The sequence below is a fragment of the Suillus subalutaceus genome (assembly GCF_016647625.1).
Source record: "Suillus subalutaceus strain FC151 chromosome Unknown DFJ58scaffold_80, whole genome shotgun sequence".
Classification (NCBI taxonomy): domain Eukaryota; kingdom Fungi; phylum Basidiomycota; class Agaricomycetes; order Boletales; family Suillaceae; genus Suillus; species Suillus subalutaceus.
The window spans coordinates 1-133,599 of NW_024540329.1; the positions used below are offsets into that span (position 1 = coordinate 1).

The following is a 133,599-nucleotide window of genomic DNA, read 5'->3' on the forward strand; positions in this document are numbered from 1 at the left end:
ATGAGGACGATCAGATCGAGAGGGAGAGGGCAAAGACGTGGGTCGAAGAACAAACATGCCCAGAGTGGAGGGGCGGTTTTCTCTGTGTCGACGGCACACCGTTTAACTTATTTCAAAAGCCCGGATGGCACGGAGAGGGCTTTTACGATCGCAAATCGAACTACTCACTATCAGCTCAGGTATGCCATGAACTATAATGAAAAAAAAACAAACTCACATGTTCAAAAGGTTGTAATCATGCCACACAACCTGCGCATTGTCGACTATGTCATTGGAGTTCCTGGGAGCGTGCACCACTCTAACGCATTTCGAAGGCCCGGGTTGCGCGCAATCCTCAAAAATTTTTGAGCGGGAACAAGTGGATTTGGGCAGACATGGTGTATGGCTCTCGTCCATGGTGTGTTGTGCCCTTTAAGCGGCCGGCAGCTGGCGGGTTGACCCGTAATCAAAAAACATTCAACTATCATTTGTCAAATGTAAGACAAACCGTTGTCACACACCAATCAACTCACAACGTTTCCAGGTCCATGTTCGCTCTGAACACGGTTACGGTTCACTGAAGGGACGCTTCCAGTCCCTTCGTGAACTGCAGATCCAAATACAGATGCAGCGAGATCTTGACGAGGCAAATATGTGGACGCGGTGCTGTTTGATCCTTCATAACATGATCATTGAAATCGAAGAAAAACTTACTGCTGATGATTCATTTGGGCACTTTGCCCGTGAAGCAAGACAATGGGGTAGACGCGAAGATAGCAGGGAGGAAGAAGGTGGTGAAGATGGCGAAGACAACGAAGACGGTGCCGGAGATGAGAGCTTCATCGGTTCGGAAGGGCAGATTTTGGGACACACTGATGGGTCAGCTATTGCGCAGATCTGAATGAGCGATGCAAGGAAAGCGAGGGGGGCTCAATTCAAACACTTGGATACATGATTAGCTACAATGAAAAAATGGGCCTAGAAATGCAGTATGAATTTGTGAGAACGAACGAAAAACACCAAATGATTTGACGTGGGATGCATGACTGTTAGTTACCCTGACGAGACATCTCCTTCTCCAAAGCCAAGCGCTCTAACTTCACTTGCTCTAGCTTTATCTCCAATTCAAGTTGCTTCGTCCGTTCATCTGCCATAGCACGCTCGTGATTCTGAGTTGCGGTAGTACTGCAGAATATGTGTTCACGCTCCTCTTGGTGTTGACGGCCCTTGAGCTTCATACCAGCCATCTTGGACTCTAACTTGAAGCGCTTGTGTTCAGCCTTGGCGATAGATGACTCCTGGATGTGATTAGCAAGGGACCCTGATGCCTCGTTTAGCTTTGCACTAATTTCGGATACCGCATCACGCGGCCCGCTTGCGAGAGACAGATCTGCTAGATGTAGTCGAGGGAAAGATCAGAATCCTGATCAGATGATGTGTGGCCAAGATGACGAGCACCACCGGTTTTGCGTGAATGCATGGTCAGGGATTTCATCATCCGGCTTGCGCTTGCATCAGAGTCATCAGACAAGGGATCTATCTGCATGTCTTGAGAGACGGCGACCTTGGTCTTGCCTGAGGAAATGGTGGAATGGTAAGGGAAATTTTCGCCGGCCGTCATCAAGGTTCTGGAGAATTGAGAGAAATAGTAGGGCCTCGCTGCACTGTACAATTCGTGTTGATGGAGGATATGAATGGGCGTTGGTAGGTAGACACTGGTGGTTGAAGACCTGGGGGAGGCTGCATAACGAAGTGAGGAGTTGGACGATGATGCCTGAGGCTCGGGCTGAGTGAGCTGTGGTGACGATGGATCAGTTGGATCATCCCAGTCGGGCCAGTCCCGATCTTTGCTGTTGTGAGATGTGGAGGGGACGTCATTATCGTCCATACGAACATCGTCATCCTCGCCCTGATTCATCCCTTCTCGACATTGGCACGGTCTTCATCGACACCCACACGGTCTTCATCAACATCCGCACGGTCTTCATCAACATCTGCACAGTCTTCATCCATATCGGCACGGTCTTCATCCACATCCACATGGTCTTCATCATCCATCGGCAGAGCGATCTCTTTGCCCTTGCCTGTCCCCAAAGAGACTTGTGGCCTCGGCCGCAAAATCCTGGCCTGGATCAGCCGTCAAAAATGAGGTGTTGTACGCGGGATTGGTTCTCCACCACCCATGGAGATCAACCCACCATGGGAATGGCACCAAGAGCCGGTCTAGAACACCTTTAGAGTGTATGCTGGCATCAGAAAGGAAAGTACGAACCAAGTATGCTCTTCATCTTCTCATCTCCATTGATAGCCTCGAAAGACAGACCAGCACCAGTCTGGCCGAGTTGCATGTTGATTTCGTTATACTTTTTGCGTAGCCTAGTAAAGTAGCTAGTTAGTGGCCAGATCGGTACTGATATTTGTTGTGGTCATAACCAGGACTCACGATGTAAACCGACTTTGAATGGGCTTCGTAAAGGCAAGGGGATGCGCTCTAAAGTATTCCCTAACCTTCGGATCTTCATCATGTTGGAAAATGGTTGTCGCAAGTTGCTGCAGGTATGCATTCTTCTGTGTCGTCATTTGTTGGCGTGTGCGCCCTTCCTCTTTTGCATCCTTCGTAGAATCTGAGAAGATTTTGAGTTGAGCCTCCTGGTTGACTTTGCACCATTCAATAAGGCGAGCGGTGCGTGGACTATTTTTCTTGTCCCAGTGTATGGTAGGTGGTTTGGATCGCTCTCCTGCTCCTGCGCTGATTGGCGGTGTCTTAATAACCGAGGGTCTTATATAAATACGTGTAAGAATGTAATGACACCACAATTACACTGGATAAGACTTCTTGCCAGTCCTCGATTAACACGGTCTACGACTTTTCTTCTTTCGTGGTAGATAACGTGTGAGTTCTTGGGAGGCTCGCTAAACCAATCAGTCAGATTAACTTAGCCGGAGCTTTATTATCTCTGATTGAAACTATGGGATTGTCTAGGATATACCGTCTAGACACTTGAACTGGTTTCCTGAATATACGGTTAACTGTTGAGAAGCTGGTCTCAAATGTGACTACGTGGACCAAAGCTCGTGTTGGTCAATATACAAATACCTGGTGAGAACGCTGGTCTCACAAATAACAACAAATGACAAATAGAAAACAATGACAAATAACAACAATGACCAAAGCTCGTGTTGGTCAGTATACAAATACCTGGTGAGAACGCTGGTCTCACAAATAACAACGGTGACCAAAGCTCGTGTTGGTCAGTAAACACTACGTGGTGAGAACACTGGTCTCACAAAACTGGGTTTCTATCGCGAGAAACTTACGTAATCTCAAGGGAAACACTTTCCCTGCACTTGCCTGGACAGTTCTTACAAAGGAAATGGGCTTTGTAAGCAGCAATTTGTTCAGACTGAAGCTTCTTAGGTGAGAGTTCAATTTGCTCAAGTGGGAGTTCTTGAATGCAACAGTGGGAGATCTATTTTTTTGGGGGAGAATGGGCTCTCCTTATATACATTTTGTGTGGGAATATTATGTAAGTAAAAAGGTGATGTAATGACTTCAGAATGTGGGAAGAATATTCCAAAAACTGGAGCAGAATGTTCTAGCAGGTGCAAAAGAACATTCCAGAATATTCATGGTGGGATAATGACATCATTCTGAGTCACTATGAGTCACTATGAGTCATTATGAGTCATTGGAATGTTCTAGCAAATTCCATGGAACATGACATCATTATGACATCACTATGATATCATATCTTTTCAACCAAAATACCTGCAGGAGTGTAGGTGAAGTCCTATGACATCATTATGACATCATACCCTGTAGGTACAATTTTATGAAGCATCTGATTAGTCAGAGCATCCTAATAGAAAAGTAAAGTAAAGAAACACTAGAGAAAACAACTCAGAAATAATAGAACAAATAATAGTACACAATACGCGGGCTTTTTTTAGATAGGTTTTTGTTAGGCTTTGAACTTTTCTCTATGGGTTTCTCTAGCCAAAGTGAATAAGCCAAAGGAAAGGCAATACCTTAACCTTCATTTTGCTTCTCATATCAACTAGGTCATTATGTGATTCCCATCTCACATATGACTTTTCTTCAAAACATGGTGGATTCATGAATCACTGAGGGAAAACTGAAACTATTGGACCAAGGTTTGATACCAAGGTATGGGTTGACTAGTCTGAGGACTAAGCTAACAGACTTTGTCTTTTAGGGGGATACCTAGTAGTCATGTCCATGCATGATTCCCAAATCATGCAGGACATCGGGCTAGCACTTGGAGGAGTAGAAGATTCGGTGACCAACCCATGACTACCACGCTTCGCCGGACGACCTCGAGATCCACGTCCGCGACCCACTAACAACCCCAGCCATGATGATTACAACGACGACGACGGCAACGATGGCGACGACGGCAACGATGGCGATGACGGCAACGATGGCGACGACGGCAACGGCAATGATTATGTTCCCGAGTATGCACTGGCACTGGCTCTGTCGGAGTCTGAAGGTGCCGAAATTTTCAAGTGATGCCGAAGTTTTTTATTTGTTTGTGAGTTTTGTATTTCACTTTGAGACCCATTTATGTTTTCGAGGGTGTGAAATTGACACTGTCATTCACGGTAAATTTGCAGGGTAAATTAGCTGGGCAAATTTGCCTGGTGCAAATTCCCAGGACCCTAAGGCGAACGAAGGACAAGACTGCTAATATTGTATTTCCCTGAGTTGCTACTGTAAATACCGCATATCGTCGAAGAGCCGACAGAAGGGGTGTTCTTGTATAACATAAACAAACTGCCGCCCGCAAGTAAAGCAAAGTAGAAAGTGGGAAGTGAAAACTACTGGCGATATCTAGCGTGATTGATGCTTGTGGCATACTTCCACATATTTTCCATCAATATTGTACCAATGTTGACGACGTATGTGACCAGCCAGAGCGCAGTGACGATGCGACAGATCATGTTTTGAGAGGAAAAGCCTATCAACATCGCTGGGGGTGAAATGCATGAGGGACCAGAGAGCCTCAAATGACAGTGGGACAACTCGCCAAATAAGGAATGGACTTCGTTTCCCACATCGTGATCGCAACACGGTGAACTCTTAAGTTCACCCTGATTACTGTCTAGTACATGCATTCCCTGCGCTTTTTCAATCAATATCAGAAATCCGCTCGCCTGCAGACGGATAATTATCAAGTTCGTATTCATAGCGAAGAGTAAACGACTGATCTGGTGTATATTTTGCGTCATTCATCAACGTCTACTTGTCGTGGCGATTCCGGGAGAGAGAGGCTGTGTACACTGGCAGTTGACCATGGGCAAATGCGCAAGTACAGCGTGTTGGACGTCCATTTTCCAGAACCGCTTCCTATCAAGAGCATGTATTCAGAATTCCAACAATGCCGTGGCAAGAGCAAGCGGTACGAAAAAATCGCAGTCACAGCGCCGAGATTGTTCGAGAGCGCATCAGCCAAAGTGATCAAAGCACTAAAGGGACTCGAAGCGCGCATATGGCGATATCATGATAATGTCGACGCGAATTGCTTCCGCGTGATCAAACGCTACTGTCTCCAACGGTACTAGTGCTAGTCAGACCTTAGGCTTGATGAAGGGAAAACTGCTGTTCCTTCTTTATCGTATAGCCTGCTCCCTATGACCGAGGCCAAGGGACGACCAGAATTGACCAATTACCACCATTTCAGATGGGCCAGGAGTTGAGATGCTAACAACGTCGAAGCCTCCCAGCCCTCAACCAGCCTACTAGGCGCCCGAACGTAAGTTCTAGTAAGTTCTCGCGGGTACCTTCCAAATACCTTGGCAAGGTGGCTTATTCACATGAGTGGTAAGCAAGTCTGTTAATGAGGTTTATAATATTGATCTACATAACGTGAACCAGGCAGATCTCAGTCAGCAACTGACTAAGTCGTTCGCCAGGCCACTGATTGACAAGAATTCTGTGAAGCGATACTATAACCGAGGTCACTTGTCTCATACATAAATATGAGCATTCTTTTCGCCTTGGAATTCCTCACCCAAAGTCCTATTCAATCATCAGCATCATGTCCGAACAGCTGACTCTATACCTTCACAAGGTGAGGAACGATGGAGATTGAAGAGGAAGACTTGTCTGACCTATGATTCTACAGCTCTCAGCCCTTTAGCCAAAAGGTGAAATGACTGCTGACAACCGTTTCACCAGTCTCTGACGCGAATCGACAGGTCGAACTGGCTCTTATCGAAGCTAATGCACCCTACAGAGGGTACCATGTCGATCTAGTCAACAAACCAGAGTGGTTTACTAGCAAAGTGAACCCGGTTGGCAAGGTATGCGCGACGATGACCTATGTTAGACTATTGCGGATGATTGCGATATTAAATAGGTGCCCACTGTAACATACGGGGGACCCAGTGTCGACCCCGAGGAACCTTCGTCCTTGTCCGCTAAAATCACGGAATCAAATGTCATCCTTGAGTTCTTGGCGGACCTTTATCCAGATTCTGGGCTCCTGCCGAATGATCCTGTTTTACGTGCCAAAGTCCGTTTCTTCATTGATGCGAGCACTAAACAGGTCGAGGGCCCGCTTTACGATTTCCTCCGAGGGCACGGGTCATATGAAAATGTCCTGAAAGGCATTGAATTTGTTCAGGGTCTTCTCGAGGAGAGTGGAGATTTCGCAGTTGGAGATCGTTATCACCATTGCAGATGCCTGCATCTCTCCGCACCTCGCAAGGCTCAAGATCATCACCTGAGACTGACATAGGTAAAGTACCCGCACTGGCACCTTTTCCGAAGAAGTTGACCCTGATTAATTGAACTAGGCCAATTCCCTGTCGGTTTGGGGTTTAAGCTGGGTGAGGAGCTAAAGGGACCTAAATTCACGTAAATTCACGAAATACGTCGACCAAATACTGGAGCGTCCGAGCTTGAAGCCAAACCTACGATAAAGTGCGTATTTTCCCGCTACCGTGGTAGTAGGTCAAAATGACTGATTGCTACACTGCGTTTAGGAGGGTGTGATCGGATACTTCAAGGCATTTTTCGTGCGCGAGCAGTAAACATATACGTGATAAAAGATAGTTAGATTCGTACGACAGAGCTTACTCGCTGTTAGAAATTTGCATCCAGACGAATAATAGACAAATTATACAATTAACAATCGGCAAAGAAAAGCTGTGCGACAATGACGATAAAGATACATCGAAATCTTACATGAGCATACCAACTACTCCTCCATCTCATCTCCGCTCTCATCATCGCTGTCGCTGTCCTCGCCCTCTGCAACATCAATAGGATCCAAACTCAGATCATGATCTGCGCCAATGTACGCATCGCAGATGACATAGAGTTTCAAGGCGTGACTGCCTTTCGGTAGCGTGAACTCCAATTTCACCGAGAGATTCTTGGTGACGGTGACGCGCTTGATTGATAGCAGCTGTTTTGTGCTCGGCTCCCCAATCACCAGCCACCAGTTTGCTATCTTTTTGGTCGGGTAGAAAGGTGCGACAACAGTCTGATCATCAGGATCCTCTTCATCTCCATCGCGTGCAAGATTAACCTGCATGGTGATGGGTGCACCAGCAGTATATTCTCCCTTCTCAAGCTTGAAGGACACGTCAAGGGTCGGGTATGAGTTGACGAATGTCGCTACATCGCGCCTAGAAATGTTGTTAGAAACAGTTGAAATGAATACGTACAATAGAACTTACATTTGACGACCATCCATTTGCAAAAGCTCGCTGCGTTTGTCATCTTCCATCTCCATGACATCGTAGACAGACTCAATGCCGGCATCCTTGCAACGTTTGACGATCTGTTTTGAAATTTAATTAGTACTGAAGAGTGCCAAGAAGAATAGACATACCTCTGGTTCAAAGTGGGGGATTTGCTTAAGGGGTGAATCGGTCTCCCACATCGCCTGTACACACATCTGCGACAAATCCATTGCTCCCAGTGCATTCAGCCATGCGTTCGAGGACATGACATCCACACATGCTGATAGCAGGTTCAAAACCTTCTCCAGAACTAAAACTTGGTCCGCTGCCAAGTCTGGTGGCAGCTGGATACGAGAGAAATGAGCCTGAAGCAGAAGGAAGGTCTTGAAGTGAGGAGCTTCGAAGTCTGCACGATCGAGCTTGACGGGAACACGGTCGTAGATGCGGCGGAGAATGGTGTCTTCGTGACGCCTGATAGGAATCGACTCGAACTCTGCAGAAGAGGCAACGACTTCCAGAAGACCTTTGAGTTTCGTCCGCTCCTTCAGCGACAGGGTGTACACCTCCACAGTGACGTATGAGATATTATAGTACGCCGCTATCATCCCGAGGTTCAGTGCCGAAACGTCCATTTCATCCTCTATCGAAATGCACTTTGAGTTAACCAGCTCTTGCAAGGTGTTCTCCACGAGTTCCGACAGGTGATCTGACAAATGCTGATGGCTGACATTGTGAAGATTGTAGTAGTTGGGGTTTTGAGTCATTCGGCGGTAGAAATATGTCCACGTCAGGATATCCATCGCATCTTGCTTGTTTTCGATCGTCTTGACAGCGATCTCGGCGAGGAAATAGTCGTGCAGCAGATGGGTAGGCAGGTGAGACTCAATGGGCAGACCCTCTGCAAGGAACTTCTTGTAGAAGTCCTTGCGCGTCTGCTGGCACATGAGGACACACCGGCTGCGTTCGTCTTCCACTGGCCTACAAGCACGACCTATCATTTGTAGGACATCCATGACTGGGTAGTCGACATATCGATGCTCTTTGCCCTCGTAGTATTGCACGCCCATTATGATCACCATATAGCATGCGACGGGTAGACTCCATGCAGTGTCCTGCAGACGCTCAGTTGCTGATCAATAGAAAGGTCATGGATTACACACCTTAGATGCCACCAAAACCTGGATTGCTCCAGACTGGAATAAGCGTTCCACAATGCGCTTGTCTTGCTTATCAAGCGCCTCGTGATAATACCCAATGCCATGTTTCAGGCATTCCACAAGACCTTTGTCGCTGATGTGGTCGAGGTGGGGCTGCAAGTCAGCTTCTTCGATATTCAAGAAACGATCGGGATTGCTATCTGCTCCGCAGTGAATCAACAAGTCGTCAACTGTTAACCGGCACTGGCGTCTTGATGGAACGAATACGATGACAGGTTTGGTGGGTGAGTGTTCAACGATAGCAAGATAGGCAGGCTTAGACATGGCGATCATCAGCGAAGGGAAATGAGGGATAGTAAAGCTTTGGAGATGTATATCCATGTCCAGTGGCCTCGAGCTACAAAATATCATTTAGTAGACTGAATGTTAATTACGAACTGCAAAATATACCTAGGTGAGAAGTTGAAAATTGCATGCGATGGTGCGCCCATCCATTCGCCGAGATCTCTAGCATTAGCGAGCGAGACACCACAGGCGACGATGCGAGTCTTGATCTCCGTTTGTGCAGAAACATACCGGGTCCTAGATATCACCACTTCGTACGTCGGACCCACTTCTCCACCTACAAGTTGGATTTCATCAGCAATCAATAGACCGATGTTCTGCACATTCTTGCGCTGTCGCCATCTTCGAGACAGGATATCCCACTAGAAATGTCGGTTTAGTGAGACATTTATAATATGATTGAAGGAACTAACCTGGGATGGGGTGCAAACAACAACATCCCCCTTCTCAAGAAGTCGAAGGTCAGCGCTGGTGTCTCCTGTGAGGCTTACTATCTCTTTGCCGCCCTGCAGGCCGCTGAACTTCCGACGCCACTCTGCAACACGTTGGTCGACCATCTCCTGGTAGGGCTCAATACAGACCGCCCTGGGCTGCTCGCGTTTGCTCCAAAGGCGAAGCAGAGCAAATTCAGCACAGATAGTCTTGCCGCTTCCAGTGGGCGCGCCAATAAAGACATTCTCATCAGATGTGTAGAGAGCCTGGAAGACCTGCGTCTGGATCTTGTTGAATGTTTGGATGGTGGATGAGTAGATACTCTCGAATTCCTTGTTGTGTAGGGCAGACAGCGGGAGTGGCTGGAGTTCGAGAAGGGGAGTGGGAGGTGGGAACTTTTCTGGGAGAATCAAGTGTTTGAATGATATGGGTAGTCGGGTCTCGGCGTGCAACCATCGGTCGGAGACAACAGATATGTAGTAGTTCGGGGGGACGGGCTCAAACATCGGAACCGTGATGGTCACGTTATGTTCATCCTCTGCATAACGCTGGCGCAAGACAAATGAGTCGTGGAAAAGAATAATCTCTCCATCGACGTCTTCAACCATGATGAGGAATGTCTCAGCTGTTCCGTGGGTCTTCTCGTCCCATCGGAAGTCAGGGACAATAGACAAGTCGATACGAAGAAGGGAGCGGGTGATGGGCTGCACTTGCGCTTGCAGCTGCAGCTTAGGGAAGCTGTGCACCAAACGATGGACGAGCCTTCCGGCGTTTGGAATGCCAATAAGCTCACCAATTTCAGGAGGGTCGAGATCAAAGTAGCGATACCATGGCTGATGAAGACTTAGCACGTGCCTTACTTGAATTGATGTAAACTTACGAATTGTTTGCCCTCCGCTTTTCGGATGACCTCCTGTGGAACACCCTTAAATTGGCGAAGTGGTGTCATCGAGCCCCACCTGAAGACCAAACAATCAGTTGATAATTAACGACTTTATCAAAAGCCACCAACATTCGTCGCTCAACCATCTTACATAGGTCGAGACATGCACGCGCTGGTACTGCCCACCCTCGCTTCAGGCAAATCTCAAACATAGCACGAAGAATACTGTAAGATGTGTGAGCTTAAGTAAACTAACTTAAAACAGCACATACCGGCCGGCAGATTGCTGAACAAAGACCATATCAGCCACGAGAGCAAAACCTAATTATCCGGTCAGCACAATATGGTAGACGGCTGAGTCGTCACCTACCGTCAAGTTTAAGCTGCGATATATATGCTTGTAGAAGGACGTTGATCTTCGCTGCGGGTTCATCGACGCCTTCCTTCACTGGAATAGGCACACGTTCTAATAATTTACCAAGCTCAAGCTTCTCCTCTTGACGTACCTACAAAAATGAATATGAATGTCGAGACTCGCATTACAGACAAAAAATGTGTGACATACCGGCAGAAGTTTGAACTCATTTGAGAGCGCAAACACCCGGAACAGTTCCAATGTCGACATGGTTGGTCTCAGATGCTGGTTGTATGTAGCCATCGAGTTGTACGTAACTATAGTAGTGAGACGCAATGCGACCAAGCTCGGTGCTCTGGAAACGACCAGATGCACGTTCGTACTTGATGAGATGGCATTTCTCCAGCAGAACGGCGGCAGAATGGGCAATGTCAGCGCGTTTCTGGATAAGACCATTGTCGTCCTCCTGGTAATCGACGCCAACACCATAGAGTCCTGGGGACTTCAGCATGCGAACATAGCTGTGGGAAACGTCAGTACTTTTACTACTGTGAGAACAGGTTAGCTTACAGATAAGTGTACCCCAACCACTGGACGGCCTCGTCACGGTTACGAACAGTTCCAAGAACAATCTCTGCGTTCAAATTGTCTGCAAGCTTCGACACGAACTGAGACTCGATCGGCAGCTGCTGGTTCAGCAAGCTGAGGTAGTACTGCAGCTCGGAGTGGTTCGTGATGATGACACCCTCGCCATACGTATCATATTGCGGGCGACCAGCGCGACCGAGCATCTGCAACACATCCTGGGAGGAGAGTTCAACCCAGCGGCCTTTCTCAGGGTTATAGATCTGCGTGCCCTTGATGATGACGGTGTGTGCCGGGAGGTTGACACCCCATGCGAGCGTTGCCGTGCAGACAAGCACCTGGACTGCACCATCTGCGAAAAGCTCCTCAACAAGATTCCTGTCCTCTCTAGTCATACCGGCGTGGTGAATAGCGAACCCAAACGGCAAGAGATCGCGCAGATTGCCATCTTTGACATTGCCTGCTTCCTCCGTGAGGATCTCACGCGTCGCTGAGTCGGGACGAACGAACTGCGTTATCGTCTCCTTCTCCATGGCCATGTCGCGGATGAACTTGGCGGTCTTGGCGGTCTCCTTGCGAGAGTGCACGAAGACAAGGGTCTGATTCTTGCCCGCTTGGTCAAGTACCTTCTCGTAGCAAACCTCATTCATGACCTGGAAACGCTTGATAGCCTTCTTCTCTGTAACACCAATGAACTGCTGCTGAAGCGCACATGGACGGTACGAGGCATCGAAATAAAATAGGCCTCTCAATTCGTCCACGCGGAGGAATGTCGCAACGTCTTGGTAGTTTGGAAGCGTAGCTGAGAGGCCAACCAGGCGAACGTACTCTCCTGTTTGCTCCATCCTCCGTATCGTGCGTGCCACAACACTCTCGAGCACGGGTCCACGCTCGTCGTGCAGCAGGTGAATTTCATCAATAATCATGAGCCGAACGAGGTTTGTATAACTCGTGTCGGTACTCTTGCGCGTGATGACATCCCACTTCTCAGGTGTGGTGACAATGATCTGGGTCTCCGAGATCTGCTGTTTCGTCATTTGAGAGTCTCCCGTGAGCTCGCCAACCTTGATCCCGAAAACGTTCAGCCGTGCGTTAAAGTTTCCAACCATTTCTTGGACAAGAGCCTTCATGGGCGCGATATAGACAATTTTGAAATCGTCAAGGGCAAATTCGCCTGTAGCCTCGTCGCGATATTTGGACAACTCATTAAGGATGGTAAGCATGGCGACGTTGGTCTGTAAAGTCAACTTAGTGTCTGAAAAATGAAAAATATAACGCAACACCGCTTACCTTACCAGCGCCGGTAGGCGCACAGAGTAACAGGGGCTCATCCGTCCCGAAGGCAATTGGGTAAAGCTTGCTCTGAACTCGATTGAGCTTGGGCACGGTGAATGCCTTTCTTGCCCACTCCGGCAGTGCAGTGACAGGTACAAGCTCTTCCTCCCCGCCTTGCTTTTTCTGGGGTGCAGGGACGTGAATCTCCTCATATCCCTTGCGTGCCCGCTTGAATGAGCCCTCAGGAAGCTTGCACTTCTTGTTGGACATCAGATGCCCCCCCTGGCTGAATGCCATGCTCTCTAGATCGACCGTGCGCTTTGGTTGCACTGTAGAGCCTGGTGCAAGGGTTGCTGTCTTTGGTACCGCTAACTTCTTCTCGTCTACATCCATGCCATCATCCTGCACCTTCTTGGCCTGGCGGTCTCCAGCAAGTTCTCGCAAAATCCAACCAACACCCTTCTCTCGCATAGCAACTTCGACATTGATCCGCTCGTCTGCGTCGCTCCGCATGAGCTTCGTGCACCATACCACCACATCCCGGTTTTTAAGGAACTTGGTGATCACGTGGAAGCTCTGGAACTCGAACAGCTCCATCAACTGATTCTCGCAATCGCGCAGGCCTGATTCCGAGCCAAGGATAGAGAGGACAGACGCTGCCTTGTCCGCTGCAGTAACTGGATCCGGGTAAACTTCCGATATCTGACGTTGCACCCAGAAACCATCGATCACGTGCGGCGAGACGATGTCTTTATCTGCTTTGGCCTTTCCAGTTCCACGGGTTGACGAACCACCGATAACAAGTTCCTCATCACCTGCTTCCTCAGCCCCTGGTGTGGTTTCATCTACTTCGTCCTCCTCTTCGTCACCTTCCTCGTCTGAACCGTCTCGAATTTCATAGCCTTCTTCGTCTTCTTCCTCCTGTTCCTCGTCGTCGAATACGACTGCAACTCCGAGTTCGTCGTCAATTTCGGCGTCCTTGCGCTCCATATCTGGGTCTGCCATCGTCTCATCCTCGGCGCCATAGTCGGTAATTTTTTGCGCTCGGGCCACGAGCTGAGAAAACACGTCGCTGGAAACGGGACCCAGCACCTCCTGAATCTCTTTTTTCTTGTCAAAGTCCTTCATAGACTCATTCTTGAGTGTTTCAAGGACGGCGTCGGTTGCGCTGCGAACAATGTCCTGTGCTTGGTCGCCCAGCACGTGGTGCACCGTGGATAGCATGACTTCATAAACCTCACGGGTTTCGGCAGTACGGGGGCGGTATGAAAGTCCTTCAACGTCTTGTGTTGCGTCGATGATATCCGTGTACCCGAAACCAGCTTCTGCACGTCGCTTCACGACCTTTTCTGGGGCTTCCTGCTTGCCCGCGTCTCCTGCTTTTTTCTTCTTCTTCTCAACATCTTTTGGGGCTTGACGCTGAACGCGTGAGCCCATCTCACGAGGGTCAATCCGCCCTGCGAGAGAAGTAGGTGCGCCATCGGGCTCTCTGTCTCTCCTGGGAAGAGCAGACCTGTCAGCGGTCAAGACAAGGGATGAAATAGCACCATAGTTGTAGCCAGAAAGATCTGGTTTGCCTCCTGGTCTCCCAGACATTAGATGGATTTAGTCGGGATGGAAAAGGTTGAGAAAATCACGAACAACAATCGACTGTCGTCGCCGTTGACGCTGAAGACGAGTAGACCTAAATTTCCAGTTTGTATTGAGTAAGCAGTTGATTACGTGACCAAGTGGCTGTGTCGACAGGCTGTCTCACACAACTTCAAGACCGTCTCGAGTCTCGACTCTCTAGGCGCTCTTTTTCAGAAAAACTAGTCCTGCTTACACGAGCTATGCTGCCAGATGAGCCTAACAAAGAATCATTAAGCACTCAGTGTTTGGATCGGGTCCTGCAGGATTTATCCAATCATGATGCCCATCCCTGCAAGTACCCCCACTACTACTTATTCTAGCTTTACCGTGATTGCATGCGACAGTGTATGACATTGACCAGTAAAACGAGTTCGCTGCTTAGTTCAAGCCTACACTGGGTGCTTACACAGTCGGTTGGGCTCAATGATGTACGATGGTGCATCTCGGAGGCGCGACAACTCTACGAGGATTCTTACAGTAAAAGAACACTGAGCGAGTTTGTTTATCGTGACTAAAGGACCCTCGGTAGAAAATCAATCTTAAAGAGTTCAATGATGGTTAATGATACACAATCGTGATGTTACATATGACAATATCCTCTTCTGTGTTTATTTAGCCAAGCCGAACCTTCTCGTGAAAACCTCTTGCACGACGTCCTATTGACCAGTTGTTATGATAGCAGCAATCGTCAGCAGAGTAGCGGACGCACCTCGTGGAATGTGGATTTGAAGCTCTGCCTTGCTAGCAATCTTTGCACATAACCGTTAAATTTCGCATACTTGGGGTCCTCCAGAGCCTTCAAGAAGCTCTTCCTCTCCTCATCTTTGTAGGCACCAACTCCCTTCTGTACCAACAAGTTCAACCTTGCCCAGAACGGCGCGAATGCAATGTCTGCAATGGTGTACTGGTCGCCAACAGCGTATTTTGCCCCGTCAGGTAAAATGTCCTGAATGGCATCCACGCCAGTTAGGAGAGTGGCATGTGAGGCTTCTGGGTTGCCGGATGCAAACTTCATGAAATTGGGACTGAATTTAGTGGACACGATCTCAATGAAGAAACGGGCCTTGGCACGTAGCACAGGGTCCGCAGGTAGGATGTTGGAGGAAGGGTACAAATCGCCGATGAACTCGACGAGGATCAGCGACTCCGCCAATTTGGTAGACTCGGGAGAAGGATTTTCTGGGGCAACATCGGGACCACCATAAGCGATAGTCGGCACCTACCACGAATCCTCTTCAAGATGTGATCATTTCACAAGGAAGAGTGCGGCACATACCTTGCTGGCAGGGTTCACCTTTGGGGCGTACCACTCTGGCTTATTCCCAAGATCGATCTCGTATCTTTTGAATGGAGCGCCAACCTCGGCGAGGGCAATTTCAGTCTGGATGGGTTGAGTTATCCAACGAACACAATTGTCAAGGTTGATCAGGACATACCCTTTGAGCGTACGGGCATACCTATGTGCATGGGTAAATGTCAGTAGACGGCCTCATAGCATGTTGCAAGTATACAGTACCTTCGCAGTGTAAAGGGTGATCTGTTCTTGAGCCATGTGATGGATGTTATACGCTAGTCGTGCAGGTGGGAGATTGGATAAGTTGGATGTTGGCAATCTGAGATACTTATACTTATACTTGGGTCGCGCCAGCGCATGACTAAATGATCTCGGACTGACCGGGATATCTATAGCATCTAAACATGCGAAATATGTAAAAATCTGACGCAATCGTGGTTGCTTTATCAGCGCTGACTGATCTGTGAGAGCCTAGTTACCCAGTGTCTGCGCCTGATAAAGCTTCAGATGACATTCACTTGTCGAGCTCGTGTTGTTTCAAGGATGAGGCTCGAAACCTAGATTAAAGATCCCTGACATCGCCCTGCGGCAATGTTGAGTGGTGGCCCAGGTTCGGTGAGCACTGAGAATCAAGATTCCTTCAAGTTTGAATAGAGCTGCTCGAGGAGATACTGGAAATAATTGTGTTCTCAGATCAGACTCATGTATAGTCACGAGTCACGGGTGTGTCTGCTAGTCAAGACTCGAGAGACAGATTTGCCAGTGTGGGTTTCTCCGCAGCCACGGTACCCAAGCAAGACCCACCCTTACTATTTCCGGGAAAGGACAACTTGAAAATGCACCCTGAACATGTCACGTTCATGTCCACTTCACGTCCACCTGCTCTGATTCAACTCTTATCCATCGATATCTGCTCTCCATGCCTGCCTGGACAATAATTTCGCCGAACAACCCGGAAACCAATTCCCGGGGCCAGAATGATCATCGTCATCCAATGCGCATGAACATATACTGGGTTATGAAAGCTGTCTATCATATGTTGGACCCATCAAACGAACCGAGTTCCACAACTGATGAAGTAAAACACATCGCAACCCTCGAATACACAGTCTCGCAAGAAAATGCGGGTTCTCCTGACGTATCAAGCCTCGTCATACATCTGCGCCTTTCCACAGAGACTGATACACACTTTGATGTTATGTTGCGTGACATGCAGATCGAAGACAAGGTAGAGAACGTGTGCGTTTCGCTCCCTGGAGAGCTTACGCCGGTTCTGATGGATATCTCTGAGTTCGTTCGTGAGTTCGTCCTCAGAAGGTCCGCTATCAAGCGGGAACCCGGAGCTTCGGACTGCAGTTTTGGCGGTTGGATATGGCAAAAGATGCAAGCGGAGGTAAGTGTTGATTGTTCGTCCACTATCATGATGCAAATTGGGTGCTTTAGAAATACCGTCAACGCGTCTCTCAGCAGGAGGTTGTTGGTGTTAAAAAGACCGGTAGATGCCCTTTATGCCGCCACGGTCTTATCGACTGCAAAAGCTGTCATGTTGCATCCTGCCGGTCGCTCGGTTGCCATGGATCTTCCAAACCCCCACTTGCACGGTGCGCTGAGCATCCAAAAAATACACTATGTTCTCCGTGCCTTGAAGAGCAGGGGTCCAAGAGGGAACTAGAGAAATGTCCTGGGTGCAAATCTTGGTGCTGTGCCACGGATATAAACTCGTGTATTGGTCATCCCGTTGCCATCCCTTTGGTTCCTTGCTCCTCCACCGAACACCTTCTGCATGTGATGACTACCTACTCCCAATCAGCTAGGGTCCACCCTCCCAAGGGCGGTTCCTGCAACCAATGCGAGCAGCCTGGATGGCGGAGATGCCGAGGCAACGGATGTTGGTCAGGAGACGATGTGATCTGCCCAGAATGCGCCAGTGGTGGTACCACGTGTATGTGTCAGAAAGTATGGGCGTGCGATATCTGCGCGGAGCACGACAGTAGCATCTTTATCCGCTGCCCGCGCTGCGACAGGCCATTTTGCACCTCTTGCACCTATATCGACCAATGCAAGCAGTGCTTCCGTGTTACCCTCTGCTATGACTGCGTTGAAGAAGCGTCGGATGCAGATGACACAGATGACGGGGTAGTAGAAACGTTTGCTAAACTCACTGGGACATGCGAAAGCTGCGGGGTCAGGGTATGCAATCGCTGCGCGCCAATTGAACCCTCGTGGTTGTCATGCTCGGAATGCTTGGCGATGAAGATCCGTCGTCGTGCGCGATTGCATGCCTGATGCTGCTATTGCCAGCAAACTGGAATCATGATTAGAGATAAATGAAAGTACGAATGGATTGGAATTTCTTTTACTCCGATCACACACTGCGCGCAGCACTAGGGCTCTTATCTAGGCTAGCCGCCAATGGTCAGATCTTAGGAATCACACTAAGAACTTCGAACTGAAACTGTCATAGTATCAGTCCTAGGGTATAGCTGTGATCTTGGCAGGCAATCTAGATCAGTTCGAAGCACGACTTCAGGTAGTTCATCCCAGATCGCACATGATAACGTGAACACTGAATATAGTGTCAGATTTGAGTCAATGCAAGTGGTGGGTAGAGCCTCGATGTTACAGTACAAGATATACCAACTCAGATGGATCACTCTCACCATTTACAATGCTCCTCGACGTTTTTCGTCAGAATGAGGTCTATCCGACATAGGGTCACCGACCAAAGGATTGATCTGGTGCAAAAAGTGAGAGGATAGAGGATCGTTGGCATTATAGGATCTCCCTCCGAATGAAATTGTATGTGCCAAAGTGCCACCGAGTCTCATGGTTGGAGGGCTTGGACAGCATCCGCCAGCTCATGCAACGCGACGAAACTGTAAAGTTTCCAGATGAGAAATAAATGTTAGTTGCTTCCATTGACGGCGTGAATGTCACTGACGTTTGTTTCAAGTACCTCGGAACCAGCGTGGTGGTCCATCTTTCTGCAGGGTCTCCTTCAAAGCCTTATATTTTTCTTCCGGCGGTGCGGTTGTTGGTAAGCGTTCCCAAGGATCGGTCGCGGCGAAAGCAATGCACCGATAGCTCTTCCCTGGAGCGTTTTCACTCGACAGAGTTTGGTGTAGGCGTAAACGGCCATCTCTGTCCTGAAATCCCTCGAAGCCAGGAAAATGATCTGCATTGCGTCATCGTACGTCTTGGCCCTTGGGGCACGGATGACCCAAATCAACGCCTCGTTGGAACAACCATTCCTCTCCAACTTGAGTAGGTATCCATAGAATTTTTCCCACAACTACGATGTTTGAAGAATCATTATAATACAGAGATGGTTCGGATGGCAAGTGCGCTCACCTCAAATTCGCGATGTTTAGCACTGGTATTGAAAACGTTGAAGTTTGAACGAGCCTGCACAGTGCAAGACGGTCGCGTCAAGGCTGTATACGTAGGACGTCATGTGACAAGGCACGTGCTTCTGGCAGGTGCAACGCGGTCGCGGACTCGCGGTCACTGCAACACGCAACTGGTGAACAATATTTTGATACAACAAGTATACTACGACTATCGCCGCGTAGCGTCCACCCAAGGCCTGTTGCTATCTTCTTTCCTCCATCGAGTCAAAGACTGATCCAGCTGTTCTTTTGTTTCCTCTCTTCGGATCAAACACCCCGTCATGATCAATCTGTTGTTCTACAAGCGAGCAACGCAAAGGATAAAAATTTACTATTGTTATCCATCGCTGGAAATTCTGCAGCTCAACCGGTCACGCGCGTCGCGCACGGTGGATCGTCTTCAATGAAAACAACCTCGAGACCAACTTGAAAACGCTACTGCGAAGTTTAAACATCCCTACTAATTAAATAATATGTACAATGTGACGATCCAGTACAGTACTCATTTGCAATGCTCCTCGATTGACATGATAACGACATATATCCAACATAGGGTCACTGACCAAATGATTACTCTAGTGCAACAGGAGGGAGAGGGGGAGCTACTAGTAATGGAGGATCCTGAGTCTCCCTTCCTCAATCCAATACATGAATAGCGGCAAGGAAGTACGCTACAACAACTTGGGATTGGAGCGCATGGACAGGGTCTGTGTAGCAATTCATGCAACGAGACAACTGTGTAGGTTGGACAGGCAAAATAAGCACCAACGCTTCCACCAACGATGTGCATAGGTCACTGACGTTTTGATTCAAGGAGCTCGGAACCAGCGAGGCGGGCCCTCCCTCTGCAGTGCTTCCTTCAAAGGTTTGTATCTTTCCTCGGGGGGCGCGCTGGTTGGCAAGCCTTCCCAAGGATCGGTCGCAGCGAAGGCGATGCACCAGAAGAGTTTCCCCTTGAGAGTTTTCACTTGACGGAATTTGGTGTAGGTGTAAACGCCCGTCTCTGTCCTAACATCTCTCGAGGCCAGGATGATGGTATCTATTGAGTCATTGTACGTCGTGGGGTGCGGATGACCCAACTCAACGGCTCGCTGGTAAAACCACTCATTTGCCACCGCATATCCATAGTATTTGACCATGATTACGATGCTTTGAAGTTTGAAGAATAGCATTAGAACGCAGACGGTTCTGACGCACTGCATGCACTTACTTTGATTTTGCGATGATTAGCAGCGAATCGGTGATGCAACATGCTGAACAACTTTAATGATTGAACAACTCTTCCCTATAGGACGTCATGTGACAAGGCACGTGCTTTGAGTGACCCTCGCCCATTACTGCGTTATGTTCACGCCCCTTTTGTTTTCCTAATTTACCCATCGAATCAAAGACTGATATTTTTGTTTCCTCTCAAGGCTTGACCCTGTGATTTATCGTGACTGGCATACGAAAATGTTCAGCAACGTGAGCAAGGATCATAACCATTTGTTTATTGCTAACATCGTGATTCGTCGCAAGTCGGAAAGACACAACCTCATTGTACATTCGAATTCTCCGCAAAAAACGGAAGTCCATACTACATCATATTGCCAGTCGACAATTCAGACGTCTGAGTCATTTCCAACTCGAGCCACTGTTGATGTTCATCATGCCCCTTGGATTCTCCCTCGGCGTACTTATTTGAATCCTATGCGCATACTTTTTGCATCTAATCGAGTTCCATTGCTCCTAGGACTTCATATATTTGAACTCCTCTGCACGTCTCATTACATGCCTCGTTTGTCAGCCGTACAATCATAGTCTGTCCTCTCCCCAAGACATTAATTAATTCCTGGCATGTGGTGCACCATTTGTCAGACACATCCTGGCCCGCCGGCATACTTTTGTCGGTGAACTGAACGTGCAAGTTGAACAGCCTCCTCCGTATCTCTGTAGTACTGGAGCATGTGGGCGTTCAGTCGTTTTATCCGCCGGCCCGCCGGGGCCCTGTTAATGCAAAAATCACGTATGCACAAGAAAAGGAAAGAATTTCCTGCATTGGCATTTTTTCATGCTGGCCGATTTCGTCCTTCTAATCCCCCTCTACATTCTCTGTAGAGTCAGGGATTCTTTGGCCATTCGTTACCATCACTTTTGATTCGCTTATGAGGGCCGAGGTTGATTGAGAAGGTATGGAGAATGATGATCCAAGGTGTGAGCGATGATTGTGTTCGGTGTCGCTTCACTGAAATTCTTGATCGTGCTGCAGGGTAGAGGACTTGCCAGACGACTTAACACCTTTGATTACTCGAACAACTTTGGACCACGTTAGAGGAGGTGCATTTGGCGATGTTTGGAAATGCGATTACAATGCAGATGGCATTTCAGCCGTCGTTAGTTCGTGTTGGAGACATCATGGAAGTGGCTGACGCCCAACTATCGATCAGGTTGCTGTCAAGGCCTTCAGGCTTTTAGAGAGGGATAGTTTAGAGACGATCAACAGGTTGAGCGATAGTACTGTAACACCTGTCCGTGCTCAGGCTACTTGAACTTTTCATCTAGAATATTAGCCGAGAAATTGGCATTTTGAAGATTCTACGCCATAACAACATTGTACCCTTGTGGGGAATAGCGACAGGATTTGGACGGATGCCAGAGTTGCGCTGCTTGGTATCTCCGTGGATGCCAAATGGCACGTTGTCTGCCTACCTAACATCTAACCACAACGATCTAACAGTCTTGGACCGTTCGCGTATGGTGAGCGAAGTTCTCATTCTCCCATCCGTTCGCCCTTGCGAGACTCAATCAAAATTGAAAGCTGGAGGATGTCAGCGCTGGACTTCGTTACTGTGGGTTTCCATCTCTCTTCTTAGGATGTCCGAATACTAGCCTACCTTTGGTGCAGTACACTCCGAGTCGGTCATGCACGGAGATATAACAGGGGTGAATTCAGCTCTGCTGAGGTAGCTTATTTCTGAGAACTAACGAACCTGCAGGCAAATATACTTATCGACAAGAGAGGCCATGCAAGGCTGATTGATTTCGGTCTTTCCACTATTATCCAACCCCTTGTTGGCCAGTCGCACTTAGCTATATCATCTGTGCGCCCGGGTGCAATCCGCTATGCAGCGCCAGAACTCGTTCTACCAGACAATGCCCGTGAGGTGCCTGTGCCGTTGGAAAAAGCTGATATCTACTCTTTTGGTTGTATAATGCTTCAAGTGAGTTGTTGGTTAGATCACAAGATATTCCGAGTCGTCTGAGGCTGACTGACCAGGTTCTCTCGGGTCGGCGACCTTGGTCTGAGATCACAGGGGATCCGTTCATCATCGTTTCAATGTCGCAGGGTCGTGGACCGCAACGCCCCGATGGTCACCCTATTATAATAGACTTGGATTGGGAGTTCATCCAAAAATGTCTGCAATTCGGACCTGAACTTCGACCTTCAGCGGAAGAAGTGCTTGACTTTGTCATGCACAGGTTTTACTCCCCAGGCAAGCCTGCATAGGTCGTGGTACTTCGCTGATCAACCACTTACGGGAGCTTCAAGGTTCTTCGAGACCAGCGGACGATCCTCCCGATGATGCGCAGGATGGCTTCCCTGGATCTTCCCCGGACGAAGGTTCTGAGGGCTCGGGCATGACAAACCAACCGCCCAACAGTCCACCACCCCTCCGACGCAGGATAAGCGATGTAATCACGGACATGCGTGGGCTGAACTTGTTTCCCTCAGGTAATCCTCCGCATCCACGACGCCTTCCTGATCAACAACTTACGCGATTTTGCGATTTTTAAGGTTCTTCTTCCCCGCGTGGTGGTGCCGATATATCTACCAGTCAAAAGGGTATTGATGGTCATCTCGACAATACCCCGTTGCGTACGCCTCGTGATATCAGTGTGTCTACTCGCGATGAAGAAGCGATTCATGCAATTCGAAGTATCATTCGCACCCAACTGGAAAACGCTCCACTTCGTCTAATCAACACCTCTAATGGACGTTTGTGCAATCGAGATGCGCAGATCGACGCATTCACGGAGAGTAAAGAGTACAAAGAGCTTTTGTCTTCATTAGTGACGCATGCGCCCCTCCAAATGGAGCTCATCAAAGAAGCAGTCATCAATTACTTCAGTTGGGTCATGTTGTCCCATAGGTGGGGATCCGATGAGCCGCTACTACATGACATTCAGGACAAGGTCATATACAATTTGGACCCTGTTGGAACCGTAGTGAAGTTGCAGAAGTTTTGCGAAGTTGCACGCGATGCAGGGCATCGTTGGGCGTGGAGCGATACATGCTGCATCGACCGGCACAATAATGTTGAGCTCTCACGATCAGTCAACTGTATGTTCGTGTGGTATTCCCACTCAGCACTCACCATCATCTACCTATCGGATGTTCCGCCTTCGTCCAAGTCGGGCGCACTAGCAAAGAGCACTTGGAACACGCGAGGATGGACTATTCCAGAACTTCTGGCCCCCAAAGTCATTCCCTTCTACCAAGCAGATTGGACCCTATATCTCGACAACCGCTCACGTAACCACAAGCAGTCTGACAGTATCATGGAGGAGTTGGAGCATTCAACTGGCATAAATGCACGGGCGCTCGTCGCCTTCCGCCCGGGGATGACAGACGCCCGAGAGAAACTTCAATGGGCATCGAGCCGTGTCACCACGTTTCAGGAAGACATTGCGTATTCGTTGTTTGGCATTTTCGGTGTTCGCCTACTTGTCGACTACGGAGAAGAAAAACAAAATGCACTCGGACGGCTCTTACAGAAGATCATAGCTCATTCGGGCGACATTTCTGCCCTTGACTGGGTCGGAAAATCATCAGAATTCAATAGCTGTCTGCCAGCCGACATTTCCTCATACAAGGTTCCGTCATGTACACTGCCATCCCTATCCGAAGACGATATGCAGAAGTCGGTCTCCAAGCTGCGAAATACTGTGGTTGTGGAGTTGGCTTTGAAACTGTATACCCTCTTGAGGATCTTAGCATTCCTCGTTTTGCCAACAGCAGACTGCAATTGCCTTGCATTGCATTTCCTCTCACAGAAGTCAGCCGGAGGCCTAGTCAAGACGGATCCAAATGTTTCACTTATGATGTCAAGGCAGACGGGCTACAAGACCTACTGGTCACAACGGAAGACGAGCTAGTTCAATTCTCGCCTGCAAGTCGTACTCTGCAGACATTCCTGCTCATCCGTCCATGGACTCGTTATCTTGAGCCACCTGACTTCACAGAACTTCCCGACATTGACGATGAGAGTAGCGCAGAAGATTATTGGTCTGAGCCTCCTGGAGGAGTTGATTCGGAATCAAACGAGCGGGTATTTCGATTGATCGTTCATCTTGGACAGCCCTTTAGTGCACTCTTGCTAGCGAGCCAGCGTGGCGGGGAGTACAAGAGAATCGCTTCGGATAACAATATCATCGCACAAGTCAGGGACATATCTTCTCCTGATAACATGATGGACGTCAGGACAGTAGATATATTGTAGCTGCGTTCTTGTCGAAGAACGGGATTCCTGATGCATCTTCATTCATACCTTGACAATATCTGCATGTAACAATTCCTTCAGGCATTTGTATCGTTTTGTATTCTGACTGAGTTGCTACAGCATGGTGCGCTTTCACTCGACGAAATTTGGTGTATGTGTAAGTACCCGTCTCCATCCTGACATCCTTCAAAGCCAGGAAAATGATCTTTATTGCGTCATTGTACGTCTTGGAGTGGGCTGTTCCAAATCAACGTCTTACTGGTACAATTACTTGTCTCCCCCAAGATATCCACAATTATGTCTCTGGGTGACCCTTGGTAAACAAGGTAACATTCATTTATGAGGCCAACTTGAGAATCTGACACTACAGGACCCACTATACAACGTAGCTGTAACATTCATACATTGTTACAAATCATCCAAGGAGCACGAACAAATTACTGACAGCAATCAGATGTTACAAGCGCCACTGGTCCAGTCATGCTTAATACCTATGTTCGTATTGTCAACTCTCAATCAGATTTACTCAAGAAAGAGCCAGCTAACCCAACGAGTTTCCCGAAGCTGGTAAGGCTGATTTGAGACAGGCGTTTCCATGTCTTGCAAATCTGAGGGCCGCGCGGCGCCCGAGGGGGCTTGTCTATCAAGAAGACACAATAAGACGATCATTGCAAGTGGAAAGACCAAATAGAAGGTGAACTTACGCCAATCACAGTACCGACTGGCGCTAACGGCCCATCTAGTACAACCTTCAGCTGCACAATGCTCAGCCATGGCGATCTGTATGATGTTGACTCGAATCAGAGAGATAACAAGATCTGTTTGCGTTACAACTTAAATTGCCTTCATGCAAGTGGATTGATCAGATTATTTATACGGCGGCGGAGTGGGGCACGCCACACCTCGACCGTGCCAAAATTCTAGTCGTGCGCCACACATGCCCTGGGACAAGGTATTCCCGTCGCTATAGGTTCTTATCTCGTGACTCGGAGTGAGCCCTGAGTACGGCTGGGAACATTGACCCACACTGACCAACGTATTTGCCATCATGCATTGATGCGCCGTGCATATCAATCACCGAGCCTTGATGCATCGATGGGCCATTTGTGGCCGAACCATTTTGGGAATTGCGCAAGCTCGAGTTACTTTCCTATTGGACACGAATCTCTGGCTGTAGCGATTATATATTGCTTCGACCCGCCCGCCGCCACATCCATTTTGATGCGTGATTGATATGGATATCATGGATGACTTCGACTTCGACCGCCCATATCCACGTATCACCTATTTCTCGATGGGATAGTGCTCGCAATTGCGCGATGCGGCGGCGATTTGAAGACATGTGTTCGTTGAACCTTTGATGTATTCTTTCAGCAAGGAGTCTTCCGAAGCTGGAGTCTTTCCTGGACACGTGTTGAAATGTTGCCTGTGATTTGCGTGGCATACATCGAAATGTTCAAAGTGATAATTGAATCTCTGGACGCTTAAGTCATGTGAAGATGATATCATGTCTCCAGCCGTACTGGAAAAATATTTTTGTAGGCAAAGACGTTGGGCGAAACTTTCCCGATGAGTTGCTGACAGCTCATTCTAATTCCCTCAAGTCCTCACCAATATGCTCCGCAAAAAAGTCTCGATTCGAAACCAGAAGAAATGAGGAGGGACTATGTTACTGCCCGTGTACTTATAAAGTGCCACTTCGCGATGAAGTCCGTTACAACACCGTGACATAGCGGGTAGGATTACAATGGATGACGGGGGATCGGGTGGAAGAACTAGTGCATGGGTTCGTTGTCCAATAAAACCTGAAGAGCATATTCGGATTGATACATCCGCAGAGCATCAGAACGCCATGTCTCCCACTCCCAAAATTCGTTTCCCAACAACTGAAAAAGTCCCTTCATATGTGGCTTGCACGTCTCGGGACGATCACCATTGTCAAGGATGAATGAAATTCGGTGATAGGCACGTCCATCACGAACACACAACGCCATATCTGACCGACCAAGGGAGTCGAATATCTTTGCGAGTTCCTCTTCATCCTGTGACAGCAGGTCGCTGCCTTCATCAAATGCGAGTGGCAATAGCATTATAGGCGCAGCAAATGCGAATGACTTCGCAACAACTTTTGACCACTCCCAATCGATGATGCCAAGGATATCAAGTTGGTCGTTGACGAGTATATGATCACCCTTGTCATCTTGATGGCGCAGACAAAAGATTTCACCGTTCATCGTTTCGGCTGGCAGGATGCGGGGATAGGCATCCAGCAGAGTGCGATATATGAGATAGGATGTTACAGGATCATTGACAGCCCACTGAGAGGATTCGATGAGGCGAAGATGACAATTAATTGTGTGATCTAGATGTTGACGAAGGCTGGTGAACGGGCCCAGCAGGTTAAGTCTCTGTAAATAATTTGGTTCAAATATCACGCGATCTGCGAAAGCACCAATAGACGTATGCGGCTGAATAATAGAACCGGTTTGTCGAAATGAATGATGATCGAGTGTGATGAAGATGTTGGCTAGTTGATGGAGTACCCGACGACGCTGGTCGGGACCCAAATCGTACCACTCAAGCGGGGAAGCTTGAAGCTTATCCATCAGGATGTAGTTGACGTCGATGCCGTTTGAATCGGCTGCTAGGCCATATCTGTGAATGGTAGGAGTTGGCACTCCAATGCGGTTAAGATACTCCAATGTCGCGAATTCACTGAGCAAAATGTGGTTTTGCACAGCTGGGGGAGGTGTGACTGCGGTTGTTCGTTGAATACGAGCGAGCCAGACGACACTATCGTCAAATACGATATCGAGATGAACGTTCATTCCCCCCATCATCTTCGAAAGCTTAGGGCGGTTGGCTGTGGCTGCGACGAGAGCTGGAATGGTGCACAGGATGTCATCGCGAAGAGATGATGCAATGTTCGCTAGTTGAATGGGACTGATGCACTGTTGAAGCGCCATGAGTTCAACAGTTTCTGTCTTTACGAAGGCTTTGCAAAACACATCCCAGTCCTAAGATTCATTGATTGAGCAGGAAAATAAAAGAGTGGCTTGGACTAACATCCTCGCTCTTGGGGCAATCGTGAAAAGGAGGACTTTGGTGTTTGGAGCAAAGGCGACGGTGACAGCAACCCATAGCAATACTGCATCTGACTGGCGCATTATGGCAGTCAAGAATATCGCAAGTGAGCATCTTTGAAACAAACTACTCCCCATAGTAACTTCAAGTTAAACTTTGGAACTTACACTGATCGGAGTTTCGATGAGCTTAAAACATAGAGCCGGGCTGCGGCGGCAGCTCGAAGTAGTAATACTTGAGGTGAAGACGATCATAATGTCACCAGGTAATAGCTTAGTTGCAAGAATGCCAGGCTTTACAGGTCTATCTACTGGGTCTTTTATAGCCTTTACGGTAAGGTAATACGTGAAATAAGTAAGGACGGGCAGCACGGGCGAACACGGGAGTCGAGATAGCAGTGAGTATCAAGGAAATAAAGATAAGTAATCAGATGTTCTAATGGAGGGTTTCCGTGGTGGCCGTGTAGACGCCACACGGTCACTTCAGTACGCAAGCTGGGCAGCCCCTTGGGCGAATGGATGCGCAGACGACTCATGAATTCACTGATGCATAGAGCAGATCTCGGTTATGCACAGAGGCCGAATGCTGATAGGCTCTTGGGTCTCGTAGCTTGACAAAGTCTTCGGCGGTATATTCCTGTCTATCTGACAGAACCAGTGCTCCACGCTACATTGAGTTTGCCCCTGTTGCTACCAGTCGCCCAGTCCAACCTCTGCGATTGGTCCTGCATAGATTCAATCACTCATCAATCGGAGAAGCTTCCTGGAAAACTGCCTACCCACCACTGCGGCTCCCTGCCCACGAACTTGGTAAGTTCATCAACCTGCTTCTGAGTGGGGCACCGACGATAATTGTCAGGTCGGTCGCTGAAGACCCATGCGCAACAAGATACACCGCGCGCAGAAAATTCTACCACGTGTTGGGCCTGCTCAAGAGCGCTATGGCCAGTCAGAGAGATAAAATGACATTTGAATAGGTACTGCATCGATGGAAAGTGCGTATGTATGTACCCCGCCTGCATCAACTGCAAGGGCACAAAATTCCTGCCTATCTGACAGAACCAGTGCTCTACGCTGCATGGGTTTGCTCCCTAATCGCCCAGTCCAATCTCTGCGATTGGTCCTCCACGGATTCAATCACTCATCATTCGAAGTAGCTTTCTGGCAAATGGCCTACCCACCACTGTGGCTCCCTACCCATGAACTTGGTAAGTTCATCAACCTGCTTCTGAGTGGGGCGCCAACGATAATTGTCAGGTTGGTCGTTGAAGATGTACAACACGCTAATGAATCCATCTTCTATGCAATCCGCTGGAACCGTCTGTCCAGGAGGTACAATTGCCGAACGCACACCCAATGAATCAATTCCGAAATATGTTGAGAAGCTGTATAGGGGGTCTACGTTGTTACCGGCCTCATCGGTGGGAAGGTCGGGGTGTGCCTTAGCGAAGAGGAAGATACCCTTCTCATAAAGCCACTTATAGGGTACGCAGTAGCCATACATCTGACAGGTGCGCTTCGGTGGTGGAAGGGTTATATTGATATGCTGCCGTTCGGACCGTTTGGTATGTCCAGAATCGCCCTGTCTATCTTTCTGGACTTCACCCAGCTAAGCAAGAGTCATTGAGATAAATGTCAAGAACTAACACCCAGACATACCTGTATGTTACGCACAGCTTCATCGAGGCTTTGAAATTCTTGAGACATCTGTTCGACTCCGGGCTTGAGTTATGTTGTTGTTGGTTAGTAGACTGGTGACCAGCCCCTCTATGAGGCAAAGCCAGTCTTTAGCTGGAATGCCAATTGTGACGCGACACCCTATTTTGGAACTCCGACCCACTCTAGATTTAGCGACAACCCCTTAGGCTAAGTAATCGCATCACGTGGTCCCTTCCTAGCTTCGCTTTCATCTTTCCTGCTATGCCATTTGGTGAAGTGGTATGTGGTGCGCCAGGAAGTGGTAAATCGACGTACTGCTTTGGCAAGCACCAACTATTTACTGCTTTGAATCGCCCGATTTCCATTGTAAACCTCGACCCAGCTAATGACAACATCCCTTATCCATGTGCAATTGACATTGCTTCTTTAATTACCCTCCAAGATGTCATGGACGAACACGGTCTTGGCCCCAATGGAGGCATGCTTTACTGCATGGAGTACCTAGACGCCAATTTTGATTGGCTTGAGGCACGGCTGAAAGAGCTGGGATCCGATGCATATGTGTTGTTCGACATACCTGGTCAGGTGGAGCTTAGCACAAACCATGAAGCATTAAAACACATAGTGCAACGATTGACAAAGATTGGGTTCAGGGTACGTTCTATGATGTTGTTTCTGCAGTCGGGATTCTCTGAACAACGCTAGTTAGCTGCCGTTCATCTCTGTGATGCGCACTATGTGACCGATGCCGCAAAATATGTTTCCGTACTTCTCCTGTCCCTCCGGACTATGCTACAGTTGGAACTGCCGCACGTCAATGTTTTGTCAAAGGTTGATCTGATAGTTCAATACGGAGACCTGGGTACGTGTTGGTGACTGTGCAACACATTGACATCACTCACCCTTCTCGTAGACTTCAATCTCGATTTTTACACGGAGGTTCAGGATCTTTCCTACCTGGAGAACGCACTGAATGCTTCATCGCCGCGGTACACTGCTCTTAATATGGCATTATGCTCTGTAATCGAAGACTACAGTCTTGTGGGATTCGAAACGCTAGCAGTTGAGGTATAGCGATCGGATTCCTTATGTGGTCCGAATATTCAATTACTCTTTTGCGCAGGATAAAGCCTCGATGCTCCACCTAACACGCGCTATCGATCGAGCTACAGGATACATTTTTGTGCCACCACACGACGCCCCGGCACCAGAAGGGACACTTGAAGCTTCGTCCGTTCCTGCATCGGCGAGGCCCAACACCTTTTCACTGTTCTCATCTGCTGCGGGCCCGATGACAGGTAGCATGGGGGATGTGCAAGAACGTTGGATCGATGCTCGCGAACAATGGGATGCATTTGAACGCAAAGAGTGGAGGCAGGAAGGGGAGATGATCAGGGAAGCGAGGGAAAGGGAGAAAGCAATGCAAGGTGAACGGAGGGGGACGAGTGGGATCAGGGAGCGGAAATAAACGTACACCGATTTTTGCAAGATCCATGAGTTTACCGCTGATCAGTTGATGTCAAGGCTTTGACTACACCTGGGTCAGGATAATACCTATCCAAGTGTCGTGCGCATTTCGCACAATACTTATTGTTATGTGGTCTAAAATGTTACACAATTCGGGATTCACCATGCGATATTGATGAAGACAAATATGTAAGCTTGATCAAAATGTAGCCCTCGCTTCTGACCGCAGACTTGAGACTCGAACAGCCGTCGATTGAGGACAAACTTAAGCTTGTGCATGTAGATCTTATTACATAACCAGACGTTGTTTGGCAAGACCTTTAGAAACAAACAAATGCACTCAAACCGAGAATTTCAGTGGGAAACCGTGCATCTGTCGCTGAGGGAGAAATGCATGCCTTAAGACACGACATACTTCCGCCTAGTGGTGTTGAGTTTGCAACGACACTCAAGCTCACGCCCTCAACTATCACTGGATCTTCCAGCCAAGAAAAGTTACCTCGTGTTCTTACCAACGTCGTTGTCTCAAGATCTAACCTCTTGCGCATTTTCGAAGTGTGGGAGCAACCCCCGCAAATCTCAACTTATATTGAAGATGAGCGAGAGCGGAGGGCTCATGTACGAAAGGGCACTGAGGCTGTGGAGGGCGAAGTAGAGATGGACGAGGGTGGAGAAGGGTGGGTTAATATGGGGTCTGTGAAGGTGAATTCCTAGCTTGGGTTTAGGGAGGGTAGCTTAGTTGCATTACAGGCTGCTGCAAAGAAAGATCCTTCCATGGTGTCACGCTTTCACTTTGTGCGAGAGCACACTCTGCATGGCACTGTCACTGGCATGGAGAGCGTGCGCATTATGTCAACATATGAGGACCAACTAGATCGTCTATTAGTGTCCTTCAAGGATGCCAAGGTATGATGGCATGTATTCTGCGTCTCATGGTGGCTCTTAATCGTGATTACAGATAGCTCTCCTTGAGTGGTCAGACGCTGCACACGATCTTGTCACCGTTTCGATACATACGTATGAGCGAGCGCCTCAGATGGTCAGTACTTGTATTCATCGATGCGCGTAGATGTAACTAGTTTGCAGGTTTCATTAGACAGTCCCCTTTTCAAAACAGAATTGCGTGCAGACCCCTTGTCACGATGTGCAGCACTATCGCTTCCAAAGGATGCATTCGCCATTCTTCCGTTCTTTCAGACCCAGGCGGAACTCGACACAATGGAGCAGGAACAAAACCATACAAGGTATGCATTCTTCTGAATTCCTCCAATTCCACATCGATACAAATTCGAACAACCAACAGAGACGTACCGTACTCTCCAAGTTTCGTGCTAGACCTCGTCAACGATGTCGATGAGCGCATTCGAAACGTCATAGACTTTGTTTTCCTTCCTGGATACAACAACCCGACAGTCGCTGTACTTTGCCAATCTGAGCAGACGTGGGCTGGGTACGTGACGTAGCTTGCTTTAGTTTTCACACAATAAAATGATCCCTATAGTCGTCTCAAGGAGTACCGTGACACGGCTCGCCTCTACATCTTTACCTTGGATCTCATGAGTCGCAATTACCCCATTATCACGGCTGTCGATGGTCTCCCTTACGACAGCGTGTCTCTCATCCCCTGCGCAACTTCACTTGGAGGTGTCATCGTCCTCACAAGTAATTCCATCATATATGTCGATCAAGCAGCGCGCCGCGTGGGCCTTCCTGTGAATGGCTGGGCCGCACGCGTCAGCGATATGCCAATGCCTCCAGCAGACAAAGACCTTGGCCTGTGTCTCGAAGGTAGTCGACTCGTGTTTGTCGATGAAAAGACTTTCTTTGTCATTCGAAAAGATGGCATGATACACCCCATTGAGATTATCCTAGATGGGAGGACTGTATCCAAATTAGTGCTACTACCCGTTATTGCTCAGACGACTATACCAGCTGTCGCCAAACTACTAAATGACGACCTGCTTTTTGTGGGAAGCATGGTTGGACCGTCGGTATTAATGAAGACGGCTAGAGAAGAGGTACCTCTCGAGCTTCCTGCTCAGCAAACTGGTGCTGCCACCACTATCGATTTTGCTGATAGTATGGATCTAGACGATGACGATGGTTGGTTGCATTACCATGCTGCTTGGAAACTTCACTGATGGGTCGCAGATCTATACGGTGATTCACAGACCGCCGCACAGGCGACTGTTGGAGCAACATCGGGAACCAGTGCTGCGACAAAGACTCGTTCCGTCATTCACCTTTCATTGTGCGACTCGTTACCTGCATATGGCCCAATCGCTGATATGACATTTTCTCTTGCTAAGAATGGAGTAAGTATATGACATTCGATAGGTTGAACTCTGCTCAATTCTTCTAGGAACGTTTTGTCCCGGAACTTGTTGCTGCCACAGGAGCAGGTCATCTAGGCGGATTCACCCTTTTCCAGGTGAGTTGATGTGATATTACAGACTGTCAATTCAACTCACAATCGAGCGCAGCGCGACCTTCCGACGCGCACAAAACGGAAACTACATGTACTTGGAGGGGCACGAGGAATCTGGTCTCTTTCCGTTCGCCAGTCCCAACGTGTTAATGGTCTCTCTTATGAGAAGGCTACAGGCCCATTTTCAGCTGAAATTGACACGATAATAATTAGCACAGACGCTAATCCTACGCCAGGTGTTTCGCGGGTAGATAATCTTTTTTTTGGTACGTTTTGTTCGCTAAGCCCTCGCAGATAGCAACCCGAACCACAAAGACCGATGTCTCTATTCCGACTCGCATACCCGGGACAACTATAAGCGCCGCCCCGTTCTTCCAGCGTACCACCATATTGCATGTCATGACGAATGCCATCCGTGTGCTGGAGCCCGGTACGATATTCCCGTAGACTTTTTGTGTTGGTGACTAATGAAATGGAATCAAGACGGTAATGAAAGACAAGTTATCAAAGATATGGACGGTAGTTTGCCTCGGGCAAAAATTAAATCATGCAGTATCTGTGATCCTTTTGTGCTTATCCTGCGAGAAGACGAGTCTATCGGTCTTTTCATTGGTGAAACGGAGCGAGGAAAGATTCGACGCAAAGATATGTCTCCAATGGGTGACAAGGTATTTCTGATTTCGTTTACTCTATTCCAAATTATTTATCGCTTCAATGTAGTCATCTCGTTATATTGCGGGCTGTTTCTTCACGGATACTATCGGCCTTTTCGACATAGAGGCGACCGAAACTACCCCTGCGGCAGCACACGCAGATAAGAATACATCTACACTGCAGGCGGCTGTAGCAGCTGGCAACAGAAGTCAGTGGCTCGTGCTCGTGCGACCGCAGGGCGTCATGGAGGTTAGCCTCACATTGACCGTTTGGGACGACGCTAGCTAATATCGAGTTCTGTAGATCTGGTCACTACCGAAGTTGACTCTTGTGTTCTCAACCACTGCTATCTCTACGTTGGAGAACATATTAGTAGACGTCCGGGCTCCTGCTGCTTTGTCTTTACCACAAGACCCCCCCAGAAAGCCTCAGGATCTTGACATCGATCAAATTCTTGTTGCACCCTTAGGCGAAACGTCTTTGGTTCCCCATCTTTTTGTAAGTAATTTAACAGTCCTGTGGTTTGTCTATTAAGATTCGTAACAGGTCTTCACGCGCTCGGGAAACATGGCCATTTATGAAGCCTTGCCGGCGCCTACTTCCACCGAACAAGCAGATCCTCTTCTACCTAACCCACGGACTGCGTTTTTGAAGGTCAAGTTCCACAAAGTTGTGTCCAAAACCTTTGAAATCCAGAGAGTTGAGGAGACGGAGAGAACTGTGCTTGCAGAGCATAAGAGAATCTCGCGGACATTTGTTCCATTTGTGACTTCCCCAAACATGGAGTGTACCCTTGCTGGCGTTTTCTTCACGGGTGATAGACCATGCTGGATCATAGCCACCGATAAGGGCGGATTAAGGGTGGTACCCTCAGGACATACTGTCGTTCACGCATTCACTGCGTGTTCTCTTTGGGAGTCCAAGGGAGATTTTCTCCTGTATTCTGACGAGGTTTGTGCGCTGTGTGCTGAAAGTCAAGATACTCACTCGTTCATGCGCTTAGGGTCCCACTCTCCTTGAATGGGCTCCAGAAGTCCAACTTGACAGTTGTCTACCGTACCGCAGTGTTCCTCGATCACGTGCATACTCTAACATTGTATTCGAACCATCGGCCTCGTTGATAGTGGCCGCTTCCTCATTACAAGCCCGCTTTGCTTCCTATGACGAAGACGGTAACATTATTTGGGAACCTGATGGTTTGTGTCTCGGTCTCATGCCCGAGGCATCTTTATCTGACAATCATTTAGGGAATGGCGTTTCCTTCCCTTGTGCCGACTGCTCGACGCTCGAGCTGATTTCGCCGGAACATTGGGTTACCATGGATGGGTGTGTTTGTTCTTGATCGCAACCGGCAGCGGTATTGATATATTTGCCAGTTACGAATTTGCGTCCAATGAAACTATCAACGCCCTGACTTGTGTTTCCCTTGAAACAACAAGCACGGAAAGTGGGACCAAGAATTTCATTGCTGTGGGAACAACAGTAAACCGAGGAGAAGATCTGGCTGTAAAGGGAGCGGTATGTTTTGCCGTTGCCATGCTCTTCGGCCAATTTATTCATGAAACCAGACATACATTTTCGAGGCTGTTGAGGTTGTTTCCGATCCTAATTGGACACCGAAAAGATGGTACAAATTGAAGTTGCGAGTAAAGGATGACACGAAAGGCCCCGTAACAGCTGTGTGCGGCATAAATGGTTATCTCGTGTCATCTATGGGCCAGAAGGTAAACGGAATGCTCTGTATGCAACGTTGCGTTGATCATCCTTACAGATTTTTATTCGCGCTCTTGATCTGGATGAACGCCTAGTTGGCGTTGCCTTCCTAGATGTTGGCGTCTACGTGACATCACTGCGCTCAATGAAGAATCTTCTCTTGATCGGAGATGCCGTAAAGAGTGTCTGGCTGGTGGCTTTCCAAGTGCGACGTTTGTGTCTATTCTATGTTTCTCTTATGAACACGCGTTTTGTAGGAAGATCCGTATAAACTCGTCACACTCGCCAAGGACGTGCGAAGGAGGCATGCCACAACTGTGGACTTCTTCTTTGCTGGGGGAGATTTGGCTATTGCTAGTGAAGACGAAGAGGGGGTCCTAAGGTTATTTGCATATGACCCTTCCGGTGAGTTACGGTCATGGCTTCATGAAACTGTGATCTGAGAATTCTGGTTTTTGATTGAAAGATCCCGAGTCTCGAGGAGGTCAGCATTTATTGTGCCACACAGAGTTCCACAGTCATAAAGAGTGCCGCTCAACCATTACGATTGCTCGGCGTACGAAAGACGAACAACTCATCCCTCAAGCAAAACTGATGTCTGGTAAGGCTCGTATCCTGTCTGCATCGATAATGTAGCTTATTCGATCGACAGGATTTACGGATGGATCCCTATCAGCCCTCACACCCGTAGATGAAGCTGTTTTTAAACGACTACAACTTATGCAAGGGCAATTGACACGAAATATGCAGCACACTGCTGGATTGAATCCAAAAGCCCATCGGTGAGTTGTTTATGTTTGCACTGGGCTCCTTATTGACAACTCTGTTAGAATCGTGCGAAATGACGCCGTGTCCAAGCCTTTATCCAAGAGTGTCCTTGATGGCCAACTCCTTAGCGAATTTCAAGTCTTGGGTATCAGTCGTCAGAATGAAATCACGCGACAGATTGGCACAGAGAGAGCTCTTGTTTTGCATGACTGGTCTTCTCTCGTTGTTCCATGGTAGTGAGAATTTCAGTATCTGTTATTCTGACCTGCAATATATCATGTACGAGCGCCAAGATACAAATGAAAAGTAAAGTGATTAAGTAGTTAGTTCCATCGGGGGGGGGGGGGTGACCGCTAGCTGTAACTATCCCATCGTCTGCTGATACTTTCTGAGCCTTCCGCTCAGCAACCTTGGTCTGAAGTGCCCCATGTCGTCTTGCAATTTAGCCTAAGGGGAACTTAGCTGGACCCAGAATTAGTGATGCGGGACGCACAATTTTAGCCTCTAGTTCTGCTTTGTAAAACCCCTTGTATATTCTTTGTAATGACGATGGTTTTTTGCTGTCTGATGAGTGGTGTCCCTGAGAATGATTTGATGGTGATAGTAAGTGGCATTCTTACCAAAAGCTGCATGCCTGAAGACTTCATTAGTTCGTGGCTTCTCCGATATCTCGTAATTGCTAGCATCCGTGTCGATAGTAGTTCAGATTCATCTGTACAAATGATCAATGCGAACAACATTCAACTGAGCAAACGAAGTTGTCGAACCTGCGGATTCGTCATCATCTAGCCGTGGAGGACCAGGCCGTTACTGAACCAATAACACTCCAAAGCTTCCATATTACTGTTCTGATACGCTATCATCGCCTGTGGGTTCATTCCTACTTGGGGCATACCGCCTTGATGCGGATCTGCAGGGTGTGGGAAGGCTTTTTGACCCGCCCTTTCGCGGCGCGCCCATGACATATATAGGAGGGTCCGTGTTCTGTCGTAGTGGGTAGTGCCTGACAGAATTGTTGAAGAGAGGTGGGACGATCTCTAGAGTGCGGGAGATGTATACGTAGATGTAGATGTAAAGGTGGATGTAGATTGGTGAAGTCACAGACATATCGGACAACGCGCGAAGGGTGGTGAGAAGGCAAAAATGATGATACTGTGGTGGTGGGATTTACGGATGGGAGGTAGTAGTGAATTAGGACTAGTTGGGGGTGGCCGCCTTTGTGAAGGCGGTAGCGTCGGCGCATGCGCCATGCTGCTGTGTCTTGGGAGTTGGGTATGAAGCCGAACTTGACTTCTGCAACTCCGAGTTCCTGTAGAAAGGTCTATGAAATAAATAAAAGGGTCGGTGCGCACCCGTGTACCGCATTGGACAGGGATACATAGTGTATCGACTTTCTTGGTCTTGCCATCGGATACCGTCGTTCAGGGGCTGAGAGGGATTTGGCATGAATAAGAGGTATGTTTGGCCTTCTGTATACGTTGTAGAATTAATTAAACGTTAGCTCGCGATTAAGGTCTTTAGCACCATTCACACCTTGTGGCTTGTCGATAAAAGTTCATGGGTAGGGTTGGTTTTGGGAGGTTTGGATGGCGCGGAATAGCATGTTTCCTGCGTCTTCTAGGGAGACATTTGGATGAAGACCGAGTCTTCCAGTGGGTATTCGGGTACAGGAGCCTCTTGTTGCATTTGCTGAAGTCGAGGTTTACTTAGGCCGTTTCTTGCCGAGGCGATCGAGGAAATTGAATTCTTGATCCCTGACGTGATTATACCATCTCCACACAACTAATTATAAGCTTCTTCGTTGGACTAGGGCTAGGACAAAGTGTGGAGACTCGAAGATGTGTGATGATGTGCTACACTATGAACAGCTCTGACTGTGTGCGTGTGTCGCTGACTAAGCTATGGAGATCGCCGAAAGCCTGACTGCCTCTTGTCTATGTGCCTTCCTCTAGTCTATGCCTTGGGACCCCTGGTCCATCGTACATACTTTGTTTCATTGCTCTGTATATGTGCAAAATATGTCCACTCACTCGCGCGGGTGACCCGTATCCGCAATGCTCTGACCAGGGTGGGTATGGTAGGCCTCTGAAAATTTTGGCACCCGCGGGTTGATCGACCCTTGTGCATAATAGCTTCACAGCTCGTCCGTCGGTCGACATCCAACACAAATTTCACTCCCACCACTTCAGTCGCTTCACTCCGCACTTCCTCCAGTCTTGTGAGAATCGACCTGCGCCTTGGACCAATATGTCAACACTCAAGTGAGCCACTGACTGCAATTGCAAAGAGTCTTGCCCTAGTACTAGTAGCCCAACAGAAATTTAGATTGGATGCAGACAGATGCAGAGGCCGAGCAGTTTGAAGTTCCTGCAACTAAATTTGCATCCAAGTCCTCTTCCTGTCATCTAGTCGTTATCCCCACCAACCAATCCTCGGAGATGATGATGATCCCATTGTTGTACCAGGACAATTTGGTATGTCTGCGACTCTGCCGCACTGCGTCCAGTATTCTCCTTACGTTTTTCGTGTTGCTTTCTACTTTGCTTGTCCAAGGAACTCATCCATTTCCTTATTTCTATTTGTTCTTCAATTTTCGTATGTTCTTCCACCGTTCCATACTTCATGCGTCACAAGTCATTGTACGTATTACTCTTACGGTACTAACTGGAAAATACAAATTGAAGTCGAAATTGGGTGTACATGTCGTGGAGGTATACAGTCTCAAAGTCTGGAATATCGAAGTCCTTCAAGTTGGCAACAGGTTCCGCGTCGTGGCCATGCCTGGGTGCTATGTACATGCGAAGAAGTCGTCAGAATGCTTTAATCAACGAGGTGGGAGGACGCACGGAACTGATCATATGCCAATATGCACGAACACTATGCGCTGGTCCAAGGGTATGTCCTCGTCACAAGTTGTGACGAGGACATACCCGCCAACGACTGGACCGCTTGGTGAAGCGCTCGGGCAGCTCGTTTCGAATTCATTGTCCCATCCCCGCAAAAGATTTTGTAGAATGCCTCGACTAAGCGCTGCACGGTACTATTGTCGACTTTCCATAATGTCCCAACAACGCTCTTCACCCCAGCAAATTGTAGGCCAGCGGCTAGGTGTACTACTTCATCAGGAGTACTCAAGTCACCGACTGCGGTTTCACAAGCAGAAAGAAATGCAAATTCATGCCGAGACAGATCCGTTTGTGTGATGTCGAGAAGTGAAAGCAGTTGGTCTCTCATGAGAAATGCTGAATTGAAGGGGTCCTCATATTTCTGTGTCCCGTGGCACGAAAAATGAAGCCAGGTATTATGTTGCAGCGCGTGCAGTGCCCTCGATTTCGTTGCATCAACGCTGGTTATCTTGGTGAAGGAGACAGTTGGGGGAGGGGGTAAAAGACTTCGCACTAATTCCAGTTCAGGTTCCACACAATCCAGAGTGAATGAAGCACCGGCTGGGCAATTCTGACCGATGGCAGCAAAGAACACTGACAGGGACCTGTCATGTCTGCGAGCCTTTATCAGCGCAGCAAGCGATGGCATGTATGAAGAGATATATAACTGCGACAGCAATCGTCCACCTCGCCTGTACGCGCCAGCAGCGTGCAACGGCAAGAAATTGAAGACAGACGTCGGGCACCACCATATTCTGGAACCTGGTCGTGCAAATTTGTCCAGATTTCCGACCACCAGGCCGACGACGTCGTCCCACAACTCCATCAAGGCTTTTCTCAGTGCTTCTCCGCTTTCCCGTTTGAGTTTGACCACCAATGCCTGGAGTTTCTCGAGATTGGTAGGGAGTTGAATGCTAGTTGGAGGTTGCTCGTGCGGGATAATGATGGCATGGCAAGATGACTCGCTTGCGATGAGTATGATGATAGGCCCATCACGAGCTGCATCTTGAAGATCGGAGAATAAGGGGGGAAGGAGGAAGCGAGAGAAGCCCTTGATCTTCCGGATCTCTTCTACAGCTCCATTCCATTCCTTCACTATACGTCTGTACCGGGTTTCTTCTACTTCTACATCGACTCCTGGGGTTGCTTCTCGATCGTTCGCAGGAGGTTTATCAAGGAGGGAGCTGAGGTCTCTGAATTTCTTCATCAGGGCCGCTGCGTGATCGCCGTGTGTCTGGAGACTATCAAGAGGCGTGCGGAGTCGCATCATCTGGGTCCAGATGATCGTCCTGCCTTGTTCCAACAACTCAACAGCATGACGCACGTCACCACTGCGAAGAGCACACGATGCAGCATCCACGGCAAGCGTATTTGGGAAGTCCTTCATGATATTGTGACGAGACGATACTGAAGCTGTCGTGGACATGTAAGCATCCAGAAGTTGCATGGAAGTTGCATGAGCCTCCAGTTCAGTATCATGTGAATGTCGACGAGCATGGCGAACCCAGCTCAGACTTGCTTGCAGGCGAGATAGAGAGCCTCCAGAGACAACATTTGCTGCTGCCTTGAGATGATGGATGAAGGCATTCAGACTGCCATTAGCTTCGCCCGCACCGTCAGGCCCTGGGTGATAGGTTGATAGATAGTAGACCTTAGCTAGCGCCGTATGGGCTACTAATTGATGAGGATCATGTGGCGTCAACAGAGTCAACGCACAGTGCAGGGTCTCTCATGAGTCGTCGAGGTCTTCTTTATCGCCATGGTGCTCAAAGCAAGAGGAGAGTCGATTCCCAAGGTTACATAATAAATTGGACCGATCTGGGCGACCGACCGGGTGCAAAGCCAGCGTTTCCCTCTGAAGTGCGATAGCTTGATCCAAGTCTTTGACATTGCCTCGGTGCTCAAAGCGGGAGGAGAAATGATTCCCAAGGTTATTTAATAACGAGGACCGATCTGTGTGACCGACCGGGCGCAAAGCCAGCGCTTCCCTCTGAAGTGCGATAGCCTGATCCAAGTCTTCATCATCGCCTCGGTGCTCAAAGCGGGTGGAGAGTTCACTCGCAAGGTTATTTAATGAGTCGGACCGATTTGTGTGACCGACCGGGCGCAAAGCCAGCACTTCCCTCTGAAGTGCGATAGCCTGATCCAAGTCTTCGTCATTGCCTCGGTGCTCAAAGTGGGAGGAGAGTCCATACGCAAGGTTATTTAATGACTTGGACCGATCTGTGTGACTGACCGGGTGCAAAGCCAGCACTTCCCTCTGAAGTGCGAGAGCCAGATCCAAGTCTTCGTCATTGCCTCGGTGCTCAAAGCGGGAGGAGAGTTGAGTGGCAAGGTTATTTAATGACTTATACCGATCTGTGTGACCGACCGGTGTAGAGACTCGATCCTGAGTAGCCTCACAATGGCATATATTGCACTGTAGGTCGAGTCTACAATACTATGCATGCAACGCGACACTAGCGCGATAAACGCGACGTTCGCGCGACGCGCGCGACTTAGGCGACACTTCCGCGACATAGGCGACACTTCCGCGACTTGCGCGCGCTTTAGGCGAATTTTCCCGCGCCTAAGCGCTATAGGGCGCCTGACTTCCCACTGTGTTTTCCCATGTCCAACCAAGTTCCCAGGTATGCATTTCTCCATTTATCATTTATTTCAACATCGTACCATGTTTATTTTCACTTGGTACACATTTTTCATTACACATTTTTTACTTAACACAACACACATTACCACGGACCACCATCATCATAGACAGTCACCATCTCCGAGTTTTTATTATGTTTTGAATAAATCATCGCAAGCCCTAGTAGCAGTTAGCTCTAGTGGCCATATCCGCATCAGTTGTCTTATCAGCATCTCAGTACACGTCTTAACATCTCACTATCGCTTGCATACCGCTTTCACCCAGTTCCGCTTTTCGACGCGCGCCTATAGCGCCTTTGTTCCCACGCTTTCGCCTTATCACGCGCTTTGCGCATTCCCCCTAGAGTTGACCAGTGGATATTTGCTTTCTCCGCTTCCCCTAAGGGACGAACATATCGCACTCATATTTTCCTCCCTTCAACAATTATATCAGCTGCACCCTCAGCTGAGTTGAAGATCCTTCACCGGGCACAAAACCAGTGTTTCCCTCTGAAGTGCGATAGCCTGATCCAAGTCTTCGTCATTGCCTCGGTGCTTAAAGCGGAAGAAGAGTCCATCCGCAAGGTTATTTAATGAGTCGGACCAATCTGTGTGACCGACCGGGTGCAAAGCCAGCATTTCCCTCTGAAGTGCAATAGCCTGATCCAAGTCTTCGTCATTGCCTCGGTGCTCAAAGCGGGAGGAGAGTCCATACGCAAGATTATTTAATGACTTGGACCGATCTGTGTGACCGACCGGGTGCAAAACCAGCGCTTCCCTCTGAAGTGCGATAGCCTGATCTAAGTCTTCGTCATTGCCTTGACGTTCAAAGCGAAAGATCAGCATGAAACTCAAATTACCCAGTAATTGCCCTTGGCAATCATGCCCAGTGTTGTACCATCCCAGTGCATCATAATGAAGGGATATCACTTCATCTGATGCGCGGGGTTCGTCTCTCTGCGAATACCACACTGCTAGATAAGCAAGTTGATTCGGCAACAATGGAAGCATGGATGCAGCGGGCCGCTCCTGCCCAAGATCATTTGCATCAATGCTTCCAGCAGAATGCAGAGTGTATGTTTCGATTGCAATCAAAGCTGCTTTGTAAATGTGGCTGTCGGCATGGCAGGCATCGAGGACTTCGCTCAGTAACTCCTGAGCTGCATCGGCATCCGTTTGAAATCCTCATTTCGCGAAGCGAGAGAGGAGAGCAATGGCAAGATGAAACTGGGTGACGGTTCGGTCCGGGTGATCAGTGGGACGCAAATCAAGGGCGTCTTGAAACAGATTGATAGGGATGTTGAGGTCGAGGTGTCTTCTGGTAACTTGAACTTGGCAACTAACAAACTTTGCGGTGGCTAGATTGAACAGTGCTGTAGGGCGGTAAGGATGGTCTATAAGGCAGAGATTCGAGGCGCGTTCAAAGTGGTTTATGGATTTGTCGAGATCCCTACTGTTCTGCGTCCTGCAGTATCGCGTGAGAAGACAATGTCCAGCATTTGTCTCTACTACTAACGCATCCATATCACCGGATGTAGGCTACGCATTACAAGCCCTCAGCATCAGAATATTAGACTGCATTGATCACTCACTGTAGTAAGGGGGCAAAGAAATGCGGTGTCATTGTCATCAGAAAGTCACCGCTCCAGTGTCATGAACAGTGAAGTACACGGGGATACGACTTCCCCTTGCTTGGGCTGAAAGATCATAGCTATGAAACTCGTTAACGTCCGGTCAGATGTTATTTAAAGATGACGCTGCTAATGATGTAAATTTTCGCTGCGATCCAGTAATTCTCGGACGGAGATCTCGAATGTGCAGAGGACTTCTCCACCGAGCATGGGATCTAATTCAAATGAGGCATACACGCTGACCCGAACTTTAGATGATGGCCACGGCCTAGAGTCCTTCTCAATATGTGCATGAAAGATATTAAGTACAACATACAGAAGTATGGGCTCGTTCCATTCGACGACAGCCTGATCTACGTGTACGGGTTTGTTACTTGTCTGGAATTCAGCACCGTCGGTCTTTACTACCACATGGAAACCAGCGAGGATCTGTCGGAAACCAAGAGTGAGATCAGTTGCGCGAATGGCTTGAGGGAAATCGTCAATACAAGCTGAGTGGAGATGAATATCACAGACCAGTAATAACGACTTGTTGCACTCCCATGATGCATGTCTCTCCTGGGCACTGGGGTTGTTCTGGGTGGCTTGGCTCCTCATCCAAGGTTTGGAGGCTATCATCGAGTGGGTCTGGCACAGAGTCTGTCGCAAAACGAGACAGCAGAATAATGACGAAATGAAGTATCGCCAGAATTATGTTGGGAAATCATCAGTACGTGCCGAATGAAGACAGATGACACATACTAATGACAGGGACTCGTGGCATTTCACTGATCATGAGGTTTGTCTGTCCTGGGTCCTGGGGGCGTTCTAGGTGGCTCGGCTCCTCTCCCAAAGGTGAAGAATATTCACCGGAATGACCAGGAATGAAGCCTGACATATAGCTGAGGATGGATTCAAACTAACACTTGAGAGTTAGATGTGGGCTGGAAAACTGCAGTACCTGTGAGGTCCTGATGGACTATAAAGGAAGAAACCACAGCATGCATGTGGCATCCACACCACACAGCGATATAAAGTGCTGATGCCAACAGGACAGAAGCGACTCCCAGCCTGAGGATATCGAGCCACCCATGGCTTCATTTACGGTAGGGCCATTGTGTGGGCGATATTAATTGATTGAAGCAGCCGACATGAGGAGGTGGCACTGTGGCAGGGCCACCTTTACATCATTCAACTTTGCAAATTTGTCAAAGTCTTGTCTGCCGTCAGACCGTACATGTCAGCGTCGCGAGAAGACACAATACTTCCATATAAAATTTTAAGTATGTGATACTTGTCAATAAATATTGCTGGGGGCATTGTGCAAGGATCATGTCAAGTGACGAGTGAGGTTCTTTGAAGTTACTTTACCAATTTCATAAATTTGCTTCCGTAATCAGCCAATGAAAACCGTTTATCGTTCATCCTGTGCTAATCACCAGCGGATGCACTGCCAATAGGCCCACGGAGACCGACCAACTTGCTCGCCTTGAATCTTGCAGTGAAGCTTAGGATAGCCTCGCTCTTAAGCTGTATGTACGTTCACTGCATTGATACTATGCACCCGTTGACAACTAATCAGAGCCCTTGTATTCTCTAAATCTACAACTCCGACCAAGTAGTATCTCTGTGATATGTATGCGCTGATACTTAGTGCAATCCTCCGAGATATCGGGTCAGCAAGCCCTGCAACTTAAATGGTATCCGTAGCCGCCTCAGGCCTCCGAGTCAGTATTGATATATTGTTGATCATCATGGATGCTGTTCAAAGTGGGCATTCCCGCTTCGATCCGATCACTCTGGACCAAGGTAAATGCCCTTTCTGTCGCCGCACGATGTATCCGTTCATCCAAAGAGGTTTAGCCTCCCTACAAAGTAACAAGATCCTTCCAAGGTAGCTTCGCGTTTCAAGTGACAATAATGCATCAAACTTTGAGCTTCAGAAAATTTATTAGGTGCGTTCTGCGTCTATTATACCGGCCAAAGACTTAAGATACAACATATGTGCCTCAGAATAGAGCATGGCTACTATTGCCTCAGGTACAGAGGTGCAACCATATCTTTTATGAAGTCGCTCTCCTGCCGCTGCATCCAGTGAACCATGAAACGCTCCATCACGGCTATCAAGCTAAGCCTGCAACTCGAATGATATCCCAATATTAACACCATGGGTTCCGAACCCTGACGTGTGCATGAAACGGATTTTTTTAAACCTTTGTTTGCATCTATCTTGGCGCTATTATATCTTGCACCTTCTTCACCTTTTGGTATGTATTGGTACTGCACAGCGTGCATCAAGCCACCTAATCGTTACATAACCATACATAGTATACTTATAGACTCGTGACCAGTCTGACGTACAGTGGGAAATCTTGACGTAGCCAGACTGGTCGATCTCGGAGAAATTTGGCAGGCGAAGCACGGAGTTTGAAAATGGCAGGTGCCGTTTGTGCCGACGACATATCATATCATGAGTTTAAACATTGATTCTGTATTGTCCATGTCCATATCTGCTTTGAATGCTCTCGACAACCTTCCAACAGACTTTACAAACACGCTTTCAACCAGTTCCAGCAAGTACTCGAAGCCTTCGCAAACCTTAATTTCGTCTCGAAAGGCGCCAAACATCCGAAGTTTCTTCAACTCAAGGCTCTCGTATCTTCACTGGCAGAAAGAAATGTGATCCTCAGAGCTGCAACGGGCTCTGGAAAGACACTCTGCATGATTTTACCATTACCTCTCTCCTCCAACAAGATGGCTATCAATAATCACAGTTAACTCTCATCGCGTGAAATTTGCACTTCTGGATTACAGGTCAAGGAGTTTGAGGAGTATGGGATTCGTTCGATCACAATTCGTTTTGTCAACCACATTGGTTTTTTCTTCATCGACGAAGCGCACTTCATTTCCACTGCTGGAGAAGCTCAACCAGGCAAGAAGGTTCCGTTCCATGCAGCCATGCTAGGCTTGTCTGAGATGGTGTACAGCAGGAGGTCCATGGCTGTCATCCGCATGCCATTGAGTATTTTCAGCAAAGAGAGACTTTTTCTTCTGTGTCGAGGCCGCGAGGGTCCACTGTACATGCTAAAGATTCAGACGGCGGAGCATACTGCAGTGGTGGTGGATAATATGGAGCAAATGGTATCATTTGCAGGATCCTATTTCAATTTTAGTGCTACAGCACAAAATGAGAAAGTGCGGTACTCTATGCTGTGCGTGAACGAAAGTTTCTGTGTGATTGATAGTCATCTGTAATTAGTCTATGTGGCACTATTACTTCGACCGGTACAACCGGCACTTGTACATTTTCAAACTCTGTGCTTCGCCTGCCAAATCTCTCCGAGATCGATCAGCCTGGCTACGCCACTCGACTTGTCCGTGGTTATATAAGCTAGGCTGGTATCGAGCCTAGTATACTTAACGCTTCGTCCCGTTGTCGTCCATACCTCAGCGTTTTCTCATCACTCGCTCATATTTTTCCGGTGCACAACCTCTAGATGGAGTATTCGTCTGACGATATCGCAGCAGCGACTAGCTTGCAGTTCACTTCGGTGCGTCTCCTTGTCGATATGAGGGCGAATGATACTTGACAACTTCTATCAGTACATATACGGTACGTAGTACTGTCTGAACCCCTTGTCCTTTGCCCTAACACAATTCAGCGTCGATGGCTACATTCTGGGTAAGCTTACTATCCTGATCTATTTACGTCCGCTGTTAAACTCGCTTATCTAGATCTATGATTATGCATGTTCACTCCATGAAGAGGTAGTACACATGTTCTGTGATGCATCTCGGTTTTAACTTTTGATATCCACAATACGCTGTTCAAAGTGGATATTTTTGCTTCGATCGCGTTGGTGCAAGGTAAAAGGCCTGTATATTGTTACACGATACCTCCCCTTTATCCTTCTCACCACCAGTCTATATCGTACGTCCCGCTCCAGCACACACCGCCCCAATGATGAATTAACACTTGTTCTTCAGTGACCTTTACCCCAAATGGGAACCCAGGTGTATGTGATACTGTGGATGGTTAACGAGAACAAACGACTTACTGCATGACTTCGCTAGAAATGCCGAGTGTTTTGCAATATTGACTCAGGTACGTGCATGGTACATTCATGTATGCACGTCCTTGCTGAGGGCTGCTACTTTCCTCTCACAGGTCTTGGTATGGTATCAGTCATTTTCTCCGAATGTATCTCTCGTTCCCTCGTACTATATGTGTGTTTCTGATCTGATTCATCCAGGTTTTTTTATTCTCAGAACATATGCGCTCTGGAACAATAATAGAGTCTTGCTCGCAGCCACGGCGTCCACCTTGTTCGTGAGTTCCCAATCCACTCACCATATCCAAGCTAGTGGCAGATGCATCAGCCAGGCTATTGTCGTAGCATCCTTCAGCATTGTCTTTGCCAGTACCGTCCCCGCAGCATGTACTTGCTCTCACCTTCTCTCTGGCGTTCCACGACCACTGAAAAATTCTGTTCACTTTCACAGATTCGACTAGCGTGATCCCGGGCATCACAGGGTGCTACCAGAGTTCGACCAATTTCACGTTCCTCATACCATTTCTTCTCATTTCCGCGTACCAACTGGGTGGGTAACCAGGAACATATATATACATGTATGTTAGACGCGCTGACTGATGTTCTCCCCAGGACTCATGATGCTCACGCTCATACGCGCCATACAGAACTGGCGGATAACCCGAAGTCGTCTGTACGTCGTCCTGCTGAACCATGACATTTCCTATTATGCATGCGGTCTTCGTGAGTTAACACTCGTACGCACCGTTGCCGTACTTATCCACGATCATTGTCTTTCTTGCAGTGTTCTCGGTAACGAATATCTTCACACGGCCGCTCCTCCAGGTGCGTGAATGTCCTAAATGCCTTTTATGATCGAGTCGTTGATGTTCTGCGCCCCAGTACTCCTACCAATCCATGTTGCATAAGTATGCACCTCTACATCCTGCTGTGTATTCCTACTAACAATAACCAACTTACATCCACGTACAGTTTCCAGTTCATGATCCTCGCAATACTCGCCACGCGCATGCACCTTCATCTCTGGCAGGTGAACCGACATCCACACCGCTCTGGCGCCCTTGTGCGTATTCCAATATCCGATATGTCATCTGTAAATTCCACAGCGTGATATCTTATCCTGTGGTGTCGTTCGTGGAGCGAGGCTTGGACTGTACGAGATGACTGATGGGAGTGGGTTTAGTAGAGAGAGAATTTCTTTATTGGAAAAAGCCGTGAAAAAGAGACAGAACGCAACAACACAGTGCATGACGTGGTGGACTACATGCCGGCAGTTATTCGTGCTTATATATGTTGTAGACTTATATATATTGTAGATAGACAGATAACGGTAATCCTCTCTTGGTCATGCTATGCCGAGCTCTCGTGCCAAGATCTGGAGACCCTGTATCATAGCATTTGTCAAAAGGTATATCGACCAGCGGAGAAAGGTAGCTTACTAGGTGTTTACTGAAAAAACGTGCGGCTCCAAACGGACCCACAGCGAACCAAAGTCCCGGATGTCCAGAGGGTCGGTATATCTGATTAAGTTCTCCCTCCGAGTCAAGGCCCCACACCACAGGCGGAATAAGTCGATCGGTAACCTCATCGCCAAGAAGAGCTCTCGTGGTCTTCATGATGGGTTCGTTTCCTGTACTGCAACATGCGTGAGAAAGATCGATGAGCTACCATTCAGACCATACGCTAGGACGACGACATCTGCTGAAAGTTTAGAGCCGTCTTTAAACGTGATCCCGTCTTTGTTGAAGTGACTGATGTCTTGGCCTTGCTTTACCTAAGCGCATATCGCAACCGTCAGCTACAGCCCTCTGATAATATATACAAGTCATACCTTAACTCTGCCTTCGATAATTAGCTTACCACAGCCAATGTCAAGCACTGTATGATGCTTGAGTATCACCCGTCTCAGGAACAAATCCGAACGCACTAGATCCTGATCCCAAGCGGCCAAACAAAAATCCTTCCAGTCCAACCTCGCCACTACCGGGCGAAAGTTCCCAAGTTAAGTTGAATCCGGCCTTGCGCAAACCGTCATGGAGTTCCTTGTCCAACATCTTCACGTGTTGGATCCCACCTGATTTTGTCAGTTGCAGGGAGAAGGCTAGAGGCATTGAATTGCTGCGGAAATCCAGTTCCTCGATAGGAGTGTTGATGGGGGTAAAGCTGCCTAAAGCGGGTCTTCTCCATGGCAGCACAGGATGTAACGCATGTGGCGCTTCTTTGGACCAACGTTACCTTTTTTTCTTATAAAACTCTGGCTTCAGTGTGTTTCAATCCATACACGCACCTCAGCGGCACCATGTGCTACAAAATCTTGACATATATCCCCACTAGCATTGCCCTGATGGTCTCGTAAGTACGCGTGTAAGTGTGAGGTGCACAGATATGACTTACCGCACCCACGACGACGACACGTTTGCCTCGGAACTGCTCTGCATCTTTATGATAGTCGGAATGATACAAGGCTCCTTGGAATCCATCCATCCCATTCCAGGTAGGAATGTGAGGGCTCCCACTTCCTGTGGCAAGGACCAGATGCTTTGGATTGAGGATTGCTTTCTGATCTCCATGCTGTACTTCTACCGTCCATCTTGCGGATAATGAGTCGTATATTGGAGCTGAGGTTATGGTACTGGAGAGCCAGATACACAATTCCTGATTAACAGCGTATGTCTCCAGGAAATTGGCAAGTTTCCCCTTAGGAATGTACTTCGGGAAGTTTGTCCTAACATTATTGAGATATGCAATACCTTTGAACTGTAGAAGGCACATACGGATAGGGACTGTAGAGGACTGTATTCATTAGTACCAAGCATGTGAAAATATAATAAGACATACTGGAGCTTTGGTACGCAGGAGTATGCAGCGTGAGGGTTGGGTACCTGTTTTTCGCATTATTTAATAATGAAAATATACTATTGTTTGCACATACCGTTGTCGCCAGCAGTCTCCGATACGCGCATTTTTCTCGATTATGAGTGCACGGATCCCCAACCTACGCAGCCGCGCTGCAAACATAAGGCCAGATTGTCCACCACCAACTTTGATGACTCATCAAGACACCACGATTCATAAAAGAAACGGCACACCGATCAGAACAGTGGGGTCCGCCTCGATAGCACGGAATTTTGCGTCGACATCCCCCTCCCAAGTTATTGTTCGATCCTCGTATAGGCCGTGTTGGTCTGCGAAAGACTCCTCGTACCCGACGAGGTCCTCCATGTTTGTGAAAAGAGTTAAAGCCTTCCACTTCCCATTGGTATCTTGTGTCAGACGGAAGAAACCTCGTCCGAGTGCAGCTGGGTTCGTAATGCTAAAGGTGAAAGCGCCTTGTACTCCTTCAATGCCTTGTGAACCTGGTAATTTGAATGGTGAAGGCGCATTGATAGTGTGGTCGTCTATCTTGAAGTCACGAAGACTAGAGTGCTCAAGTCGTGACTTTCCATCAACAACCTCCGAGAGAAATCCGCGTATTTTTCCCAGACCTGATAGTGTTCTATGATCCCAAGAAAAACATAGAAGGTCTGAGAGTATTTGTTAGTGCGCCTCACTTGCTTGGACAAGCACTGACCTCTGAACCACCCGTCGGAAACGAAATGGCTGACAAATGACTTAGCGTCTCCAGTGGACGATGCGATCTCTAAGCTTTTGAGCCAGTCAGCGGAGATTGCGTGAAGGTCCTCTGTAGCCATGCTTGTACACCGGTAGATAACGAACGTTGAGTATAGCCTACGTCCCAGGTGTACCGGATGGAGTCCTTAAAACACTGAATGAAGAAGAGAATTCTCCAGCTTACACCGGTGACTCGCGCACGATACGTGACGCCACGACATGAACCCTCAATCAGCTATTAGTGGTTCCGCTATCCACTTCACTTGTGTTTTCCCACAGCATCAATGACTTGGCCAGCCTCAGCATGACGGTGCCCAAACGGACAGACACTGTTAGGTCACTAGTGCATTTAGCCATTGGCTGATCTTGAAGATGAACTTGCTTAAGAGTAACAAACCACCGTGTGCTGGCAATCAAATTCAAATCCGGCGTATTCCAAATTCTCCAATAGTCAAATCAAAAGCAAACAAAAACAAACTTTCATTTTTTTTGAATGTTCTCTTCCCCAGGCTCCGTTTTCCGGTACCTTGGTAAGAGGGTTCTTTCGACAGGAGTAAGGAGCCCTGACTCCTGTCAAAAGAACCTGGACATGTCTCCTCCTTTTGACTTCACTTGTCTCACCGTTCCTTTGACTCAGGCTCTTGTCGGTGTAGTAAAGACGCCTTCCCTCGAGTGTTGGATGAGGCCTTTGTACTGTTCACAATATATGCGATTACACTGATTATTATGACGCACTTTATTACCCCACTATCATCCCGCAATTTTTGCACTGGTGAGTCTCATCATCGCTTCTGCTTCTCGTGTCTTATCATCGCATGTCTACATTATCGCTCCTGCTTCTTTTGTTCACGAGTTGTGCTTCATTTGATGGGTTTGTCTGAATTAACGATGGTTGAATGCAGCCAGAAGGCCGGTAGGTAAAAAAGTTCCAGCCGGGTCGGGGATTGGCCGCTGCTAACGATTTAGATCTTCGACGTTAGATCACTGACAACGCCCGTGTGATGGGTTTTTCTCGGTGTATCACAGTGCATCATTCGGAATGGCAAAAACGGTCACAAAACTCTTGGGTCTGGCAAGGCACAGTCGATGGATTGCCTTGAGGATAGTATATAATAAATAGCAAGAGGAAGCAAAGATCTTCAAGCACGATGTCAGACACGACATCCTCAGCTCCTGAGCCCAAGTCTGAGAAAGGTTATGGCATTCAAATCGTGTTTGTATTATATTTGCATATCTACCTCCCGCGCTGTATATCGCTGACCTAACAACGAACAGATACCATACATTATCGGGTCGCGTCGATGAGAAACAGACGACCTCCAAATCCCCGCCAGACCCAGCGGACGCAGTTGGAAACATAGATGCCCATCTACTGAGTATCGACGAAGTGTATTCCCGGTATTCCACCCATCCCACAGTCGGTTTGGAGCTTGCCGCTGTCTGTCGCAGGGAGCGTGATGGCAAGAATATCATTAGCCCTCCACCTACCGTCTACTGGAAGAAAACCTTTAATTATATTTTCGGTGGTTTCAATTTTCTCATGTGGATCTCGTTCATCTTGACTATCGTGAGTGCCGTTGTTCACCTGCCATTGCGACTTTTCTAATATACACGTTAGCTCTCCTATGAACCACTCGGCCCTCCTGTACCTTTCACTCTTGGTATTGCTGTGCTGATGGTTCGTGACTTTCAACTCTGATGCTCACTTTTCCCCTTCTCATCAACTACAGATCATCGTTATCGTCATTTCTGCTGCATTCTATGCTTTGGTCGATTGGAACGCGAACAGAATCATGAAGTCGATTAAATCTCTAATTGCACATGAGACTGCGGTCATTAGGGATGGAAACCAGCAAATAATCAAGGCTACTGACATTGTAGTTGGTGATGTTGCCGTGCTCAACGCTGGCGACCGTGTCCCAGCCGACATGCGTGTCGTGCAGGCATCGTCCGACCTTCGCTTTGATCGCTCTCTCCTGACGGGTGAAAGGTCTGTTCCTTGTCTTATGTGCTCGAATCTGGCTGAAGTTTAAATGCAGCGAAATGGTACCGGGAGCTCTTGATGCAACATCCGACAATGCTCTGGAGACTCGTAACCTCGCACTGACTTCCACTTTTGTCGTACAAGGTACTTGCCATGGAGTCGTGTTTGCCACAGGAGATAGGACTGTCATGGGACGCCTTGTCAAGATGTCGGGAGAAACAAAGTTCAAGCTTACCACTATCCAACGAGAAATGTGGTTTTTTCACCAAGATCGTTTCATGGATCGCACTCTTTTTCTTCTGCTTGTCGCTTCTTCTATATGGCGTTTGGTTACGGACATCGTATCCTGGGTATGACACCCCGTCTTCTGCCATCGTGAATTCAATTGGCTGCTTGACTGCTTTCGTTCCCCAAGTAGGTGGCCAGCAGTGAAAGTTCGTATTCCCTTCTTAGTTGACAATTTGCAGGGCCTCCCGATTTGCGTGGCACTCTCGTTAACCGTTATTGCCCGTCGCATGGCTAAACGTCAGGTGCTGGTCAAAAATCTGGCGACCATCGAGACATTAGGATGCATGTCTGTGCTATGTTCTGACAAGACGGGCACGTTGACTGCGGGAAAGATGGTAAGATGAACGATACATCTGCTCTTGTTACCAGCTTGCTGATGGACCTGTAGATGGTAGAGAATATTGCCTTCCTCGATGACGTATTTGGTGTCGAGGAAATTAACGAGAGGGTTACGAAGGCATCAGACCCTGCCGTATTTTTCTGCGTTCAAGGCGCTCCATCAGATCGCGAGGATTTGCAACGGCGCGCAATTCGACGCAACGACTAACCACCTTCCTGTGCAGGATCGTACAATCAAGGGCGATCCGACTGATACTGCTCTTTTACGTTTCTCCGAGGTCCTTTCAATACCGGAGCTTGGTGTGAATGCCAGTACTCTTCAGCAAGACTATCACAAGAAGTTTGAGATCCCTTTCAATGCCAACAACAAATGGATGCTTTCCGTGGTCTCCAGGGTCAGCACTGCTGAAAAGAACGTAGAATCGACATGGATGTTCGTCAAGGGAGCTCCTGATGTTTTGTTCCCTTCTTGTGGCAGTGTGCTACAGAGTGATGGGACGGTCGTCAAGTTAACAAGTAAGGCGAGGCAGACGTTCGCCATGATTCAAGAGGATTGGTCAAGCCGAGGCCAACGAGTACTCGTGCTGTGGGTATGAGCACTTTTAACTTAGCACCATAACATCTGATATCGGTGCCGAGGTAATAGATGTAGGAAATCCATAGAAGAAATCAACACTGGACTTCCACCGAACGACGTGGAAGATCTCATGTACATGGAGATGTGCGATTTGACTTTGGTTGGTCTAATTGGAATTTGCGATCCTCCTCGCCCGGATGTATCGGCGTCGATTTCTCTCATTCGACAAGCTGGAGTTCGAGTCTTTATGGTCACTGGTGATTTTAAGCTCACTGCTCTGGCCATTGCACGCCAGGTAGTTTTTCTTTCTTTTCCGCTGCCATAAAATCCCTATTAACCCCCCTTTCAGGTCGGTATCATTACCCAGCATGTTGTCGACACCATCCAGGATGTCCGAGCTGCTGCATCTGAGAAGACTTCGCCGAAAGATTATTATCTTTACAAGCCATCTGATAATGATCCTATCCGCTCCCTGGTACTTACAGGGGAAGACGTCGCATCTCTCACCTCGTTTGATTGGAATGTCATCGTTGGGGCCTACACAGAGATCGTATTTGTGCGCACTACCCCTGACCAGAAAATGCGAATTGTAGAGGAGATCAAAGCTCGCGGAGACAATACAGTCGCAGTCACCGGAGATGGTGTTAATGATGCGCCAGCACTCAAAGCCGCCGATATTGGTGTTGCGATGGGTAGTGGCAGTGATGTGGCCAAGGAAGCTGGTATAGATTTCCTGACGGTCTTTCGATGACACTAATACCATCACTCTCAAGCCGCCTTGATCTTATTGAAGAATGACTTTGCTTCCATCCCTGTCGCGATAGAGTTGGGTCGACTGGTCTTTGATAACCTGAAGAAAGTTACATTGTATCTCATGCCTGTGAGTCGATTTGCGGAAGCGGTATAATCTCGGCGGGTTTGATACTCATGGTATTGCAGGGTGGAAGTTATGCGCAATTCATGGCGATCCTCGTAAACGTATTACTAGGTATGCAGATACCCCTGAACCCGTATCAACAAACCTGCTATTCCATCACCAACGATGTTATAATGTCTATCTCGTTAATGTATGAGAAGCCTGAGTGGGGTGGGTGTTCACGTATTCAGGAGTTTTCCAGTGTTCATTTCCTGTTGTAGACTTGATGCAGCGCAAACCACGCAACACTAGGACCGATAGGCTTACGGATTGGCGCTTTTTCTTCCATATCTTCCTGGTACGTTTCATGACGTGGGTGATCCAAACGTGCTCATGTATACTTGCCCAGTTCTATGGACTGATGTTGTGGCCCTGCGCGATGGCGATGTGGTTCTTATACATGAACCAGCAGGGCCTCAGTTTCTATAAGGTTATCTTGACTTTCAACCGATGGGAAGATGGCTGGCAAGGTTACACCCTCAGTCAGCTAACCCAGTTCGTCAATGTCGGTCAAGGCATTTAGTGTGTCATCATTCTTTCCTTTTGCAATGCTGATTCTAATGGCCACTAGCTATGTGACGGTGACCATCGGACAGTGCGGGACTCTTCTAGCAGTTTGTAACCGCCGAGTATCGATACTGCATTCAAATCCTCTATGGGGCCCGCGTCGCAACCTTCTGGTGCTTGTCGGCATCACGGGCACAATATTGATCTGCATCGTGAACCTCTATGGAGCTGTCTTCCAGCGGGTGTTTGGCACGACCCCTATTCCTGGGATGTTCTGGGGTCTTCCATTTACCTTTGCTTTGGGGATCTTGCTCATGGACGAAACTCGCAAAGCTATTGTGAGGAAATACCCGAAGGTATGTTTTGAGTTACACGACCGTACTGGAAATTGAATTCACACTTTTATAGTCTTTCATTGCGTGGCTGGCATGGTGAAGTCGAAGTGTAAGCTCGATGCTTACTTCCTGTTATGTTTTCTCTCCTTACACAAGACGGACACTTCATGTGATTCTTTCATTTACCTTGTATAAATATTCATATCATCATCTTGCTCGCTCGACGATGGATTTATCCTGTACCTCTATCTGTCGTACGAACATCTAGAACAGACTGCTTTGTCTATTCACTCTGTTCCAACCATTCTCGGGAAAGCACCTCTTTCTGGGAAGTTGACCCCGTGGAAAGTTTCGTCGAGCCGCAGGCTTGGCGGACACCCTTGCCATGACCAATTTTTCAATAGATAATAGATAAATATTGATTGACGTCAAAACAAATGTTCGATTTTTTTTTGGAAACCTGGAGGGAACGCGGTTTCCTCAGCCTGTGGTGTTGTATGTATATGAAAGGAGATCTCAGACGGTGGAATTGACCGCGATCCGCCGCAGAGGCGTCCGCCCTATCGCTGCCGGGGAGCGGAGTAGTTCATTGATTGCCAGCAGCAACGTCAACCCCTCTCGAACAAAACTACCTTCTCTTCTGACTGCCCGCTATTGCCCATCGCCCGAGTAGGCTTTGCCATTACTAGGAAAGGAAAAGTTAAACCATCTCAGTGGAATCACGTGACTTCACATGATGCTGCCGACGAGCTCGTCTCCTATCACCGCATGCTCCCACACCTCTGAATTTTCAAACAGAAGTTGTCGATGCTAGAAGGAAAAAAATCGGAACACAAAAATGAAGCTCCAGGAGATGGAGATAAGTCAAGAGGAGGGGGATAAACCGAAATCGAAGCACAGCACCAACGAAGAGGATGAATCAGATTTCTCTGAGTCAGAGGCTGAAAAGTCCGAGACTGCTTCAGAGGATGATGGACCTGCGAGGGAAGATCTCAGCTCGACTTATCCAACCTTGGCCATCCACCATTCGTAAGTTAAAAAAGCTCTCTACTACGTCACGAGAAACAAATTTTACTCTCTTGAATCACCGTCCCTCCCAGAATTGTTCGCATTGGAGTTATACGAGGCCATGGTACACTGATCAACCCGAGCGTGAGTCAAATGCCAGCAAACCCAGGTGCCTCGCCAGCTCAAGTTGCCATTGTCATGGATCCACGTCAAGAGGCACCACAACCTTGGAGCTCTGTAATTGTACTTTCGATTGCCTGAAAGAGACCGTGGACCGTTGGCATCCAGTCTCCCAGTACTGACATGTGAGTATCAGATACACGCCCATGTACAAAACTGTTTTCGACTCAATACCATCTGCAGTTGAGTTGTGACCAAGTATGAAATTGGCCCGCTATGATCGTGTCCGCCGCAGCAATAGCTCTCTACCGCACAGCCTAAGATCATCGGCCACCCCTGCCCCCAAGCTAGTTATGCAGACCGTAATAACGACATGCTGTCTTTGTTTGTGTGAACCAGATTACACAGTCACCGATTATCAAGGTTGCGAATGCGACACGATGTGATATGAAATAGAAGGTCCGTGAGCGTATTGTCCACCTCCAAGCTTTATGAACAAAGGAGACTTGATCCCCGCGCCCGCACTCTACTTCAACGATGTTGGGTATGTCACCTTTCCCCTATGTCTCCTTCAGAGCGCTCATGAGTCACAGTATAAAACGCAGAGATGGCAGTCAAGTCACGTCATAGTCCACACCAGTCCTGCGTGTCTATATCACGTCGGACTATCAAGAGACCGCAATCTTACGAGGTGACATTCACACCCCTGCGATCTGGATGCAGGACCTTGCTGCGCTTGCCGAGAACACGACCCGGAACCTCGAGCGCGACGCGGCCACCGGACGTTACACGATTTTCCAAGCTTGATTAAGGAATGCAACATCGGTGCGCCTAAATATCTATTCTGTGAGGTCTGCATCTCAATATTCACTCTGCTTTCATAGCACCCACTAATGGCCTCACTTGTGTAGCTATTAGCGACCGTGACATAACTGCGCCAGCGCCAGACCCCGACTCGCTTGTTCCTGGCATGTTTTGTGTCCATGGAACTAGTCTTGTATTCCATTTTGCGTTGGCAATGACTGCCGATCCTATGTGATTCTACTGTCAATGCATGGCGTTCTTCGACTCGTACTACAGACGTCCATCTTGACCAGTCTTAACCAAGTGGTAAGTAAGCCGTGACAGGACATGGAAAAATCTGTTGCAGGTTTGAAACCTGCTCAGCAATCTTTTTCTTTTTATTACGCCTTGAACATTTGCTCATTGATGGATCCTTCAAGGTCTATCTTAAGTAGTTATACCCGACTGGCACCAGAAATCTTGGGTGGTGCGGATTCAAAACCTGCCTACTGCCGATAAATGTCTCGGCACCGGGACCTTGACATTCATTCATCCGGAACAGTTCGTTGGAGGTTAACGTTCATCCCGCATCCTGGCCAAACTGAATCATTACCACAACAGAATCGAAATCTGGTTCTCTTGGATTGCGCAGGTTCGAAACCTGCCGACAAGTGTTTCTCTCTCTCGGAACACCTCATGACATTCACTCATGTCACATCTAACTGGTCTTAGCTAAGTGGTTACCACAACATAATCAAAAAGCTATTTCTCTTGGACTGCGCAGGTTCAAAACCTGCCCAACGACAAGCTTTTTTTACATCAGAACATACCTTAACATTGACTCATGGACGATTTCCTCGGATGTCCATATAACTGGTCCAAGCCGAGTGGTTACCACAACAGAGTCAAAATCTGTTTCCCTTGGAGTTGGTTCGAAACCTGCATATAGATCCTCGGAGGTCTATCTTAAATTAACTAGGTCCACTCGTTGTGCCGAAACTTCCCTTTTATGTGATAGTCTGTCCATGAAAGAGGAATTCACCTTCACGCCTCGCGAGGCTCGTCTCGGAGGCCCTGAGGACGCAAACAAGGTGAGGACGATATCCGTCGTTGTTTTAATATTTGTGATGATGTTCGTAGGTCATTGAACTCGACCCTTCGTCTTATCTCTGGTACGAACTGAACCATGCAGCTCTTCATGGAGCACAACACATGATGATGCGTTCGAGGCCTTCAAAATAATGCTCTTCAAGTTGGACAATGCATTCGGCTCGCGGATACGACGTAAGCCCCAAACAACTCGAGCGCCGACTTGAAGATGACTTACATTCTTCGCAGAGCTACGCCAGCAATACGTCAGTCCATCTGAAGTAGAAGATACTATTCGACGAACCATTCACGCTCAACTGGAAAACGCTCCACTTCGTCTAATCAACACCATCACTGGGAATATATGTGATCGAAATGCACAGATCAACGGCTTCACGGAGAGTACAGAGTACAAAGAGCTTTTGTTTCCATCAGTAATGTATGGGCCCCTCCGAGCGGAGCCCATCAAAGAAGCGGTCGCGAAGTACTTCAATTGGGTCATGTTATCCCACAGGTGGGAAACCAAGGAGCCGCTGGACCAGGGGTCCCAAGGGCAGGAGCTACGCACCAAGGGTCCTATCGGCCCTTTCCACAGCTTAGTCAGCATGTAGACTAGGTTTCACCATGTTCTTAGCTAGCATCCATCATCATCTCAGCTTGTCTGCCTTGCTCTGGGCTTAGGCCGCTGGCCCTGCTCCACCGCTGCTGCATGACATTCAAGGCAGGGACATATACGACTTGGATCCGTTGTGAAGTTGCAGAAGTTCTGCAAAGTCGCTCGCGACGCAAGGTATCGCTGGGCGTGGAGCGATACGTGCTGCATCGACTAGTATAACATCATCGAACTCCAAGAATCAGTCAACTCCATGTTCATCTAGTATCACTACTCAGCGCTCACCGTCGTCTACCTATCAGATGTTGATGTTCCTCCTTCGTCAAAATCTGGCGCGCTCGCAAACAGCATTTGGAACATGCAATGATGGACCGTTCAGGAGTTCCTCGCTCCTAAAATTGCTCTCTACAGCCAAGCGGATTGGACTCTATATCTCGACGACCGCTCCCGCAACCACAGGGAGTCTGTCGCTATCACGCAGGAGTTGGAACGTTCAACTGGCATAAATGCGCGGGCGCTCGTCGCCTTCCGTCCGGTGATGAGAAATGCCCAAGAGAAACCGCAATGGGCATCAACGCGTGTCACCACGTTGCAAGAAGACGCTGTTTGGGATCTTTGGCGTCCACCTTCCTGTAATCTACGGAGAAAAAAAGACAGAACGCGCTTGGACGTCTCTTACAGGAGATCATGGCAAAAAGGTCGGACGCAACGCTGGTAAGAAATGGCTCGCATGCTTCTGAAAGACAGAATCAATTAAATGTAATCTAAGATAAGACAACAGATGTACAATTTTGCGCGAGACTTTTGAAAACAGGTTCCTTGTCACTTGACCATGGTGCATGGTGCGCCCAGTTTACTTCGTCCCACCATAACCTGTAACGCATTGACATTCAGTCCTCCCGTATCGAACTACTCAATGCTCAGTGACGGTTGCAGGCCTTACGAACTACGAACAATATCTATCAACTTCGAAGCACAAGGAGCAGCAGACGGCAGCGTCACCTACGGCCTCGAGTTGAGATGTAAACTCGTATGTGCCACGTTCTTAGCGTTGACTCACTGTTATCGCTGATAAGCACAGAAGCATTTCGCAGGCTACCGCAGTGCGGCTGATGGAACATTCCTCACGCCAAGCATGTTGTACCGCTGAGTTTCTTGATGTATGCTCCGTTAAGACATTTTTTATCGAAATACTTGGTGGTACATGAATACTTGCAGTAACCCAACCAACTTCGCATTTCCTTCTCTTATTTTCTTACGAAAGGTCTTCTGACGAGGTCCGAATGCAACACAGCGATCTTTCCTTTCGATATCAAGTATAATGCTTAAGGACGAGGATACAGTGAAGAGTTACGACAGATGAAGTGCGGTTCGTGGAGCCATATGTTGCGAAGGCGTACCAACAGGGCAGCGCGAGCGCGACGATGAAGCAAATTTCCCTAATTCTCCGGAACTGGTGGAAGTACTATGAACTCATGAGGTCGTTGTCTGACACACTTTCAAATCGATCGTACCCACCTACACCCGCATCCAAGCCACGCTTTCGAACGTGGTAAATTCTTGGAGCCCCTTCAAACAGGTGGATCTTTATTACATCTCTGGTTTACGCATCTTATGGCTCGCAATCAATATCTCGCCATCCACACTTTCCACATTTTGTGTTTCCCATTTTCGGAACTGTGACTTATGGTGCTCAGACTCTGGAGTGAAGTAAATGTGCCAGAACGAAGGACAATGATGCCACAAAGACATTCCACTGGCAGAGTCCACGGAATCCACCGCAGCTATGTGGTGATATTTATATTTGTTCTTTTGATGTACTTACATGGCCTGTGGCAAGCCCTTCTCAAATATGTGGACCCAGGCATCCGAGCACTATATATTTCGTGTTGGCAGTGTCTCTCTTCTCTCCATCACTTTGCATCTCTCCATATATTCACCTATCTTCTACTGTCAATCCTTATGCCCAACAACGTCCCTAATCTCTATCGTTGGGGAGTCTTTAGAAGACTGGCTACTCGTCTCGAGTCTCTGGACCGTTTTCTGGAAGCTATGATTGAGATCATGAAGTTTAGTGATGCGGAAGACCGGCAAATTCGCCACTACGGCCGTAAGGTACTGTCTCTGTTATTACTCATCTCTTATAGTCAACTGACGATAATATTTCCGTGCAGATCATCTCTCTTACGGAGGTAAATATGATTTCAATTCTAGCAGGCTCTTCCACTGATGCCCTTGGTAATTAAGATTGCAAACGCCACTATGAATTCAAGTAATATTGGCGCGACCCTGCTCGTGATTTGTTCAGAGGAACAAGTGCCGTACAAAGCGGCATTTTTTAAAATGCTTGTCTTGATCAGGCGCCGGAGGTCGGCGTTCCCTGCTTACTTGAACAGTAAGCATTGGTTGTTATCGCGTTTGATTTCCTGTTCACCATTTGTATAGCTCGCATCAGTGCGCTCTTGGATTATTCCATAGAGCATAACATGGTCCTACGGACCAAAGGAATCGATCCACGTGTCCAATTGGGCATTAAGGAGTTGATAATCGTCAGACAACCACGAGCGGGGCTCTTCAAAAATAGTCAACGAGCTACTTAGTGCCTCCATTCCCTCGAAGGCTGTTTGCGCGCGACTGTCGAACGAAAGGCCGACGCTTTGAAGTTAGAACTAGGAAACAATCGTCTTGAAGTTGATATTCTTCTCGAGCCTTAGCTGGACTAATGGCTACCTTATTGTACTTGAAATTACAACCTTTTCGTTTCATACTCAGTTGTAACTATACACCTATTGCACCTACCGACGGACAATCTATCTTGCTCGGCTGCCGCACCAGTAACTTGACTTTGAAGTCTGAATTCATTTGCCTCATCTCGCCTGAAAATTCGCAATCTATCTACCCCTTTCGTTTATGACTACATCTCGGCTTGAGGCGCCTTGGGATGTCTTCTCGTTGATGATGGTGTTCATCATCATCCGATGGATTAGTAGTAATTCCCGGTTCTGAAAAGCACGTTCAAGTACTTCCTGGTCAAGTATCACAAGGTTGTATTCGGGGATCCGTGGACGTACCTGACACGGACACAACTGAAATATCTCACTGATGTCTAGACAAATAAAAGGTGTGCTGAGATTGTCAGTGAAACATGAAAGGCTCCGTCGCTAAGGGTTTTTAGATGTTTTTTCTACCCGAAAACGGTGGCATGCAGTGCGGCGTTGCAGGAGTGGGCCACCGAGGTATGCATAACCGTGAAAAAAGTAGAAAAATTAATTAAACAAATTCAATCATTGCCCCTGTCCAAGGATAGACTCAGCGGTCACCAGCGAGGTCTTTCCATTGGCTAAAGATCACGTTACTCGTCGAATGAGTCAGTCGGTCTACCGTATTGCCTCCTAAGTAGACCGACTTCACTAGGAGTCTACTACGTTGAGGATTCTCGACCTCTGCCCTGCATGCCTAACTGGACAATCATATCTCCGTGCGAGACACAATATGTCCATCCAATGCAGATGAACGTATTCCGGGTCATGAAAACTGTTGTTCGCATGTTGTACCCATCAGATGTAGGAGCTCTCCACAGTCGACAATTTGGGAGGATACACCGCGGTTCTCGGATACGCATTCTCACAGGAACCCCCAGACCTATCAGGCCTTTTCCTCTCTTTCGCTACCTCATGGATGGGTTCAGACATTTTTGTCCGATTCCGTGATATGCAGATCCAAATCCATATGCATAACGTTTGCGCTCCCGTCCCCAGCGAGCTCACGCCAGTCATCATGGACATATATGAGTTTGCCCCCGCGAGGTCCGATATATGCTCTCGTCAGTGGGACACAGAGACGGAGAGTTACTTTGCGCGTAGGATATGGAAGCAGCTGCAAGTGGAGGTAAGTATTGATTTGTGTTCTTACACTATCATGATGTGAATTGACTGCGGTAGAGATATCATCAACGTGTTTCACAGCAACAGGTTCCTGGTGGCACAGACACCAGATTACCACCAGCCTTCTGGAAATGCTCTATATGTGCCTCCGATCTCATCCATTGCAACAGCTGCCAGGTTGCATCGTGCGAATCGCGTGATTGTCGTGGATCTTCTGAACCCCCGCTCGCGCGGTGCATCACGCATCCAAAGGAAGTGCTATGTCTCCCATGCCTTGAGCATCAGGATTCTAAGCGGTTGGAACAGTGTCCAGGGTGCAATTTTTGGTGCTGCGCAAAGGATAAGTCCTTATGTACTAGTCGTCCCGTTGGCATTGAGTCCCCTCCTTTCTTATGGGGACGCTACAGCACTAATGTCAAGCTCTTGTTTGCCTACTTCACTCACGAAAGGGCTCATCCTCGCAAACCCGAGTCCTGTTTGGAATGCGAGATACCCGGCTGGCGGACCTGCTCCAACGAACTATTCTGTTGGTCTTCTCGGATCTGTCCGGAATGTGCGACCAGTGGCGTGATGTGTCTGTGCGAAAGAGTGTGGGCTTGCGACCCCTGTGCGAAGTGGTCAGACCTCTTCATCCGATGTCCGCGCTGCAACCGGCCATTCTGCATCACTTGCTCCTACATCGACCAATGCAAGAAGTGTCACCGCGTGAGCCTGTGCTACGACTGCGCCGAAGAAGCGCCAGATGCAGATGAGGTAATGCCGGCTGAAGTTGCCTCGTCATGTAAGAGTTGTTTGGAAGGTGTGCGAAGGCGTACGATCTATTCATGGGAGTGGTGGTAAATATCTAACTCAGACTCAGACTAAGGGATCCGAGCCGGAGGCCACGCGGGACCTAGTGCGTTCACTACAGCGCTTCCTATGAACAGGAGAACTGATTAGATTCGTCCAGGGTTCCGACTGTATGTTGCCCATAGTGTAATGACTCAAGCTCATGATGTATACCACAAAAAAATCAGCGCCAGCAGTTTCCCCAGTTCTTTTCTCTAAACCATCGCGTCGAAGTTCGATACAGAACGAGTCCGAGGAAATCGGTGTACCTTGACAGGGTCCTCGTACTGTTTTTGACATGAGCGCAGAACAGGACCATTGTTTTAAATTTTGACACCCACCACCCAGAACGGCATATCCAATACGATAACCTCTGTACCCTTCGCTCTGCACTTCGCCTTCAATATCTCATAATCTCCGACCAACTGCTCCGCGTTTTTGTCGCACGTCAGGACTTTAAGGCATGGAAGCACGTCCACTGCATTGATGATAGGCTGGAGCGTGTTACGGTGTATATGATTAGGATTTCTGAAAGAAAGGTGTTCGATAGTGGGCGGGAGGTCGGAGGCTAGTGGAAAATGTGTGGGCACATGGTAAATTACCAGCTCTTCGAGCGCAGTGCACATACGGAGCAGAGCAGCAGAAAAGATATTGTAGTACGCGAGACGGAGGGAGCGAAGTCGCGGGGCATGGACAGAAAGAATAGTTCGATGATTGGGTCCTGGTATATCTCGCAGTTCTAGGATACGGAGGGAGTTGGCGGATGATTTAAGCAACCAGGTTAAAACTTCTGATGTTGGAAACCTCGACAGGGCAAGCTCATACAAGCAGACCTCTGCACCAGGTCGTTGTGCCAACTCTTCAGCGTCAGTATTCCTCCGTAGCACCGGCGTGGCAGCAGTGCGCCATGGCCACGCAGCGATCTCCTTTTCAATTTTGAGGAATTGTATGTTGTTCCATATCTTGAGCAGTTGGAAAAGGATGGGCGATTGGAGTCCACACTGCAATAGTGTGAGCGCTTTCAGTTTCCTTCCTACATCTCTCAGCTTCTTCAGTATCTCCTCCTCGAATTCGTGTACTCCGATGATGCTCAGCGCGAGCTCGTACAACTGAGGGCAAGCTTGCAGAAGGATTACAAAGTCATCTGGACTACATCCGGGACCCCCATTTGAGGTTTCCCCGATCGATATTTCGAGGATTCGTATGCATTGACCCAAGTCTTTACCCCGGCCCGCCGAAGAGAGTAGTGCTGCACGAAATATGGGGATATTGTGTTGCTCGAGTTTTGTGGCGCAACGAAAGAGCAGGGTTTGTGCAGGTCCTGACCAGGTCTTGCACACCAAGGCAGCAGCTTTGAGGAGGGTATAGTTCGGGGTACGTAGCGAGGTGTAGTACCCGTGTTCTAAGATACATAAGACAAGTTCAGGAGGAACGAAAGACATCTGGAGAGTTCATCAGCTGAGATCTGAATTGCCAGACTCCGATCTGCAGTACGTCACCACCACTTGTTTCAATTGTTCGAATTAGATATCTATGCGATAATCGAATTGCGGATTTCTGGATTTCTGTGACGGTGATGGACCAATGCTTGTTGTACTAATAGTCAGAGGTTCAGAGGACGCGCAGTGACTCAACAATACGGTACCCGGTTATCCGTACAGTCATCCGATTACAAGACCAAAGTAATGATACATGTAGGCCATCTCAGCATCTGAAGCCTTCTTGCACCAGACAATCGCAACAATGAGGATGATCTGGTTCCAAGCTTAAGGGCAATACTCTCAAGTTTCAGCCCAAAAGGATCCAGCTCGGAGATGCCTATACCACCAATCACTCAGGAAACTCAACATTACTGAATCAACATTTTCCGATACCATGAATCTAAATAGTCCTGTGGATAGTAAAAAGCGAACAACAACACATTTCAAGCCGACTTGTAACAAACTTTTACATGCGAATAATGAGCTGCTTGATTGCCGACATCCACAAGCCAATGTCGTCTGTCTGCGAACCACGAGTGAGAAGGTCGACGTGGATAGACAACGCAGCATCTCGGTCATGCGCCTCCATGGCTGTCGAGCAACGCTTGAATCAGGATTGCCTAAGCGTATTGATGGGAGACACATACCTCTTGCCAAAACAAGCAACTGGTCGACCACAGGCTTGGACAATGTTTCACAATTCAAAGCATCAAATAGAGAATTGATTCGGCGCTCAAGGTCATCAGCCATTCGTCGTTGTTGGGGCTATGGAAGATGGTCACACAGGAGCTTCGATCACAGAATACAATCACATACTTGTGTCGTCTGCTTCATCTGTGTGAGTTGCTCGTTGATGATATTGAAGACGGGCAACGCAGACTCGGGGATGTGAGCCCGGTCTCCCGGGGCTAGAATCAATCATCAGCCACGTGCCTACTGCATCATTGAGAAGACGTACGATATTTTGGTGGCGGTGGACCTTGTCGAGAACGTGGAGGCTGCGTGTTGCTGACACCTCCGGCTGACGCAACTCCAGGAGGTCCCTGCTGAGGAGGTAGACCGGCAAGCGGATGTGGTGCCGGAGCCACTCGTGGTGGACCCTGTGGAATTCCACGGGGCTGCTGCTGTTGGACTTGGCCAGGAGGAGGCGCGTATGGACCTGGTGGTGCTTGCTGAGCTTGGCCGGAAGGAGGTGCATAGGGACCTGGCGGCGGCGGACCGGCTTGTCCCGGCGGAGGCGTTGCATACGGTCTAGGTGGGCCGAGTGGCTGTCCAGGGCCACGAAGAGGACCAGGTGGAGGAGTGGCACGCGCATACGGCCCAGGAGGCTGCAATTGAGCGGGCTGCATGGACGGCGAGTATGGACCAGAAACAGAAGGAAGAGGGGCATGCTGTTGCGCAGGAGACATTAACCGGTTTGATGGTGGTTGCATGCCCTGTGAATGAGCAGGAGGCCCAGAGGGAGGTCGAGCCTGAGAGGGAGGCGGTGGGTGCACCATCCACTGTGCCGCCCGTGGCGGAGGGGGAGGGTCCCGACCATGCCCACTCGTGTGTGGCGGGCCAGGAGCGGGAGGTGACGCAATTCTGGGAGAAGGAGCATTGGGGAAGGGAGACACTATAGCCATTGGCTTCTGGAGATTTAGTGAAGATGGGGCGCGACGATCATTGGTCATAACGGGAGCATCGTTCCAGCCACCGTTTGGCATGCGGTTCAGCGGGGCAGAGGGAGGCATGGGACCACGGGACGGTGGCAGATGTTGGTGTTGGGCTGGCTGCGGAACTGAAGTGGGGTGAATTGGCCTGACAGCAGAGGATACAGCATATAGATCATGTGATGGTTGAGAGATGGGTTGAGTATGCCCGTATGTCTGAGCAGGGACAACTGGAACAGATCGCGTGTAGCTGGCGTAGCCAGATAATGTGGGGGGAATAGTATGCGCAGGGATGGGTTGAATAGCAGCATGACTGGTGCCTGCTACAGGAACAGCTGGGGTCACCTTGCGCTCTCCAGAAGCCGCCAGTAGACGCTCCCTGATTCCTGCGCAGTCCAATGTGGACCCTATGTAATCTGCCGGCGTTAACTTCAAAAAGGCAACAGCCTCCTTCACCAAACCCTGAGCACTAAGTACGTCCGCATACTCAAAGTATCGATCGTACAATGCGCCGAGTTTGTACGTCTTGGCACCGGCGTCTTCACCCGGTACCTGCGCCAGATCGCCGTCCACATACTTAGTGGCATCGCGGAAGACGGTCACCTTCTCTATGAAAGTGTGCAAAGCGTGGGCATGGGCTGCATATCGCGAACTGCTTAGCTGATCTTGATCATCCAATAACAAAATCTCCTCTTCGGTGAGCTCCTCGATCCAGATGTTCAAGAGTCTCTCTAGCCTTCCTGCGGCCAGATATGTCAAAGTCGCCGTCTTCCTCAACTCAAGGGCATCATCCTCGTTCTCTGCACCGCCCTCACGTATCAGACTGCTCTGGAATTCCAGCCTGCTCCCGAGTTGCTCCGCAAGGCTCGAGAACTCTTCCTGGCTCGCGAAGGTGCACAGCACCACAAATATCTCCTGCCATTCTTGAAGATCGGCGTTCTGCACAATGTCCGAGAGATCATTGGTGACAATGCTTTGGAATAAACGAAGATAGGGATACGAGGTGGTGCGCCGTTCGAAGTAAGCCTTCTGGGTGCGTTGAAGAAGATCTTCACCACCCTTGATCGCGAGTAAGATAGCGTCCGCGTAGCGTTCGGCAGAGAGACACAGTGAAACAGCGGACTCGAAGTCGCCAAGCACCAGTGCTTTCGTCACCAGTCCATCTGTCTCACTCTCGTCTGAGGGGTAGATCCTGAACGTGTTGTTCTTCAGGTTTTCGCTTGCTAGACTCGAGGGACCAGACCCAATAGTGGCAGCGACACTTGAATCGAGACCGTAGTTATGATGAGGCACCTCGAGTTCGGGTGCAGCGCCGATTGTACTGAAGAAGTCAGCACCCGCATCCATCTGGGGTGTACCAAGGGCAGCTTCATCACCAAAGAGACTTGGAGCAGTGGTCGTGGATTCACCGTCTGTGACCTGGACGGCGTCGGATGCAACACTGGCGCTCACCTCCGAAGGCGTCTTTTCAGCACCCATTGTCGATAGATCCTCTTCACTGCCATCGCATTGTGCTTCTGGTTCTGCAAAGGACACCACTGGCTCGTGAGGTTTCGCTGGGTCCACACCAGCTTCATCCACGCTATAGCTGGACGTGTTGATTGATACAATCTCCTTCAGCTTCGCAACCGCTTCCTCGACACGTCCTTTGACCTCCTCTTTAGAATAACCTAACAGCGTGACAAGTTCGTCCCTCGAATTCGCACGGAACAAACTAAGAAGGGCCTTCCAGCCATCTTCACCAGCTTTCTCCAAGCTTACCCGCTCTTCTGCGAATGTGCTCAAGGTATTGGTATCCACAGCTTGTTGCAACCTTTGAGCCCGGTCAACAATATCTGTCTCTGCAATCACTTTTCGGATGTGCACGACGCTGCTCTGGTTTTTCCCCGAGGCTGCAGGTAAATTACCAACGCTGACAAGCTGCCCGCCGAACCCAAACGAACAGGAAGATGGGCAGCGAAGCCACTTGGGTGGTTGTTTAAGACTGAGCGTGGGAGCTGTGGTACGGGAGTAACCTGGCACGTCAAACACATCTGCACCATCGGGTTTTGGAGTCGCAGGGGGAACTGAAGCATCATTCGTAGACTGGATAGAGTGAATCCCAACCGTGCCATCGAAGAAAGCGGTAGCCAGGAGATCAGGATTTCGTGGGCACCATTCCACTTGGAAAGCCCAATTACCCGCAGAAGGAAGCTGTTTAAAGACGAAGTTAGAACATTAGACTTCAATAAATCAAGCCGTACCTCGCCGATGATCTCAGATGTCTGCGGATTCCAACAGAGGGCGCGGTTGTCCTTTCCACACGAAAGTAAGAGGTCTGCATCATGCTTGCACCACGAGAGCGACAGAACACCCTTCTCATGCCCCGTAAGGATCTAGGAACAAGAACATGGGGCGCATTAGCAATGGATGAATGGATATATTAAAAGCGTACTTTTTCCGGTGCACGTGCATTTCGAAGATCCCAAACCATGATTACGGGAGACAGGTCATCCTCGGAAGCGGTAACAAGGCGAGTTGCCTGCATTGAAACCCCAATTAGCTCCGTGGTATAACTATTAGAATTGTGAGCGCCTACATTGTCAGGGTGCCACGCAATCGCACTCATGCCGCGTCTGCCGCCAACAGCCATTCCACTACCAACGCCACTTTGGCCTGCAAGCGTGCCCGCACCACCACCGTAAGCGAGGGCGACTACCTCGCGTTTCCCTCGCAGATCCCATACTACAGTATATCCCGTACTACTAGCGCCTGCAAGCACGTATTGTACCTGTTGGTTCCAAGCAACGGAAGTGATCTCATCAAGCTTCGTGCTCCGCGTTCCTGGTGTAGGAGAGTACGGCTTCGACGGGTCATTGAGATCCCAGATATAAACCTATATCACAACAAACATGTTAGGAGGAGAATGATTTGCGATTTGCAGAAGATAATCTGCGCACCTCGCCGTTGATGGCACCAGAAGCCAGAAGGTTTGTTTGTATGGGGTTGAAATCAAGGCCACGGACGGGACCAGTATGACTGGTGTTGCGAAGGATCAGAGATTCAGAGACGCTGGGTGCACCAGTCAGCTGATGAAACCTCGTAAGAAAATGTACATACTCGGCATTAACAATGATTTTTGCTGGATCCCATAGAGCAAGTTCGCCGTTTTCCATACCAGCTGCAATGACACCGCGTGAGCGGTCTCTATGCACTTGACCCCATGCAAGACGGTTGAACCTATGACGATCATTTCACGGACTTCTATTGTGGCACGCGACTAGCATGCTCACCTTGAGCTGTCAGTGACCGCGCCCTTTGGGGCAGGCAAACCATCTCCTCCGAGATCATATTCGTTCTTGTCCATGAAATCCGGTTGCCATATTTCGAGCTGAGATTCGTTCGAGAAAGACTCATCGAGTGCGCCAGCAACCGAGCCCGTCGCAATGAGGGGGAGCGACGCGGTCGGTGACCATGCAAAAGTGGACGTCCTGTAGATTTCTTTAAGCTTCATGACGGATGTTTGGGTAAAGTCCTTCAAGACGTGTCAATGTCTACCAAAACTTGTCCGCAGTTTTCGTACAAAGTCTGCTAAACGTGGTCCTTTATCTACCATATATATATATATATAACAGTTTATACTAAATTTGTCACCCTCAGGCTACCACAAGGACTTGTTGTTATTAGTATCTGCACTCTTCAACCTCGGAGGGTTCAGAATAATATTCACGAGCACGGACACTACTTCCTGGCTTGCGTACTTCCGAGAAAACTTTCGACTCGTGGAGAATGATGATGCTGTACTTGTGACAGTTCACACAACATGCTTTCCTCGGGACTTTGGCTTGTCAAATATGTACACCTATTGGTGTAGTTGGAATAAAGCCACTCTCCGGAAAATCACTGTGTTATCATTCACGGAATTTGTACTGCCTCGCGTCACCCTTGCACTCCGTAGTCAACGGATAACCACTTCGCTGTGCATCGAACATGCCCAAGACTTTCGGAATGCATTCCCCTGCCATGCTTCCGGCTTGCCCCAATACGAGCTGTGGGATATGAGGTGTGGGCAGTTTTCAGAGGCTTTCTATTGATAATTTCATTGTGTCGGTCTTCTATCGCGCTAGCTTGCATTCTAAACCATCTCGATCAGCACTCTGCGATGTTGGCTCATCTGTTCGATCGCGAGGAGATTGACTAAGATGCCGTGTGATGTCGCTCTGATTCGTTGGCAACGTCGCCCTTTGACCCTGTGGTAGTTCTGCCAGGTTCTGCCCTGTTTCACTGGTGATTCATAGTGAAGATGGAGAAGCTCGGGAGCATTCGCTTGATCAACACTTGCAGTTCCGAAGTCCCTCCGCAGGTGCAAGTTTGTCACCTCCTTCGCCTCGTTTCCCCAATATAGCCATTTCTCCAGTCATATTTGATCAATCATTATTGATTTGACGTCTTACTTCAAAGACACGCTTTACTGAAAATGACGATCAACTCCCCGAAACGCTGGTCTCAACCCTGGCACTGGAATCATAATAATAAGGTTTGCGTGCTCTCAAGCTCCGAAGCAAGGCAAGCTCATGAGAGGATATGACTCTAAGTGCGGCGCACGTCTATGTTTCCACGTTTATACGAGCGTCAAGAGTAATTGACCCTACTTTTGCTCTTGGCCAGACTGCCGCTCAATCACTAGCCAGCCTGTATTTGCCAACTATATACTTACAAGTACTCTCACTATGTATTGTGCCCATCGTCCACAGGTAAACTGGATCTCATTTCTCGCGTACGCATCAGACCGCGTGTTTTACAACCTGTTTGTCTCGTGTACAGTGCCTCATGGATATCCTCGCCAATGATCCTCTTATGTGTTCCTCCAGTTTAAAAGCTGCGTTCACAAATCACCCATGTAGGAGCCTCACCCGCTCACAATGTTTGCTTCCTCTTTCAATCCCGCTGTCCGGCCTCCCTCCCGTGGTGGAGCAGCCAAGGTGCGAAATGTGTTTGTTACCCGTATGCCTCACGCTGATAGCGCTGTGCTGTGCAGAATTATTTCCTCCCGGTCCCGTCGGGCTTCTCTCTCCAGGTCTTCAAGGCCCCGACGATGTCTGCACGTCCATATGCAGCGAAAGTCGACTCAGACTACCGTCCTATGACACGGGCGAACTCTCAATCCAGACAACAGTCTGGACACGTTCCTCGCCAGCAGGAACCCACGAGGAAGCTATTAAAGGCTCCTCCGCCCGAGGAGCCAGGCTTCGCTAAGCGATCGTACGAGCACAAGCCTAGCTCCGGGAGATACGCTATTCACGCCGGACCTGTGCCCGACACATACATTTATGAGCGCTCGATATCGTCCAAGGCTGGATACCCCTACTCGCCTTCTGACGTGACGAGCGAATGCGACTCCATATTCTCAGTCAACACACAGATCTCCTCCGGCTCATCGAGCAGCAGCGTCACGGATAGCCCCCCAAATACACGGATGCTTCAAATCAGAGCTGCCTCGCCAAGCTCTGAACAATTACGTTCGCGTTCACACCACCCCAGGGGTATGTCGACTTTCCCACTAGGGCATTCGTGCCCCTCATGTGGTGAGGCGAGTCCTCCGCCCAGAACATCATCCATGACTGCTAATAAGGGGAACCACATCCCTTATCCTTCACGTCCACTCCCTACGCCCCCAGTGAGCGCCAGAGTACGTAAGGACAGCATTCTCCTGGCGAGCGAACGCTCTATTATGTCATATGACACCCGCCAGCACTCGACATCCCTGAAGCATGGTGAACGCGTGCCGTTCCCGGCTCCACCGGTAGATGAGCAAGGGAGAAACAGCATGGGCATGCAGCCATCGCGCTCATCGTCCCTCAAGGGGAACCTCTCTATTACCATCCCACCACCTCCGGGCTTAGATTTGGTCCCCGGTGGTCATTACGAGTACCCTCCCGTTCAGGGACCCGTGCTGGACACTGAACCACATCGCCGGAATTTTGATGGCGACCATACACAGGCCTTGCCGCAGCGGGCGTTGTGCCCCGCTGCAGTTGCACGGTCTGTGCGGTGGTGCAATGATTTGATATGTCCATCGCCTATATTCCCGAATCAGAGAAGGAAGGGATGGTTCAATCGCAGAGGGTTTGTGGCACTTTGTTGATGTGTATGAAGGCTAACCCGTAGTTCTTTAGAGACCAGCTATGGCGAAACGATGGTTGCTACCGGACACCAGCACCACAAGACGCATACCCTCCTGATCTTGAGGGCTATCCAGAACCCGGAAGTGGGTGGCAGAATGAGGAAGGAACTCGCATTGACATCAGTCATCGTTTGATACCCAAACCTCCCCTGCGCTCTGTATTGAAGCCAACGAATTATAAATGTCAGGATGGTATTATCGCTGGTTACCTCACCGCCGCCCCCTCCTCGCCGACCTCTGACGACGAGTGACAATCGGATGCATCATGAGTCCGCTGCCCCGCTTCATCATTATCTAATACGGACGCTATGCAAAGCTCTCTCCGATCAACTTTTCGCTTTCGATGTTTTATTCGTTCAGGTGTTCTCCGCCACATTTTATCGGAGCTGGTATACTGTCTCTAGCATTATGATGGTGATAAGTTACATCCTTGCATGTTTGTACATTAGTCTGATGAGAGAGATATGACCTCATGTTCATCCCCGCTCGTCCTTCTATTTAAGCTGGCGGGAATTCCCTTTGCCTTCTCTTCACCCTTTCGCCGTTTCTTAGTTGGCTGAGGTGGTCTAAGTGAGTAAGCCCAGTCCGCATCGTCATCATCGTCAACATCCGATTCCTCGGCATCAATCATCTTTATCTGACTCGTAAAATCTTCTCCATCAACTTCGTCCGGGTCCGATAAATCTTCATATAGCCTTTTCTTTCTTGGTGGGGCTGGTTTCCTGATTCGTGAAGGGCCAGAAGTGGGGTCTTCTTGAAGATCCAGACTATCAGGAGATTGCCTGTCAATAGCAGTCTTCTTGCTCTTTACTTTGCGCCCATGTCTCCTGAAGGAGCACTGGATTCTAGGCCCGGCTCCGTTGACGATATCTTCACAAGTGAAGCGGGTGAGCCGGAGCGCTTGATTACCGGGTGCGACGTAAACATTCACAGTGTATGCCGTCGATGAAAAGGCCTCCTCAAGGTACCGCAACACAAGCATCTGCACAATTAGCGACTCCATGTCCTTTCACAATATCTCAGATCGGATCAAATTCGACATGGGAAACAAGAACTCACGTCCTTTGAAAGCCTCACTTTTCCGCCAGCCACGGAATCATAATCAATCTGTATCTTCTCTTTAGCATTTCGGCGTTTTCCGCCGCCACCAGTTTCGAATGAACCACCACCCAGACCACGCGCCAGGTCACTGAGACCAGCAATGGTCAGGCGCCCGCCACTACCTTCTACAGCTTCAAGTATCTTTAGAATCTGCCACGCTTCAACTGTCACATCCTTGTGTTCCACGTTGGCAGGAGGCCTCGTGCAATTGTCGCAATGCCCACATCGGTCCATTGCATCTGATTCGTTCGTGGTCCATGAGGCCATAGAGAGATCGGATGATGCCGAAAAGTATCTAATGATCACCGAACGTACATGTGAGAAGGTAGACACTAGCACGAATTAGGCTTACTTTGCAAATAAGATCTTGCGGCATTCTTGCATATCTTGTGCAAAACGTAAGATGTCATGCACTACGGGAGACACAGGGAAGTCTTGCGTGAGTTTATATTTAAATGTGGAAATGGCTCACACTTCACCACGCCGTCCTGATCACTGCACGTAATGGAAGCTTGGCGAGTAGCATCTTGTGGACGATAGTACAATACGCAGTCTGCGTCTTGGCCGTCTCGTCCAGCACGTCCTGACTCCTGATAGTACCCGTCAAGAGACTTCTGTGTGGTGAGCACTCAGTGAATGCGCAGAACATCCCTTTGAGGCTCCACGAACCGATATCTTAGATGCCATTTTAGTAACGTAACCGCAGGAAACACCTGAAATGAAAGACGCACTGTATGGTGGAGTACGAATCGAACGTCACCCTTGTCAATCCCTAGGCCAAAAGCTACCCCGGAGTTCATCAGGACCCGAAATCCATGTGATGTGACACATGAGGCAGACCTATTGTAGCGCAGACTACCTGAACTTTCCCTTCCCTCCATTGCATGTGTAGCCTTTCTTTCTGCCCATCCTCAACATTCGCGTGATAGACGCCTGTTTTGATGCGGCCGTTGCTCACCGCTTGAATGCTTTCAGCAACCGATTCAGCATCCTTCAAAAATGTGAACTCGATGTCCGTGATGCCTTGGATTAAAATACCTTCTTTGCGAGGCAATATATGATGCCACTATCATTTCTGTGGTTTTGTAAAATGTAGTCCGACATTGTCGCGATGAGTTCTTTTGCTGAAGATGGTTTTGGCAAGACAGTGTAATGCAGATTTTTGCGGTACAGAGGCGCAGAAAAATACACCGTCCCATCCGGTGGGGCAGCTGTGCGCAGTAGCATGTTTGTTTCAGTTGTCCGTACATTCAAAAACATGCACACCTTTCCCATCTACCACCGGTTTCATTCTGAGAATCTTGAGAATATCTTGGAGGACTCTTGGGGGGCAGGTTGCAGACAACGCGAGAATGGGCACGTGGGGAAAGAACTGGCGAAGGATGCTCAATTTTCTGTAGTCTGGGCTGATGCGCGATTAGTGAGAGGCTTGTATGTCCATAGGGATGAAATTGTACCGAAAATCGTGACCCATTTGAGAAGCACAGTGGGCTTCATCAATAACGATCCGAGCTTGTGCAAACTAATCATAAGATTTCCATGTTACGGGCTCGGCACCTACCAAGCTTTCCACCTTCCACAAGCTTGCGCAGGAGAGACATAAACGTCTTGCTTTTAGCTATTTTCTCTGGCTGAGACATAAATCAGCACGAGACCATTTTTCGGTTGCTGTATTACCGTGACGTAGCATAATTTAATGTCCCGACCTTGATGTCCATGCACCTGAGATGATGCCATGGACGACAGTCTTTGCTGAATCTCATTGAGGAGGGGACGTGGAGTTCCCCCTGTCAACATCACAGCTTCCACTAGAAGAACCTCAGTATTGAAGACAGGAAATTTCGGATAAAAGCGAATATACCTCCTGACTCCTTCAGATGTAGAATCTGATCCGTCATCAGGGAAATGAGGGGGGATATCACCAGTGTACACCCTGGCGTCAGGAGGGCAGGAAGTTGATAGGTTAACGACTTGCCACCTCCTGCAACAGCACGTTAGCAACGGGCAAAAGGTGTCATCTACCATCCTACCGGTGGGCATGACACACACAATATCTCGGCCATCCATATTAGAATTACAGACTCTGTTATTGGTCCTTTAAGATTCAGGAAGCAAGTCGAGCACCGCACTGACCCTTTCTGGCACAGTCGAAAGTTACCAATATTAAAAACCTTCTTCATTGTCAACTGCAGCTGTGTTGACCAGTCGAAGCTAACAGTATAGTCAACTGTAGCTGCTTTGCCCTTGCCCTTAGTCTGGACAGCGTCATTGAGCCCCCTTGACGGTTGCACCAGGTTGATACGACTGCGTTCTCGAGTGAGGTCATCTTTTTCAGCAATTAAGGCCCCACGTAAAGCAGTCAACTTTTTGATCTGTTCGTCTATCCCTTGTATTTCAACCTCTAGAGAAGACAACCGGGTGTTGACATCATGTTTCTGAAGATACGACGGCATCTTCGCAGATTTGGATGCAACATTAACAGGTGCACCGGGACGTTGGTCCATAAGCGTCATCTCAAGAATCTCTTCCATCTGCGAATGTAGGCGTCAATTCGGAAGATCGCCTGAAATTGGATCCTGGTACCCACGTCGTCTGATCCGACATGGTCTGAAAGGTAGTTCAACTTATTGTGAATCATGTACCGTCGTGCGCTATCCTTGTCTAGATAAAGTCAACGCGGCAACAACTAGACAGGGCGCAGTCAGCGGAGACTCGGAGTGGTGCACCAAGGCAGTGAAAACAGACGCAAGCGGCACGTGGGAAAATTTGCGCGGAACGGGGACGTCGGATGTGTCTATTTGCTTTCACTTTAGTCTGTTTGCTACTAGAGGCTACTAGTGACTCAATAACATCATGAACATGTCAAAGAGCCAACTTTCTTTATATTCCATGTAAGCCATTTCAGATACCTATAGATTTGGTGAATGACACTGCTGAATCCTGCCATGCAGCTGGTCTATATAACAAAATCATAACTGCCAGTTAAACAGTTTCGCCGTAACTTTCGTTGCTGAGCCTCAGAGAGTCACAAAATCCACTGCAGACTCACAGAGCTTCTCCCAGTCCGAATCCATAAATTTTCAGCTGAATGATTGCAGCATCAATCTTGGTCTCAGACCTAATCCAGTCGTGCGTCTTCATTTCCGCTTAGACTCTGTTCTGTGACATTGCAACTATGAGTTTCCCGACAATACTATCAATACTCTATATCTGACATTTACCACGGAGTGGACTTTCCGGGCTGTGTTTTCTCGTCCGGGCTGTAAACCTCTCCTCCAATAGGATCACTGGGCCACCGGCCTTCAAGCAGATCCGCGGCGAGCTTCTACGCAATAGAATTCAGTACTCGTGCTTTGGTTATCGGGCCGTCATTCGGTTTACGTTTATAGTGACATGGACATGAAGCTTACACGTACACAGCGGTCCGTGAACCCTTGAGCCCCAAGTAGGCTGTTCAGGAGACCTGACATGGTTCATTTTAGTCTAGTCGCATGAGGATGCATTTTCAAGCGTAAGTAATGCCTTTTCCTATTAAAATCTTCCCTTGCAATGACCACATGACTCCTTTTTATTGCCTGGCAGCAATAGTAATGCTATCGACGGATCCGAACATGATATATGTCGACGACCGAGTTGTCAAATTAACTTGTTATCTTGGAGCAGGGTCAATCATGATCATGTTTTCTCCATTCATCGTGCTATGGAACGTGCCAGGCGTCTAGACCCACTTGACCACGCCACTATGTACAATCACTCCGCCTGGCCGGTCATCATCACTGACCCGGGATTCCTCCTACTTGTGAGATATCCAGAGGCAAAGGTGGATAGCAATGATGTAGGGGTTGGTGGTGCCATGTAATTTGTGGTTTCTGGTGCTCACGCTTTCCAAAGGGATTCCCGCACTTGTGCTGTCCCCGGTAGCACTGAAACTACTCCTATCGACAGTGTCGGCCGAAGTCTATTCTTGACCTCGCCTCCCCGAGACGAAGATGAAACGTCTCTTGTGACATGCTTGTTATAGATGAGAAATCATGTTGGTATTACTCATCCATGGGCTTTATGGTTTAATGGGCGAGGCATCCCGGTCTACTCCAGGGGAAGACCCTGATACCCTGACTCCTTTCAATTTCATTTATTCTCGGATTCCTCCCCCATTAGCATTTAAAAGCACATCCAGCTTTTGGTAGCGAAAGACCCGGTTTTGATGATAATGGACGATGCCAGTAAACGCATCAGCTCATCCTCGTGTACAACTCATGTTCCACAGGAGCCTGAGCAAGAGTTGATACTCGTAAGTCATTATCATATTTCATTTCAAGAAGGTTTACGTTGGTCAGGTTAAATTCGACGAAGGGGACCCACGCGATCCACAAAACTTCTCTTATGCGCGGAAGTGGGCCATCACGCTGACATGTTGTGTGTTTGCTGGAATTACGGGTGACTTCGGATCTTGGTGTCGATGTCATTCTATCTGATATTTGCAACAGCGGCATCAGCGTCATCTTATTCGATCAGTTATGAGTCGATGATGCATGACCTAAATTGTACTCAACTTCAGGCGACCGTTGGACTGAGCTTGTACGTGCTAGGTTTCGGGATTGTCCCTTTGATTTCCTCGTCATTCAGTGAGGTAAGAAGTGACCAGTTTGCGGTCGTTGATCATTAATTGGCATCTGTATTTTAGGAGTGCGGCAGACGACCCCTTTACATCGTGTCATCCGTATTATTTATGCTCGCTGAAGTTATGAATGCGTTGTAAGTTGTCGTGTAATTGCTGCGACAAACGGGCGCTCATCACTGCCAGGGCACCAAACATACAAGTTGTGATTGTGTCGCGTATACTACAAGGAGTCTTTGGCTCGACTGGTGCATCCTTAGTCGGAGGTAGCATCGCTGATATATGGCAGCCGCATGAGTAAGGCAGGATACTTGCGGTAACGTAACTCCCTTGTTGACAAACGTCCCAGACGTGGATTGCCGATGTCTTTGTTTGCATTCTCATCGATATTCTCTTTTGGCCTCGGGTCAGTGTTTGGGGGGCTCATTGCTACCAGTCCACACCTCGGTTGGCGGTGGGTGCAATGGGTGCATGTCATGTGTGTCGAAACAAACTACGTCCTGGTATCTCTTTGAACGTTTCTCTCAGGGTTTCTGGGGCATATGTTCTTGACGTCATCCTGGTGATGAACGAAACCCGTTCGTCTATTGTTCTGGCGCACATCGCGAAGGACACCAGAAAGACGACTGGCGACCCCAGGTATCGGTCCGGCGCTGAAATTGACAGACCAAGCATAAAATCTCTGATGAAGACGTCGTGTACACGGCCCTTGCGTACGCAAAACAATTATTTGCCAAATTTTTCCTAACCTCACAACCATAGATCTACTCTTGACTGAACCTATTGTGCAGAGCTTTAGTGTCAGTGACCATCGATAAGTACCGTCAATAGTGGTTGACGATATTTGATGACAGATCTGGTGTGGCTTCACCTGGGGGGTCGTGTACTGTTTGCTCGAGTGAGTGCCTGTTGACTCCTGAATAGACGTCAGTGGCTAAAATGACTTAAACAAAAGATCGATCACCACGGAGTTTCAGTCTGTCTACAACTTCAGCGTCAGCGAAACAGGATTTGTATTCCTTTGTCAGAGGAAAGTTATTTTATTGCACGTGTGCACCGTATTTGATCTCTCGTCTCAACAGTGTCGGAGCCGTCATTGGGTTCATGGCGAATATGTACCAGGACACCTTGTACAAGTAAGAAAGTCAGTACCAAACATTCGACATGGCTCATGCTATTCAGAAAAAACTTTTCGATAAAAGGCCAAGAAGCACGACTATACATGGCGTGTGTCGCTGCCATTGTCCTGCCCGTCTCAATGTTTATCTACGCGTGGACAGCATCACCTACCATTCCTTGGATAGTGCCTTTGATTGCATTAACTGTACGTCAATTTCTCAACAGTGCTTGAAGTCGATTATTTGACGGATTCACAGGCATTTATGTCTGGCGTCTTCGTAATATTCCAAGTTTCATTTTTGTATCTTGCAGACTGGTATGTGTCTCGCCACACCTATCCTGCAAATGTCTGACGGATAAATCTAGCTACGGACCATATACCTCCTCGGCCCAAGCAGGGCAGAGCTTGTCTCGTGAGTCTGCACTATATATTCATTTCTTCTGCTGAACCAGACTACAAAAGGCAATTTTATGGCTTTGATCTTCCCGCTCTTCACGCAGCAAATGTTCGCTGGTATGACATATAAGTGGGGACTGACACTCTGGGCGCTGATATCGGTGGCGATGGCACCAATTCCATGGGTGTGTAAATTTGCATATATTGTGATTGATGGCGAAATCTTAGAGGTTTCAACGTTTTTCATGCAGGTCATTTTCTTCTTTGGTTCAAAGATCCGCTTGCACAGTAAAGTCTCGCGCAAAATTCTCGAGGCTGAACAGCAGCAATTGGATGGCGAGAAAACTATTGTTTCCAGCCCAACCGAGGAAAGAAGTATACAAGTGTAACGAATTCTTGCTTGGCATATCACCACGACTGTAATGACCCTTCACGTGAACGTCAGCTCATGATTTGATCTCCGATAAATTTCCACAATATATAATCTTATGATGACTTGGAGCGCGGCGTCCACCCGCGTGCGTCTCACGTGCGCTTACTTGACCAATTTCTACTACCACTACCATTCAGAAGCCTACTGACGTTACCATCATTAGCTTCGCTCCATCACTTACAACATTGCCGAGTCCTCGTGCTCACGAAATAAAACTCCACTTTACTTCATTTGGTTGCGAGCACATCATCAATTCCTTATAAGCTGACCCTTTCATCTGCGTCATCTTGCTGTTTGAACACCGCAGCTCCAAAACATGTCGACGTCATTTACGCACAACGAAAAATATAAATTCTGAGTCGTTCTTCATCAGTTTGCCCACGCATCATTTGTGTTTTACGACTTGATCTATTATGCCCGGTTCATCCATGAATCCGTCTTGATGATATTTCACACAGTCGTATACTACAGTGCTGACACTGTAAAAGAAGATGATCAGCTCATAGCAGATCACCCTGAAGCGACACCTGATTTTCTCGCAATTCTCTCACAAAATGGAATTCCAAAGCACGAACTTTATCTCAAGCAGGGCTGTATTTGCTCACTTAGGCGCAATATGTCTGTTCAGAAGGAACTGGTGAAGAATGCACGCCTCATCATACAACAATTGCACCGCCGTTATGTCAAGGTTCGAGTCATCAACAACAGGACAGGTCAACTTGGAGATACTCAATACATCCCCCGCATCCACTTCGAATTCACACCCCCACGCGTAAGTTAGACTGTTCATCGTCTACAATTTCCCCTCCGTCTTGCATATGCAACGACTTTCAATGGTTGCCAAGGTCTAACCCTTGACAAGACCGTTCTCAACCTTCGCTGCGAAGTCTTCGCACACGGTCAACTGTACACAGCCCTTTCACGGATCCGTCAACGAGACGATTCACGCATCCTATTTTCAGAAGACAAACCAAATGACGATTTCAATACGTCCAACGTCGTGTATAAAGAATTGTTATTAGATTTGAACTAGATCCATCCAACGAGCCGCGCAGCGGCAAGCACTTGTATGTAGTATAGGTAAATGCACGCGCCCTCCGATGATGACTATGACTATGACTGAATGGCCATCTACGCCCACATAAGCTCAGATACCTAAGTACGACGCGGTCAGTAATGCAGCGTACATATCGAAATCACAAGTCTCGGTCTTTCCAAAAGTCAATATTATAATAAGTCCCCAGCAATCCCATAATTACACCACACAAAAGCCCACGGAGAAAGCCATTTTCTCACTGGCCTGTAGACATCAATAAGTTAGAAAGAATTTCCTAGACATATGGGTTTCTTGACTATGATGCACCCAGGATGTAGACAGTACAGCTCCGTACTCCAGAGATAGTCACGGTATCTGCATGAGGTATTGTTAATTAGATGGGTCAAGTGAAAGGCAAACAGCAAAACAGAATGTCACACACCGCACTTGGATCAGTAAATAATTGAGCGTGAATTCAAGTGTGTCTCGGCGCCGATCCAAAAATGGATCCACGCTGCATGTCATGCTTACTTACTGCTCGGATTATGTAAATTGATTCGATCAGCTGGTGAGGATCACTGCTGCTAGCAGTAGTAATAGTAGGACGCCGGGCGATAGTGACTCATTTGCGTCGTGTCATGGACCTGCACCTCGTGATCACCCTCGGTGTGTGGAAGGAGGATTTCCGAGCTCTCTGCCGGTCTTTAGTTCCAGATGGCGGTCCATGATCAGCTGGTCCGTACTTCTGCTTCAAGCTTTAATAGTTCACAAATATGTGATTAGTCATACTCGTCATTTCATTGGCTGTCCGGGATCGCGCCAACAGTCTGCAACAAAGGACCTTTCCATCGATCATCCAATTGGATGGCTTGCCGTGGGTGGGCTCGAAAAATGTAGGATGGAGGAAGGCAGCCGCGATGCCGAGCTTCATATACGCTCGATTTGTAATTCAACATTATTTTCTACCCTCCAATAAAACCTTATGTAATCAGATTTTTCAGATTATAATAAACGTACTCTTACCATTTCAGGCCACTAACGCCTGCGATATCAGCTGACATAATGTTGCTACCTTACTACACCCTACTGCGCAGCTGCTCTGGTGTTCCCATGACGAGCAACTTGGCCTCGAGATCTTCTTCCAGGACGTGCATCACCATTCAAGGTGTTAATATCTACACGGGAGATAGGAGTAGTGTACCACTTTTGTGTGAAACCTGCAGTGAGCAAGTATCTGAATGTTGCAACATCAAAACCTGTTATCGTAATAAAGCCACGATCATTTTGACTGTCGTAAAGGGCTTGCCATGGCGTACCCAATCGTGGATTTGGCAGCAGCTTGCAGGGACGAAGGTAAAGACGACTTGGCCGTCGACTTTCGATGTGGTCTTGCCTCGATCTCCGCACCATGATACAAGTATTTGCAAGTCTTCATCCTCTTCTCGCTCTACCATTTCTTCATTGTCCATCATCACAAACTGTAGAGTTTCAGCGTCCGTAAAGTGGATTTATTATATGTTAATCAATGTGAAGTGACTACGGTTTAGAAAGCTGCATAGATTATCGGAATATCAGTGATTTCCAATCGTTTTCAAACTCCGGTATAATCTATTCTGCATTATTTTGCCCACGGCAAGTCCATTCTTAGACTCAGATCAGGAAAAAGTGACTACGTCAACCTACATAAGCATCTCAAAGTAAGACTGGTTATGAGTCTAGCTTGGGACATGCCATGCATGCTCCCCAACGGACGGTGACATCAACGCCACCTCACCCTCACGAGACCGCACACATTTCCTACCAAAATGCATACTTCTGCTTTGATTTGATTCGCCGAAAATCGAAAATTGGAAAACAGCATTGGTTAAGTTAAATGCAAGATGGAACGATCTGACGCCTGATGAATGCCAGGGGCCATCGCCTCAACAGGAACACAACCTTGCTGCGAGATCTTGTTGAGTGCTTTTGGTCCTGAGTCGACAGCTGATTGGAAACATGAATGTTCAGTAGTTCCACACCAAATTACTGATAGATCCTTATAGCTGGCAAGAACTGCTGGCATTGCAGAAATGAATGCACAACTACGTAGGTAAGAAGAATTTCAAAAACCAATATTCAGCGCATAAAAGCCAGCCGTCTTCCTAATATTTCCTTCAGAATGATCTGATCCCACATCACACAAGTCATTAACAATGTGGTTCGTCCTCGCCGTCATTGCTGCTTTAGCATCATCAATCTTTGCCATGCCCGCTGACATGACTGGCGCCTGGCCCCCTAAATGTCCTACTTTTTGCTCCGCTGATGAAGATTGCAAGGACTGCTGTATGCCATGCGTGAGTACAGTAGTTTTCCTGGATTCGAACTTTGATGACATGCTAGTCACCTGCATAGAACCTCGTTTCGAACATCTGCACGTGAGTCGTGTTTCTGCTTTCACATCGGTGCAGTAAGGCCATTGGCACTGACGCGTGAGTTACTAGTGATTGGAACAGTTGATCAACGCGCCGTCAGGAAAACATCGGTGTATTTAGCGTAATTTTCGGTTTTAGAAATGTTAGATGTGACGTGTAAGGACACGAAAAGAATCGCGTGTTGATCAGTACACGGCGCAGTGTCAGTGACTGTTGCTCCTGCTGAATCACCGTGGACGGGCTTGTAGATTGTACAATCATATGGAAACATGGATATTCAGTAGTTCCACACCACATCTACAACATCTATAAGCACGAGATCCCGCGTCCACCACGTCATGCTGTGTTGCTGCGCATCCATGCTTCCTCTTCTTGTTGCAACTCTTTGCTCAGCACCATATATGGCGACTTCTGCTTCATTTCACGGCGTTGTCGGTCTTCAAAACGGAAGCAGCCTAGCAGGTATCAGATTGATAAAAAGAATTTCTGGCGCTATGACAGATTCAATATCAAAGGCGAGTCCTTGTTACTAATAGACCTTAGCTGGCAAGAACTGCTGGCATTGCAGAAATGAATGCACAACCACGTACGCAAGAATTTCAAAAGCCAATATTCAGCACATAAAAGCCAGCCGTCTTCCTAATATTTCCTTCAGAATCATCTTATCCCACATCACACAAGTCATTAATGATGCGTTTCGTCCTCGCCGTCATTGCTGCTTTAGCATCATCAATCTTTGCCATACCCTCTGACATGACTGACACCACTTATTGTCCTGCGGTTTGCAACACTGACGCAGATTGCACGAACTGCTATGACTGGCCATGCGTGAGTACAGTAGTTTTCCTGGGTTCGAACTTTAATGACACGCCAGTGACTCACCTGCATAGGACACTTTTTGGAACATCTGCGGGTGAGCCGTGTCTCTGCTTTCACGTCAGTGCAGACTGCTAACCCGATAAAGGTTTTATAGCTTTGGTTATGACGAGTGAAGAGGTTAGTTAAATGGATCTGCGATTTTGGAAAGGTAAGGGTTAATATACTAGGAGTTAACTGGGTTACAAACTTTTCATTGCAATTAGGGACCTGGTTCCTGTGACCCTCTCCATATATATTGGCTTGGATATTTCACATCTGTATTCGCACTGTCGCATCTGTTTTCAATACCGTCAAATTCTCATTTGCTCGTAATGCAACGTACGTATTGAAATCACAAGTCTCGGTCTTTCCAAAAGTCAATATTATCATAAGTCCCCAGCAATCCATAGTCACACCGCACAAAAGCCCATGGAGAAAGCCATTTCCTCAGAGGCCTGTAGACGTCAATCTAGAAAGAATTTCCTAGACGCATAGATTTCTTGACTATGATGCACCCAGGATCTAGACGGGTCGAGTGAAAGGCAAACACCAAAACAGAATATCACATACCGCACTTGAATCAGTAGATAATTGAGTCAGCTTCAAGTTTGTCTCGGCGCCGATCCAAAAATGATTCCACGCTACATGTCATGCTTACTTACTACTTACTCGGACCAAATTGATTCAATTGTAGTGATAGTAGGACGCCGGGCGATAGCGACTCATTTGCGTCGTGCCATGGACCTGCCATACCTCGTGTTCGATCACCCTCGGCGTGTGGATTCTGGAAAGAGAGTACTTGATTTCCAAGCTTTCTGCCAGTACCTTTAGTTCCATATGGCAACCCATGATCAGCTGGTCTTCTGCTTCAAGCTTTAATAGTATGAATAGTCATACTCGTTATTTCATTGGCTGTCCGGGACCGTGCCAACAGTCTGTAACAAAGGACCTTTCCATCGTGTAACCGGGCCGAGTTATGTCACTATCAATGATTATGTAATGTTGATTCGGGCTTGCGATTTACGTGGTAGGCCGCCGTCCGCTTCACGAATCACGACACACACGTAGTGACCACCATCATGATGATAATGCCACTTGCCAACGAACGTAAAGCATACAGTACCGTTCTGCCTCATCTAAGCTTTTGCCGGGGCAATATGATTACTATGGTGGGGTCTCTCGCGACCGCCTTCACGTCCCCGCAAGTAGTAGTGGCAGATAGTCCGTAGACAGCCTATCACACTGAATTTCCATCATTCAGGTGCGTGTAGCATTCTTGTGCCCTGATTCAGACGATGACTAACCCTCTAAGCTCAGCTTAATAATTTTTTTGACATCCACTCGCAGACCGCCTCGGCCCTCGATTTCTCAAGCTGCGGTTGATAGGTACCTTCGTACACTCATGCATGAACTGCTGCATACCTTACAATAAAAACTGAGTTTCTGGCCACTAGCCCTGCACTTTCATGAAGTCGGTGCAGATTTACTTGTTGTGTCCAGTTCGGTGAAGGAAGGCAATGCTAGTTGTGGTAAATGAAACATCTTATCGGTTCAGCATTTGTGCTCCAGAACACTGACGTAGTTGCAGCGTTATTTCCTTCTGGGTCGTCTTAACAGAATCGAATGGGTCCGCTATCCTAATGAGGCGATGGTGGCGGCCTCGTGCCAATAGAAATTCTATAACGCGTGTGGAGTGTTGAGGTATTTGATTTCTATATTATATTATCCTCCCCGCGGGCGTATGCCGGATGTCCCTGTATACTCTTGCAGTATGTGGTCGGTGGGTTTCCTGGATTTACTAATCGCGTTCTGTTCCTTAGGTAAGTTATCAGTATTTGCCCTGAGTGCGATAAATCATTCTCTATGTGTTGCCAGTGGAACTGATTATCTTCGTAACAGGGTGAATATTGTGATTTTTATCTATATTTCGAGCGCGCTGTCAACGACACGAGCCGAATAGTTGACTATCAAACTTTCAAAAAGTCCCTAACAAGACAGCTGTTATCATGCCGTCAGGTATTTGTCGTCAAAAGTAGCCTGCTGCTGCGACTCTACACAACAGAATTTTTGGTTATCGGCCCGTTGTTCGTTGTACGTGTAGTGTTGCGGGCCTGAATCGACTTTTCTGGACTCACACGATTCATGCTTTTTAAGCGTAAGCACACTTTCCTTATGAGGAACCTTCCCTTATAATGACCCTATGACTCCTTTTCATTACCTAGTAGAAGCAGGGATAGGCGGCTGATAGCGTCTGTAATGATGACCTTGACAAATTGATAGACCTGTGCCAGGGGTTTGCCAGGGTCAATCATATCTACCCCAATCACTGCAACTCGATCACGATACCTAACAAGATTATTCATTGTTCTAGGTTCTGTCATATTTGCTCCATTCATCACGCTCCTCCGCACAATCGACAAGATAGAATTGCGGGTGCTACTATTCATCCGTATGACTGTACCTGACGGCATCCTGTTCCAATTTTGCTAATCACCGCCCCGCATGACATCCTCAGGCCAGAATCCCCCCTACTAGTGAGATGGATAGAGGGGAGAAATATACAGCTAACATGTAGAGGTTAACGGTGTCATGAATTTGTAGTAACGAGCTCACGCTTTGAAAAGGGACTCCTGTACCATTGTCGTTCTCGGTTACACTGCTCCTACTCCTATTGACAGTGTCGGCCGAAAGTCTAGACTCAATCAGAGTCAATCTCGCCTCCTCAAGACAAAGACCAAAAAAAATTCTCGTGATAGGTGAGGGATGCTGGTATTACTCATGGATGGGCTTTATGGTGTAATAGGTGAGGCATCACGGTCCACAACATGGAAAGACCCTGATACCCTAATGTTTGTCGCTATTATAGACCCTGCTCCGTTGACTGTTAAAAGCCCAACCAGCTTCCTATCGAAAGACCAAGTTCTAATGATAATGGGCGACACCGGTAAACGTATCAGCTCAGCCTCACGTATAACTCATGTTCCACAGGAGCAAGAGTTGATACTTGTGAGTCATTATTGCAATTCTCTTCCACATCCAGAAATGTTGACATTGTGCAGATCAAATTTCACGAAGGAGACCCACGGGATCCAAGAAATTTCTCTTATGCGCAGAAGTGGACTATCACTCTGTTAGCTTGTGTATTCGCTGGAATCACAGGTTAGCTCGGTCGTCAGTGTTGGTGCGCTTCTATCTAATAACTCCAACAGCAGCTGCATCGTCATCATATTCGATCAGTTATGAGTCAATGATGGGGGACCTGAATTGTACTCGACTTCAGGCGACTTTGGGACTGAGCTTGTACGCGATAGGTTTCGGGATTGTCCCTTTGATCTCTTCGTCATTCGCTGAGGTAAGAACTGGCCCTATTTTAGTGTCGTTAGACATAACCGCATCTGTGTCTCAGGAGTGCGGCAGACGACCTGTTTACATCATGTCGTCTGCTTTGTTTTTTCTCGCTGAAGTTATGAATGCGTTGTAAGTTGTCATGTAATTGTCACAACAAACAGGTACTAATCACTGGCAGGGCGCCAAATATACAAACTGTGGTTGTGTCGCGTGCACTACAAGGAGCCTTTGGTGCATGTGGTGCATCGTTGATTGGAGGTAGCATTGCTGATATATGGCAGCCACACGAGTAAGGCAAAATACCTGTGGTAGCTCCATTATTGACACTGCCCCAGACGTGGATTGCCAATGTCTCTGTATGCATTCTCGTCCCTATTCTCTTTCGGTCTCGGGTCAGCGCTTGGAGGACTCATTTCTGCCAGTCCGCACCTCGGATGGCGGTGGGTGCAGTGGGTGCATGCCATGTGTGTCTACAAAACTACATGTTTTAGACTCTCGTTAAATTTTCTTGTCAGGTTCACTGGGGCATTTATGCTTGGCGTCATCTTGGTGATGAGCGAAACCCGTTCATCGATTATTCTAGCCCACATTGCGAAGGACACCAGAAAGATGACTGGTGACCCCAGGTATCGGTCCAGCGCTGAAATTGACAGACCGAGCATGTCATCTCTCATTAAGACGTCGTGCACACGGCCGTTGTGTAAGCAAAATAATCATTGGCGGAGTTCTCCCTCACACGACTCCAGATCTTCTTTTCACAGAACCTATTGTGCAAAGCTTTAGTGTTAGTGACTTATGATCGCTGTGTGCCACCAATGGCAGTTAACGTTATTTCATGGCAGCTTTGGGTCGGTTTCGTTTGGGGGGTCGTGTACTGCTTGTTCGAGTAAGTACCATTGATTTTTGGATAAAATTTTGGTTGCTAAAGTGAGTGACGCGAAAGATCCGTCACTACAGAATTTCAGTCTGTCTACAACTTCAGTGTTCGTGACACAGGGTTTGTACTCCTGTGTCAAAGGAAAGTCATTATATTGCACACATGCAGCGCATCTGATCTTTTATCTCAACAGTGTCGGAGCTATCATAGGTTTTTTGGCGAACATGTATCAGGAAACCTTGTACCGGTAAGACAGTCAACACATGACATTCGTCATGACTCATGCTATCCAGAAAATACTTTCCGATAAAGGGCCAAGAAGCACGGCTATACATGCCATGCGCTGCTGCTGTTGTTCTTCCCGTTTCGATGTTCATCTATGCATGGACGGCATCACCCAACATTCCTTGGATCGTGCCTCTGATTGGGCTAACTGTGCGTTGCAGACATGTCGTTTCTCACAATGTTCAAGTTCCTGATCCGTATTCACAGGCATTTATGTCTGGTGTCTTCGTAATATTTCAAGTTTCATTTTTGTATCTCGCAGACTGGTATGTGTCTAGACGCATCTATCCTGCAAATGTTTCATGTATAAACCTAGCTATGGCCCATTTGCCTCCTCGGCTCAAGCGGGACAGGGCTTGGCTCGTGAGTCCCCACTTCCTCCTCATTCATTCTATTTAACTAAGGAACCAAAGGAAACATAATGGCATTGAGTTTCCCGCTCTTCACACAACAGATGTTCGCTGGTATGACATATAAATGGGGACTGACGCTCTGGGCGTTATTATCCGTGGTGATGGCACCAACTCCATGGGTGGGTAAATTTGCCTACATGGCGATCAGTGCTCACAGGTTTCACTTTGTTTTTCACGCAGGTCCTCTTCTTCTATGGTTCAAAAATTCGCTCTCGTAGTAGGGTCTCTCGTAAGATTCTCGAGGCTGAACGGGACGGCGACACAACTGTTGCTTCTACTCCTACTGAGGAAAAAAGCATGCAAGTGTGACGAATTCTTGGTTGTCGTATCAAAACAGCTGTAATGCTTTCATGATAAAATCACGACCTGCCCCTGTTAGATATATGTAGACTGCAGGTGAAATGAAAGACTTCCCGTAGGCAAAATATTATCTCCGAAAACAATTTCCAGATTACCCAATAAGATATTCATACGAAAAACCAAACCGTTGGTCAACGGAGTATCATGGATGAATATTATATATCAGTATCAAACGCCCCCAAACGAGATAGAGATGGAAGTAATTGAAGAAGAATCTGCACTCATTGTTGGAGCTGCTGTACTGGTGGGAACCCCTTCCAAATCAACGGATGAGTACCACGTATGCCACACGCACAGAAGGTAGAGTGGGAGAATAAAAAAATTTCGAGGAGACTTCGCATCGGACGCCAGTTGTCCGTCCTAGGCTGCCACTGTGATGTTGAAACATAAGGAGTAGTACCGCTGTCCCTGTAGCGAGCGCTAAGGTCAGGCTCAGAATTCAACTCATCATAAAGCGTCCAAACCAGTGCCTATAATCATAGCACTCAGGCAGTATACTAAGCCGGAATAACGAGTGGAAGGATTTGGTACAGTGAAAAGGATATTAATCGTCGGAGGAGTTGAATATGTTGCACTGGCATACATAATTCTTCGCGATGTACGGATGCCTCAAAATCACTCATACCGTGTGTTGTGGACCCATAACAATCGTTTATCCTAGTCAGACCTTTCGGGACGGATGAAGACAGTCGTCCCCTGTAAAATTTCTAAAAGCATTCCAACAAGGAGCATAAAGATCGAGAAGATTCAAGGAGGGTCGGAACTACTCACACTGTGTACTATTGTGGACCTGTGTTAGAGTTGTGACATAACGTGGTCTCCTGCCAGATCTTCGGGGCCGGTCGATCCTTATAAAGGCATGACACATGGCACAGTGATGGTATGCCGCATACAGGTTGAGACCCAAGGAAGTCCAACACGTTGTGTACTTTCGGGGTTCCAATGGATAGGTTCTTCCTAAAATGCATACCCATAACCACGAAAAATATAAGTTATTCAACATATAAAAGCAAAGTTCCTACTAACCCTCCGGATTTATTTGATCACATTGCATCCTCACACACAATGCGTTTCTCCGAGTCCTTTGCAACTGTCCTCGCCTTCGTTGCTGCTTTAGCATCATCAATATCTGCCATGCCCACTGATACTAGCATTGGGTACTGTCCCGTGTTTTGCCACAAGTCTAGTGAATGTAAAACCTGCGTTAACTACAAATGCGTGAGTTTCAGTGGTTTGTGTCTTGGATTTAACCACATGACTCACCGGCATGGAAGACCTTTATCGTATGCACGACATGACTATTGTTAGAATTTGGACTACTGCACGAAGGGAGATGGGTTTTGTCGAACGAGCAGTTCAAGGTTGACTGCAATTCGTGGGAAAGCTGGTGTCACTTGTGAAGTTCGTTCACTTCAACATTTAATGGTTCTAACTTCTCTGGTCCTACCATATTAATATAGACTATGCGGCAGCGCTCAGGCTAGTGCTGTTAACAGAGCTCTGGAGTTTTGCCAACTGGTCTGGCAAAACTGGTTGTGCCTGGCCCACGGCAGAACTCAGGTGCAAAGGGGGTGGCAGAACGTGGAGGGCATTCAAGACTCGCAGAGATATAATTTAGGCTCTGTATGATGACACAGATGGGTTGAATTCGATAGAGCCCAAAAACCCACTGTTGACTAGGACTCCCTAAGGTAAGTCTATTGGCGGCCAAACAGACAGCATTTCCTGGTGGAAAATCTATCCAATCAATTCCAAAATTCACCCACTCAAGGTCTTTGCTGTGATGATCCTCTCAATAAGTTATCAGGCATGCAGGCGAAGTAGAGCGCACATTCTCTGATCTCGGTACAACACAATCTGCGCAAGGGTGTCATCTCTCAGTCGACACATTCAAAACACTTGGAAAAAAACGTTCAAACCTTCGACACCACAACGTATGCGTCGTTTCGGCTACATTGGGTACGTCGAGTGTCACTAATATGGCAGTTATGGAGTGCATATAGTATTCGTGACAAGACCGACTAGTTTTTTCTCGATGCTACGTCATGCCAGCAAGGAGCATGCAGGTCAAGACTCAAAGAAGTTCAAAACTCGCTCACATCATATACTTTAGGGGTTCCGATGGATCAAACGATAGATAGGCTCATTCCAAAATACATACCCATAACCACGAATAACACTATAATAGCAGGGTGTCTTCCCACTAACTTTCAGATTTATTTGAACCCATATCATATCTTCACTCATAATGCGTTTTTCTTTTGCAATCGTCCTCGCCGCCGTTGCTGTTTTAGCATCATTAATCTCTGCCATGCCCGTTGAAGCGGACGGCGAGAGATGTCCATTCTTTTGCATTACGAATAAACAGTGCAAAAAATCCTGCCAGCAAACCGAATGCGTGCGTTTCAGTGGATTGTGTCTTGGATTTGACGACGCAACTCACCGGCATTGAAGTACTTATTTTATCATGTTCGACATGGTGTTATAGTCACGGTCCGATGCAAAGTTCAAATGGAATTCCTGGTGGATATTATGCTAGAAAAAGTCGGGAGCAGAAAGTCGAGACCCGAGACTCGTATTTAGATCTATAGCTTGGAAGTTGTAGTTCATCACGGTACCGGTGGAATAGGACCAAGATGTCACTGCATCGCCTACATTGGGTACATCGAGTAAAAGATGTAGGCGGGTGTCACTAATATGGTAGCTATGGAGCGCATATATTTCCGATCAGGCCGACTACCGATGCTTGGTTTTTCCCTAATGGACTAAGTCATATCAGCAAAGAGCATACAGGCTGAACGTTGAGACTCAAAAAAGTTCAAAATTCCATACTTCACTGGTTCCGATGGAGGATAGGTTCCTCCTAAAATGGATAGCCATAATCACCAAGTCCAACATATAAAAGTAAGGTGTCTTCCTACTAGCCCTTCAGATTTATTTGATCCCACATCACGTCCTCACTCGCAATGCGTTTCTCCTCTGCAGTTATCCTCGTCGTTGTTGTGGCTTTAGCATCATCAATCTCTGCCATGCCGCTCATTGACGAGCCCGACCAATGTGGGGCTTGTACTAGAAATTATCAATGCAACGGCTGCGGTCGCGAAACATGCGTGAGTTTCAGTGATTTGTGTCTTGGATTTAACGAGATGACTTACCGGCATGGAAGTACTTCAATCATTGCATTTGATATGGTATGGCCCGATGCAACGTTCAAACGGAGTTCCTGACGTCCGTCATGCCAGAAAGAGTCGAGAGCAGAAAAGTCGAGACAGCGTGGAAGTTGTAGTTCATCGTGGTAGCGGAAGTTGTCACTGCAGCATCAGATGAAGGAGCGGTCATGGTGTTCTACGACATTCAACTTGACTTGGAATTGATCGTTGATGTCATGACAACTCGGAGTGACTCACAAAGGTTCGGTTATGACTCAACCAAGGTCTCGGACTCTAGTTTTGATGTCCAATTACACGTAGTGGACGAGTACTGGACAGGATTTTCTCGACAAACGTACAAGCGAATGGACTTGTTGCTTATATGGCCCGGCCCGGGACATGGACGGACCATATATATCCACTAGCTTCAATTTTAAGAGGATAAGGTAAACATGCCGAAATTCAACTCGGTTCACTGAGCAGAGAAATGAAAACTTTATCATTGCTGTGACGCGGCAGTCATACCTGTGAGTTTTGTTCTGATAACAAGTCGCACGGCACAGGCACGAACAAACAAACCATTCAAACCGGAACGACGTCGCAGTGAGAAGACAAGTTTCATTAGACCGAGCCGACGTAAACTACTCGAAACAAACCTTAGTGTCGACAACTTACGTTGTGGAAATATTACTCCATATTATCACAGATTGATATTTTGTTTCTGATAACAAGTGCATCAGCGCACGATCCAGGCGCCAACAAAAACTCACGGAAATATTCAAGTATCTGGTATGATGTTTGAGAAGGCAAGCTGATTTACTCGAAGCGTTCTACAACTACATAGAACGTCAACAATTTTGCCAAATCATTAGCGGCTTACGTCGTGGTAGAAAATAGAAATATGGAGAAGCCGATAGCACTGAGGCCAATAGATCGGAGTCGTTCAGACACCGCGATGTGCGCCTCGAAGGATGAAACACACACATCTCGAGACGTGCAACGCGGTGAGAAGCGGGGGTGTGTGGAACCAGGAATGGAAAATTTGAGGACAATAACACTGTGATGAAAGATGAGGGTGATAAAGCGTGGTTTACGATGTTCGGTTTATGCGCTGGCGGCTGGATAGAAGTTCATAATAAGGTCGTTTCGAAGATATAGTCACGACGATAATAATGAAATTAATGATCGCGACGAGACTGAGCCGATGAAGAACGTACGATAGGTAGGCAGCGATAGAGGAGTGATTCGATTGGGGTGGAAGTACTCGTGCTTGCAGTAAAGGTATGTGAGAGAGGAAGTGTTAAGTTGATTTGCAGGCTGCGGTGAAAACCGTTCATGCCAACAAAGGACCCGCAGCTGAGCGCTGAGCCTGGGAGTGAGGAAACAATGAGTGCAAACGAAGATCAACAATAAAAAATTTAAAGTCAGCGAATTACGAAATAGGCAAGTGTTGTTGTACATACGAAAAGAGTACAATGGTTAGAACGACAAAAGACTGAAGTATGTTATTGTTTCTATTCGAGAGCTTGAATGGATATATACTAGACCTCACTGCGAATTTTCATCCGCACTTCAGTTCACATACAACATGAATACACGTGAGTTATGACTCTATAACTTTGAGGACCAAGTAACCTAACCTCGTTATAGTTTTCGCTCGTGCATCATTGAAGCGCAGCTCTCGTACTCGCACCAGAAAGAACTCAATATCAGACGCTGGCTGTCCACCATCCTGCTCAAATTCAACAGTTCTCCAAATAATACCAGAGTGCTCAGAAAATGACTCCCCACGCGTCACTCTCTCTGCATTCACATTCTCCATCGACGATGCCTTACTCATGCTCAATGACGCACCTCGTTCACCCGCTCTCTCTGCATCCTCTTCCACAGATGACGGCAACTCCGAAATGCTCGCTACCCCAGGTGCATCAGACGACGACGACTTTGCCGACCTACCTCTCCCAACTCCCCGTCTGAGACCAAAGCGCATCAGCATTCGTCCGCTCTGCATAACCAAGACCCATTCTGTCGTTGAGGACGTCTCAGAGACCATCGATGCTCATGAAGAGGAAGACGAGTACGATTTCTACACACGCCAATTCGAGGACTTCATCTCCATATACTCGCCCTCTTCTAACCCCATCTCTGCACCAGCACCTGCACGCCCAGACTCTATCATCCTCTCACCAGAAGTAGCACCCCAGTTGCCTGTCGAGGTACCTAAACCACGCGGACGCAGCCGTTTCTCAAAAGCTCTCCCACTCCTTCCTCTCCCTACCCCGCCCCCAACAACTCTCCCACCCGTTCCACAGCTCCCAGCCTCGGTATCGACCATCCGAAGAAAACGCGTCATCCCACCCTTGCCCATGTACCCACCTCCCCCACCTCCAATCGAAAGCCGTCCCCCTCCTCGTATGGCTGTCCCCTCTGACATCGAAGACGATATCTTGTTCGAGGAAGAGAACCAAGAGCCCACTCGTCCACTCGTCATAGAACAGGTATGGTTCGACGACGAGGAAGATTCCATCTATTCCCAGCCTTCCTTCGTACCAGGCCAAAACATCCACCCCATCTCACCAGCAGTCCCCGAAACATCCATGAACGAGGTGTACCTCCCCCGCGCAAGCACCGACTCTGATGCCCCACGCTCGTCTCTCGATTCTTTTTCAAGCAGCCAGTCCCACTCCTCTTTTTCATCTTCAAGCTCGTTTGAAGAAAGGAGCCCCATCTCGCCATTCTCCTTCCCTCCCACTCCAAGATCTGAGACCCACCAACTCCGCAGTCGATGGAGCTGCTCCACGATATCCTCACTGGCTGCTGAACCTCCACGTACGATTCTAAGTCCGTTGCGTGGGGTGTTTGTGTCGAAATCGAAATTGAAGTCGGGATCAGGATCAAGGCGGGCACCTCTTCTGCTTCCGATCATGTCTTCGCCTCCCCGTTCTCGCGCATCACCCAGTTCATCGCCGCTACAAACGCTAACCAACACCCAAACCCAAACGCGTACGCAGAGTCCATACACAATGCCTCTAACGCGAATGGTATTCCCCGCAACGCCCTCTCCACCCAGTACACCCACCCCCAGACACATCCGCCGCCAAAACTCGCGCTCATCGACGTCTTCTGGATCGTCTGAAAGCGGGAGCTGTGAGAGCAGCGGTGGTGCGGGGTTGAGGAGGAAGCCGATTCCTGTTGAGATGTTTTTAAGGGCTTGAGGTATGGGGTGGATTCCATTTTCGTGGTTGTTTTCTTCGGCGTTTTGTTCTTTGTCGTTTTTGCTTTTGCTTTTGTTCAATGTTTTCGATGTCTCTTTGCTCTCGTTTATGACGATGACGACGATTCGTAATTATTGTATTCATCATCATCACTCGCAGCTCGCTTGTTCACGCATATTGTTATTCATACTGTACCTGGACCCTCTGTCACTTTGCATCTAGTCTTTCGTTGATTTCTGTTGCATGTCTTTCCAGTCTGAGTCTCTTACACGTTTCCTCCATCTCTGACACGTCTTCCCGTTCGTCACGTTTCTACACACATTCTGTCTCTGTCTCCATAGCATAGTCTCCTTGTAGCCTAGTTCATACTACGATGAAATTTATCCGATGTTTCGATGTTTCCTTGCAGGACGTCTTCGTTTAGGGGCAGTCTGGGGTCACACCGTGGGAAAAAGTGACGCTTGTTCAACCCACCACTGAGGATACCTAACGCGAGGTATCCCTTGCGTATTTCGTGGGGCCACACAATACCTGTTCCGAAAAATGAGTGATTGGTGCTAACATCTTCTACCAAGGCCGCATGACTGATAGTACCGATTATGCGGTAGTACCAGTTATACGGCCTTGGTAGTCTGGTACCGCTCACCCCATCTACCAAGTACTTGGTAGATTCTTGATTGTGTAGAGCATGTTCCAAGCTTAAGCTTAAAGCCCTGCAGAATCAAAAATCCACACAGATGCTCATTAACATTGCTCATAGTCAGACCAGGCAGCTTTCAAATTACTAAAGCTCAGTCTGACCATGAGTCCTAACGAAGAATTCGACGCGTTCTGGAAGACTCGCCCGCATGCAGGTGCGTTTTGACTGTTTGATGTCGTGTGCATTTAGACAACATGCAGCTAGGTCCATTCCATCCAACTCGAAGGTGCCGGCCAACGTGCCTGGACAGGCGCAACCGCAACCGCAGCCGCAGGTTCCCAACAACCTGGCTACATGAATCAAGGTGCTCATGGTGAGTATGGACTCAGCACACCCCTCCTCTCCTTCCAAGGAAGAGATGGATGCAGTGTCATTGTTGAGACGAGTCAAAAGTCGATGTTAGGCCCAGGTATGTTTTTCGACGGTCATCGATATTGTGCATACACGCTTGAAGCAGCCTTCCCTCTCAGATTCACATTGTGCCTATCTACAGTTGTTGAAAAAACAATCATACGTCAAAAGTCAAGACCTAGGTATGTTTTTTATTAGGTCCATCGTGCATTGTACGTTCTACAAGCCTGTCCAAGGTGATTCGGCAGGAGCAACAGTCACTGAAACTGTGCCGTAGAATAAGTACGCTCCTCGATAGGATTCTTTGTGCCCTTACACATCATATCCAATATTTCCCAATCGAACGAAAATGACGCCGGCTCCACCGATGTCTTCCTGACGGCGCGTTGATCAACGACCAGGCTCGTTGCCACTAATAACTCATGCATCAGTTCCAACAGACATACTGCACCGATATGAAAGCAGAAACACGACTCACAAGCAGCCGAGCGAAACGAGGTCCTATGCAGGTGAGTCACTGGCATGTAATCAAAGTTCACACCCAGGAAAAGTACTGATACTCACGCAATTCGGCACACTGCAATAATCGCAATCTGAGTTTTTTTGGCAAAAAGAAGGACAATAATACTGGGGGAGTTTAGTCGCGTCAGCCGGAATGGCAAAGATTAATGATGATAAAGCAGCAATGACGGCGAGGACGAAACGCATTGTTTATGACTTGTGATAATATGGGATCGGATAATTCTGAAGGAAATAGTAGGAAGACGGCTGGCTTTTATGTGCCGAACATTGTTCTTTGAAATTCTTCTTGCATACGTGGTTGTGCATTTAAATCGGGGGTAAAATTTGTTTTCGCAGATTTAATCTATGAGGCAATTTCAACGACCGTGACCGCGCATCGGCACGGTCCATACACCGCTGTGCTTACTACGTGGCTTCAAGCCCCTCTCTTGGTGTATATCTGGGCACCTGCGCTCAGGTGAACCGCATCTTTTCTGTTTTGCCGCCGTGAAGTAGAAAAATTTCGCTACCTAAGTACCACATATATATGCCTCTCCCTTCTTTTCGTAGATAGTGATTTACACTCTCGACTCGGAACTTAGTGCTGAGGGTGTCGCGCTCCTCCTACTTCATGTTCTCGATGCTAGACTTGCAAGTCGAACGTAGAACTAATTAACAGATGCATATCTGAAATGCCAGCAGTTCTCGTCAGCTAATGTCTATTAGCAATTTGGTGTGGACTTCGCGATTTTACGGATGGCACTCCTTTGCCACCTTATATATGCAGTGTACCGAGTAGAATGAGGCAAAATAAGCGCACCGACGTTTTCTTGATGCAGACTGTCTGTACATTGTTTTTTCGGTGACATTATCTCCTCCAAATGGCACTTCGCCATGTAGCGCATAGATACGAGTCTAGCTTGGGAGTACGAACACAGTGTGACAGTGACATCAATGCCACCCTGGCACCGTGACGAACCAACTTCCGATCGTCCTCAACTCTCACCCCGTCTACCAAGTGCTTAGTAGATTCTTGATTGTGTAGGAGTGTTCGAAGATAAAGCTTCAACTTTTGCAGAATCAAAAATTCCCACAGATGCTCATTAACATTGCTCACGGTCGGAACAAGCATCTTTACCAAAGTTGCTCAGTCTGACCCTGAGTCCTGACGAAGAATTCGACGCGTTCTGGAAGACTGTAGCCTGCAGGCAGGTCAGTTTTCAACTGTTTGATGTCGTGCGCATTGGATAACCTATAGGTCCATCGTTGGTGAATCGAGGCCAACGTGCCTGGACAAGCACTGTAACAACCTCGCCGCATGAATCGAGGTGCTCACGATGGGTGTGGTAATATGCTCAGAGCGCATTCCAGATACACCCCCCCCTCTCATTCCAAGGAGATCTCTTGGAAGAGATGGATGCAGTGTCATTATTGAGACGTGTCAAAAGTCGAAGTTAGGCCCAGGTATGTTTTTTGACGGTCATCGATATCGTGCATACACGCTTGAAACAGCTTTCCCTCTCAGAGTCACATTGTGCCTATCTACAGTTGTTGAAAAAACAATCAAACGTCAAAAGTCAAGACCTAGGTATGTTTCTTTTATCAGGTCCATCGTGCATTGTACGATCTACAAGCCTGCCTAAGGTGATTCAGCAGGAGCAACAGTCACCGAAACTGCACCGTGGACAAATAAGCACGCTCCTCGATAGGATTCTTTGTGTCCTTACACATATCCAACATTCCTCGGTCAAACAAGAATGACGCTGGCTCCACCGATGTCTTCCTGACGGCGTGTTGATCAACTCTCCGAACTACTACTAACTCATGCATCAGTGCCAACAGACATACTGAATCGATGTGAAAGCAGAAACACGACTCACGTGCAGGTGGCCGTAGCGGCATTCTATGCAGGTGAGTCACTGGTATGTCATCAAAGTTCACACCCAGGAAAATTACTGATACTCACGCATTGCGGCAAACCGCAGCCATTGCAATCTGCGTCACTGAAGCAAATCCAAGGACATTTAGGGGCGTGAGTCACGTCAGCTGGCATGGCAAAGATTGATGATGATAAAGCAGCAATGACGGCGAGGATGAAACGCATTTTTAATGACTTGTGGTAATATGCGATCAGACAATTCGGAAGGAAATAGTAGGAAGATGGCTGGCTTTTATGTGCTGAATGTTATTTAAAATTCTTGCGTGCGTGGTTGTGCATTCAAACAGATGCCAGCAGTTCTTGCCAGCTAAGGTCTATTACACAGCAATCTGGCACATGTGGAACTACTTGTCGGAAATTTACACAGGCGCCTTGTAATGTTTCCATCATTTAGCCGTATTACATCCGCGATGCAAGGTTCTTCCAAGCAACACCGGAGGGCGCAAATACACGCACGTCGCAAACCCCTGCATCAAGGTCCAATGTCAATATTGTAATGAGTCATACACATCTAGAGGCATCAAGTCGCACGAGCAAACTCCACGATACCTTCATGCACGATTCTAAGTCCATTGCGGCAGGTGGGGTGTTTGTGTCGAAATCGAAGTTGAAGTCGGGGTTGGGATCACCGGGTGTTACCTCCTCCTCTGCTTGCGCTCATGTCTTCATCCCCCCGTTCTCGCGCATCACCCAGTTCATCGCCACTACAAACGCGAACCAACACCCAGACCCAAATGCGTACGCAGAGTCCTTACAAAATGTCTCTAACGCGAATGGTATTCCACGCAACACCCTCTTCACCCAGTACACCTACATCCTCCGCCAAAACTCGCGCTCATCGACATCTTCTGGGTCGTCTAAAGGCAGTGGTGGTGCGGGGTTGAGGAGGAAACCGACTCCTGTTGAGATGTTTTTGAAGGCTTGAGGTGTGGGGTGGATTCCATTTTCGTGATGGGTTTCTTCGGCGTTTTGTTTGTTCTTCGTCATTTTTTTTTGCTTTTGTTGAGTGTTTTCGATGTCTCTTTGCTCTCGTTAATGATGATGACGACGATTCGTAATTATTGTATCCATCATCATCACTCACAGCTCTTTCATTCACGCATATTGTTATTCATACTGTACCTGGACCCTCTGTCACTTTGCATCTAGTATCTTTCTTTTTCGTTGACACGTCTTTCGTTGATTTCTGTTGCATGTCTTTCCAGTCTGAATCTCTTACACGTTTCTAGATACACATTGTCTCTCTTTCAACAGCGTAGTCCCCCTGTAGCCTAGTCCATACTACGATGAAATTTATTCGATGCTTTGATGTTTCATTGGAGGGTTTTTTTAACACCATCGTCTAGGGGTAGAGGTCGGTGATCTGGCATGAGTAACAATCGTTGAAACGCTGTGAACTGATCAGCACGCTCCTCAATAGGATTCGTTTTGTGTGCTTACGTGTTATATCCAAATTCCTTCGGGACAGTCGAAGGAAAAAAAAGTGGATCCTCGAACCGGTAGTGTTTTGACGGCGAGTTGTAGCACTCTCTGTACTATTAGTAACTCACGTGTCAGTGCCAACGGGTACTGCACCAATGTGAAAGCGGAAACACGACTCACGTCAGGTCCGGGAGTCCCAAACGACCTTCTATGCAGGTGAGCCACTGGCATGTCATCAAAGTTCACATCCAGAAAAACTACTAATACTCACGCGCATGTCTGAAAGGACCTCCTATGCAGTTGAGTCACTAGCATGTCATCAAAGTTCACACCCAGGAAAACTACTAATGCTCACGCGCATTTCGCAAACGATGTCCTATGGAGGTGAGCCACTGGCATATCATCAAAGTTCACGCCCAGGAAAACTACTAATACTCACGGATTGGCATTGCGGCGTCGCGTCAGCTAGCACGGCAAACATTGATGATGATAAAGCAGCAATGACGGGTCGGCGAGGACAAAACGCATTGTTTATGACTTGTGGTTATATAATATGGGATCAGATAATTCGGAAGGGGATAGTAGGAAGACGGCTGACTTTTATGTGCTGAATGTTATTTGAAATTCTTGCGTACGGCCCGTGGTTGTGCATTCAAATAGATGCCAGCAGTTCTTGCCAGCTAAGGTCTATCACACAGCAATCTGGTGTGGAGCTACTGAACAGGGCGTAGCTATTTTGACGCGGTCCTGCCGCGCCTGCTGTGGTCGTGACGCGGCACTGATGCGGCCACTGACGCACTAGTGCAAGCATTCCTTTGAACAGAGCAGGTAATATTTTCCTTACTTCAAGTCCACTCTCGCTGCAATCTCTTCCCAGAACCCACTGATTAGGAATGCAGGGTAGCTTATCATGAGATCATCAACCCATTCTCCGAGCTACGCAATACTTCATGTTAAGAGGACCAAGTACATAACCAGTCAATGTCACTCACGCGAATCTCACGTCTCTTAACTTGGTCCTGTCAGAGTTCGTCCACGAGATCTCCTTGCTCGGCAGAGTCACTAGGAGGTGATCCGAGACTGGATGGGAATTTGCAACTGCGCCACCGAACCCACCTGCCAGCGTACTCGGTTGCGTGAGATAACAGGGAGACAGGTTGCAAAGATGTTGGGGAGAACTTGTCTGAATCTGTCGTGGTATGAATAGTGCTTGACCTAGCCTGGCTGAAGCTTGACATTGCAAGGTTGGGGCTTGACGTGGTAGTACAGAGTACAGAGGCTGCATCAGACTTGACAAGGTGGGGTCGAGGTTTGACACAGTGAGACAATACTTCACACTGCTATCTGACAACAAACATTGGAATCTGGCATTGCATATGAGGCTAGGAAAAGTAGACTGCGACTCACGAAACCGTTGAGAGGGGGTTCATAATGCAGTCACTACGTGCATATGAGTCAACACACACAGGCCTGGAGTCCTTGGTCGCAAATCGTAGTTATTGGATTGCATATTAACAAATTCCGTGGTCCACTTTATCATCCCCAAGGTAAAAATAGGAGGGTCGGCGTAACGGTGTCTTCGTTCCTGCTCCAAAGGGGTGTTGCTATGAGAGCGATCGTCATTGGAGGAGAGAATACGGGGTCTTGATGTCTGCGAAGTTTGACACGCCATAGTTTGAGAGGAACTGACGGAAGTAGTACTATTTGGTAGTCCCTCTGTCCTAGCTCAGCAACCCCTATAGTACCTTTCCATCTCACACCTCCATCATGGGCTCTAAATTATCCAAAGTTGATGATAGCAAGTCCGTGTCTAATGCACCTCATCCATACTCCACAACTTCCGAATCTACACCTGCAGATTCCGCAAGTACTGTTCAAACTTGCATTTTTGACATTGTCTCCGCCCCTGATTTTATGGTGAAGTGCGCCACCGGCGTTTAGCATAGTGCATCGGCCTCGCTCAAGGCAGCCCCGAGCCGGTATGATAGATGAGTCTATTGGCAATTTCACGAATGTATTATCCACAAATCTTAGTTTTAATCCATTGCTTCTCTTCGAACAAACGAAGATCAATCTATGGATTGTTCTCTATGGTTGAGAAACCAACATTCACACTGGCCCTCATGCGGTCACCATAACGAATCGTCAAGAAAACAATCCTAAGAAGAAAAATAGAGCTAAGTATCCTCAATATCTTGCAATCAAAAAAAGACCTCACCCTTGTCCAATGAGTGCAAGGATAGCCGCAATGGTGTTCGTCCACCCAACACCTATACGCTCGATCGATGGAATGACAAGAGCAGTCGCAGCGGATATAATAAGTGACCGGGCCGCTCTAGTAGGTAAATGATTGAGTTCAACTTTGATAGCCGCACTATATGATTGAGACTGACGCATTAGCGGCTGTGGCCTCCACACTTCGAGAGTGCATTACATCCACATTATAAGAAGAAATTGGATTAAGCACGAAGCTGACCTATAAAAACCAGTAAATCACGTCACGCACAGGTGAGAAAACGTAGTTGAGAGGACTGACCCCCATTCCATTCACAAAAAGACATAATAAATTCAACGAAAGGCCGATCGTGCCCCCAACATATGTCGTGATCAACCCCGACGCCCCAACAGACAGCGGGACCATGAACAACCCTCCGATCCACGTCGCTCTCAAGCGATCTTCTGGAAACCATACTCCTTTGCGCTTCTCCCGCCATCTCCTGACTACAGTGTCGGATAGGCGGCCAGCAATCGGTGCTCCAACTGTTAAAGATAGCGTCGGTGAACAGTGATTACCGTAGTGTATACTTACTGAAGTTTCCCAGTCCGTTTGGGAGAAAACACGCCCCGATGATGGCCTCATTTACGATGTCATACCGGACGCCCTATACAGCAGTCAGGATGCGAAATGGAAGGTGATTATCAGCTTACAATAGTAAGCGCCATGGGTACGAGGAGAACTACATTGTTTCATGTGAGAATGCACCGCGCAATCAATATCAACGCACCATAGTCACTGATGAGTACTAGAGACTGCACAAGCATCTAAATCTCAGAGAATTAAGAGTTATATTTAGCGCACGGAAATGCACTCACAACTGCGAATAGGTTCGGACTCCGAAGCAACCAGAGACTGCTCAGAGGATTTACCCATGTGATATGGATCCATCTTCTGCGCGTTAGTTTGCCTATGCCCAATGTGCCAGGATGGCTAGTCTCAGGAAACGAAAAGTATATGAGAAGCATCTGGAGCAAACCCCATGCTCCAATGGAATACTGCAAATTGCGCCAGGACCAATACTGCGCCGCTGCACCTGTTTAAATATATCGCTAGGGTCAGCATACATGAACATCAAAAATGTATTTACCTCCAAGAAACGGGGCAACAGCCAACCCAAAAAGTGCAGCCTGAGACAACCAAGTCAGCACTAAACCGACAAAAGCATCCAATCATCAGGATCACTCACACCAAAGAATATTCCAATAGCAGTCCCCCTCTCCTCCAATTTATAAATGTCACCGATAACACCAGCACCCAACGGTAGTCCCCCAGAACATCCAAACGTCTGTACGAACCGCCAGAACAACAGGCCCCGCAATGAAGTCGACATCGCGACACCACAGCTTCCGACGCATAAAAATGGCACGCCCCACAAATACATCGGTCGGCGCCCATCTGCAGAACTGTAGTTAGGAATCGAAACTACCACGAGTTCACGGCATGCTATGGATGCACTCACAGAAAGCCGAATAAGCAGCCCAGACCAATGATCCGACAGCAGCCGCCAAGATCGACAGACTGACGGTCAAGCTGGGAAATTGCTCGATCGAAAAATGTTACATCTGACGAACATGCAACACGCACCTGACGGTAGCATGGGTCGAGCCAAGATCTTTAGTTATCTGAGGGATGGAAGGCACGAATGTCGCTGAGACGAACACTGTTCGCGTTCATCAGCATCACACCACCATATAAGCAATACACTTTAACTACCGGCACTCACTAGGCAACAAACCCGCAAAAGAGACGAGAAACACGATCCACCTTTTCTGGTTGGGCGCAAACCTGTCATAGATAGCTTCATGCGTAGTGGACGCCAGCAGAGGGCTTTCTTCTGAAACCATCGCAGTGAATTGCAGGTGCGATCTCGCATGCAGCTGCGCGGAAGAGTTATCTATCGTGATTAGCTCGGATCCGAAGACGCTGCGTTACGTTCATTTTGCACCGGTTCTCAGATGCCGTGACCATGTCAACTCTCCTCCTCTCCCACGGGATATTACATGGTCGAGTGCGCCGGCTGCTAAGAGTTTGTGAGTGTAGATCATCATCGAGATATACGTCTATGCCCCCAAAACTCCAGCAAAGCGCAAGTTGTGCGTTTGTCTCCAATTTGAATTTCAGCACCTCATCGCAGACATGTAGGGAAACGTCAAGTTCGTCGGCAATGTCCAGCGGGGTTTGAATGTAACTTGACACTTTCTCGGGACAGGACCGGGAAACCGAGCTTAAGGCGTATCATAGGTCGCGTCTAGATTCATTTGTGTTTGAATCTAAACTCATTTAACTTGACACGATCTATTACTTCGACAGCCGGCATCGGTCCCACTGGCTACCCTTTACAAAACAGGTGAGTCGTCAGCGTGCGATGATTAATTATTGGCTAGCAGGGATTACCAGTACAGTTGAAATAGTCAATATAATGCATATCGGCAGCGTCAAAAGTTCATGCATTTCACAAGGTACAACGCTGGATGCACCGTGACCCTCATCCAAGTTCTGCCTTGATGCAAGCCAGGTGCGTCACATCTAGATCCTACGAAATTCATCAGCTAATGCATATATATCACAACAATCCGAGATTCTGAATCCATGGCACAGTACTCTGCATTCGTGTCTCTTTCAAGCTGATAGTTGTGCAGCTTGCCTTCATTGCCGTAAACCAGGTACTTGTCCTACGCCTGTATACGAGTAAGGAGGAATCTCGCAAAAACGAGGCACCCACTACCCTCCGATATAATGTCAAGAATTTAATCATGCAGGTCGTATCATAGGATACCCACCGGCTCATACCACTCACTTTCAGTGACTCCTTACTTTCTACCTAGGCATCAAACTACCTTTTGAAGTTTCGTGTCTTGCAGAAGACTCGGGGTTGATATATCCTTGGATCGGTGCAGGACGAGGCAGTGAATAATGGGCAAAGTGCGTCTCGTCACTTACCGTATTTTTTACTTGAACTTTTTGACATTCTCTCCTTCCACGCATACACAGATAGCCAAACACACTAACCTCCAAAGCGTCATCGTCACCACCCCCTCCCTCCCTTCTGATTGGAACCTGTGGGAGTGATTCACCCAAATTCACGGTAAATTAGCGTTAATTGACAGCCTTGTAAATCTACCTTAATTTACACTAGTGAATCTGAGGGCCTCTGGGCACATTGTGAATTTACCCTGTGGACGTCGGAAGATTCGAAATTCGCCGTACACTACATTGGATCAATGGTTAGAGGCAACACAACTTGAATACAAACACAAGATGCACACAACATTCCCGAGTAGTACGAACACAGAGGACAAGCACCGTAAAATTGGTGAGAGGTGAATGCAGCACTCCAGGGCCTGTACGCAGATGGTCATTATGTGTTTGATCATTTGGAATTCATTTGGAGCGACGTTTGAAGTTTTGAACTACCCATGTTCATTTGTGATGGTGCCGCGTCACGCGTCACGACCGACCTGACCCTATTGCATGTCTTCCAGTCTGAGTCTTTCCTCGATCTCTGATATGTCTTTCCGTTCCTTCACGTTTCTACACACACACTTTGTCTTTGTCTCAATAGCATAGTCCCCTGGTAGCCTAGTTCATACTACGATGAAATTTATTCGATGCTTTGATGTATCATTGCAGGGTTTTCCAGGGGTCACACCGCGGGAAAGAGTGACGCTTGTTACAATCAGTCAACCCATCAACTTCCGATCGTCCTCAACGCTCACCCCATCTACCAAGTGCTTAGTAGATTCTTGATTGTGTAGGAGTGTTCAAAGATTAAGCTTAAACTCCTGCAGAATCAAAACTTTCCACAGATGCTCATTAACATTGCTCATGGTCGGAACAAGCAACTCTACCAAAGTTGCTCAGTCCGACCGTCAGTCCTGACGAAGAATTCGACGCGTTCTGGAAGATTGTAGCCTGCAGGTAGGTGCATTTTCAACTGTTTGATGTCGTGCGCCTTGGATAACCTATAGGTCAATCACTGGTGAATCGAGGCCAACATGCCTGGACAAGCACAACCGCAACTGTAACAACCTCGCCGCATGAATCGAGGTGCTCGCAGTGGGTATGGTGATCTGCTCAGAGCGCCTTTCCAGATACACCCCCCTCTCATTCTAAGGAGATGTCTTGGAAGAGATGGATGCAGTATCATTATTGAGACGAGTCAAAAGTCAAAGTTGGGCCCAGGTATGTTTTTTTTTTGATGTTGTTCATACATATGTTTTCGAACGTACATTCACAATCTACAGGACCATCTATAATCTATAGGCCCATCTATAATCTAAAGGCCCATCTATATTCCTGCGCTTGCCTACAGTCAGTGACGCTGCGCCGTGGACGTTAATAAGTATTCTTACGCGTCACATCTAACATTTCCCCAATGATGCCTACTCTGCCGATGTTTTCCTGACAGCTCTACAAATCACTAACCATTTGCTTGTCAGTGCCAACGACCATACAATGTGAAAGTAGAAACGCGACTCACTACGCAGAAAAAATATGCCTGCCATGCAGGTGAGTCAAGTTATCAAATCCAGGAAAACGGCTGATACTCACGCAACTTCCCCAGCGGCAGTCCAGGCAATCTAGTTCACTATCGCAAAAGGTGGAACATTTTTCGGTGTTCGCATCAATGGGCGTAGCAGAGATTGATGATACAGCGACGGCGAGGATGATTGCAAAGGAGAAATGCATCGTGTGTGAGGATGTGGAATGGGATTTGAAGGGTAAGTAGGAAGACATCTTGCTTTTATATGTTGATAACGTTCTTTATGGTGTTAGGAAGAGCTTATCTACCATTTATCCCCTTGCTAACCTCGCGTCCAAGCTTTGAAGCCTGCGTGGTTGTGTCGCATTCGACCAGATAGGCCTGCTCGGCAACCGAAGTCTGAGTACGATTTGTTTCTCGCTGGTTACACACCAAAACTACGTTCAATCGAACCAAGTAGACGTTCCCATCAAAACGTCAAATTTACCTAACCAACGCGTGGGCTCGACAAAGAAGTTCAATTTTGATGGTGTATCTGCTTGTGCTTATCTCTTATCTCTAGCTTCTGTCCAATTAATTTACGAAATCGTCCCGCCGACAAAGTCCCGACGACCAAATTGAAAGTGCCGAGTGCAAGCACGAAGTTCAAGATGACGCTGGGGTAAGCCAGTTACAGGAAGGTATAGAAATATTCATCTGCCGAAACATGACATGTGTCGTGAAGGCCACCTTTGATAAGCTTACGGAGAAAAGTATAGTGGTACTATAGCGAGAAGCTGCTTGGTTTGGCAGATTTCGATGGTCTAATTTTCTCTCGCATCAATTGAACCTGACCAGCGAAAAACAAACCGGACTCAGTGGCCGAGCGAGGCCATAATCATATCTGCTATGCCAGCAGGCAGGGTCTTTTGGCAATTTGGTCTAGAGCATCCTTCCGCCGGTGAACGTTTGAACGTTATCCTCAAATCATGGTACCTACATGCATCATGATTAAAACCAGGACATTTTGATCCCAGAATATGAGTCCCGGGCTCCTCCGACCCCATCCAAACATCCAAACCCTATCTGCGTCAGCAGTCATCGTTCCCATGCACATATAGATTATATTAGATAGTCGAATTCCATCTATCCTCGATACCCCTGCACACATTCTTCTTCCTCGCTGGACCCTATTCCTCATCCCCCTCTTGTCTCGATACCCCAGCGTTTATAGACCAGCAACCGCAGTGCACAATTGAGGCTCTTCAGGCTGCCATTGACATGTGCTTAATGACGCTCGCTACCAAACCTCGTAGATTCTTGATCGTGTAAGAGTGTGCGAAGATTACAGCTTCTTACACTCCTGCAGAATCAAAAATCTACACAGATGATCACTGACATTGCTCACGGTCGGACTGAGAAACTTTACCGTGTACTGCCAGTGACGAAGGATTCAACGTGTCCTGGAAAACTCGCCTGCAGGCCCGTGTAGGTGCGTTTTAACTATTTGACATCGTGCGCATTCAGTTACATCTGGATAGCCTCTGGGTCCATCCTGGTAACTGGTATCCAAGATGCCTGGAACTGGACAAGCACGACTGCAACCGCTTCGCTGCATGAATCGAGATGCTCACGGCCGGTGGGTATGTTAATATGGTCAGAGCGCCTTTCCGAATACACATCACCCCCTCCTTCCAGCCTGGAAGATATCTCGACGCAGTGTAACTGGGAAAAATGATGATTGTGTTGAGTGTTGAGACGAGTCAAAAGTCAAAGTTAGGCCCAGGTGTATGTTTTTTGACGACCATCGATATCGTGCGTACGTATACTTTCGAATGTACAATCACAATCTACAGGCCTGTCTAGATCTTGGATTCTGTGCTTGCCTACGCAGAAGCAACGGTCACTGATGCTGCACCACGGACCGATCTGCACGGCTAAGGTATTCTTTTTGTCCTTACATATCTTATCTACCATCTCCCAAACGAACGAAAGTTACACCAACTGCATCCTTGATTTCCTGACGGCATGTTAATCAACTCCATCGATTACTAGTAGAGCAGTGCATTCGGAACTGTGTCCCCTAACCTAGTACCCCATCCACTAGCAACTTGCACGTCAGTGCCAACAGCCATACTGCAACGATGTGAAAGCAGAAACACGACACACTATGCAGAGGGCAAAATGTTGTCCTATGCAGGTGAGTCACTGGCAAGGTTCAAATCCAGGAAAACTACTGATACTCACACATAGCGTCAATCCACAGGTTGTACACTCTGCACACTGTAGCAAAAAGGGGGACATTCATGAGTCTCATCAGCGGGCATGGTAAAGATTCATGATGCCCAAAACAGCGATGACAATGATGATGAAACACATTGTTTATGACTTGTATGATATGAGATCAGATAATTCTGAAGGAAATAGTAGGAAGACAGCTGGCTTCTATATGCTGAACATTGTTCTTTGAGATTTGTCTTGCTATGTACGTGGTTGTGTGTCCATATCTGCTATGCCAGCAGATCTTGCCAGCTGGTAAGGTCTGATATCAATTTGATGAACACTGAGTCGAAGGAAGGAGCTGTACATATATGGGACCTAGGTGTATTTTCTGTGCATTGTACGATCTACAAGCCCGTCTACAGTGATTCAGCAGGAGCAACAGTCACTAAAACTGCGCTGTGAACTGATCAGCATGCTCCTCAATAGGATTCATTTCGTGTCCTTACACGTCATATCTAACATTTCCCAACCGAATAAAAATTATGCCAACTCTACTAATGTTTTCCTTACGGTGTCTTGATCGACTCTACAGATCAATCAATACTAACTCACGTGTCAGTGTTACAGTCTAAGTACGCCCCTATTCATTTTCCTCTCTTACTTTGTATTACGTCATGTGCTGCATGATGCCGCTGCTAGACTTGTCTTTTCTTATCTCATCGTTGACTCATTGTATTACATCACGATCGCTATCACGCCATCGCTAGGTGATCTATTCTCTTATCTCTGACTCATTCTGACTCGTCTCTTATCTCTGACTCATTCTGACTCGTCTCTTATCTCTGACTCATTCTGACTCGTCTCTTATCTATGACTCATTCTGATTCATCAAAACGCCTGCCCTAAAGCAGCTGTCATTCACTATATAAACCCATCTTGTACATTGTATTTCTTTACTTTAATCTTACTGGGTTTTACCTGGAATTTCCTTTGCTTAAGACTCCAATCTTAAGTCGTCTGAACCTGATTCAAGTCGAGGACACTCTCCTTGATTTGTCTTACAAATTTCTACATACGTAGGAGTCTTTGAACCGACCTTAGCTGATATTGCTTATCGCATTGCTCATCAGCAAACTAGGGGGTCACTGTACAAGCTTGTACAAGCTTGTACAAAGAGCACAAACCCACAACAAAGTCCCCTCTTTACAAGTCTGTCACAGAGTATCACAATCTGTACAAATAGCCACAGACTGCACAGATTGCACAGATTGTACAGATTGCACAGACTTAGACAAACTCGACAATGTTGACAAAAGACAGTTGAATAGACGGCAAAATAATGATGCAATTCAAAAGACTAGTACTATATAATGATATTGACATCCTCATTGGCTGAGCCACCATCCGAATCATTGCAAAGCCAATTCATCATCCCAGACTCAGCCCATTCCTCCAACATCTCTTCAAGCTGTCGACGACGCTTGGGGATATCCATTAACATATCAACAGATTTTCGTAGGGAGTTGAAATCGGACCTGCATTTATCAGCAGAAAGATCTGGGGCTTTGTCTATACTGGTTTCACAGAACCCAGTTAGAACACCTTTTGCCTGTAGAGACTGATCAGCAGCAGAAATAAAATAAAATAATCATACAACAGTGGCCACGAGAATGACACCATTAACGGGAATCGAGTGTTGGAATTCGTCTGTTAACTTCAGCGCTTTTTGCCGTTGCTGTAGTAAAAATCTTGGCATGCGTCTTTAAGAACCTGTGATACGAAGTTCTTGTACTTGCCCTAAAAAATCAATACAACAAGATGTTACCCCACACAGTCATCACTCACCTCAGACAAGTCAGGAAGCCGAAGGTAGTCGCCGGACTTGATCAATTTAGATGCTGCTTCAGTAACATGTTTCTGCACCGAGTGCTCGTGCATCATGCTGCCCTTTGGACAGATGCCATATAATTGTTTTGCAAGAGAGATGATGATTTTCTTGAGCTCTGTACGAAATGTAAACAAGTCGTTGCAAAGCTAATAACTTGTCAGTAAGCACACTTGTGGACAGTAACCTTTACTCACCAACCACGACATCTGGTCACGATATTCTGGAAAATATCCTATGGACATCAGATTGGAACCTCCAACAGATGGAGGGGACCTACCTTGCTCCAATCCAATCTTCTTTGAGTGGTACTTCCATAACACTACATCCAGGACTTCTCGTGCGAGTTCTACAGCGTCAGAATGCTCTGGAATTGGATGTGTCAGTACTGCCTGCAGGCGCATTTCCAACTTTGCTGCCTGAAGAAATGCCTGCCAATATGACGGGTAAAACCTGAGCTTCACAGGATTTGATTGATTCTTAGTCTGTTCCCCTTTGTGTTTGGGTTGGTCACAATTATCGGGTGCAAGACTAGGAGATCAAGAACGGCCTGAAATGGGAACGGGTGAAGGCTCATGATCTGACTGACCAGCACGACTAGGTGAGGCCCGTGACAAGGCGCGCCCACGAGAGGGGGGCTGCATGCGACTGGACACTGTGGCTGAACGACAAGGAGATGGTCTATGGGTGGAAGCACGAGAAGTATTTGTGCGTGGAGACTTGGAGCGACCAACAAGGGTTGATTGAGTCGGGGAGCGCTGACGAGGAGACAGTCTATGAGTGGAAGCGTGAGATGCATTTGGGTGCGCAGACTTGGAATGAGTGGCAGAAAGATGATCAGATCTATGAGCAGAAGACTTTGTAAACAGTGCATTTCGAGGTGCGGGCTGAGGAGATTTCACGCGACCAGATGGAGCACGTGTACTCTGAGACGTCTAGAGTCAGAGGTAATCAGAAACAAACTTTGGTAAAAATAAGAACTTACATGTTGGGATGTATATTGACAGGGAGACTGCGATTGAGCAGGTGTGCACGAGTATCTACGAGAGGACTAGGGCAGGTCAGTATTTGCAAATTCAAGTGTAAAAACTGGTTACACTTAACAGACGACTTGGTGAAGGAGCCTTGTGCCGTCCATTTTTTGCTTGGTGGCGCTCAAGGACATCAAAAATGCCTGGATCATCACGCTCGTTATTGGCCTGGATATTCGAGTCTTGGGCTTGGTCTAATTCCATTAGATCATTGTCATCATGATACCTGTTCTGATATGCTTGCGGATACTGCCTCGAATCTTGCTCGTCGTCTTTGTTGTGGTCTTTGTTGTGGTCTTCGCCTTCGCTGACGCCTCTGTCATCATCTTCGCTGTCGTCTTTGTCATCGTCTTGTTCGTGATCTTGTTCGTCTTGCTGGTTGTGGTCGTTAAAGCTTCTGAAAACGTCTTCATCATCTCGCATGTCGTTTTCGTCAGCATCGTACTCAAGATTATTGCTGTGATGATCTGGTGAGTCTTGCTGCCTAGCACCTGGTTCTGTAGCTCTAGTATTCTGGCTGCAACCGGGTTGGGTCACATCCTGACCGTCACCATCAGTAACATATGGTGGCTTAAACCCAAACCTATCAGAATGGTGGGCAGTGCGCAGGAACGGATGTGGAGAGTGAGCACGTTGGCGCTCTGGCCATACAGCGCTGGCCTTCACAGATGTCTTTGCAGGAGCCTGGAATAATGTTCATTGTTAGCTGGGTAGCCTGAAAACAAAACACTGACTTTTTTCTTTGCTCTCGCAACTTGTGAAGGAGCCATTGGGTTTTCTTCTGAATCGCTGATTTCAACAGTGTTCTTCTTCCCTTGCCTTGTTGGGGCCGCCATCACCCTCTCACCAGCTTTTTGCAGCTGTGCTATGTGACCTCCGACACCTCGATTGGATTGTGCGCTTCATCATGCAGGCTCGGCATCCTTATTGCCTGGAGAACTGTGTCTGGCTTTCTTCCTGGGAGGCATTGGGTGAAGGGATTGGTGCTGAAGGTTGGCTGCCGGTGCATCATAAATATTTATTAATTACATAAGACAGTTTGAGCGGCTTCAGAAAATGGCTCACTGAGCGCTTGACTGGAATACTACAAAGAACTAAGAAAATCTAAGGATACAAAGTTATGAGACCTAAAGTCTAGGTGTTTTGCAATGATAATAAATCTCGAGCTCTGTGCATGTGAAGTGTATATAATGCATCGCAGTGCTTACATGGTAACGAGTTAGAGCGTGAAAACCTTGGGCTCCCTCTTTTTCCGCCGAGAACGACGAGGACGATTTGTCGAAACAGGCAGAGAAGGTGGAGGAGGAGGTGCTGAATGATGATGAAGGGCCAGATGGTACCGATGAATGTGCAGGGCGGCTTATCCGGCTTGAATGACGAGGAAGTGGACCCTGAGTTGCGGCTGGAGAAGAAACTGAGGTTCCCAAGGGAGCAGCAGACAACATCGGAAGTAGAGGGAGCGATATCTCAGGACTAGGAGAGCTGTCGATGTTATCCAGCCCCCATTGTATGATCTCATGAATGTGGTCGTGAGAGACTTCCTTATTGTTTAATAGTGTGTCTCTAATTGCCACGTGCCAGTCCTCAAGGATGGGACGGCAAGCCTGGAAGTACGGTGCAGGCTCGTACCTCGGGGATTTGTCCATTAGGAACTCTTTCTTGAGGCTTCCGCTAGTCCCAAGACCATCTCTGTCCATCATCATGTACACTTTATTCCATCTACAGGCATTTTCGGGGGGCACCCCCCTGTCTGTGATTAGACCGCCGGGCCCACCGTATATGGTCAGTAAATTCAAGGAGAATATAGAATAACAACTCGAGGTCATCAGATGCCCTGTGGTCAACTGACTCAGGAGTTGGAATGCCTCCCATCAACTTGAGAAGGCAACAGGATATGTATGGTATCGTTCCCTTCAAAAAATAAAAATAAGCACTACAGAAGATATCGAGATCAATTTTCAAACTTATGGTTCCACACAAATCTTTTGCCTGATTGTAAAGTTGGACGAATTTGGCGTGGTCGAAATCAATAAAGTATCCCTTTCCCTCGTGTATGATGAGATTGTTGGGACTGAGATCTCCATGAAGAACTTCCCGCTCAAATGTCAGCGTTTTATGGGCTACTGGCATCTGTCAAAAATTTTGATGAATACCAGGGGGACTCACCAGCAACAAGGTCAAAAAAAAACATTGACTAGCTCAGGTACAGACTTAAAGGTGGTCAGTGGGAGGCTGCAGGGAGTCAAAAGTATGCGTTGGTGAATATTGGTGAATCTGGGAGGTGATTGTGAAGATGGTTGCGAATATTGAATGTGCTGTTGACACATCCAGCATACTCGACATCCCAATACTTTACTAGCTGGACCACATTTGGAACACCATCGACTGCCTGAAGAAACTTGACCTCGTGATCTAGGGAGTCAACATCTACCCAACAGTCCTTCAATGCATACTCCTTCTTGGTATTCTTAGTGCTGGACGCAATAAAAAACGGTTCCACGTGAAAAAGCCTGCAGCTTTTCCACAAGATGGCCAAAATGCAGTATACCTCACCTACATCATCTATAGCCCAACCTATCGCTCTGGATGGCATGACATCGACTCCCCCTGGTATATTGTTGTGAGGAGTGCCTCGGCAAAGGGAGTTGCAAACATGAATAGTGGGATCGAGACCGAGCGCAGAGTGACTCACTAGCATCATCGTGTTCAAGACATCGATGAAATGCACAGGATCCAGATTGATTAAATAGGTGCTGATATTATTATCCAAGAATGGTCCAAGTAATGCACACAACACTTCTTGTTTGTGATACTGAAAAGGAGAATGAAATGGTGCCATGGTTGTTCACGCATAATTAGGTAGCCTTTGGTTGCAATCCATAAGAATATTGGTATGTCCTCCGCCAGTTCTGAGATGGTGATCTCTACTCCTGTCAGAACATCTGCCCAACTCTTCTCATTCCCGTTGTGCTTCTTCAGCCTATAGTCCATAAGGACTAAATCGGGTTTTCTGGAATTGGTGGCATCCGGTACGGGAATGGTAGAGAACTCTGAAGACCAGTATCGCGATTCTGGTAGAGTGTGGAAGGGCAGCAAGCTCGACTTGGCTTTGACCCTGCTACGCATGTTGTAGTAGATGGTCCTGAATAGGCGCTCCCAATTCTTCTCATCCGACGTCTTTACAGCCACAATTGGACATTTTGCTCCAATCTGATATGATTTCTGTGACCAACTGCCTATCCGTCTCCAGCGCACCTTTGCCTTCATCTTCATCATCTAAATCTGCATCTGAATCTGCATCCGCATCTGGCTCCACTTCCGTATCAGTCTGCGACTCCTGCTTTCTTTTCGTCTTCTTCAGTCGACCAGAGAAAGGAAGAGTAAGCCTCCATTGCGGGTGAGTGATACCCCGTGGATTTAACAATACAGATGACCCATGCAGGATTAAACGGCCCTTCTTCTTGACATACACAATGTCATTTATTTCTTGTATTCTGATACTGCATCGTTAGATAAGGTCGTCAAGGATGGATGATGTCCGGCCTTGTATGCCCTCCTCCCACAGAACTCGTTTACCCTCTGTAAAAGCCTATCTGGCCCCACCAGGAACTCATGTCTCATCAGTTGGTCCATGGAATTCTGCATCCAAGGTATAAAGTCACCGATGGTGGGGATGGAGCTAGTAACTGTTGCAAGGAGATGGTTGAGCACAAAGGATGATGATGCCGATGTCATGGTGATTAAGTGAGTGTGATGCCTTATACTATGACAAATGATGCTTTGGCCTCTTGTTAGTTTACTTTGGGTCACGGCACATTGATTCTTTCTGCATGGCATGATTTCGACCCAAATTAAGAACATAAATGCATGAAATTTCAACCTATCTCCATTTCTACCTATATACTCGCACCATGCAAGACAATGTACATACACTACTGCCCATGTGAAGCGTAATAAAGGGCATAATAGAAGTCTTTATTGAAGTACTTGTTTAAAAGAAACAATTGAGAATAGTGCATAGATGTTGCCTTCGTGAATTGTGAATCAGCCGCATCCCCTAACTGAGGGATGACGCTGATGAATGAACGAAGTTGACACAGGGGAACAATATTACCAATGGGAGTGCCATCTACATACCTGGTACGTTTCAGAATATTCATCTGAGTGGCAGGATCAACCGAACCAATGGTCAGACCCTGCACATAACACAGATATTGATCTCTCCAAGTGATGCGACCACCTCTTTGAGATATTGGACACATAATGAGGTGTAATTTACATATTGCGTGACCTTCAAAGCACCAAAGTTCATATGCTTTCATATCAATGAAAGAATTCTCACCTGTTAAACCTGACTCGAGCCAAACAAACCCTCCTTCAACATTGACGAGGACAGTGTCCTTTCGGCCTTTTGGCCACTCAGGGCCAGGAGGAGATGCATGTACGGTTTGAGCTGGTAATGTGACCCTGGAATTGTGGAAAGACATTTGCTGAAGGCAGACAGTATACCATAGTTGAACACAGTCAAATGGAAGGATCGGAGGACAGTCAATTAATGGCTTTCTTCTTGGACCTCCTACCATATAAATCGCTCCTCTCTCTCTCGTGTCATGTAGCAAAAATTCTGAAAGTGCTACGCGCAGATCCGGTAGATTGAAATCAGTAGCGACGTCATCAATGCTAACTCCAGTGCGAGAAGGAGTGTAGTTGAGGTGGATTGCAGTACCACCAGCGATAAACGTTCGAGGAGGGTGAGGAATAGCTCCATCCCTTACAGTTACTATTTGCTTTGCTTTGCTAAAGTAATCTATGGTGACACGTGTATGGTTCATTTCTTCTAAAAGTGTAGTCCGTGGATCGTCCTGTTCCTGCTTGTCGCAATCGATTGCCTCATTCTCCTCTGCCTCCTCCTCAGGAACTTCTCCAGACCTGTCATTGGGATCACGGTACATGTGATGACTCTTCAGCGTCGTGGCAATTGCAAAACGTCAGCAGCTTTTCATCTTGATCTAGATGTTGACAGATCTGGGGGTTGTAGTCATTGTTATTGGTACGGCGTGCAGGGTCCTTGATTTCTGAAATATGGGCATGCTCGGTTGCATCTGCAGACCACTGGATGAGAGCGCCAACGTTGCGCGTGCCAGAAGTGATGCTCTGGAGGAGTTCTAGCCTAGGAATGAAGCCAGTTATCAATAGGCCTCTTGGCTCCCATCCGCGCACCCGAAGTCAGAATGATGTCTTTATTGTCATGGAAGGTCGAAAGGGACTGGTCAATACTTGGCAATAAGTCATCATTGGGAGCAGGGCACTGCGCCAAATATCGAACATCCATGAGGGCACAAATTGTGATAACGAAATGACGAGGAGCTGCACCGGATATCAGGCCAATAATGTAGCGCTGGATATCACGGTGACCTCTGCCAGTGACTTGTTTGAGTTTTGAGATTCCACCAGCGAAATGATGGTAGCCTGTGACGGGCTGTAGGATCGAGAACCGGAAATCATGCTCTGAGGCACCCACAATTACTAAACACCACTGGCAGTCATGGTCAAAAAACTCCTTGTGCCAATGATGCAGTGGTTCTGACATCAGGAAGATCGAGGGATCAGCGAGCAGCCAGTCTATCCAGAATGGTGCAGAAACACCATTTAGCCTGGTATTCAGTGCAGGCGCCAAAATACGCCTTGAGATCGTTGGGATCGACAGTAATGCTGTCGAGCTGGCCAAGCGTGACAGAACGGGTACAAGGGGGATGCCAAAAACTATCACCAAACTGCAGATAAGAAGCCATAGTAAACAGAGAGGTCTTCCCGCGTACACAGGCAAGCATAGCTGCCTCTGGGGTGTCGACAATGAATGCTGTGAGAGGAGTAAAACAGTGCTGAGCATTTCCAACCGGATCAGACATCATGATGCCAACTTCCGCCACTTTCATCAACGGCTTAAGAACAATTGAAAGACATTGATGTATAAGGCAATCTTCAAGCATGCCTCGCATGCATTGATTAGGGTGTAGGTACTTTGGGATAGGAAGGAGGGCCATAAGTAAGAAAGCTTTTGATGAAAGTTTTGTATGAGTACACATGCATATGTTGGCGAGTCCCAGAAGAAGCGGATGAGTGATTCTAGCACCAGTCATTGTAGTTATGTTGGTTTTGTTGGAGGACAGCACAGCACCGAGAACTGTAGCACCTCTGGGAAACTGAGTCTACAGGAAGTGTGTTGAGATAACGAAAAAAATCAACTGCTGCACATACCTGCATTTCCCAAGCAGCATCACCCGTCATCCATTCCGAGTATACTCACATAAGATGTGCCGCCATTGTGTAAACATGACAAGGGACAAAATCAAGCTTATCGTGGAAGAGAGGGTTGGAGAAAAGACTCTCCAAGCATTCAATAGGGTCCCTCCAAAATAATCGAATTGGATATTTTGTAGGATGGGTCGAGGGGATGATCTGACACTTCCAGCTTGGTCTGCTAGGAAGCATCTCTGCATGGCTATGCAATTCTCTAGTGTTGCTGAATGAAAGTTGCAATTTTTGGATCTGAATGGGGGGTGTAAAAGTTAGAATCAATAATGTAGAGTGCGAAGACTGGTACTTACCAGGGGAAGCTTCAGAAATACATCAATTGCTGCCATACTAAGGGGTGAACGCAGAAGGAAATCACCGATTTCCCACTCTTCCTTGGATGCGAAAGGGTAGAAAAGATTCTCCTTCCTGTACTCTGCATATTCATCGGCATCGAATACATCTAAAAAGGTCAGACCATCCTCAGAGTAACACATCCCAGCACCCTCGTACCGCTCCTCCAATGACCCTTCAGCTACTCCAAAGCCATCTTTGATAAAATTAAAGTCGCCTTCAAAGTTCATATGCACCTGATTGTCTTCATCACGCATACTACCAGCCTGTTCCTCAGGATCAGCTTGAGGTGAAGTGTGGCGTGATGGCAGTTCTACCTCAGCAAACTGTGAGATATTGACAATGTCCCGAATGGAGCTATGACAGGATGTTCAGGGCTGACTGAGATGGCGAGTGACACTGCTGTCCTTGGTGAATGTCTTCCCGCAATTTGGACATGTTGGTACCGACATAGTCTTCAAGATTTCACACGGTTGTTATTGATTCTTGAAGTCACTGTACATAATACGTGTTCTCAGATTGTCATACTCGCTATATCTATCCCATGAATTCCACCAGCTACCCTCAATCTTTACGCGGTCATGCCCAAAAAACTCTTACCATAGCATCTCCAACTACTCCCATCGGATATATGGATCTGCAAGTGTTGGATGCAGCTCAGTCAATAAATATGGGAGTGGAAGACGATTTTCCTTCCACTACGCACCTCGTGAGATGCCCGTTTCATTTTTCTTGTTCTGCTTCATCGATCTTACCCTCTTCAATAGGAGGTCAACTACACTTTATTGCATGAGGTTGCAGAATGTGCAGCCGACCACTCTGACCTCATGCTCGCAGCAGCCAAAGCCAAATGAAAAGTGTGTGAAGCCGAGAAGCACCTGGCTGATTGCATCCTTGAACACCAAGCTACACTTATCGACTTCTGACGCCATCGTGCAGAGGCAGCAAATTCCCGGTTATTGACAGCAGACCTTGACATTGGGCGCATGCATATGGAATGAAAGAAGAATGGTATTGCGACATTCACGAGCTCAGAACCTGTGGCAGTAAGTCTTTCTCCCTTGTGTTTGCTATAATTCATTATCATTGAGATTGTTGCAGATGTCACACAGCCCGATTTTGCGATAACTGTCGGTGGTGTACTTGTCCTAATTCTGCGGCCACCTGTAGATTTGAAGGCTTGAAGTAAAGCCTTCGTTCATTGCACTAATTCTGCAGCCATCTGTAGATCTGAAGGCTTGAAGTATACCTTTCGTTCATTGTATTATATCGTTGAATTGGGGTGCTTTGTTTAAATATGAATAGATATATATTTGTTCATATACATATATATTGTGCTACCGTTATATGTACATATTTCTTTGTGTGCTTGCATGGCTTTGTATCACGCTGTCGAGTTCTACATAATGGACCCCGCACGATTTCGAAAGGTGTATGATCACTGACAGAATAACAATTAACAGCTCCTCAACAACTGAGGAGCCCGACTGATATTGATCACTAGCAATACAACTAACGGTTAAGTACTAGGCTGTGGCAAGCCCAAAAAGACTTAAAACCTGAGGGAAACGAACTTTGTTCATACATATATTTTGTGCTACTAGTATCATTATACTACATGTTTCTTTGTGTGCTTGTATGGCTTTGTATCATGCTGTCAAGTTTGTAAGACCTGGTGCCTTGTGTGTTTGTGCTGTTTGTAATCATTGTGTGGCTTTGTTATTGTTGTGGTACCTTGTCACCAATTTGGTAGTTTGCTGATGCTATACATCAGAACTATCCCAGTTCATAACAAAAGATTAAAGTTGCTTACCAAACCTCTCCACCACGAGAGGCCCCATTGCTAGATAGCAAAGACGACCCCTTGGGTTAGAAAGTATTGGTGGGAATGTGATCCTAACGAACCCGACTCACCAGAAGAATATCATGAGACCACAGGTCCAGATACAGAAGACAGAGAGAGACGAGAACTGTCCCCTGTAACCACCAAATCAGATCACCACTCTACAACTTCCACTGACGAATTCCCAGAAGAACAACCACCCCGAAACCTAACGGCCAACCCTAGTTTCAGAATGTCCACCACAACGTCCTCTGCTGAATTGAAAGCCGGAGCACCCACAGCTTATAACGGGAATCCAGACCGCGCTATCAGATGGTTATATTCGGTGAAAGCGTATTTTAGGGTTAAATCCTCAATCTATAACACCAAGGAAAAGAAAGTCATCACTGCACTCGCTTATATGACTGAAGGAAGCACAGAAGGATGGGCAACCACATTCTATGCGGAAGCTGATGATACCCTCCCAAACCCCTATGGAACCTTCGCAAACTTTGAAACAAAGTTCAAGGAAGCATTTGCCCCAGCCAATGCAAAAGTAGTCACTTTGAACAAGTTAAGAACCCTCAGACAAGGGAATGATCTTATGTCCTATATCACTGAATTCAAAACCCTTGCCTCACAAGCCAGCATTAAAGAATCCCAAGTTTTGATTACATTCTTTAATGACAGATTAAAACAAGGGCTCATAAACTCCATATTCCAAATGGAAACCATCCCCGATTCCTTCGACAAATATGTAACCACAGCCATCTGATTGGATAGTAACTGGCAATGAGGCGCAGCTCTATGCAACAACCGCCGTAACTTTACCAAGCCTTCCGGACAGCACTATACTCCAAGACCTACCATCAACCAAATCTGTGACCCCAATGCCATGGAGGTAGATCATCTTACTGAAGAAGAATGTAATGAACACTTCAAGAAAGGAAAGTGTTTTACCTGTCACACGATTGGACACCTCTCTAGAGCATGTCCTGACAAGAAGAATGGAAGAACCCCGATACACCACAAAGAAGTAGAAAGCAGCGATGAAGAAGAAGAAGCAGAAGTCCGCCATCTCAACGAGGATTTTTGATGTGGAAGACTGGATTGATGTCAATATCTTCCAATGTACCTATAAGACTTGTATGAAAAGTTGGTGAACGAAAGGAACTTTGAGTTCCACTTTCCCTTATCTCGAAAACTCGTCTGAAAACCGTTGAAACCACCGCAGTCATTCCAGAGCAGCCAGAACTTTCATTTCTGAAGACTTTGTCAAACAGCACCGAATCCGAACCCACCCCCTCAGTAAACCTTTCAAGGTCACTATCGGCAATGGAAGCTATTCCAAAAGCGGAGCAATACGCAGATATTGTGTTCTTACCGTCAAAATAGATGGATGATCCATGATCGGAAAGTTTGATGTCACATGCCTCGGGAGGAGGGACCAAATCCTTCTTGGAATTCCTTGGCTACGTGCTATGAATCCAGTCATTGATTGGACCACAGAAACCCTCATCCTCTCACAAACCACAAAGAGTGATCAAATAGAAGAAGAAGTTGACAAAGAAAGAAAGAGGAACGGTCTTTCACTTCTATTTCGACAAGAACTGATTGATCAAACTTGGAAACAATCCAAGCTTAAAAAAACGGAACCAATCACTGAAACTCCCATTGTCTATCCACGAGCAACCATAGAAGAAGTTATTAATGAAGAAGCACCATCTCCTCTTCCCATCCCTGATCTACTCCCCATCCCTGATGACGACGACGAAACCTTTGACACTAAAGAAGACGTTTGGACGCAAGAGAACTTTGCCACACCAGTGCGGAAAGTCTCTATGTACAATCTAGATGATGATGAATTCTTGGTAGAGTATTCCTTTAATGCATCTGAACTCCGAGTAATCACAAACACCTCCATGGATACACCCTTGACTTCCAATGGAACCAGTCATTCAGAACAGAAACCCACAGTCAAACCCCTGCCATGGCCTACAGAATATGCGAAAGTTAGTAACAAAGCTCAGCAGTTCGCTCTAGCTGCGGGCTTGGAACAAAAGAAGAAAACTTTCAAAGAACTCGTACCTTCCTATCTCCATGACTTCACCGACATCTTCACTAAAGATGGACTAAACCAACTACCCCCTGAATGACCTGGCATTGACCACCATATTGAAACGAAACCTGGATTCATCCCTAAAACGTCGACAATCTACCCTCTCTCCATTGCTGAATGAACTGCTGTTAAAGCATTTATTGATGAAAATGTGAAGAAAGGTTTTATCTCGGAATCCAAGTCACCACAAGCTAGTAGCTTCTTCTTTGTGGGAAAGAAAAGCGGAGACCTCCGACCCTGTCAAGATTACCGATACATCAATGATTGGACTATCAAGAATGCTTATCCCTTACCGCTTCCTTTGTCCCTTGTTGCAAGATTGCACAGGGCAAAGTATTTCACCAAGATGGATGTCCGCTCCGGTTATATCAATATCCGTATTTATCCCGATGATAGATGGAAAGCCGCGTTTACCACTGAATTTGGACTCTATGAACCAAATGTAATGTTCTTCAGACTTTGCAACTCACCCGCTGTCCTGCATAATTTGGGAATCATGCATGGACATGACTACCAGTCATCCCCCTAAAAGACAAAGTCTGTTAGCTTAGTCCTCAGACTAGTCAACCCATACCTTGGTATCAAACCTTGGTCCAATAGTTTCAGTTTTCCCTCAGTGATTCATGAATCCACCATGTTTCGAAGAAAAGTCATATGTGAGATGGGAATCACATAATGACCTAGTTGATATGAGAAGCAAAATAAAGGTTAAGGTATTGCCTTTCCTTTGGCTTATTCACTTTGGCTAGAGAAACCCATAGAGAAAAGTTCAAAGCCTAACAAAACCCAATCTAAAAAGCCCGCATATTGTGTACTATTATTTGTTCCATTATTTCTGAGTTGTTTTCTCTAGTGTTTCTTTACTTTACTTTTCTATTAGGATGCTCTGACTAATCAGATGCTTCATAAAATTGTACCTACAGGATATGATGTCATAATGATGTCATAGGACTTCTGTTAAGACCGTACTCGAGTAGTATCGGATCCGAAGGGCTTCGGCCTCAGCTCATGCGCTGTGCCCCTTTCCCAAGTCTTGCCCCTTATTTCAGAGTACTAGAGTATTGTGTATATTGAGACGGATAAGTCTCGTAACGGATCCGTTATGGCTTCCGGATATCGAACATATATAGTAACGGCTAATCCGGATCAGATCCGAACTAGAAACTAACGGGCAAGGACTGTCCAAAGACAGAGACGGATATATAGACTATAGGAATCAATCCTAAGTCTCAGAGTAGACAAGAGTATCGTACTCAAGTCCGGATGGATAACGGATGGACTCAGAGTCCAGACAGAATGAGTGCAATCTAAGATGATATTCGAACTGATCTACTACAGCGCATGTGCAAGGGTTTATATACTACAGATAACTAATGGAATGATCAATAAGCAACGGTGCGAGGCTATGTACAAAGTATAAGCAAAGTATGTGTACAGCGTACTGGTAAGTCGGACGGATAACGTATCATAACCGGGAATGAAGTCTAAGCTAAAGCAGATCAGTAAGTGTAGCGGATCAGTAAGCATAACGGAAGTAAAGGATAACCGGTATACCGGTGTACAGGAATGCCGAAAGGAGATGAACGATAGTTAGAGTTATATGAACAGGACATGAAATAAGGATTAGATCGGATCTGTGGACCGGACGACGGATATGTCCATCGGATCTGGATCGGATCTGAGATCCAGATCTTTGGATCTGTACCCGGGAATATGGTATATGACAGTATCCCCCCCTTAGGGCCGATCCCTAGAGGCACAAGAATCAGCGATCCAGAACGGATGGTATGAGTGCGAGACAATACAGAAGTTGATGGGAGAAGTTGCTGAGTTCGGATTTTCGACAGATATACGGATGCCAAAGCATCGCAGGTGTTCCTTCCTTTCCCCACTTTTTCACTACCACTAGCTTAACTCAAACATGGCTGATAACGGATCCGGCTCTATGAAGACCGCTAGGCAGACTCTGGCGGATGTACAGGCTGCACTGGCTGCTGCTGAGGACGAGGTTCGGAAGGAGGAAGAGGCTGAAAAGCGCAAGCAACAAGAGGAGGAGGCAGAACGGAAACACTTGGATGGGATTAGGAAGATTGAACAGGCCGAGATCCGAAGGGAAGCGGAGGAGACTAGGCGCAGGGCTATTGTAGCGGAAATGGTGAGTTATGATTTGTACCATCGGATCCATGGCTTATCGGATCCATTCCTTATCGGATTCGTAGACTCACGCTATTTCAGCGGATAAGGATGGGTCTTGTACTCGCTGCGCTAAGAAGAATCGGATCTGTCTATGGTCCAATGCCAATAGCAATTCCTTGGTGAGTTGTTCTTGATTTTTCGGATCCATGACTCTTAACGTTCGGGTAGATCAAGGCTTGCAATCCGTGCTGGAAGGATAAGGTTACCTGCCCCAGAAGGCCTGGACTTGTCAAGGATTCCAAGTCTAAGAAGAGGCAGCGCGCTGCTGAGAACCCATCTCCGAGAGGCAAGGGTAAGAAGCGCCAGCAGAGTCCGACTCCGGATCCGGATATGAGGATGGCAGTAGTGGATGAGGTGAAAGTGGAGTATGATGATCAGGCCTGGGTTGCTGCTGCTAACAACATTGTAGCGGAGCTGGTCCGGACCAACAGATTACTCCAGCAGAGCATCGGAGCGGCGGAAGGGAGTAGGGCTGCTATGGAGAGGATGAATACTAACTTGGAGGTGTTTTTGGAGCAGCAGAGGGAGTTCCAGAACATCCTTCTTGAGGGGATCCGGAATGGAATTCGGATCACTGAGGCAGGCCAATCCAAGGCCACTGAGAAGGACGCTGATGAATCCGGATCCGGATCCGCTGGGGACATGGAGATGGATGGCTAAGGATTTCTGGATCCGCTTTCTCTGCTACTAATGTACTTGTATATCCATTTTGTATATTTCATTGTATAGCAATAGGACCGGGTTTGTCTGGATATGCGGTGTGGAAAGCCGAGACTAGATCGGACGCATTTCCGAGTTCTGTGGCTAGTAACCACGAAGTCTCTTCGTCCGTTCCTTCATATCCGGACCATCGGACGAGGTATAAGAGTTGGCATTGACGTCTACGATGGTCTAGCTTCGAGTCTAGGATTTCGGATATCTCATATTCTGGTTCTCCATCGACTTCGACCGGAGGTGGAGGGGGCTGGATACGATTAGGAATTATGTTCGGAACGGATGGTTCTAACTGAGAGATGTGGAAAACGGGATGGACGGATTTCATGGATTCGGGAAGTCGGATGGTAAAGGAATGTGTACCTGGACGAGATATGACTTCAAATGGACCTAGGTTCTTTTCCGAGAGTTTCTTAGATGGGCGAGTGGACCGGAAGTACTTAGCCTTGACAAAGACTTGATCTCCGATATTGATATCCAGAGCGTGTTTCCGTCTAGCGTCCGCAGGTCCTTGATATCTTTCTTGGGCGTGAGCCATTTCTTCTTGGAGGAATTGATGAAGGTCGTCAAGGTCTATAGCATAGTCGCGAGCACGGATGGAGGATAGATCATGTTCCGGATGGATGGATATGTTCGGATGATAACCCTTATTAGCAAAGAAGGGCGATACTCCGGTAGTAGCACTTGGAGCGTTATTGTAGGCAAACTCTGCTAAGGGAAGTAGTTCCGACCAGTTGTCCTGCTGATAATTGCAATATATCTGAAGGTATTGTTCCAGGGTTTGGTTGGCACGCTCGGTTTGTCCGTCCCCTTCCGGATGATATCCGGATGTGAAGTGGAGGACCATATCCAATGCTTTTCCTAAGGACCGGAAGAAATGGGATATGAATTCTGTACCACGGTCCGAGGTAACATGGGATGGAACTCCGTGCTTGGAAAACACGTGAAGTAGGAACAGGCGAGCGAGGTCAGGAGAGGTAATGGTATCGTGAGTCGGAACAAATATTGCTTGCTTGGATAGTCGATCTATGATAATGAGGATGGCTGTAAAGCCGGATGAGTCCGGAAGTTGCTCTATGAAATCCATAGAGATGGAATTCCATGGCTTTTCTGGTATGGGGAGTTGTTTGAGCAATCCATAGGGCTTATGTCTCGGAACCTTGGCTCGGGCGCAGGTAGTGCAGGATCGGACGTAGTCCTTAACATAGGTGCGTATACCCGGCCATGTATACTTGCGTCAGATGAGGTCTAAGGTTCGGTTTTGACCAAAGTGTCCGGATAAGGGATGATCATGAGTATTACGGAGGACGCGAAGTCGGAGGTTATCGGATTCTGGAACATATATATGGTTGTCGCAACAGAGGAAACCACTATCGTCCACTGTCCATCTTGGATCCGAAGGTACCGGAAGATGGTTGGTTGCAATAGGGTCATTAGGAAGTGCGGTCAGGATGTCTTTCCGAAGGTCATCAATATCCATTAGAACAGCTGCTCTAAGAACCGGAGTTGCTAAGGTTGAGGCTCATAGGGACAAAGCTAACTGTTCGGACGTGAATACCGGACGGAAATTATGAGGGTTAACTCGAGCGTAGTCCTTATCCCCCTCTTTGGGATAGACGTCCCAGCGTCTAGTAAGGGAATCCGGTTTAACTCCGAGTTTTCCGGGATGGAAACAAATGATTAGGTTGAACTGATGGAGGAATTCCGACCAGCGAGCCTGACAGCGAGAGAGGAGTTTGGTAGTGGTGAAGTACTCAAGGTTTTTGTGGTCTGTGACAACATCTACAGGCTCGGCTGAGCCTTCTAGATAATGTTGCCAGGTCCGGAAAGCTTCGTATATAGCTAGGAGTTCCTTGTCATTGGTGTCATAGTTGAGTTCTGGAGCGGTTAGCGTACGAGAGTAAAACTGCTACCAGACAAAGCTCTGAGTCCGGACATACAATGGAAAGTATTCCGGCTATAGCATAGTCAGAGGCATCGGTTTCCACTACTATAGGAACATCCGGCATCTAATGAGTAAGCACTGGAGCGGTAGTGAAAGCTTTCTTGAGTTCTTCGAAGGATTTCCGACAATCTTCGGAAAAGTTCCACAGAGCATCCTTGTGTGTAAGCCATGTTAACGGAACCACAATATCCGAGTAGTTGAATATAAACCGTCTATAGAAATTTGCGAATCCGAGGAAGGACTGGATATCCTTGACTTTCCGAGGTTCCGGCCAGTCAGTAATAGCTTGGATCTTCTCGGATGACATAGTCAAGCCGTCCAGAGATAGGAGGTATCCGAGGTATTCAACGGAAGTGGAATGGAATTCGCATTTTTCGGGTTTGGCATAGAGATGATGTTTACGGAGTCAACAGAGTACTTCTCAGATGTGTTGTTTGTGGGACGCAAGATCATGGGAATAGATAAGGATGTCATCCAGATATACGATAACACATACATCCAGCATATCAGCAAACACGCTATTGACAAAGCGTTGGAATGCTGCTGGAGCATTAGTGAGACCTTCCGGCATTACCAACCATTCATAAGAGCCATAGCACGTTCGGAAGGCAGTCTTCCATTCGTCCCCTTCCGCTATCCGGACGAGATGATAAGCGGATCAGAGGTCGATTTTGGTATAGACTTTAGCACGGCTCGGAGAGTCTAATAGGTCGGCAATGAGGGGTAACAGATATCGGTCTTTCTTGGTGATCTGGTTGAGTCCACGTAAATCCACACAAAGGTGGAGGGAGCCGTCCTTTTTCTTGACAAATAGGACCGGAGCTCTGTGAGGAGAGGATGAGGAGCGGAGGAGTCCAGAGGCAATATTTTCATCAAGAAACTTCCGGAGGGCTGCAAGCTCAACCGGGGATAGAGAATAGATAGTTCTGAGGGGAGGACTAGTTCCTTCTTCCAGATCTATGTTCAGATCATAAGGACGATGTGGAGGAAGTTGGCCAGCCTTTCCCTTGTTGAAGACATCTGCAAACTCGTGATAGTCCGAAGGGATTCTGGATAGATCTGGAGGATCGGACGAGAGAGACGCGGACCGGAGATCGACACCGGATGGACGAAGGTATATACTGAATTGGACCGATCCTTCTAACTTGCAGGCCCGGCAAAAGGCAACTGCATTGATTAGGGATATGTTAGGAACGGTGTTATCAGCGGAGGGTACGGATGTAGTCAGAGGAGGTATGGTTTCCGTCGAAGGAGGGATATCCGAGGACGGAAGTGACGTCGGAGGGGTCGATGGCATTCCATGAGATGTCGTCCGGAATTCGATGCTGCCCAAAACCCAGTCAATCAACGGATTGTGTCGGGTGAGCCAGCTATATCCAAGAACGATAAAACAAGATGAATCCAAAGGGGGTAACGTAGAATGTATCAGAGGTGACTACACCGGATGGAAAACGGACGGACAAATCTATAGCTTCGGAAATAGTATTATTACAAGTACCATCAAACAAGCGGAGCGGAATCGGAGGTATCGGATATGTAGGGATTTTATGTTTTCGGACGAACACAGAGTCTATGAAACAATGAGAAGAACCACAATCTACAAGAGCTGGAAAATCGGATACGGATGGGAGTAACAGAAGTGAAACATATGGACAGAGGGAAGTTGGATCCGAGAGCGCGACAGCATTGAGTCTTAACTCCTTTGTGCAGGCAGAGTCAACGCGACCCTCTTCCTGCACGGAGCTAGGAGGGTCATGGACTATTTTTTTGTCTCAGTAGAGACCTCCGGTTTGACTTCCGGAGCGACTACTGCAGTGCGACCTTTGGCAGCGCGCTGTCATGCATGGTATGGAACTCATACCATGACATTGATAGACAGGAAGTAGCTACAGAGAGTACACTAAGGTGTACCTCATTGTATTTTTATGATTGGTTCCATTTTGACAGATTTACTTGTATTTATATTTCCAGTATGATAGTTTTCACCTTTCCCCTTTTCTTTTCTTTTCTTTTATGTGGTTTATTCAGCCACCAGTGAGCCACCAAGATGTGTTAGTAAGCATGTCATGTGATAGGCAATATTCTGCTTTGTAAGGATCCTGCATGATTTGTCATGTGGCTTCCATTTGTTTCCATTTGTTTCTATTTGTTTCAGGCTCATTCAGCCACAGAATCCTTCAGTGAGCCACCAGATATGTTTGTAAGCATGTCATGTGATAGGCAATAATCTGATTTGTAAGGATTTGTCATGATTTGTCATGCTTCATCATGCTTCATCATGATTTATCATGCTTTGTAATATTATGAACTTTATTTGTAAACTACTTTGTAAGCAGCTGATTCAGCACTGCCAAATGGCATGGTTAGTAAGCCAGTGACTTACTAATCCTGTGATGAGTCATGCTTAGTAAAATGGCCTCCCAAAAAGGTATAAAAGGAGCCCATTCTACACTGAGTAATAATAACTTCCCACTTTTCACTCTTCTCTCAAACGTGAGAGTCCGTAAGACTTAAAAAGTGCAGGCCAAGAGTGCCTTGAAGTAAGATAAACATCGTATCAGAGATTAGTTGTATACTACCTTACAGGGGTCGCTTATATAACAATCTATTTATAAACTACTTGTTGTGTGCTACCTTTCAGGGGCTGAGTGTACAACACCAGAACAGCTTTTGTACTAGGCTTTACGTATTTAAGACAGACTTCATTTACTTGTTGTGTACTACCTTACAGGGGTTGAGTGTACAACACCAGAACAGCTTTCATACTAGGCTTTATGTATTTAAGACAGACTTCATTTACTTGTTGTGTACTACCTTACAGGGGTTGAGTATACAACACCAGAACAGCTTTCTAACTAGGCTTCACGTATTTTAAGACAGACACTCTCTTTTTCAGGAAGGGAGACACAAGAACATGACAAAGTTGAGACAGACTTTCATAGGTTGAGACACGACCTACGAGATTGAAACAGATCTTACTATCAGAACATTAGGGAATCTACGAGTATTCCACCAGGGAACAACAAGAAGAGGACACGTCAGTAAACCCTCCCAAGAACTCACACGTTATCTACCACAAAAACTAGAAAAGTCGTAGACCGTGTACTTAAGGACTGGCAAGAAGTCTTATCCTGTATAGTTGTGTTGTCACTATACACACGTTGTACATAAGACCCTTAAGTAGCAAGACAGCGCGAAGTAGACTTATTGCATTCCCGAGCTGTATGGCCGGGTCCGCCACAGAACAAGCAGAGTTTCTTGTCCAATCTTCTCTGCCACTCTTCGGACATTAACTTTCTGTCCTTACCCATCTTGGAATTAAGGTCCGGAACCCTAGGAGCGGACGAGCTCGAGGATGCAGATGGCTTTGCAGATTTCTGGTTACTGGAGTTGGAGTTTCCGGATTTGTTATTTCCGGATCCGGACGCATTGGCGTTGGTCCGGTCAGAAGCGGATTGCTTAGGGGTAGTGGATGAAGCGGGTTCAGTCTCTCGGGAGATCTCTCCCTTCCGTTCCCAGTATCGGGTGTCAATAGTCTGAGCAAGGGTTTTGTATTCGGAAAGAGTAGAGGGTTTACCCATGCGACTGATTTCATCCTTGATACGGGCCGGAAGTCCGTTATAGAACTGGCGTCGTAAGGCTCCGTCGCCCCAGCCACGGACCTGTGAAGCAAGACGCTGGAATTCCACAATGTACTTGTTGATGCGCTGTCCGTCACGCATGTGGAGCTGTTCGAGCTGCATTTCTGCATCACCGGATGGGTCGTGAGGTCCGAAATTGGTTTGGAGTTCAAGCATGAACGCGGAATAGTCGCTCATCCAATCCGGACGATCGTCCAAATCATTGGACAGGAGATCCGGTTCAAACCATTCAAGAGCCATACCCTTAAGGTAGGATTGGGCAAAGTTGACTTTAGCCCTTCTGGTACGGAAAGCCTTAGGCTTGCTCTGGAAGTTAAGCTCACACTGGACGAAGAATTCACGGAGCTTCCGTGGTTCGGATCCATCAAAGGTATCCGGTTCGCGGACCTTGACTTTGGAATCTTCGGATGCGGGTGCGCGACGATTATTGCAAGCAAGGTTATCGATGGCTTCT

At 47.5% G+C, this 133,599-nt stretch overlaps 32 protein-coding genes across 32 annotated transcripts; 16 read left to right on the plus strand and 16 right to left on the minus strand.

Moving 5' to 3' along the window:
• Positions 1–5,182: 5,182 nt before the first annotated feature.
• On the minus strand, positions 5,183–5,673 carry DFJ58DRAFT_796398 (uncharacterized protein; the record flags this gene model as incomplete). The annotated part of the gene is made up of 1 exon (XM_041390580.1): positions 5,183–5,673. A coding segment is annotated over exon 1 (260 nt), but the record flags the coding sequence as incomplete, so codon positions are not given.
• A 333-nt stretch (positions 5,674–6,006) lies between these two features.
• On the plus strand, positions 6,007–6,821 carry DFJ58DRAFT_746840 (uncharacterized protein). Its single transcript, XM_041387490.1, has 4 exons — positions 6,007–6,074; positions 6,136–6,150; positions 6,202–6,306; positions 6,363–6,821. Exons 1-4 carry the CDS (start codon positions 6,042–6,044, stop codon positions 6,741–6,743), a joined length of 534 nt encoding a protein of 177 aa, XP_041242035.1. The 5' UTR covers positions 6,007–6,041; the 3' UTR covers positions 6,744–6,821.
• A 384-nt stretch (positions 6,822–7,205) lies between these two features.
• On the minus strand, positions 7,206–14,323 carry DFJ58DRAFT_717086 (putative RNA helicase; the record flags this gene model as incomplete). The annotated part of the gene is made up of 15 exons (XM_041384316.1): positions 7,206–7,638; positions 7,690–7,793; positions 7,845–8,807; positions 8,856–9,249; positions 9,303–9,559; positions 9,611–10,462; positions 10,510–10,588; positions 10,642–10,737; positions 10,785–10,833; positions 10,883–11,018; positions 11,078–11,184; positions 11,210–11,388; positions 11,438–12,687; positions 12,743–12,859; positions 12,884–14,323. 15 exons carry the CDS (start codon positions 14,321–14,323, stop codon positions 7,206–7,208), a joined length of 6,456 nt encoding a protein of 2,151 aa, XP_041242036.1.
• A 644-nt stretch (positions 14,324–14,967) lies between these two features.
• DFJ58DRAFT_717087 (glutathione S-transferase C-terminal-like protein) lies at positions 14,968–15,911 on the minus strand (the record flags this gene model as incomplete). Its single annotated transcript, XM_041384317.1, has 5 exons — positions 14,968–15,015; positions 15,069–15,578; positions 15,636–15,740; positions 15,796–15,816; positions 15,876–15,911. The coding sequence occupies 5 exons, from the start codon at positions 15,909–15,911 to the stop codon at positions 14,968–14,970; spliced, it is 720 nt and encodes a 239-aa protein (XP_041242037.1).
• A 535-nt stretch (positions 15,912–16,446) lies between these two features.
• Positions 16,447–18,297, plus strand: DFJ58DRAFT_472057 (uncharacterized protein). The gene is made up of 3 exons (XM_041380544.1): positions 16,447–17,046; positions 17,097–18,183; positions 18,236–18,297. Exons 1-2 carry the CDS (start codon positions 16,573–16,575, stop codon positions 17,937–17,939), a joined length of 1,317 nt encoding a protein of 438 aa, XP_041242038.1. The 5' UTR covers positions 16,447–16,572; the 3' UTR covers positions 17,940–18,183; positions 18,236–18,297.
• Positions 18,298–19,785: 1,488 nt separating this feature from the next.
• DFJ58DRAFT_472074 (uncharacterized protein) lies at positions 19,786–20,282 on the minus strand. The gene has a single exon (XM_041380545.1). The coding sequence runs from the start codon at positions 20,242–20,244 to the stop codon at positions 19,852–19,854; it is 393 nt and encodes a 130-aa protein (XP_041242039.1). The 5' UTR covers positions 20,245–20,282; the 3' UTR covers positions 19,786–19,851.
• Positions 20,283–21,582: 1,300 nt separating this feature from the next.
• Positions 21,583–22,529, plus strand: DFJ58DRAFT_705071 (kinase-like domain-containing protein; the record flags this gene model as incomplete). The annotated part of the gene is made up of 5 exons (XM_041383699.1): positions 21,583–21,778; positions 21,840–21,870; positions 21,927–21,964; positions 22,018–22,242; positions 22,299–22,529. The coding sequence occupies exons 1-5, from the start codon at positions 21,671–21,673 to the stop codon at positions 22,527–22,529; spliced, it is 633 nt and encodes a 210-aa protein (XP_041242040.1). The 5' UTR covers positions 21,583–21,670.
• A 3,460-nt stretch (positions 22,530–25,989) lies between these two features.
• DFJ58DRAFT_705076 (uncharacterized protein) lies at positions 25,990–27,791 on the minus strand. The gene is made up of 2 exons (XM_041383700.1): positions 27,589–27,791; positions 25,990–27,539 (listed from the first exon to the last, which is right to left on the minus strand). Exons 1-2 carry the CDS (start codon positions 27,718–27,720, stop codon positions 26,298–26,300), a joined length of 1,374 nt encoding a protein of 457 aa, XP_041242041.1. The 5' UTR covers positions 27,721–27,791; the 3' UTR covers positions 25,990–26,297.
• A 673-nt stretch (positions 27,792–28,464) lies between these two features.
• DFJ58DRAFT_472135 (uncharacterized protein) lies at positions 28,465–29,397 on the minus strand. Its single transcript, XM_041380547.1, has 2 exons — positions 29,265–29,397; positions 28,465–29,214 (listed from the first exon to the last, which is right to left on the minus strand). The coding sequence occupies exons 1-2, from the start codon at positions 29,310–29,312 to the stop codon at positions 28,750–28,752; spliced, it is 513 nt and encodes a 170-aa protein (XP_041242042.1). The 5' UTR covers positions 29,313–29,397; the 3' UTR covers positions 28,465–28,749.
• A 94-nt stretch (positions 29,398–29,491) lies between these two features.
• Positions 29,492–30,953, plus strand: DFJ58DRAFT_685838 (uncharacterized protein). Its single transcript, XM_041383301.1, has 4 exons — positions 29,492–29,918; positions 29,970–30,126; positions 30,178–30,332; positions 30,388–30,953. The coding sequence occupies exons 1-4, from the start codon at positions 29,526–29,528 to the stop codon at positions 30,730–30,732; spliced, it is 1,050 nt and encodes a 349-aa protein (XP_041242043.1). The 5' UTR covers positions 29,492–29,525; the 3' UTR covers positions 30,733–30,953.
• A 136-nt stretch (positions 30,954–31,089) lies between these two features.
• Positions 31,090–36,531, plus strand: DFJ58DRAFT_705083 (CPSF A subunit region-domain-containing protein; the record flags this gene model as incomplete). The annotated part of the gene is made up of 23 exons (XM_041383701.1): positions 31,090–31,433; positions 31,482–31,637; positions 31,690–31,770; positions 31,818–31,975; positions 32,035–32,181; positions 32,233–32,834; positions 32,883–33,046; positions 33,094–33,162; positions 33,215–33,406; positions 33,454–33,589; positions 33,643–33,827; positions 33,880–34,062; positions 34,117–34,311; positions 34,360–34,764; positions 34,817–35,009; positions 35,061–35,139; positions 35,190–35,331; positions 35,382–35,537; positions 35,585–35,731; positions 35,784–35,931; positions 35,993–36,127; positions 36,179–36,308; positions 36,357–36,531. Exons 1-23 carry the CDS (start codon positions 31,122–31,124, stop codon positions 36,529–36,531), a joined length of 4,290 nt encoding a protein of 1,429 aa, XP_041242044.1. The 5' UTR covers positions 31,090–31,121.
• A 617-nt stretch (positions 36,532–37,148) lies between these two features.
• Positions 37,149–37,730, minus strand: DFJ58DRAFT_796436 (uncharacterized protein; the record flags this gene model as incomplete). Its single annotated transcript, XM_041390581.1, is given in 5 exon segments — positions 37,149–37,332; positions 37,443–37,445; positions 37,457–37,528; positions 37,541–37,563; positions 37,621–37,730. Coding segments are annotated over 5 exon segments (338 nt in total), but the record flags the coding sequence as incomplete, so codon positions are not given.
• A 969-nt stretch (positions 37,731–38,699) lies between these two features.
• Positions 38,700–42,818, minus strand: DFJ58DRAFT_729893 (CHAT domain-containing protein; the record flags this gene model as incomplete). Its single annotated transcript, XM_041385802.1, has 5 exons — positions 38,700–38,912; positions 38,970–39,082; positions 39,225–40,850; positions 40,980–41,568; positions 42,294–42,818. 5 exons carry the CDS (start codon positions 42,816–42,818, stop codon positions 38,700–38,702), a joined length of 3,066 nt encoding a protein of 1,021 aa, XP_041242046.1.
• A 749-nt stretch (positions 42,819–43,567) lies between these two features.
• DFJ58DRAFT_729894 (uncharacterized protein) lies at positions 43,568–44,315 on the minus strand (the record flags this gene model as incomplete). Its single annotated transcript, XM_041385803.1, has 4 exons — positions 43,568–43,706; positions 43,755–43,905; positions 43,955–44,077; positions 44,180–44,315. The coding sequence occupies 4 exons, from the start codon at positions 44,313–44,315 to the stop codon at positions 43,568–43,570; spliced, it is 549 nt and encodes a 182-aa protein (XP_041242047.1).
• A 2,378-nt stretch (positions 44,316–46,693) lies between these two features.
• On the plus strand, positions 46,694–48,675 carry DFJ58DRAFT_472261 (uncharacterized protein). Its single transcript, XM_041380548.1, has 15 exons — positions 46,694–46,968; positions 47,021–47,030; positions 47,080–47,099; positions 47,153–47,185; positions 47,252–47,348; positions 47,405–47,433; positions 47,492–47,522; positions 47,586–47,618; positions 47,671–47,747; positions 47,802–47,856; positions 47,921–48,019; positions 48,082–48,192; positions 48,254–48,294; positions 48,352–48,377; positions 48,442–48,675. Exons 1-15 carry the CDS (start codon positions 46,915–46,917, stop codon positions 48,578–48,580), a joined length of 855 nt encoding a protein of 284 aa, XP_041242048.1. The 5' UTR covers positions 46,694–46,914; the 3' UTR covers positions 48,581–48,675.
• A 139-nt stretch (positions 48,676–48,814) lies between these two features.
• Positions 48,815–51,161, minus strand: DFJ58DRAFT_717091 (FAD/NAD(P)-binding domain-containing protein; the record flags this gene model as incomplete). The annotated part of the gene is made up of 13 exons (XM_041384318.1): positions 48,815–48,853; positions 48,909–49,104; positions 49,152–49,243; positions 49,301–49,347; positions 49,370–49,636; positions 49,665–49,704; positions 49,757–49,810; positions 49,864–50,194; positions 50,244–50,262; positions 50,308–50,351; positions 50,402–50,510; positions 50,559–50,993; positions 51,041–51,161. The coding sequence occupies 13 exons, from the start codon at positions 51,159–51,161 to the stop codon at positions 48,815–48,817; spliced, it is 1,794 nt and encodes a 597-aa protein (XP_041242049.1).
• A 992-nt stretch (positions 51,162–52,153) lies between these two features.
• On the plus strand, positions 52,154–56,128 carry DFJ58DRAFT_796452 (uncharacterized protein; the record flags this gene model as incomplete). The annotated part of the gene is given in 17 exon segments (XM_041390582.1): positions 52,154–52,294; positions 52,357–52,648; positions 52,700–52,759; positions 52,812–53,071; positions 53,121–53,265; positions 53,315–53,479; positions 53,533–53,688; positions 53,742–53,825; positions 53,845–54,278; positions 54,339–54,564; positions 54,619–54,991; positions 55,043–55,149; positions 55,209–55,356; positions 55,407–55,483; positions 55,535–55,707; positions 55,757–56,048; positions 56,101–56,128. The coding sequence occupies 17 exon segments, from the start codon at positions 52,230–52,232 to the stop codon at positions 56,125–56,127; spliced, it is 3,084 nt and encodes a 1,027-aa protein (XP_041242050.1). The 5' UTR covers positions 52,154–52,229.
• A 3,022-nt stretch (positions 56,129–59,150) lies between these two features.
• Positions 59,151–59,453, plus strand: DFJ58DRAFT_796463 (uncharacterized protein; the record flags this gene model as incomplete). Its single annotated transcript, XM_041390583.1, has 2 exons — positions 59,151–59,222; positions 59,277–59,453. Coding segments are annotated over exons 1-2 (164 nt in total), but the record flags the coding sequence as incomplete, so codon positions are not given.
• DFJ58DRAFT_796464 (uncharacterized protein) lies at positions 59,431–59,690 on the plus strand. The gene has a single exon (XM_041390584.1). It carries the CDS (start codon positions 59,465–59,467, stop codon positions 59,636–59,638), a length of 174 nt encoding a protein of 57 aa, XP_041242052.1. The 5' UTR covers positions 59,431–59,464; the 3' UTR covers positions 59,639–59,690.
• Positions 59,691–61,602: 1,912 nt separating this feature from the next.
• On the plus strand, positions 61,603–62,354 carry DFJ58DRAFT_842952 (uncharacterized protein; the record flags this gene model as incomplete). The annotated part of the gene is made up of 5 exons (XM_041392895.1): positions 61,603–61,755; positions 61,815–61,832; positions 61,858–62,035; positions 62,086–62,223; positions 62,260–62,354. 5 exons carry the CDS (start codon positions 61,603–61,605, stop codon positions 62,352–62,354), a joined length of 582 nt encoding a protein of 193 aa, XP_041242053.1.
• Positions 62,355–64,327: 1,973 nt separating this feature from the next.
• DFJ58DRAFT_796482 (uncharacterized protein) lies at positions 64,328–65,991 on the minus strand. The gene is made up of 3 exons (XM_041390585.1): positions 65,847–65,991; positions 64,694–65,794; positions 64,328–64,639 (listed from the first exon to the last, which is right to left on the minus strand). Exons 2-3 carry the CDS (start codon positions 65,792–65,794, stop codon positions 64,568–64,570), a joined length of 1,173 nt encoding a protein of 390 aa, XP_041242054.1. The 5' UTR covers positions 65,847–65,991; the 3' UTR covers positions 64,328–64,567.
• Positions 65,992–66,196: 205 nt separating this feature from the next.
• Positions 66,197–71,028, minus strand: DFJ58DRAFT_705087 (uncharacterized protein). Its single transcript, XM_041383702.1, has 10 exons — positions 70,758–71,028; positions 70,585–70,704; positions 70,425–70,536; positions 70,064–70,360; positions 69,920–70,006; positions 69,729–69,860; positions 66,792–69,678; positions 66,650–66,741; positions 66,481–66,598; positions 66,197–66,424 (listed from the first exon to the last, which is right to left on the minus strand). The coding sequence occupies exons 1-10, from the start codon at positions 70,976–70,978 to the stop codon at positions 66,300–66,302; spliced, it is 4,191 nt and encodes a 1,396-aa protein (XP_041242055.1). The 5' UTR covers positions 70,979–71,028; the 3' UTR covers positions 66,197–66,299.
• A 1,280-nt stretch (positions 71,029–72,308) lies between these two features.
• Positions 72,309–74,030, plus strand: DFJ58DRAFT_746852 (uncharacterized protein). Its single transcript, XM_041387491.1, has 3 exons — positions 72,309–72,446; positions 72,503–73,590; positions 73,641–74,030. The coding sequence occupies exons 1-3, from the start codon at positions 72,387–72,389 to the stop codon at positions 73,897–73,899; spliced, it is 1,407 nt and encodes a 468-aa protein (XP_041242056.1). The 5' UTR covers positions 72,309–72,386; the 3' UTR covers positions 73,900–74,030.
• On the minus strand, positions 74,031–77,504 carry DFJ58DRAFT_796494 (P-loop containing nucleoside triphosphate hydrolase protein). The gene is made up of 16 exons (XM_041390586.1): positions 77,337–77,504; positions 76,883–77,280; positions 76,780–76,832; positions 76,611–76,730; positions 76,427–76,557; positions 76,311–76,380; positions 76,207–76,261; positions 76,016–76,155; positions 75,788–75,960; positions 75,590–75,740; positions 75,481–75,533; positions 75,419–75,424; positions 75,222–75,363; positions 75,102–75,162; positions 74,708–75,044; positions 74,031–74,654 (listed from the first exon to the last, which is right to left on the minus strand). Exons 1-16 carry the CDS (start codon positions 77,385–77,387, stop codon positions 74,094–74,096), a joined length of 2,502 nt encoding a protein of 833 aa, XP_041242057.1. The 5' UTR covers positions 77,388–77,504; the 3' UTR covers positions 74,031–74,093.
• Positions 77,505–78,306: 802 nt separating this feature from the next.
• DFJ58DRAFT_717096 (major facilitator superfamily domain-containing protein) lies at positions 78,307–81,272 on the plus strand (the record flags this gene model as incomplete). Its single annotated transcript, XM_041384319.1, has 16 exons — positions 78,307–78,381; positions 79,087–79,165; positions 79,237–79,379; positions 79,434–79,504; positions 79,554–79,664; positions 79,717–79,845; positions 79,896–80,080; positions 80,130–80,167; positions 80,222–80,265; positions 80,323–80,390; positions 80,458–80,503; positions 80,550–80,691; positions 80,744–80,802; positions 80,853–80,899; positions 80,950–81,068; positions 81,135–81,272. The coding sequence occupies 16 exons, from the start codon at positions 78,307–78,309 to the stop codon at positions 81,270–81,272; spliced, it is 1,494 nt and encodes a 497-aa protein (XP_041242058.1).
• A 4,170-nt stretch (positions 81,273–85,442) lies between these two features.
• DFJ58DRAFT_915051 (uncharacterized protein) lies at positions 85,443–87,237 on the plus strand. The gene is made up of 8 exons (XM_041395419.1): positions 85,443–85,591; positions 85,654–85,676; positions 85,737–85,759; positions 85,846–85,960; positions 86,316–86,416; positions 86,653–86,882; positions 86,939–87,150; positions 87,210–87,237. The coding sequence occupies exons 1-6, from the start codon at positions 85,578–85,580 to the stop codon at positions 86,848–86,850; spliced, it is 474 nt and encodes a 157-aa protein (XP_041242059.1). The 5' UTR covers positions 85,443–85,577; the 3' UTR covers positions 86,851–86,882; positions 86,939–87,150; positions 87,210–87,237.
• A 1,006-nt stretch (positions 87,238–88,243) lies between these two features.
• On the plus strand, positions 88,244–90,965 carry DFJ58DRAFT_685860 (MFS general substrate transporter). Its single transcript, XM_041383302.1, has 17 exons — positions 88,244–88,424; positions 88,488–88,627; positions 88,681–88,780; positions 88,831–88,973; positions 89,028–89,098; positions 89,148–89,258; positions 89,305–89,433; positions 89,485–89,669; positions 89,716–89,753; positions 89,812–89,855; positions 89,913–89,987; positions 90,040–90,093; positions 90,140–90,281; positions 90,339–90,397; positions 90,448–90,494; positions 90,545–90,663; positions 90,725–90,965. Exons 1-17 carry the CDS (start codon positions 88,385–88,387, stop codon positions 90,851–90,853), a joined length of 1,626 nt encoding a protein of 541 aa, XP_041242060.1. The 5' UTR covers positions 88,244–88,384; the 3' UTR covers positions 90,854–90,965.
• Positions 90,966–95,557: 4,592 nt separating this feature from the next.
• Positions 95,558–97,670, plus strand: DFJ58DRAFT_472675 (uncharacterized protein). The gene is made up of 2 exons (XM_041380550.1): positions 95,558–95,651; positions 95,704–97,670. Exons 1-2 carry the CDS (start codon positions 95,642–95,644, stop codon positions 97,266–97,268), a joined length of 1,575 nt encoding a protein of 524 aa, XP_041242061.1. The 5' UTR covers positions 95,558–95,641; the 3' UTR covers positions 97,269–97,670.
• Positions 97,671–101,312: 3,642 nt separating this feature from the next.
• DFJ58DRAFT_729906 (uncharacterized protein) lies at positions 101,313–101,684 on the plus strand (the record flags this gene model as incomplete). The annotated part of the gene is made up of 1 exon (XM_041385804.1): positions 101,313–101,684. One exon carries the CDS (start codon positions 101,313–101,315, stop codon positions 101,682–101,684), a length of 372 nt encoding a protein of 123 aa, XP_041242062.1.
• A 2,473-nt stretch (positions 101,685–104,157) lies between these two features.
• DFJ58DRAFT_472779 (major facilitator superfamily domain-containing protein) lies at positions 104,158–106,619 on the minus strand. Its single transcript, XM_041380551.1, has 13 exons — positions 106,183–106,619; positions 106,044–106,119; positions 105,919–105,989; positions 105,646–105,854; positions 105,547–105,586; positions 105,275–105,492; positions 105,187–105,223; positions 105,110–105,138; positions 104,991–105,063; positions 104,718–104,941; positions 104,575–104,657; positions 104,400–104,516; positions 104,158–104,340 (listed from the first exon to the last, which is right to left on the minus strand). The coding sequence occupies exons 1-13, from the start codon at positions 106,301–106,303 to the stop codon at positions 104,256–104,258; spliced, it is 1,383 nt and encodes a 460-aa protein (XP_041242063.1). The 5' UTR covers positions 106,304–106,619; the 3' UTR covers positions 104,158–104,255.
• Positions 106,620–112,507: 5,888 nt separating this feature from the next.
• Positions 112,508–117,795, minus strand: DFJ58DRAFT_842963 (uncharacterized protein; the record flags this gene model as incomplete). The annotated part of the gene is given in 21 exon segments (XM_041392896.1): positions 112,508–112,753; positions 112,799–112,879; positions 112,915–112,941; positions 112,990–113,147; positions 113,227–113,238; positions 113,310–113,522; positions 113,619–113,690; positions 114,015–114,069; positions 114,127–114,744; positions 114,795–114,960; positions 115,001–115,057; positions 115,126–115,144; positions 115,269–115,474; positions 115,690–115,779; positions 116,039–116,190; positions 116,250–116,292; positions 116,397–116,527; positions 116,753–116,813; positions 116,858–117,296; positions 117,316–117,520; positions 117,637–117,795. The coding sequence occupies 21 exon segments, from the start codon at positions 117,793–117,795 to the stop codon at positions 112,508–112,510; spliced, it is 3,210 nt and encodes a 1,069-aa protein (XP_041242064.1).
• A 309-nt stretch (positions 117,796–118,104) lies between these two features.
• Positions 118,105–121,640, minus strand: DFJ58DRAFT_842964 (uncharacterized protein; the record flags this gene model as incomplete). The annotated part of the gene is made up of 12 exons (XM_041392897.1): positions 118,105–118,134; positions 118,198–118,220; positions 118,403–118,550; positions 118,641–118,989; positions 119,048–119,225; positions 119,281–119,823; positions 119,882–120,269; positions 120,319–120,362; positions 120,525–120,609; positions 120,669–120,991; positions 121,415–121,466; positions 121,533–121,640. 12 exons carry the CDS (start codon positions 121,638–121,640, stop codon positions 118,105–118,107), a joined length of 2,271 nt encoding a protein of 756 aa, XP_041242065.1.
• Positions 121,641–133,599: the final 11,959 nt, after the last annotated feature.

What these genes read in the sequence shown, in the direction of transcription:
- DFJ58DRAFT_472779 (XM_041380551.1), bottom strand. Translation starts at nt 106,303, where the DNA reads ATGGTTTCAGAAGAAAGCCCTCTGCTGGCGTCCACTACGCATGAAGCT. An exon ending in GTCCGAACCTATTCGCAGTT is followed by an intron (nt 105,224 to 105,274) that starts GTGAGTGCATTT and finishes TCTGAGATTTAG; the next exon opens with ATGCTTGTGCAGTCTCTAGT. An exon ending in TTTTTGTGAATGGAATGGGG is followed by an intron (nt 104,658 to 104,717) that starts GTCAGTCCTCTC and finishes TGGTTTTTATAG; the next exon opens with GTCAGCTTCGTGCTTAATCC.
- DFJ58DRAFT_685838 (XM_041383301.1), top strand. Translation starts at nt 29,526, where the DNA reads ATGCCATTTGGTGAAGTGGTATGTGGTGCGCCAGGAAGTGGTAAATCG. An exon ending in TGACAAAGATTGGGTTCAGG is followed by an intron (nt 29,919 to 29,969) that starts GTACGTTCTATG and finishes GAACAACGCTAG; the next exon opens with TTAGCTGCCGTTCATCTCTG. An exon ending in AGTTCAATACGGAGACCTGG is followed by an intron (nt 30,127 to 30,177) that starts GTACGTGTTGGT and finishes CCCTTCTCGTAG; the next exon opens with ACTTCAATCTCGATTTTTAC.
- DFJ58DRAFT_796464 (XM_041390584.1), top strand. Translation starts at nt 59,465, where the DNA reads ATGTATGGGCCCCTCCGAGCGGAGCCCATCAAAGAAGCGGTCGCGAAG.
- DFJ58DRAFT_915051 (XM_041395419.1), top strand. An exon ending in ACTTTTTGGAACATCTGCGG is followed by an intron (nt 85,677 to 85,736) that starts GTGAGCCGTGTC and finishes AAGGTTTTATAG; the next exon opens with CTTTGGTTATGACGAGTGAA. An exon ending in GTGTGGATTCTGGAAAGAGA is followed by an intron (nt 86,417 to 86,652) that starts GTACTTGATTTC and finishes TTTACGTGGTAG; the next exon opens with GCCGCCGTCCGCTTCACGAA.
- DFJ58DRAFT_472074 (XM_041380545.1), bottom strand. Translation starts at nt 20,244, where the DNA reads ATGCAGTGCGTCAGAACCGTCTGCGTTCTAATGCTATTCTTCAAACTT.
- DFJ58DRAFT_705076 (XM_041383700.1), bottom strand. Translation starts at nt 27,720, where the DNA reads ATGCTCACTTGCGATATTCTTGACTGCCATAATGCGCCAGTCAGATGC. An exon ending in ATTGCCCCAAGAGCGAGGAT is followed by an intron (nt 27,540 to 27,588) that starts GTTAGTCCAAGC and finishes AATGAATCTTAG; the next exon opens with GACTGGGATGTGTTTTGCAA.
- DFJ58DRAFT_472057 (XM_041380544.1), top strand. Translation starts at nt 16,573, where the DNA reads ATGCCTGCCTGGACAATAATTTCGCCGAACAACCCGGAAACCAATTCC. An exon ending in GGCAAAAGATGCAAGCGGAG is followed by an intron (nt 17,047 to 17,096) that starts GTAAGTGTTGAT and finishes TGGGTGCTTTAG; the next exon opens with AAATACCGTCAACGCGTCTC.
- DFJ58DRAFT_472135 (XM_041380547.1), bottom strand. Translation starts at nt 29,312, where the DNA reads ATGTCTCAAGAATTTCAAAGCCTCGATGAAGCTGTGCGTAACATACAG. An exon ending in AAGCTGTGCGTAACATACAG is followed by an intron (nt 29,215 to 29,264) that starts GTATGTCTGGGT and finishes ACTCTTGCTTAG; the next exon opens with CTGGGTGAAGTCCAGAAAGA.
- DFJ58DRAFT_796482 (XM_041390585.1), bottom strand. Translation starts at nt 65,794, where the DNA reads ATGTCTTTCGTTCCTCCTGAACTTGTCTTATGTATCTTAGAACACGGG. An exon ending in TGGATATGCCGTTCTGGGTG is followed by an intron (nt 64,640 to 64,693) that starts GTGGGTGTCAAA and finishes TGTCAAAAACAG; the next exon opens with TACGAGGACCCTGTCAAGGT.
- DFJ58DRAFT_746840 (XM_041387490.1), top strand. Translation starts at nt 6,042, where the DNA reads ATGTCCGAACAGCTGACTCTATACCTTCACAAG. An exon ending in AAGTGAACCCGGTTGGCAAG is followed by an intron (nt 6,307 to 6,362) that starts GTATGCGCGACG and finishes GATATTAAATAG; the next exon opens with GTGCCCACTGTAACATACGG.
- DFJ58DRAFT_705087 (XM_041383702.1), bottom strand. Translation starts at nt 70,978, where the DNA reads ATGAAGCTTAAAGAAATCTACAGGACGTCCACTTTTGCATGGTCACCG. An exon ending in AAAATCATTGTTAATGCCGA is followed by an intron (nt 70,537 to 70,584) that starts GTATGTACATTT and finishes TGGTGCACCCAG; the next exon opens with CGTCTCTGAATCTCTGATCC. An exon ending in GTTGCTTGTTTTGGCAAGAG is followed by an intron (nt 66,425 to 66,480) that starts GTATGTGTCTCC and finishes GTTGCTCGACAG; the next exon opens with CCATGGAGGCGCATGACCGA.
- DFJ58DRAFT_472261 (XM_041380548.1), top strand. Translation starts at nt 46,915, where the DNA reads ATGGAGTATTCGTCTGACGATATCGCAGCAGCGACTAGCTTGCAGTTC. An exon ending in CATGTTCACTCCATGAAGAG is followed by an intron (nt 47,186 to 47,251) that starts GTAGTACACATG and finishes CGCTGTTCAAAG; the next exon opens with TGGATATTTTTGCTTCGATC. An exon ending in CCACGGCGTCCACCTTGTTC is followed by an intron (nt 47,748 to 47,801) that starts GTGAGTTCCCAA and finishes TGCATCAGCCAG; the next exon opens with GCTATTGTCGTAGCATCCTT.
- DFJ58DRAFT_685860 (XM_041383302.1), top strand. Translation starts at nt 88,385, where the DNA reads ATGCTGGTATTACTCATGGATGGGCTTTATGGTGTAATAG. An exon ending in GTCGTGCACACGGCCGTTGT is followed by an intron (nt 89,670 to 89,715) that starts GTAAGCAAAATA and finishes ACACGACTCCAG; the next exon opens with ATCTTCTTTTCACAGAACCT. An exon ending in TGATGGCACCAACTCCATGG is followed by an intron (nt 90,664 to 90,724) that starts GTGGGTAAATTT and finishes TTTTTCACGCAG; the next exon opens with GTCCTCTTCTTCTATGGTTC.
- DFJ58DRAFT_746852 (XM_041387491.1), top strand. Translation starts at nt 72,387, where the DNA reads ATGTTTGCTTCCTCTTTCAATCCCGCTGTCCGGCCTCCCTCCCGTGGT. An exon ending in CCCGTGGTGGAGCAGCCAAG is followed by an intron (nt 72,447 to 72,502) that starts GTGCGAAATGTG and finishes TGTGCTGTGCAG; the next exon opens with AATTATTTCCTCCCGGTCCC. An exon ending in GGATGGTTCAATCGCAGAGG is followed by an intron (nt 73,591 to 73,640) that starts GTTTGTGGCACT and finishes GTAGTTCTTTAG; the next exon opens with AGACCAGCTATGGCGAAACG.
- DFJ58DRAFT_796494 (XM_041390586.1), bottom strand. Translation starts at nt 77,387, where the DNA reads ATGATTCACAATAAGTTGAACTACCTTTCAGACCATGTCGGATCAGAC. An exon ending in CAAATGGGTCACGATTTTCG is followed by an intron (nt 76,156 to 76,206) that starts GTACAATTTCAT and finishes ATCGCGCATCAG; the next exon opens with CCCAGACTACAGAAAATTGA. An exon ending in TCAGGACGGCGTGGTGAAGT is followed by an intron (nt 75,163 to 75,221) that starts GTGAGCCATTTC and finishes TGTCTCCCGTAG; the next exon opens with TGCATGACATCTTACGTTTT.